Raw genomic sequence first — 144,179 nt, 5'->3', positions numbered from 1 at the left:
TGGAGGCCATTAATTATGCCTTCAGCCACAGTATTATGAATCTATTTAGATTTTCTATATCTCCTAGATTTAATCCTGGAAAGTTTTACATACTTAGAAAATTTTTAAGTATTTATGTATTTATTTAAAGGCTGAGTTACATATAGAAAGAGGAAGACAAAAGAGAGAGAGAGCGAGGTGAAGGAAATCTTCCACTCTCCAAATATCCTTAATAACCAGGGCTAAGTCAGGGTGAAACAAAAGACATAATGAGCTTTTTCTGGGTATCCTACATGGTGGCACGGGCCTAAACATTTAAGCCATTTTTCCTTGCTTTCCCAGGTCATTAGCCCAGAGCTGTATGAGAAGTGGAACAGAGGCCTAACACAGTAGCCTAGTGGCTTGTGTGCCAGGATCCCATGTGGGCACCGGTTCTGATCCCAGCAGCCCCTCTTCCCATCTATCTTACTAGTTGTGGCCTGGAAAGGCAGTCGAGGACAGCCCAAGGTATTGGGACCCTGTACCCATGTTACAGACCCGGAATAGGCTACAGGCTCCTGGCTTCTGATTGGTGCAGCTTGAGCCATTGTGACTGTATGAGGAGTGAATCAGTGGATGTAGGATCTTCCTCTCCGTATGTTGGCCTTTCCAATAAAAATCAATAAATCATATATGTGTGTGTGTGTGTGTGTGTGTGTGTGTGTGTATATATATATATATAAAGAAGTGAAGCAGTATATATATATATTTATATATATATATTTATATATATTTATATATATTTTATATATTTATATATATATTTATATATATATATAAAGAAGTGAAGCAGCAGCCAGAAATGAACTGGCACACAATTGCCAGTTAATGCCAGTGCCATATTCAGAAATTCACCTATTTATTTGAGGTTTTACAGTCTATTAGCAAACAAATTGCTGGGGTCCAGAATGTTTTAGAAGTCTCTGTAGTACAACTTTACAATTTTGCCATATAAATTTGAAAGCATTCTGAAACAAATAGTTATTAAATCGTAAAAAATATGCTATTTAATGCATTAAGCAAATGTATTAAATATGCAGAGCATTTCTATATAAATATAGTTGTTACCTTTTGAATCTACTGAAACTTTTCTCTGTTCAAAGATTTATTTACCAGGGCTGACCTTGTGATTCAACAGGTTAATTCTCTACCTTGCAGTGTGATATCTCATATGGATGCTGGTTCCAGTGACAGCTACTCCACTTCAGACCCAGTTTCCTGATTATGACTGGAGAAAGCAACAGAGAATAGTTCAAGCCCTTGGGCCCCTGCATCTACATGGAAACCAGGAAGAAGCTCATGGCTCCCAGCTTCAGATCAGCTCAGCTCTGGCTGTTTGTAACTGCTTTGGGAGTGAATTGGTAGGTGGAAGACTCTTCTCTGTCTCTCCTCTCTATAAAGTCCTTCAAATAAAAATAAATATCTAAAAGAAGTTTTATTTATTTATTAATTTATTTATTTGATTTTACTTGACAGAGAGAGAAAGAGTGAAAATCTTCCAAGCGTTGGTTCACCTGCCCTCCTAGCAAATACACGCAACAACCAAGGCTGAGCCAGTCCAAAGTCAGGAAACCAGACAACCACATTTCAGTTCAGGTTTCCCATGTGGTTATTGGGATTCAGATGCTTGCCTGACCACATGCTGCTTTCCAGGATGCACACTGGCAGGAAACTCATGTAAGTAGTGCAGCAACTTGAATGGAGGCACTTCAACATGGGATACAGGCATCCCGAGCAACATCTTAACCACTGGATCAAAACAGCCACCTTCTCCTAGCCTAAGAAAGTTGGAAATAATGTTTACTTTTCAGGAGAGTACGATATTTAGCGAGAACTCTGTTAAGTATTAGTTGAACTAATCATTAGCAACAAAGACTACCTTATCCCTTGAAACAACTGACCTCCACCCAACATTTAGTTTTTTTTTCATTAGACTTGTTATACAAAATTTGAGTCAATATTTACCTATTCTCTTCTTTTTCCCAGAACTATACTTACACAAGTTATTTTCCAACTCACATTAAGTGTCATAAATACAGCACTGACAGAACTGTAATATTTATAGTCCCTTGGCTTCAAAATACATTTCCCCCTTCATTAATTTGTTTTCTACTGGTCCCTGTCCTCACCCTTTACAAGATAATGTGTAACAGGGACAAATGTTGCCCAGATTTTCTCATGCTCATGAGGAAGCTGAGAGCCTGGAAAGCTATACTTTATACAACAAGATGATACCAGCCAAGCCTTGGCAAGACACTGATTGAACATCCTCAGATTAATTTCATGGCTATTTGTTCCATCCCAGAATCACAACAGGCACAGGCTTCCAAGATAAAATTGCTTCATTCTGTCCTTGATTCCCAGGTAAGGGCAGTGAAAAATGAGCGTAATCCCCACCCCTAATAGTAAATAATGACTTCTTCCCTTCACAATTGATGTGTATTTTACAACAATATCAGAAAAGTCTAATTACCAAACCAAATGATAAGATATATCAGGTCACGAGGATTAAACTCATAAGAAATAGCCATTTGCATCTTTTTTATCCTTCAGTGTCACTGAAGTAATTGAAAACCGGCAACTGGAAGATGCATGAATGTCTCATTACATATTCATCTGGGTTTTAAATAACTTAGAATTTTAAACAACCCAACCCCCCAAAATTTGAAAGACAAGGGAACAAAATGTCTGGCTACTAAAGGGGAATTTACAAGCATATTTTAAAGACCTAGTAGTTGAGCATAGATTTAGCAACTGACCACATAAATAAATGTTTATGGATGCCACATGAAGAGGAAGGGAAGCATTTGCTTTCAAACCTTTGACTGAGTAACCTTGGTTATTCTGAATGTTAATCCACATTCATCCAAATGGACTAACACTATCTTACATGCAAAAAGGTCAGTATTGTAATTAAATTTTCTTCTACAATAATAATCCCTTAAGCATAAATGTGGTCCTTAGCATCTGGAGTCTGCCCTGATTGTCAGCTCATTTCTTGTTTTAGGCCAGCACGGCAGGGTACTGAATTAAAACTCTGGATAGCCTAGATTCCTGTCTATTGAGCTTGAAGTAATCATTGTAGTATCTATAAATAGGAACACCAACAATAGCTTATCAGAATAGATAGTATCTTCTTTAACAAAACTTGTTTTGTTTTATTTTGTTTCATAAAAATTTGAAAAGGGGCCTAGCAGCTGGGGTCCTCACCTTGAGCACCCTGGATCCCATGTGGACACTGGTTCTGATCCCACTGGCTCTGCTTCCCATACTGCTCCCTGCTTGTGGCCTGGGAGGGCAGCTGATGACAGCCCAAAGCCTTGGGACACTGCACCCACATGGGAAACTTGGAGGTCTTCCTAGCTCCTGGCTTCAAATCGGTTCAGCTCCAGCCACTTGTGGCTACTTGGGGAGTGAGTTTGGACATAGGATCTTTCTCTCTGTCTCTCCTCCTCTCTGTATATCTGACTTTCCAATTAAAAAAAAAACTGAAAGGCAGTCATATGTCACAATAGTTCAGATGTCCCTGAAATTCCTGCATCCCATACTGGAATAACTAAGTTCAGGTTCCTACATCATTTCCAATCCTAGATTTCTGTTAATGTGAATTCGAGGAGGCAGCAGGTATTCACTCCACCACCTGGGTTCTTCTACTAGTATCCAGGGATGGAACTGAGTTCCTGGATCCTGGCTTCAACTTGGTCTAACATAAAACAGATGTATGTATATGGGGAGTGAACCAAAAAATGGATGATATATTCATTCACACATTCTCTCTCTGTCTCTGTCTCTGTCTCTGTCTCTCTCTCTCTCTCTCTCTCTCTGTGTGTGTGTCTCTGCTTTCCACCTATTTTTAAAAGAATAAACTTGAAAGCATGTCTGGAAGATAAATTAACATTCAGTGAGTAGCTATTAAGAATGAGGCACCATCCAATATTAAGCAAGTTAAATACAAACTCTTATTTCATCCCCAATCATCTTGCCCAGCTGGCATTAGCATAAGTCAATTTTTAAATCATGGTAATAGAATTCAGAAAAGTTCAACAAATTTTCAAAAATCACACTGTAGAAAGTGGTAGGCCTGATTTTTAAACTATACCTATGTAAAGTCATGGGTTTTATTCTTGCTATTATCCTAATTAGTCTTGTTTGTGTGAAAGTCATTATAGGTTGTAATACAAACTATGTAAGTTACATGAAGTTTCAGGCTGGGTTTTACAAAGCCAGTTCTTTGTAAGGTGTATGAAACATTGAATACTATGGGAGAAAAGGAAGAAAATAATCACTGTACTTGAAAAGTATTATAGAAAATTAGTGACTAAAAATACCTATCAGTATAAAACACATGCATGTGCCAAATAATTCATTAGCTAATTAAACAATGCGGGAACTAATAAGAAGTTATACATGATACAAAATGTAATTGAAAGAATCACACATAAGAGATACAGAATTAAAATCTTAGTAAATGTGAAACTGGCTAATACTCACAGAAAAAATAGTCAGCTTAATTTCCAGGGGACACAATTTGCTTTGCATTTCTATGAATAAGAAATCATCTGTTTTGTTTGACTGTCAACCAATTATCAACCTGTAGTGCTGCAGAGCAGCTCAAATAAATTGAGAGATAATCCAGAAGAATATTCTGATAGTTAATCAGAATATTCATGGAACCCATTTACAATTTTTCCAGAAAAAAACTATTTTAAAACAGAAAAAAATGGGTGGGCATACCTGTAGTACAAGTCTTTATTTCTAAAACTGACTTCATGAATGCACATCAGGCATAGACACAGTTGTATGTGTACTGTTATCTTAGGGCCTGAGTTATGCCCAAGATTTAAAATGAGCTAATTCGGGGCGCAGTGGCGCAAGTGGTTAAGGTCTTCGCCTTGCACGCCCAGGATCCCATATGGGTGCCTGTTCTATCCCGGCAGCCCCGCTTCCCTTCCAGCTCCCTGCCTGTGGCCCAGGAAAGCAGTCAAGGACGGCCCAAAGCTTTGGGACCCTGCACCGACGTGGGAGACCCGGAAAAGGCTCCTGGCTTCGGATTGGCATAGTATCGGCTGTTGTGCTCACTTGGGGAGTGAATCATCGGATGGAAGATCTTCCTCTCTGTCTCTCCTCTCTGTATATCCGCCTTTCCAATAAAAAAAATAAAAGTAAATCTTTAAAATGAGCTAATTCTTAGAGGTCCTTGCCCCTGGATTCAAGTTTCCTTTCACAAGTTTTTAATGTGTGATTCATTAATCTTCCCATTCATAAATAGTGCTGAGTCCAAAGGTTAACATTATATACTGCATATAATACTTTGCATCTTTCAAAATTATTTAGCGATTTGTTTTCTGAGAGTAATTAAGGGACATTACAAAATAGCTTATGTAGGTTCAAGAGGTACTTGAGGTACTTGATAAGAAATCTATCCATGAATATAATAAAATTGACCTACTGAGCAAAAACGTTTACTTTATAGTTTATTTAATCACGTCTCCTACTTGAAATACGGCGATTGTGTAGGTGGTTGAGAATTCAGAATGAGGGAAAGACTTTTTGTTCATCTATCACTTACTGCAGAGCCTGGCACAGGATGGACTATGGCCAGCACATGTCAGCTCAGCACTGATGATCATGAATGAATGGCTATTTAGGGGCCTTTGTGGCAGCTGCCAGAATGCTTCCTTTCCAGGATTCTACTATGCTGGTTCTGAAAAGACACCATTAAACATTATGCCAGCAATTACATTATGCTTTTGGCAAAGTAGGCTTTATGCTGTGCTAGAAAATAATAAGCGCACAATAAAAGGAGACTCTTTTCCCTATTTCAGCATAGCACCCTTCTCTGTACAATTCCAAATATTTTGCAGAACATCCAGATCTTTAAGATTAAGCTATTTCAATGGCATTTTAATTATGCATGAGAAATTGAAAGAATGATATCTGAATAATTGAAAACCCTAGATAAGGAATAACAGGCACTATAACATTATTATCATTATCATAAAACCTATATACAAAACAGGACCACAAAGGATTTAAAATGATTCCAAATTCATTCAAAATAACACTGGGCTGAATATAAATACGATATGGGCTTCCCTTGAAGAATAAAGTAGAAAAAGAATAACAAATGTACCTAACTACATTACCAAGGGAAGGCAGACAACAAAGTGATTAATTTAGCATTGTGGTCGTTTTGTTGAGCTTCATAACTGTTATGAATCTTTTAGCGTAAACTTAGACAAAGAAAAAAGACTTTACTAGAAGTCTCTCACTAAAGGATATGTTAAAGGAACTACAAATGGTTAGCCATATCAAGAAACTCAATACAAAGTTCTCAATAAGAAGAGAATGAGTTCAGAACAGAGTAGGGAATACAATGTCACAAATCAGGAAGACAATATTATCAAAGGGCACTTTATGCTATATTAAAGATTTTATATAAATATCCTTTTGCTGATAGAGAAAAACAGAGCAGGAAAACAACAAAGCTAGCTCTTATCATATAAAAATATTTTGAGACAGATTTGTCCATACCAAAAGGCCAAAACTGATTGTAGTTTGCTAAAAAAAAAATTAATTTTAGGGAAAATTCTGCTTCAAAGAAATGCAACAGGCCATACCTCCACCAGAGAAACTAATGATAGGTCAGCACATTTTATGACAAGCTACTCAGGCTTAGGCACTGGCTCTTACAGCCAGTTCTTTGAGAATCAAGCAAGAATAGAATTGTATACACATAGCTCAGTATACATACTCAATTCTGTCAAAGTTTTAAATTCTCCCCTCACCCAGCATTTAACTAAAGGGTGATGATGTGTGATTAATGTGAAGCATGATATGCACACAGAGCCTCTTACTCATTTTCCTTTGCTTTTTATCAGTTGTTTAGCTCTCATTCTCCAACATTTTTTTCATTTCTATGAGCTACCCAAAAACTTGAAACACATTTGCCTTCAGATTGTGTAAGCACTAGACAGCCTATTACTTATTTGCAAGAAATTATGCCCATGCCAAAGAATGAACCTGAACTTCTGTGTTGACAACTAGAGGAACAGTGGCTTCTCATTGACAGCAATTCAGGTACAGTGCTGTAGGGAATGGCCACACTTAACTAAAGAAAACGTTTAACAGCAAGTGAGAGAAATGACGTAAAAATACAGACCAGTGTTTCAAGTAGTTTTGTAATGAATGAGTAAAGGAAAACAGAAAAAGGCCAGAGTCAAAGCAAATTCTTTTTTATTCATGTGAGGAGATCTGTTTAACCTACACAGTGAGATAAAATAGAAATGATCAATATATCTCAAATAAGGATAAGAAGAACAGGCAAGGAACAATTACAGATACTTAGTTTCTATTTTTTGGTTATTAAAGATTTATTTATTTTTATTGGAAAGTCAGATATACAGAGAGGAGAGACAGAGAGGAAGATCTTCTGTCCAATGATTCACTCCCCAAGTGACCGCAACAGCAGGAGATGAGCTAATCCAATCCCGGGAGCCAGGAGATTCTTCCGGGTCTCCCATGTGGGTACAGGTTCCCAAGGCTTTGGGCCGTTCTCGACTGCTTTTGTAGACCACAAGCTGGAAACTGGTTGGGAAGTAGGGCCACTGGAACTACAACCGGTGCCCACACGGGATCCGGGTGCATGCAAGGCAAGAACTTTAAGCTGCTACGCTAGTGCGCTGGGCCCCAAGATAATTAGTTTTTAAGAGTGGGAAGAAACATTTGTAAGCTGTAGATTGAAAAATAAATGCCATATCCATCAAAGATGTTTTAATAAAGCAACCATAGTCTTCACAGAGTCATCAGGAAAAACAACTACAGTGTGAAAACAAAGCCTTGTGGCACTGTACCCACGTGGGAGGCCTGGAAAAGGCTTCTGGCTCCTGGATTTTGATTGGCTCAGCTCCAGCTGTTGTGGCCGCTTGGGGATTGAATCTTCAGTCTGAAGATCTTCCTCTCTGTCTCTCCTCCTCTCTGTCTCTCCTCCTCTCTGCATATCATACTTTGCAATAAAAGTAAATAAATCTTAAAAAAAGAAAGTAATGTGCAAATATTCTTATGTTCTGAGATCATTTAGTTTGGTAGATCCTCTCACTTGAACATGGTGGCAGAATGAGCTCTTGCATAACTAATAGCAGGACATTTCTAAATATACAAAGTTTAGAAATACACTCCAGATTCAAGGTGAACCCACTGACATTCAGACTCCTGTAAATACAGTATAAAATCCTCTGTGAATATCTCTCTTTACATCTTCAACATATTACAGAATCACTAGATTGATGGGTGAGAATACTGCAACCTAAAGAGACAGCTGCTGGTAACACGTAGCCAAGGCCTTGCTAAGAAAACCCTGCTTTCTAACACACTACCACCCCATCTCACAAAATGACAAAGGAGTATATTTCCTCTGCTAAACCTATATTTGGTAGAAACTGTCACTGGAGACTGTACTTCTAAGAATAAAGTAGCCAGAAGTCCTAATTGACTATTCCAATAAACCCATGGTAGCCAGGAGGAAAATAAATACATTCTTACTAGTTAAACCCAGATCTCTCTTAGAACAAAATGTAGCTTGTTCTTTTCTTCAATGTTTTTTGATCTCTAGAACAGACTGTTACTGACTACAGTATGAAGCAGATAAACTACACTGCATAATTTTATCCTATGACTCATCCTTTAACAAGATGGCTGCCCTCAGACAAAATGAAAGGGTTTGGAATTCAGGCAAACAGAAATTGCACAGCTTCCAAGCAACATCATATTATGTTCAGCAGAAAAGCAAACAAGTTATTTTTCTAGGGATCTGGAAAGAGCCTGCTTGGAAGGGCAGCCTTAGAGGCACTTGAGAAATCACATGGCCATCTGTTCTGTACGATGCAGAAGACAGGATTGCATGCAAATACAGGGTCACACCAGACAACTTTCAACTTGGCTTCTAGACAGCAGCCTACTATCACAGATTAGGCAGAATACAGTCGATAAGTGCTCAATATAAATTTATTTTCTCAAAATTAGTTATCTACATTCACTTATAAGGAAACAAATTATAATTGATCAAACCCAAAAAGTGTGGGGGCAATAATTTGAAAGACAATGATGAAAACAAGAATTCCATAGAAGTGAGACAGTGAGAATGTTCCAGATACAAGGAGAATCTGCTTCCTGAAAAAGAAATGGCCATTCTCCTTAGGAAACATCGCACTGATGTTTCCTGCTCTTTAAAAATAACACAAATGTGTAGGAGTCTTTTTTCTTTATGAAACTAATGTTTTATTGTTAGGTCTCCTTGGAGAAATATTATTTTTTTAAAATTTCACATGGTATCTGAAACCTATTTTTGTGTCTTAACAAGAGAAGCAATACCACCATCAAGTGGTGAAAGAGATTAAATTTATTTTTTTAAATGTCAGAGATGACATTTAAATTCACAAATTAAAGTTCAAACATATTCTTTCTTGTATCACTAGATAAATTCTCTGTAATAATTTTCAATTTAGCAATTTCTTGCTAAATGGTAGTAACATTCCTTTGAAAAAGAGTAATTAATTCTTCGAAGTTAGAAGATTTAATTAACTTCAGCCCTCTGACTCACTGATTTAATGGTAAAGTACAATCATACATATTCAAGCAAATAAGCAAACAATGAACTCTAGAAAGATAAGCAAATGATTAAAAGATACTTCTGGGTATTATTTTTAAGTTATATTACTTTCACATGCATTATTTAATTGATTATTTTAACTGATCCTAACTACAGACCTCTAATCTTCCTTCTTATTCACTGGAAAACTAAATGTGAAGCCAACAATTAATTTACTTTCAGGTAACTGAGCCAACCAAAAAGTGAAATCAACTCATCAATTCTTCCCTTTATCAAGATTTTTATGTAATATTTTTTAAAAATCACCATTTTCTTCTCTAGACTCGCTAGCAATTTATACTTTGTATAATTTTATAGAGCTCACTATGCTATTTTGTAATAATTTGCTTTCTTCCTCAACTGGAAGTAGATTTCTTGAACTTAGTTATATGAATTTGTTTATTTTATAAATACTAACAATCTTGTAAATACTCATAATGAATGGCGTAGATCGATGTTCTTATTGTATCTTTCTTTGTATTAGATTCTGATTAATTTTAAAAATTGTAATATTTCTCTTACAATAATATCTTACTAAAAAATCATCATTTCACTTTTTTCCATACATTGAGAACTTTATTTTAGTTCACTTATTCAAATCACTGATAGCTAACAAAATATTGACTTCAAATAGTGTTATAAGACATGAAGCATTTTTAAGAGAAATTATCTTAGGAGTGAATTTTGATATGAATTTTCTGCATACTTCATTAGAATAAGGAATCCCTCACCTATAATTTGCTTTCAAGGAGACTTTTTAAATATTGAATCACTATGAAGCCTTTTTCTATGATATTTTATATGCTAAGAAGGTTATATTATTCTTGTCATTTACATTGTTGCTACAAGTACATTGATTTTATTATTCTGAATGATGATATATTCCTAGAATAAATTCATGTTTATAACAATGGATTTACCTTTGGAAGAACTATAGTAATTAACAATTAGATTTTATGTATTTCTACTTGGAGCAAATCTATAATGTTTCCCCCTTTTTGATATTTGGGAGTTTTTTAATCAACAGAAAATTATTTTTTTAAGACTCACTCATTTATTCATTTGAAGACTGAATGACAGAGAAAGGGAGAAAGGGAGATTTTCTATCCACTGATTCACTCCCAAAAGTTGAAATAGTCACATTTGGACCAGAACAAAGCAGGAGCATGGAGTTCCATCCCCATCTCCCACAGTGGTGGCAGAAGTCCATACACTTGGACCATCTAACAGTCTTCCCAGTTACATTAACAGGAAACTGGATTGGAAGTAGAGTAGCCAGGACTCAAAGGAGCATAATGCCCATATCATAATTGGTAGCTTGACACACCGCACAGCAGTGCTAATAGAAACTGATTTTAACGCCAAAGTGGTACTAGCATCATAAAATGAATTAGGAAATGCTAATCTTTCTCAATTAGATGCTATTAATTGCCAGTTATGTTGTAGATGTGGCAGTTGTTTATATATAACAACTGCTTATTTTCAGATAAATGCATACTGAAAAAGAAATGTTTATAAATGTATAATGACCAGAGGAAAGCAAACTACTTTAAACTAAAAAATAAAAGTGCAGTGACTATTTTCCTGTAATTCAGCTTTGTCTGAAACTATATCTTGTCTGATATTTAAGTAACAACTAGTTTAATTCAATAATGTTTTGATACAACAAGATACAATAGGTTAGAAATTCCACAGTAAAGGTAAACCAAGGTTTAAATTTTCAAAAAAATATATTTGAGAGCTAATTTCATATATTTAATTTATGGAGGATCAAAACATCATATCAAAGATGAAATTAGGTATAATTTAATAAGTGTTATTTTTAAATTATTCAATGTAATGCTAAGATTCCACCCTGCCATTATCATCATAAGCAGAAAAAAGGATAATTTGCAAGTGGTTTTCCATTAGTGTTTCATGAGTCTACTAAAAGCCCATTTGTTCCACAGCTATTTTTACAGAAATATTTGCAGGTGGCCCTGAAAGGACTGAAACAAAGATTCACACTGGAGCAAATTTACTTTCTTGTATATAATAAAGATAGAGACATCACAAGACAATAAAGAGAGATTTTTCCCTTCCCTCCCTTCCAAATAGATGTGCTTGAAATCCAGGGTAATAAAGAGGCCTCCCTCTAAAGGGGATAATGTCAGACATCTCTGTTAAGATTGAGAGCTTCCTAGGATCAGTGTTCTTCAGTTTTAACACAGAACTACTCTGTGTGTAGAATTTACCTGAATCGGCTTCCTGGGGACTTTAAGGGAAAGGAAAATTGATTTGAACATGGAGCTCATGCTTCCTTCTCTATTATAAATAACAAACTAAACCTGTTTGGATTCCTTATCTCCTAATCACCCAAAACTATGGAATTCTGGCAAGAGCAAATCTGTTTTACACACAGAAGTAAAACAGTAGTGTGGACATTTGACATTACATATAAGACATTGCTTCAGATACCAGCATCCCTTATGAAAGTGCCTGAGTTGCAGTGCCCAATTTGGAGTCCTTTCTCTGTTCCTGACCCCAGTATTTCACTAATGCACATCCTAGCAGTCAGCAGGTGAAAGCTCAAGTGATTAGCTTCTTGCCATCAGATAAGAGACCTGGATGAAGTTCCTTTTTTTTGTGCTTGGCACATCCTAGGTGTTAAGGACTTTAGGCAATATGCCTAAAGTAGTATGCCTGTTAGCAAAGGTATCATTATGTTCTTAAACACTGTATCTATAAAATATACAAAATTCATTGCCTTTATGTAAATTTTAAGAGTATACTATACCCAGGCCCAGCGCAGTGGCGCAGTGGTTAAGGTCCTTGCCTTGCACGCCCAGGATCCCACATGGGCGCCAGTTCTATCCCGGCAGCCCCGCTTCCCTTCCAGCTCCCTGCCTGTGGCCCGGGAAAGCAGTCGAGGACGGCCCAGAGCTTTGGGACCCTGCACCCGCGTGGGAGACCCGGAAGAGGCTCCTGGCTTCGGATTGGCAGAGCATGGCCGTTGCGCTCACTTGGGGAGTGAATCATTGGACGGAAGATCTTCCTCTCTGTCTCTCCTCTCTGTATATCTGCCTTTCCAATAAAAATAAAATAAATCTTTAAAAAAAAAAGAGTATACTATACCCAACAGCTCTGAAAAATACATCCTTCTCATGTGTAAAAAGCGTACATAAGTTCCAAGAATAACAAATGGCATTTATGAACAGAATATTATTTGGGATCACTGTTTAAAAGTTCTTACAGGTCCAGCATGGTAGCCTAGCAGCTTAAGTACTTGCCTAGAACATGCTCAGGATCCCATGTTAGCACTGGTTCTAATCCAGCAGCCTTGCTTCCCAACCAGCTTACTTCCCCGGCCCTGGGAAAGCAGTTGAGAACAGCCCAAAGCCTTGGAACCCTGCACCAGCATCGGGACACCTGGCAGAGACTCCTGGCTCTTGCCTGTGGATTGGCTCAGCACCTGCCGTTTGCAATCACTTGGGGAGGCAATCATCAGACAGATTTTTCTCTCTGTCCCTCTTCCTCTTCATATACCTGATTTTCCAATAAGAATAAACAAATCTTCTTTTAAAAAATTCCTACACAGGGAGGGGGTAGCATTGTGGTCTAGTTCGCTAAACCTTTGACTGTGGCACCAGCTTTTGCACCAGTTGACCTCAAGGCTACCTTGCCAACCCACAGCCATCCATACAGCTCCTTAGTTATGCTAGAAAACAGCAATGGCCATGACCAAAGACTCTGCACCCACCTAGAAGCTCGTGACTCTTGACTTTGGACAGGACCAGCTCTGGCCATTGAGGCCATTTGGGAAATGGAAGATCTTGTGCTCTCTCTCTCTTTCACATACAAATGTGTGTGTGTGTCTGTGTGTGTGTGTGTGTGTGTGTGTGCTAAAAAAAAAAAAACTTCTTACACTGGAGAGCTTTGCGTTGGAACAAAATGTCTATCAGAGGAAGACAATAGGGCCCAACACAGTGGCCTGGGGACTAAAGTCCTCGCCTTGAACACACCAGAATCCCATATGGGCACCGGTTGTAATCCCAGCAGCTCCAGTTCCCATCCAGCTCCCTGCTTGTGGCCTGGGAAAGCAGCCCAGGACAGCCCAAAGCCTTGGGACCCTGAACCCATGTGGTAGACCTGAAAGAGCTCCTAGCTCCCGGCTTCGGACTGGCGCAATACCGGCTGTTGCACTCACTTGTGGAGTGAATCATCGGACAGAAGATCTCTCTCTCTCTTTCTTTCTCTCTGTATATCAGACTTTGCAATAAAAATAAATAAATCTAAAAAAAAAAGAGGAAGACAGTAGCAAGGTACTGTGGGCAGCATGTTATTAAAGGGTATCATGTAAAGAAGTGGTGCCACACACTGCACTAGTTGCAATTTACTGGGAAAAAGAGGTTAAGTATCCAGAGGCACCATGAGAGAAACACTTGTAAGATTAAGAATGAGGGCCCGGCATGATGGCTCAGTGGTTAAGGTCCTCGCCTTGCACGCCCTGGATCCCATATGGGCGCCGGTTCTATCCCGGCAGCCCCGCTTCCCATCCAGATCCCTGCCTGTGGCTCAGGAGAGCAGTCGAGGACGGCCCAGAGCTTTGGGACCCTGCGCCCACGTGGGAGACACAGAAGAGGCTCCTGGCTTCGGATCAGCATAGTATCGGCCGTTGCACTCACTTGGGGAGTGAATCATTGGACGGAAGATCTTCCTCTCTGTCTCTCCTCTCTGTATATCCGCCTTTCCAATAAAAAAATCATAAAAATATGCTGGAGTCCGTGTGATGGGTGTGGAAGACAGGAAGGTGTGAAGAGCATGGCTCCTTTGCAGGCAGGGTCGCAAGGAACTTCCCGCTGTGTGGCAAGGCCCAGTGGATGTCTCTACAACACCTGAATGCAGCTCTGCCTCCCTTTGCATGGACACTGGACAACCCCGCTGAGTATTCTGTAATCTATTTAGGCATTGTCCGCCTCTGCGGAGTTACTGTTAAATATCAATAGGAACTTAGAAGCTAATGTTGCTGGTGCCGTTTTTAGCCAAAGAGCTATTATCGCTGTTAGGGCTGCATCCTGTGGCAATATGCTAATCAAGGGTGCTAACTCCCCTTTTGATCCTATGCTAATCAAAGGGAGTTCTGTCTTCAGGTGTAGTGGGAATCTATTCTTTCCTTCTTTCTTTGATCTTTTAGGCCCCTTCCTTCCTTGACTATCTCAAGACCAATTGTGGTAGGAATGTGCTACTGACTGATATGCATCATCTGTTGAAAACCTTTTCCTAGCCAGGCGCCAGGTGCCAGGTGAACAGCAACCTAGCCTTAGGTGAAACAAATGGCAGAGTTATCTTTAGAAACCCCCGCTTGAGCGTGACGTAAAAAGCCTGAGCCAGAGTTTGACTGATTTTGTATAAATAAAGCGGACAGCTTTTGTGCGTGGTCCACGATGGTCAAGAGTTTCTAGTGGTCCGTCTCTTTCTTTCTTTGCGCCTCATCTACGCACCCTTCGCGAGTTCCGAACTCAGCTGGAGCTGGACTCCGGCAAGTGGCGCCTGAACAGGGACTCGTGCAAGGTAGGTCTTTTCTTTCTCTTTGCGGCGTGGATAGGACTTCACCCAGGGTGCTGCAGGCCCCCTGACAGAAGGTCAGGTTAGGAGGGGTGAATAGTCAGAACTTATATTGAGAAGTTGTGTACCCTCTGTGCTGTAAAAATGGGCCAGAGCGATTCTAGTGAAAGAAGTTTATATGCTGATATTATTAAACATACCTTACATAGGAAGGGCATTAAAGTTAGCAAGAAGCAATTATTAGAATTTTTACAATTTGTACAAAAAGTTAGCCCATGGTTTATTGAGCAGGGCACTTTAGAATTAAACACATGGGACCAGGTAGGAAATGATATGAAAAGGTGGTATCGGAGTAATGGACGAGTGGGCATGCCATCCTCTGCATATGCCATTTGGAATGTCTTACGGCAGGCACTAGATGTGGGTCCTGAGCCTTATCCCGCGCCTTCAGCTCAGCAGGGAGAACATACTCCCCTTCTTGATCCTGAGAAGGGAAGCTTAGGCCTTAGTTATAGCTCAATGGAAAGTGTCTGTCCTGAAGATAATGTAAAATATTGTAAAACTGATCATGGAAGTTTAACAGATGAGGAAGAAGATTTTTTAAAACCAGAAATATTTAGATCAGGAGTTAGAGATTGTGAAAAGGGGCAAATGGCTGAGTTACATGATAATAGGTCTCCTGCTGTTGATGATAAGCTTTCAAGGTATTCTGCTAAGCCTTGTGAGCCCCTTCCAGCAAGACCAGATCCAGCAAAGATTGGCTTTAATGGGGCAATGCAGCAGGCACATAAAGAAGGTGATTTTTTCTGTTTTCCTGTTGTTTATGAATGCGATGATCCTGAATGGGAACCGTTGCCTCATAAGCTTATTAAAGAACTAAAGCATGCTGTCTCTGACTACGGGCCAAACTCCCCGTACACTATGACAATAGTGAAGAGCCTAGCAGTAAAGTGGATGACTCCTTATGATTGGTTTCAGGTTGCTAAGGCTTGCCTCACTGGCGGAAACTTCCTTTTGTGGAAAATGGAATATGAGGAATTAGCTAAAGCAGAAGTAAAGTCTCAGAGATCTGTGAGGTGTGGCAAACTTTCTTTTACCTTAGACATGCTTTTAGGACAGGGCACTCATCTTGGCGTTTCAGAACAACTTACTCTGCCTAAGGAGACATTACAGCTTATCTCCTCCCTGGCAATGGGAGCGTGGAAACGCCTGCCATCTCCAGATCAAAAGTCTCCAGGTTTTGTAAATGTTAAGCAGAAGCCTGAGGAGCCTTTTGAAGATTTCGTAGCTAGACTCACCGAAGCAGTCAGCCGGACAGTAATTAACAATACAGCTACAGATCTCATAGTTAAACAGCTAGCTTTTGAGAATGCTACTCCAACTTGCCAAACCTTAATTCAGCCAGTGAGAAGGACAGGAGATTTGTCAGACTATGTTCGAGCTTGTGCTGAGGTAACTCCATCTTACATGCAAGCGTTAACAATCGCTGCAGCTCTTCAAGGTCAAACTGCTACTCAGATTTTAAAGAACATAAGAGACAATCAAAGAAATAGAAAAAGAAACAATTGCTATTCTTGTGGTGAAGTAGGGCATTTCAGCCACAGCTGTCCTGCCAGAAACTCATCCCAAAATTTCAAACAGGAAAAAACTTATGTGGACACTCCTAAACCCAATTTAAATATTCCTCGCACTGTCTGTCCACGGTGTGAGAAGGGATTTCATTGGCAAAAGGCTTGTCAGTCTAAATTCCACAAGAATGGGACAGTTCTATTGCCTCGCAGTCGATCTAAATTGAGTAAACAGTCTGTACAGGGTGAGATGCAGGGAAAGGAGAGATGGGCCCTGTCCTGGGCCCCCCAAGTAATGAGGGCATGTATGGATATTGGCTCTGAAAGATACAAAACTAAAATGATGAGTGCTGCATTAAGCAATGGTTTAAAGCAAAATAGATCTAAATGTCATAATTGTGGCAAATTGGGACATACATGGAAAGATTGTAGGAAATCAAATACCCAAAAATCTGGTTATCTAAAGGCCTCTGGTAACATGGGGACTTTCAAACACCCTACTCACCTTGCAAGGTTTCAAACCACTGCTATTCAGAAGCAAATGAATGCTAAGTGTTCTAACTGTGGGAAACCCAGCCACCTCCCAAAACAATGCAGAGCAGCATCTCTTTTAGCTCAAAAATGTGGCACTAATACTGTTAAGGATCAATGCCCTAAGATAAATTCTAAATGTCACAGAGGTGTACATTGGGCAAAAGTATGTAAATGTAAATCTAAAATTGATCATGATGGCCAGCAGCTGTGGTCAGGAAACTCCTGGCGGGATCAGTCTCGGGCCCTAAACAATCAGAGGTTTAAAAGACAGCAATATTTTACCCACGCTGTGCCTATAGAAGAGTAACAGACTTAAAATCTGATATTGATTATGGAAATGATAATTAAAAGTTGGTATCTTCCTTGGCAATTAATTATACTACCTACTGTTCATACCCCAACTGGATGTTTGTGACAACAAGGGTCTTTAGAGTGGCTGCATCTCCTTTCCATGTATAAAAAGGTTATTACTCCTTATTGTGCTTTGTCCCCACCTTAATTATTAAGAGATATCATAGGAATAGGAGCCTTTTTGCAAAGATGTAAATTAAATAATTATTCCTTATAGCTCTTAACAGCTTAGTTATCTAATATCCAAGGATGAGACATGACAAATAGCACTCTTAACCCTTGTGGGTACAATTTCATACCATTTAACTAAAAATCTCCTTGTTAAAAGTCATCCGGTTATATTTCAAAAGATTTGTTCCTTAACTCCTTTGTTTTTAACCCTTTTTTGTTTCCTTAGCCTGCTTCTTTAGTCTTTACAGATGGGTCATCTAACAAAATAGTTTCTCTAATCATAGATTTTGAAAATATCCTTACTGACCAATGGAAAGAACACAATTTCCTCTTAAAATTTGGAGGAGGGAATGCTTTCATTTTTCCACAGGTCACGGACTTGCTGATGTGGATTCCAGATCGACTGATTAGGCATCCTTGCCCAATTTACATTTTGCAGCGGCAAGCATCCTCTACTGAAGTTCCTCCTCTTGCCCAGCAACTTCAGGGTTAAACTCTCTTCTCTCCAGCAGGTACAATCACTCCCTGACCTCCTCCCCCTCCTCTCTGTTAGGATACTCAGCCCACAGATGCAGTTTCTCCAGGACCTTTTACTTTTTTTTCCTTTGTCAAGCCTACCACCTCCAACCTTTTTTAGCCAAAAGCAGCAGGGTAGGAGATAAACTAACCTGGGTCCACAGAAAAATATCTAACATCTTGTACTTTATAAATAATGTTTTCTCATAATTAACATCTCTTTTTTAACTCTATTGAATCTTTATATTGAATTTTTGAATTTTATGAATATAACTCTTAAGGTATTGTTTAAGACATTCCTTTAAAAGTGTAACATTTACACCAAACATAAATTGGAATCAAAGTAACATCTAATCCATTGTTAAATTTTTTTTCCAAGTATGGGATGCACCCATGCTTTTATCTGCTAGTCTTTATATTTAGATATATCGACTTAAAAATACTGTTTGCAGCGTTTTCTAAAATGTTCATTATTGCTTCATGGAATTAAAGTCTGATCCTCTGTTATTACAACAATGTTTTGAAAGCACATATTGTTATAACATCTCCTCTTAATTGTTTTTATCTAATTAATGATTACCTCCTTCTAGTTAGCTCCAGTGAACTCCAGACCTGACTGTGTTGAAGTGTCTCAGCATATAAGATTCTATGTTGAAGTGATCTTTGTGTTTTCTGCCTTTCAGTATGTTCACATTGCTTCAGATTGATAAAAGTTATGTACTTATTTTATAGGTATTTAAAGTGATCACTTAATGCCAATAATTACATCTCATCTATATTGTGTTTTATGAAGAGATTCTATTTCAACTAGATGTTATAAATCTTGACATCCCTTATGCATTTTAAAAATTCAAAAGTTTTACTTAGTAAATACAACTGAGTAGGCATTTGGATTGTATTAAAGATACTGTCAGATGCCAAGTGGGGTAAAATTTTGTCAGCAATATATACTACAAAAAAAATTTTTTTTTTGCAGAAGTCTAATTCAAATTTCTATATTTCCAACAGTACCAGGACAGGTAATACTTAACAACAAAAAGCCAGATAAGGATAAATGTTTACAGTTTTGCAAATATGTCTAGGCTGTTGACTACATATCTCTTGGGTTAATTTATATTGCTAAGATAACTAAAATCAGGGTCTTCGATAATGACCAATTTTTTTTCCTCTCAGGGTTTCAATTCAGACCGAGTTATCATTGTTGACTTTTTGCTTACTAATTTTTTAATAGGTACTGCTATCACCAAGCTTGGTTTATAAAGTCACCTCAGTAAATCCTAAATGTATCTGACATGATCTGTCGTGCATTTTGTAACATTTTGGAGGCCTCAGTCAGAGGGTAGTAGCCATCCTGTGTTCTGGAGCCTGGCTTGGTAGTCTGGGGAGGCCACCGTGATGATTTACACGGCCCCACTGCCAGTCCTGGCTTCCTGGCTCGCAGGATTTACACGGACTTCTGCCTATATACAGTTACATCATCATCCAAATTTGCTTGTTTTGAGTACTCATCCTCATCTGGGACTCAACAGGGCTGGATACAACACAACTTCTTGAGTCAGGGTCCATATGAGACCCTCATTAGCTATTTAAAATTGAATGAGTGTGGTGGCCACCTATGTCTGTCTTGCTGTATGTCTTTTTGTTAAAATTGTTTGAAATTTTACTCTTACAGTCTTCTCATAGTTAAAAAAAAAAAAAAAAAAAGGAGTGAATGTGTGTGTGTTTTACTGTTTGGTCTCAATGTTCCTTGAGATCAGATGAGAAACCATCTGAATAACCATGCAAACTTATTTTACTACAAACAACAGGTTATTCTAACCAATTTATAATTTCAAAATGTCTAAGATCTTAGATCATTACTGAAACTATTTTATTGCTTTTTCCTAAATTAAGGTTGCTTTTGGCTCACATAATTTAAGCCTCAGACTGTCATTGAAAATGTTTTAAGTCATCCACACGTTTGTGCTCAAGTTAACTTAATAACCAGGTTACTCATGGTATATTCTCACTGTCTTTTCAATGTACTATTTAAGCCAGTATCTTTATTTTAAATTTATTATTTAATAGTTTTCACCTGATATTGTTATTAAGCGTGCTTAGCCTTCTCTTCACTTCTCTTCCACTTCCTCTCTGAAACTCCAAAAGGCCTCTCAGAATATACAGGTAGATCTCCAGAATTTATATAGGTATGGCTAACTTATAAACCTGACATCCCAAAGACTGCCTTTACAGCCCAATTTCCTAGAGGCCCAGAGGAAGAGTAGTGACCTAGGTCCCAGGAGGAACCCCGGTGCTGTCTCTCCTTCTTGCCTTCCCCTGGCCAAACAACAGAAAGAGTTCCACTAGCCTCAGTGCTACCCTTGCTGAGGTCAATGGACACTTTCACCTGGAACTGTTTTAAAGGCCAAGTATGCGCAGAAGATCAACACCTGCCACGAGGACACGTCACGTGTACATCTGCTGACCACCCTCAACCACCGAAGACATCCCCGCGCAGGACTCAAGCTACTTCCAAAAGGACTGCTGATAAGTAACATTCCTCCCTTACAAGATGGAGCCTTAAGCTCCCTCTCGCTTTTCTGAGATGGCTCTGTATACACTGTAACTTGAACAAAGTGTGTTGTCACTAATTGTCTTAATTCTAACCTTATACCTGGTACTTTTGGTGTCTTGAGAAGGTCCTTATATGTAATGTTAACTGTAAATTTGGCTGAACCATGGTATGATGCTGATCTTTATGCTTTGGAATTGTTTTCAACAACTTTGTCCATGCTTTGTGGTTTATATTTGGGCCTGACTGCATTTGTTACCCTTACTGGACCTCTTACAGCTGGTGCAATAAGTTCATAGGAAAGTGTTGATAGGTTTAGAGGTCAAGATTGGTGCATTAGAAGAAGCAGATATTTATATTGGCAATGAAACTTAACATCTAAAAACCAGGTTTGGTACTACTTGCCATAGTATTTACAAATGGATTTGTGTCACTCCTCTTCCTTATAATGACTCGCATGTCTCTTGGAGTGATGTTAAGACTCATCTCCAAGGTGTATGGAATGACACATCGACTAGCCTTAGCATTCAGAAATTACATGGCCAGATTTCTACCATCTCTCACTCTCATCTGCAAGCTCTCTGCAGGAAGAGTTACTAATCAATTCTTACAATCTGTTTCATCTTTTATTTCTGATAAGACTTCCTTCTCATTTTTTATAAATTTAGGAATCACACTAATTATTCTCCCTTTTGTATTGTTTTTTGGCCCAGTCATCTTCCAACGTTTGAGCTCCACAATTCAAGCCACTCGCAGAGAACTCCGCACCCTCCAACTTAATAATAAGAGAGGGGGAGATGCTGGAGTCCGTGTGATGGGGGTGGAAGACAGGAAGGTGTGAAGAGCATGGCTCCTTTGCAGACAGGGTGGCAAGGAACTTCCTGCTGTGTTCCTTGCTGGGCAAGGCCCAGTGGATGTCTCTACAACACCTGAATGCAGCTCTGCCTCCCTTTGCATGGACACTGGACAACCCCGCTGAGTATTCTGTAATCTATTTAGGCATTGTCCACCTCTGCGGAGTTACTGTTAAATATCAATAGGAACTTAGAAGCTAATGTTGCTGGTGCCGTTTTTAGCCAAAGAGCTATTATCGCTGTTAGGGCTGCATCCTGTGGCAATATGCTAATCAAGGGTGCTAACTCCCCTTTTTGATCCTATGCTAATCAAAGGGAGTTCTGTCTTCAGGTGTAGTGGGAATCTATTCTTTCCTTCTTTCTTTGATCTTTTAGGCCCCTTCCTTCCTTGACTATCTCAAGACCAATTGTGGTAGGAATGTGCTACTGACTGATATGCATCATCTGTTGAAAACCTTTTCCTAGCCAGGCGCCAGGTGCCAGGTGAACAGCAACCTAGCCTTAGGTGAAACAAATGGCAGTTATCTTTAGAAACCCCCGCTTGAGCGTGACGTAAAAAGCCTGAGCCAGAGTTTGACTGATTTTGTATAAATAAAGCGGACAGCTTTTGTGCGTGGTCCACGATGGTCAAGAGTTTCTAGTGGTCCGTCTCTTTCTTTCTTTGCGCCTCATCTACGCACCCTTCGCGAGTTCCGAACTCAGCTGGAGCTGGACTCCGGCAAAAATAAATCTTAAAAAAAAATTAAGAATGAAGCCTAAACAACTAATTTATGGCAAATTCAGTCAAATATGATTCTAGACATCCATTTCATCATTGTACACTCCAGTATACCATCTTTTGCAAAGGCTAACTAGTTACAGCCAAACATTTAAATGAATACAGACATTTTTATAAAGTGTTTGAAATAGGATCTGTTTTGCAACTAAACACAATATCAGATTTATTTCCTAGGAATACAGATTGAGTAGCAGGAGGACAACCTATTTTAAACCATTGAGCCAGGTTAAAAACTGAATAATAAAATTCAGTTTTGTATAATGATTAAATATTCCATAAATTTTAATTATTTCACATAGCCATTACATTAGATATATTATCTTTCCATAGTTGTATGTTCCAATTGTAACTTTTCTAATTTTCTTACACTAATGTTTTCATATTTTAGACAATTTAATCCTTTTACATTGTCATTCATTTTACTTTTTTGTGTGATTTTTTTTCCTTTCTTCCTGCCTTTGTTTGGGTTAATGAAATTAATTTCTTTATTTTAAAAATGTTCTCCTTGTTCATTCCTATTGTATTTGGAATTAATTATTCTGACTGAGTGATTTTACGAGTGACTTTGAGAATTTCAACAAGAAAACTGAGTTTAAACAGAAAAGCACATAGTCAAAAGTTTAAAACATTACAGCCATTATCTCTTCGCTGACTTTCTATTATCCAGAATGTAATCCTTTTTTTTTTTTAAAGATTTATTTTTTTATTATTTTTTCATTGGAAAGGCGGATATACAGAGAGGAGAGACAGAGAGGAAGACCTTCCGTCTGATGATTCACTCCCCAAGTGAGTGCAACGGGCCGATACTATGCCAATCCGAAGCCAGGAGCCTCTTCCGGGTCTCCCACGTGGGTGCAGGGTCCCAAAGCTTTGGGCCGTCCTTGACTGCTTTCCTGGGCCACAGGCAGGGAGCTGGAAGGGAAGCGGGGCTGCCGGGATTAGAACAGGCACCCATATGGGATCCATGCACGTGCAAGGCAAGGACCTTTAACCACTTGCGCCACCGCGCCGGGCACAGAATGTAATCCTTTTTAAAATTGCTTGGTACTTCCATCTTTTTAAAATCTAACAAATTAAATGCTATTTCATTGCACATGATCATCATTTCTCTCATCATTTTATATATCCTTCTATAATTAGTTTTCTTTTGACTGAATGATATCTCCTAAAGATTTTTTGTGAGAATTGAATAATATTCTTCTTTTGTCCACCTCAAAATTCCATGGTAAAGATATTTTTTGTAAATTGTTGTGAGTCTTATTCAATTGCCCTAACTAGAATAGTTTCTTTTTCAGTAACAATTATTTCCTCTATTGTTTCATATGTTTTATCCTCTAATTTCTTCATATCTATCTTCAAGTCTTCTGAACTATTTAATTAATCAAATTTATTTCTAACATCAAATATTCAAGTCTCTGTTTAAATAAATTTGAATTTTTCTTCAAATATGACTGAATAATTTCATGCTTTTTGCTTCAGTTCAAAAATTCTGATTCTGGGCTGAGTGTTAAATAGCACATTAATTGGCATATTTTCCCACACTGACGTTTCTGGGTTTAATTTCTATCCTGATTCTTACTTCTTGATGTGGATCTGAGACGCTGCCACATTGGCTCAAGAAGATGGATTTCTGCTGCTCAGCTGTTGTGAGGATCAGGTTATGTGGACACTCTGGTGATTTTGAAGGAACCCTCATAGAGAGAAATTAAAGCATGCGTTCCCAGCCATCTTACAATTTTCCAGCCATTTGAGTGTGTTACCTAGAAAGCAGATCCTACAGAGTGAAATATTTGATATATTAGATGTCATTTAGGAGGCCATGTCAGATACTCTAAGTGCAAGTTACAGCTCTACTTCCCTGCTAAAGTGCATTTTAGCAAAAAGCAAGAATTGGAAGAAGATGATGGTTCAAGTACATGAGTGGGGACCGTACAATGATACAATGTAGCAAGCTAATCCTTCACCTGTGGTACCTGGCAGCCCATATGGGCTCCAGTTCTAGACTCAGCCACTTTACTTCTAATCCAGCTCCCTGCTTGAGGACTGGAAAAGCAGCAGAAGATAGCCAAAGGTCTTGCAGCTCTGAATTCATGTGAAAATCTGGTCAAAGTTCCTGGCTCTCTGCTTCAGAGCTGGTCTGGTCTGAAATGTGGCCTCTTGAAGAGTAAACCAGCAAACAGAAGATTTCTCTTTCTCTATATTTCCCCCTCTCTCTAACTCTGATTTTCAAATTACATATATTTACTATTGTTAATAGATTAATTATATATGCATACATAAGTAAATCTTTAAATAGGACTTCCTTCCACCTTTATCAGGTACCCAGGATTGAGTCCTGGGTTCCTGGCACTGGTCCTAGCCTGGCCTTACCTGGTGTGGGCATTTAAGGAGTAAATCAATGGAAGATCTTATTCTATGTGTTAATTTTCTTTCTCTGTCTTTCAAATATAATAATCTTAAGCAAAACAATTATTAAAAATAATAGAAAGATCCTATATTTTCACTGAAGCCTTCAGGTTACCAAGGTTGACCTGTTGAGTATAAACTGCTCATGAATTTTTGATCCACAGATTTCGTGGGGATAATACACTTATTGTCACTTTTAAGTCGCTACTACATTTTAGCAGAATCTCTTGTGTAGCAACAGATATATAATGTGTAAATATACTGTACATTAGAAAATATAACAATAAAATGCACATTCATTTAAAAAATCTCTAATTTGGAACCTGAATACTGTTAACGACACTGAATCAGAAATATCAACTATTCAACTATTTTGTCTTTTTCACTCCATATTCTTTTTTTTTTAAGATTTATTTATTTATTGGAAAGTCAGATATACAGAGAGAAAGAGAGACAGAGAAGAAGATCTTCCGTCCGATGATTCACTTCCCAAGTGACCACAACAGCCGATGTCATGCTGATCCGAAGCCAGGATCCAGGAACTTCTTCCAGGTATCCCACATGGGTGCAGGGTCCCAAAGCTTTGGGCCATCCTCGACTGCTTTCCCGGGCCACAAGCAGGGAGCTGGATGGGAACTGGAGCTTCTGGGATTAGAACCGGCGCCCATATGGGATCCCGGTGTGTTCAAGGCGAGGATTTTAGCCACTAGGCCACGCTGCTGGGCCCCACTCTGTATTCTCAATTGATTGTTTTCTTAAAAATATGTCAAAAATAGGGCCTGGCACAGTAGCCTAGCAACTGGGGAATTTGACTTGCATGTGCTGTGATCTCACATGGGTGCCAGTTTTAATTTCAGCAGCCCCTCTTCCCATCTAGCTCCCTGCTTGTGACCTGGAAAGGCAGCTGCCATTCAGACAGCCTAAGGCTTTGGGACCCTGTTCCTGCATGGGAGACCCAGAAGAGGCTCCTGGCTCCAGGCTTTGAATCAGCTCAGCTCTGGCCATTGTGGTCACTTGGGGAGCAAATCATCGGACAAAAGATCTTCCTCTCTGTCTCCCCTCCTCTCTATATATCTGACTTTCCAATAAAAATAATAAAATAAATCTTCAAAAAAATTATATCACAAATAGGGAGAATCTTGGCAATGGCAAGTCAGGGAGCACTGCCAACCTTTTCACCAAGCATGTACTGGAAAAGGTCAGCAGAGATCACAAAAAAAAAAAAATTTTGCAGAATCAGGAAAAACTAGAAACCAAAAATGATCAGCTTGGGTAGTGTGTCTACAATTTCCACCTATAATAGGCAAAGAAAGTGAGCTATACAAGGACCATAAAAGAACCTGAAGAACTTCCTTAATGCGGCCAAAGTGATGCATGAAAGTTCAAAAAGACTGTCAGAAACTCTGCAAGTGTTCTACAGCCATGAAAGAGGGATGGCCTTGAGAAGCTGAAGGTCATCTCTAAGAAGATGACAAGAAACTGGCTGATCAGGCTGTGGAATAATGGAAAACTATGTGACCCAATTTGACCACAGAATTGTCAACAGAATTCAATAGTGCATAGAATCCAATTGATGATAGAATTCAATTGAGAGAACAGAAAAGCATGGTGGATTATCACATGCCCAATGCCACCACAATGGCAAAAATAACAATGAGGCCAATATTGCCAGGGAGGAAAAAGAGATCAACAAAATTCAGGTTGTTTTTGAAGATCAGGACCAGGAACTACCAGAGATATTTGTTTTTTACTACAGTCACTGGCTCTTACATGATCATCTTCCAGACTGCATCCAATTTGAAAGATGTCCTGTACAGGAAGATGAGCAAACCAACCTCAGTCTCACAAAAGTGATGAGTAAACTGGATAAGCAACATTCCAACAAAGCCTCTGAGGTGAAAGAATGATCAAGCAGCAGCAGGCACACATTTTAGTCACCTCTTTCCCCTGGACAGACTAGCAGCCCTCTCCCTTATCCTTAATGGGGGAGACTTAACCTATCCAAGCAACTGAAGAGGAGTTGGCATCTGATGTCATCCATGGAAAAGACAACCGCAAGATTCAAGAAGAGTCTTTGGGCCCAGCAGCGTGGCCTAGTGGCTAAAGTCCCCGCCTTGAACATACTGGGATCCCATAGGGGTGCCACTTCTAATCCCGGCACCTCAACTCCCATCCAGCTCCCTGCTTGTGGCCTGGGAAAGCAGTTGAGGACGGTCCAAATCTTTGGGACCCTGCACTCATGTGGGATACCTGGAAGAAGTTCCTGGATCCTGGCTTCGGATCAGCATGGCATCGGCTGTTGTGCTCACTTGGGGAGTGAATCATCGGACGGAAAATCTTCCTCTCTGTCTCTCCTCCTCTGAATATTTGACTTTCCAATAAATAAATAAATCTTTTTTTTTTAAAAAAAGAAGAGTCTTTAAAAGATTAGGAAATAGCTTAAAAAGGATCTGAAGCAAACTTCCGAGGAGAAGGAAGAACCTCTATTGGTTGGTAATGGCACAACTCAAGTCCAACCCACAAATACCACTGTGACAAGTTCCAGGAGGAAGTTTTCCCTGGCTCCCCAGATTCTACTACCAAACTGAACCCTGACCCTTCAAAGCAGCCTTCATCATCTGTGTCAGAAATAGTTCAACTCCGTGTTGCACACAAAGGTTCTGAACAACCAAAGAAAACCTTATCCAGAGAACTTCACCACCCATATGCCATCTTACTCCATCTCAAGAGACTTCATGTCCCAGGCCCTCTCAGACAACATACCTTCCAATTCCAGCCTCTAGAGGCCTTCACTCACCAACCCAAGGTCTCCTGGGAATTGGGATTCCAAGTACTAGACATCCTTACAAAAATTTTCCTCAGGTACAGCCACCAGAGAAATCAGACAGATTCCCTAAGCCATAAGAATGATGACACCATATCCTGAACCCAGAAGAACTTTCTACTTCCTCCACTTTGATCTCTCAGGGCTAACACCTTCAGTCCAAGATATAAAATCAACTTAATTGTTCATTGACAGAGCAGCAGTAAAGAAAAACTGATATATATCCATAACAGAATGTTATTTAATAACAGCTGAAAAGGAGGGAAGGCTGTTCTTGTAACATTGATGACTCTAAAGGACATCATCCCATCTAAAATAATAACACACCGAAAAATAAGTGCTGTATAATCTTACTTTACAGATTCTAATAAATTGAATTTATGGAAATAGAATGGTAGTTGTCAGCAATATAACAGCTTGGAAGGGAGTTTGGGAAAAATTATTGATTGATGGGCAGAAAGTTTCAGAATAATGGGGAGACTAAGTTTCAGATCTGATCTATTGTACAGCAAGGTAACTATAATCATTAGCAATGTATACTTCAAGCTAACTAGGAGATTAAATATTAAGTGCCTCATTTTAAAACACGATGGGTAATTGAAATAATGGATATATCAATTCACTTGACTGAATCACTCCACATGTATATATACATTGAAAAATGAAATTGTACCACATGCATATTCAATTATGTATTGGTCAAAACATAATAAATATGAGAAAACATAATAAATAATATACATACAAGAGTCCTTGGGAAAACACTAATGTATTTGAACAACAGAACTAATCAGTAGAACTTTCTAGATAACATAAAAAGTTTATATCATAGAATGTCTACATCAATGTATATGATAGCCACCAGCCACATGTGCTTAGTGAGCACATGAAATGCTGCTAATGTGACCCAAGGACTGAATTTCTAGTTATATCTTACTATAATTTTTTAAATTACCAAATATTTAGTGACCACACCAACTGTTAATGTATTTATATATTTGCCCCATAGGATGATAACTTCTTGTGGAGTTTATGTATTTTCCATAATACTTCAAGTACACTAAAGTAATGTCAAAAAAGTTAAACAAAAGTGTGTTGTTTGAAGACTGCAAAACCATTAAAGATTAAGTCAGTTTTTAAGAGTCACTTTTAAACTTAGTAAAAATAAATGTCATTATGACTTCCTTCATCTATAAAGTACAGATAAAATCTGATAGTTACTATTTCTCACAAATATTTCACATTAAGAGTTAATAGAATATTTTATTACCATGCTGAAGACAGGAAAAGATGGAATTGCAGATGGTACATTATTATTATATTATGAGTTCCCTTTTATAGTTTGAGCAATGAGGTAGTTACTGCCTATAATATTAAACAATTTAAATAAAACTTTTAGAAATGGCTAAATTAAATGGTTTAATGGTGTAATGTTTGGAGTTCAGCAATTGAATAAAACTGTAGGGAGCATCTGTAATCAAGCTAGATTTAAGCAGCATCTGATGCACATTTATGGAATAATAGCTTAGATGATAAGCTAATTTGAGAAAAGTAGGTCCAGCTGTATATTCACTAGAAAGAAGGAAAATGGTCTCCCTAAAACATAAAGCAACACACAAGAGGCAATCTAGTAAAACATCCATTAGCTAACATATCTACAAGTCCAATGACAGTCTTAATTTCAGCACTGACTAAGTAAGTTTGTTTCAACTCCTTTCTTTATGTCCTGGTGCATCAGAAAAAAAGAGAAGAGAACAATAGCCCCGCATCTGTCTCATAGATTTCATGAATAACACTGTATGAACATACTGACAGTGGAGAGGGGAACAAGGTGAATTGCAAGGCATTATTTCAATTTTGTGAGAAGAAAACATTGGTATATTTCAAATAAAATGTATTTCAAAAAGACAGTATGTTATCAAATGTGTTATTTCCAAGGCTAGTATTTGGCTTAGCAGCTAAATGAATAGTTTTTTAGGATACTCACATCTCTTATCAGTAGATACAAATCTGTAGAGAGATGTACTATATTCCTCTTTCTATGTTATGGAAAGTCACCATGTGTTATATCACACAAAAAAATAGGATTTATGTGCTACACAAGCTTGAGATTGATTGGCAAATACTAATTTTTTTAGGAAAATTATTCATTTTATTCATTTGAAAGGCAGAGCAGCAGAGACCTAGAGAAAAAGCTCAAAAAACTTAGGTCAACAGGACTTATGACTGCTGAAAAGCTTAGGCCAACAGGACCTGCTCTTGACAAGGGCTAACCAGGTGGCCTGGAATTCCATTAGGGTTTCATACATGAACATCATGGCACTTAAATGTCTCTGGCACTTAAACCACTTTCCATTGCTTTTCCAGGCATATGAACAGGGAGCTGGATCAGAACTGAGGTACCTGGACTATGAAGTGGACCCAAGATACAGAGTGCTGATGCAGCCAATGTCTGTTTAATGTGCTGTGTAATAATGCTAACCCTACAACGAATGTTGTGCTGTTTAGCAATGCTACCTTTCCATGTTTGTTTTCCTATGTCTGTTCTCTCTATAAAAAGGGTACTGCAAATCTCAACAGTTTGGTGTGAAGGACTAAATGAGAAACATACATATTTAACACCTAGTGTTACGTAAATGCTCATAAATATATTATTATTAATTCTGAGAATGTATCTCATATTTCTCGTTCTTCTCCAGCTCAGTATGTATTACCTTTTGGCTAAGCAATTCCCCAATTTGAGGAGTGAAATTTCAACCATTATCAAGTGTCTTTATTGAGTACATTCATAAGTTAACCAACAATAATGGAAGGCCAATTATAGCCTACAGCCCATTTTGGTTTGGTCTAAAAATAGGTTGCAAGAGAGAAAAAAAAAAAGAAGAAGAAGAAAAGAGGAAAGAAAATAATGGTAAGGAAAAAAATGGGAAAGAAAAATAGGAAATGATGGAGAAAAAAGTGATACAGTCTGTAAGTGGCTAAAATATTTACTACCAGATCCTCAAAATAAAAAGTTTACCAAGTTTGATGTATACCTTGAAATCACTGGGATTGAATGCTTCCTCTTACTTAATTCAATCTAATTAACTAATTAGATAAGCAAAGAAATAACAACTAAGATTTGGAAGTAACTGTTTATTTTTTTTTATTTTTTTTTCTTTTAATAAAATTTATTTTGACATTTTTTACATAGTTAATTAGGGTAAGAAGGTTCAAGGGCTACAGGAAAGTGGATAATACTAATATGTTTTCCATATTGTTACCTTCATGTTCAAAGGGGGGTATTAAGGGAGAAGGCCTACCCAATTTCCCACCCTCCCAGATCCCAGATGTAGGGCATGCTCTGAGGTTCTTGCTCAAGTGGTTTCGATATTGCCACAGTTATGAATCGCTGTCAATCTTGTCACTCCAAGCACTATGAGGGCTTTGAAAAATCCACTGATTGACATAGTCCATCATAGCTGAGATGGTTGGTTGCCCTGTTCTGTCTTCTGTCTTTTCTTCGCTAGGGTTCTGAGTCCAGCATTTAGATTAGGAAGATCTCCAAAGAAACTTTTTGTATGTGCTAACAAGTACAGGGCCTGGCACCGTCCATCGCTCCAATCAGCTGGTAGTTGCAATTGCTGGGTTGGTTGTTTTCACTCCCGACTTCCACTGGAACCAATGGGTGTTGCAGTCCAGCCTGGTTCTGCCCAGCACATACTTGGCCCTCACATAAACCAGTGGGAGCTGCAGCCTAGTTGGAGCGACCCACAACAACCCCTACCAGGCCCACCCCCTACCCTGGTTTGCCAGTAAGTGTAGCAGTAATCCAGTCTGTCCCACACCCCATTCAACCCCAGCCGCTATCTTAGTTTTATGTCCTCCTGTGGAAGTGGCATCCCAAGAGGGATGAGCCCACTGTTTCCCTCCCAGGCCTCTCCCACTCCCAGATTCCAGTTGATGCTGCGTCTAAGCCCAAACAACCCTCGCCCACTTTAATTTTGTTTGCACCAGTAGGAATAATCCGCCCAGCCCGGCTTTTCCCTAATCTAGTCCACATGGGGCGCACAGGTGTGGTAGCTCTGCCTAGTCTGGTCTGCCCCCATCCCAGCCCATGCTCTCCTGCGGAAGTAGCTGTCCAGCAAAGGAACCCTCCCTTATTCCCCTGCCGGCTCTGCCCACTTCCTTTCTTGTTCTCAGGCTGGTTGGGCACTGCGGTCCCTTCCGGCACAGGCAACCTCACCTTGGCATTCCATATTGTGCACTAGTCTTTGTTGCGACCAAACCTGGTTCGACCCACACTGGTGCCTGGATTTGCCAGTGGATGACGTGGACAGATTCAGCCTGGTCTTGCCCCCACATCTGCCAAGTGTATGCCAGTGGGTAGCTTTCCATGGCCTTTTCTGGGCTGTTTCCTATCATGTTTCTTGCGTTTACCTTCCGGGTCTGTGTCCTGCCAGAGGAGTTGCCCAGGCTCCTCCATCAGAACCTCTCCCAACGCCAGGTTTCACGCTTACCAGTGGGTCCATGAGCCAGTCCTACTCAGTCCACCTCCTGTCATAGCAGGAACTGTGGCTTTTCCTGACTGGCCTTCCACCCAATCTGGTTCTTGCTGTTGGATGTTCCAGCCCAGCCATGGTTTGTCCATACCTACGTATAGCTAACACATGGCTCATTAGGGGTTTGAGACCTTGCCTAGTCCATCCCACATCTGCCTTGGTCCTCCAGGACACCAGGGGGTGTTGGGGTCCGGCCCGGTTCAGTGCATCCAATCCCAGTCCACACTTGTGCCAAGGGAGACTACAACTGTTTCCAGATCAGAACGCAGCCCCCCTTCCAGGCCACGCGCCTCTTGGTGGGAACCTCAGCCCAGCTAGGGTTGTCCCCTTTGCTCCCCACCCGGGTCTGTTCCCAGCCATAGATCACTTGCCTGTCAGTGGATGCTCTGACTCAGCTTGGCACAGCTCCTCCCCTGTCCCGAACTCTGCCTCAGACACTGTGGCTTAGCATCCCTGGCTCACGCAGACCAGCAGGTACAAGAGCCTAGCTCGGCAAAACCTTTGCTCCCTCCTGGTTTCTAGTTTTACTTGTGGGCTAAGGTTTGCTCAGTCGGGCCTGATCTACTCTGTTCCCTTACCAGTTGATACATTAGCCAGCTATTGGAGCTACCTTTGCAGGACAAGCCCCAAGCCATAGCTTCTGCATGGACCGGTATTTGGTGCTCAGAATTATTAGTGATTACATGTTTTACAAAGGAAGAGTTAGTGCCTGTTTCAGGTCCAAGAAGCACAATGGATTCAACCTAGAGCTAATTAAGCAGCGAATCAAAGCACCAAATCCCCAGAGCTCCCCGACCGGGCGGCCAGCAGGGGAAGCCTGGCACCAAATGGCGCACTGGCCGCCCGGGGAACAGCTCACCATGTGCACATGGCAGCTGTCCGGGATCCAGGCATAAGACGCCCCGTCCTGAGACCCACCAGCTGCCGGGAGGCTGCTGGAGGTTTAAATAACCCAGGCCCAAGGTCGCGCCCCTCCCAAACCCCATTCACCGCCCCATGAAGGGAAGTAACTGTTTATTAAGACAATAAAAAAAACTAAGTAGAAAATAAAGGTGTAAAAGCCTGTGGTTATTTATAGATGTTAATAAAAATAATTCTTATTTGCCTAGAGTCTGAATTAAAAAAAAAAACTCATTTAAAATGTTGCTTTACTTAAGGTACTGGAAGACATCCAGCTTTACAACTAAAATGACTTACTGCATCTCATATCATTTGATTATGATACTGGAAGTAAAGATGTTTAATTAAAATGTCCAAACTGTGATCTTATTAGTTATTTATTGAACTGTCATTTCAGGGCTTCAGAGAAAATGTAATTATATCTTGAGCTGGCAATGAACTCTCAACAAGTAAAACACAACTAACTCTCAAAGAGAAATATAATTTTATTTCCAAATACAGTTTATTGTAATATATCCATACAAATGGAAGTATGGATAGAACTATACTAAGTGAAAATATTAAAGAATCAAACTGTTGGCAAGGAATTAACAAAATTCAGAAATGTAACCCAACATACTAGGTTTTTGGTTTTTAAACTAGTTATTTGAAAGGCAGAATGCCAGAGAGAAAGGTGGTAACAAAGGAAGCTTACTTCTCCTGAATTCTCTCCGCAAATGGCCATAGTAGCCAACTCTGGGCAAGAAAAATGCCAGGAGCTAGAAACTCCAGGCCCCCATGTGGATAACAGAAGCCTAAGCATTAGCAGCCATCTTCCACTACATTCCAAGTGAATTGGCAGAATGCTGATCATAAGCAGAACAGCCAAGGCAACAAGCAGACTTCAATACAGGATGTCAGCACTGCAAGTTGAAGCTTAACCTACTGTACCAATCTGCCTTAGTAGTAGTGATTTGAGCTCGTACAGATGTCAGTTTTTAATCTATTACATAGCCCACACTCTGGGAAGTTATTTACCATAACAAGCACGAGATTTGCAATCCCGATTATTCCATATGATCCTGTCAGTCTCATTTATAAACTTGAGTCAAAAATATTGATTCCAGAATTGAGGTTCAGATTCATTAAACAGTCTTTCTGGTACCTACTTGAGTTCCAGCATGGCTAAGGAACATCACTTTCAGCCATACTCCTGAAGAAACAGAGGGAGAAATGGGGATGCTGATATCGTGGCATAGCAGGTAAAGCTACTTTCTGTGATGCCAGCATCCCATTAGGGCATCAGTTTGTATCCTGGCTCCTGTGCCCTGATCCATGCCCTGCTGATAGCCTGATAAAGGCATCAGAGCATGTGCCAACTACCTGGGCTCATGCTTCTCTGGGAAACCTGGAAGAAACTCCTTCTTCCTGGGTTAGTTACTGGTCATTCACCATCTGAAAACTGAATCAGGATAGAGGATCTCTCTGTGTCTGTCTCTCCCTCTTTCTCTGTAACTCTTTCAAATAAGTAAATAGATTTAAAAAAAAAAAGCTTTAAACAAGAAAGATTAGAAGATTCACAAAGCAAAGCCAGGATAGATCATGTTATCCTGAACCTAAAGGTTTTCCGATGACTTTTCTGCTTCTGTTTTTCATCCCTCATGTGATTCAACTGACCTTTCTACTCCTTTCTTCTTTGATATACTGTAGGTTCACACGTAGATTCAAATTTGCTGTACAGCAGTATCCCGAAAAGTTTCTTATTCTTAGCCCTTATGGATGACAGTTCACTTGCATTTCAAAAATATTTATAAGTGATTCTAATATGTGTGGAGGAAAGTACACTATCCCAAAGAGATTGTCTAGGATTGAAACTGGGGGGACACAACTCAACACACTGGAAAAATGGCTCTCTGGTATATTCAATTACAAATTATTCCACGTTGATGTTAATTTTCTAATTGTCTGTGTGCTCCCTTTACATGTATATACTCTCCAAGTGCCCACAAGGGGCGTAACTGTTTCATGTTAAACTTGGGAGCTAGATACCCAACCCAGGTTTCATACATGAATGTTAGGGTTGTAAATGCTGAACGAATCACTCCTTGCCTTCTACACTGTGCTTTTTTATTGTATTATTATTTTAATTTTATGATTCTGTTCCATAGGTTTTGAGATTTCCCATTCCGCTTCCCCAAGTCCCTCTTCCCCCAATGATTTCCTTTCTAGTATTGTAATATGTAGTCCTTCATGAACAGTCATAAGTCCATCATTCCGCTACTGAAGTGTTTCCTGACACTGTTGACATGGACAGTGTCAAAGAGTCCAGCATCCTACTGTTGGGATATATTCAACAGTTTCACCATCTTTGGTCTGGATCCAGGGAGACATACTGCACTATGTCTCCACATCTAAACATGTCAGTCTCCACTACATTTCTGTTATACATCCACTTAATTTTATTTATTTTATAATATATTTTCATTTTGAATTGTGTGGTACAATTTTGTATAGGCTGGGATTCACCACCAAACTCCCACCCCCCATCACATTTTTCCCATTTTGTTACAATAGTGTAGTCCTTCATAAGGAAACATAATTCTATCAGTCTCTTATTTAAGTATACCCTGACATTGTTGGTACAATGTCAGACATCCACTTAAATACAGAGCCAGTGAACACAGTCCACAACTTGGAGAAAAACAGAAATTTTACATTAACATGAAACTAAGCAACATGCTACAGAAAGACCAATGCATCATTAAAGCGATGAAAGACAATCCAAAGCTGTCTTGTAGAAAATGATGTTACTGCATAACCCAAGTGGCACTGAAGAAATTATAATAAAAATAAGAATGACAATAAAAACAAAACATCAATGCCCATGAGATGTAGCCAAGACAGTTTTGAAAGGAAGATATACATCAGGTGCTTACAATCAAATGCCTCATATGAATGATCAATTATTGAATCACAAAGACTTACTGAAAAATATACAAATGATTAAGTAATGTGAAAAGGTAAAATTCACAACAAAAATAACTGGATTTGAAAGAAACAAACAAAAACACAAACTGAACCAAGAAAAAGCCATTCCCTACGAGCAAAGCAATCCCCCTGACACTGTTGGCACAGGCAATAGTAGATACTCTAATTTTTTTTTTGTTGTCTGGGTATATTTAGTAGCTTTAATAGGAGTCTACTCTCATTCCTTAGTAGGGCTGCTTTCTGTTGATTTTCTTTGATTCCTGGTACTATGGTGTCCATTACATCCTCATTTGTGGAGTTATACACATGTGTATTTATTCACCTATGTTTTTCTGTTTTGTATAAAATATGAAGTGCTTTACAAATCTGTGAATCATCTTGTGCAGGGACCATGCTGATGTTTTCTATATCATTCCAATTCTAGCATATTTGCTACTGAAGCAAGCACTCCTACACTATGTTTTAGCATGAAGCTGGAACTGGGAGCACAGCTAGCATTTGAACCCAAGCACTTTGATATGATGTGGACGTATCTGAAGCAGCATCCTACCCACAAGACCTAATTCCTGCCCCTGTTTATAATTGTTAATAGCATTAGCACTAAGATTAGCATTATTTTTAGTATTAATAATAAATGCATGGTTAGAAAAATTGTGTTTGCCATTCCAAACTCTTAGCTTCTAGTTCTACAATGTTTTCTCCTCTGTGGCTAAATGAGATGAAATTAAAGCACATCACGATTACAGCCCTGCCATGCGTTACTCCTAGGACACAATTATCTTCTCCCAGTGAGGAAAAGGTTTCCTTGGTAACTTGCCTTACTAACTGCACTCCCTGTAAATAACTAAAATAGCAAAGCAACTGTTTGGGTACAAAATTTACTTCATTAGCAATCTTTGAAACAGCCAGTTAGAGATTTGAGCCTTTTGTACTCTTCTAAACCTTCTCAAAATGCATTGGAACAGAACAATTTGATTATTTTTATTTGTAGTTTTAACAAAAATACGTGGGTATTGTCAAATAATCCTGCAAATGCAAATAAGATAACATACTTATGACTGATTTCTCAGATAAATTTACTGGAGAACTGAGCATTGTGGCTAGATTTTCTAAGGAATTTATAAGCACAAAATTCAGTCCCTTTCATTACATTTTATTCATATTTGTTTGATAGACTTAAGCTAAATTTAAATTTTCCTTTGAATAATATGTTTGCAAAACAAGCTTCAAGAAATTTATTAAGGAAAAACAGATATTTTTAAAGAGCAAAAATCCTGACAAAATCATTTAAATGCGTAAGTAAGCATTCTAATGTGATTTAGAAAATAATGAGCAAAAAAAATGTTTACTGACCTGCTTTTTAACAATTCTGATTATAACTGAGGCCATTTCATACTGAGTATATTACAATCGAACTCTCTGTAGAACCACAATAATGTTTTAAATCTATTCCCACAGTTCTCATAAGGTGATTATTAACTAATAAGTAGGAAATGAAACCAAAGCATAAAAACAAAAATCCACACAGTAGACAAGAGTGGTATCAAAGGGATTAATTTAGAATTATAAGTATTAAGAAGATGAGGGGAATTTCTCTAGGTGCATATTTCTGGAATGGTGTTTGTGTACAAATGCCATATAATTTGGGTCAGCCTTTCTAGATATTACATTTGACATTCATGCATTCACTCAATAGATATTTATTGAGCGCTTACAATTTTGAAACACTGTTAGATATTGAAGATATAAAAAGAGACCTGAAGAAAGATGGCACTATGCCCCCAAATCAACAATGTTGCGAAGTTCCATAGAGAGTCAATATAGGATCTTGTCCTGTTTTCAGGAATTGTTACTGAGTCTCAAGGTGAAAGAAAGAAAGAGAGAGGGAGAGAGAGAAAAAGAAAGAAAGGAAGGAAAGAAGGAAGGAAGGAAGGAAGGAAGGAAGGAAGGAAGGAAGGAAGGAAGGAAGGAAGGAAGGAAGGAAGGAAGGAAGGAAGAAAAAGAAAGAAAGAAAGAAAGAAAGAAAGAAAGAAAGAAAGAAAGAAAGAAAGAAAGAAAGAAAGAAAGAAAGAAAGAAAGAAAGAAAGAAAGAAAGAAAAAGCAAAACAAGAGAGAAAGAAAGGAGAAAGGAAGGAAGGGAGGAAGGGAGGGAGGAGGGAACGAAGGTAGGGAGGAAGGGAGGAAGGGAGGAAATTAGTTCAGAGATTGGGTTGGGATCAAATATATTTTTTAAGGACTAATGAAAAACATCAATATAAGAATCTTCTCTTGCATACCTGATGCCAGTCCTCTCTGACAGTTAAAACACATGAAAGACTGTGAAGTAACAGTAGATAGCCATAATAACTGTCTAACCAAACTCCACCTGTAATGGTCAGTTTAATGAAAATCACTTTTACACCATGGATATTTCAATCCATTTTCTGTTATTCCAAAAATACTTGAAGCCAACTACTTTACAAATAAAAGACATTTACAGATCCAAGATGGATGAGATGCCTTATACTCACATTTATCTCAGAAAAGAACCAGAAAAATAAAGGAAAGCTCATTTGTCTAGGAGACTGAGTGAAAACTTTAGTAAAGAATTGCAGGAACCCCAAGAAGCAAAAAGACTTGGACATTCAGCACAGAAAGAGGAAGAAAGTATGTGAATTTTGTACACAGAAAAACGTAAACACAGTAGCAGAAAAACATTAGAACTGATAAAACCAATACTGTAAAGTCGAAACATACAATATCAACATACAAAACAACTGCATTTGATATACTTATGATGACTTTGCTAAATGAGAAATCAAGGAATAAATCTAATTCACAATAGCTACGAAAAGTTAATATTTTAGAATAATTTTGATCCAAGAAGCAAAAAAAAAAAAATTCTATAATGGAATTTATAAATCTTTTTTTTTTAAAGTCAAATTTTTTTTTATTGTTGTTTACATTGTATTATGTGGTACAGTTTTATAGGCACTGGGGATTCCCCCCACCCCTCCCATACCCCTCCCCCCATGGTGGATTCCTCCACCTTGTTGCATAACCATAGTTCAAGTTCAGTTGAGATTCATTCCTTGCAAACACATGCCTAGCATAAAGTTCAGCGTCTTATTGTCCAGTTAAGTTCAGTGGCCTCTTGGGGAGACCTTCTCTGGTCTGGAGGTAGGGCTAACAGAGTAAAGATCCGGTCAGTTAAAAGCCCCAACAAAACCTCAGTATCAATATACAACATTATGGAATTAATTGACATAGTATTGGGTAAACAATATGTTAAAAATAATGCAAGTTCCATTCTTCGAAACATCTGGGTTGAGACAGTATCAATGACAGGTTCAAAAAATAACAAACAACCAAACAAAAAAATTACAGGTTAAATCAAGGCAAACATGTGGTATCTAACCTTTTGGGATTCGCTCATTTCCCTTAGCATTATAGTTTCCAGTTGGGCCCATTTAGCCACAAAGAACTGCATTTTGTTTTTTTTAATAGCTGAGTAGTATTCCATGGAGTAGATGAACCAAAGCTTTCTTATCCAATCTTCTGCTGATGGGCATTTCGGTTGTAATGCATACCACCTAAGTTGACTTGAAAATCCATGGCTGCTGCCCACCAATGGAAACTAAAAAATCCTTTACTTCAGCCATGCAGTGCAATGGTTTCTGGAGTGTGGTGGGAGCTGCCACTGCCAAACTTGGCTAATAAAGACTCTTGTGTCTGGTGTGGTCTCTATCACTCTTTGTAACAAAATACCATGAAAACAATGAACATCCCCATTACCAGGATTCAAGAGGGACTGAGAATGCCATAGGGGTAGAAAGAAGTTCCAGTTTTTCTGAATGCAGACTTGTCAGCACAAAACTTACATACCAGAAGGGAGTGGAATGAGACTTTGATGGTACTGAAGGAAAAGAATTGTCAGAAAACAATACTGCACCCAGCAAAGTGATCTGTTACAAGTGAAGGAGAAATAAAAACATTCCCAAACAAAAGCAGGAATAATTTATCACCACCAGACTTGCAAAAAGAGAAATGTCAAAGAGAATTCTTCAAACTGAAAGAAATGAATGTTAACAAGCAAGAAAAAAAGTGTGTGAAAATAAAAAAGGCACTGGTAAGAGCAACTGTACAAATGTATGATGCTCAAATATAGTACGCTGGGTGTCTAAATCTTTTATATCTTTACTGACAAGACTGAAAATATTAGAGAGGCTGGTGTTGTGCTGCCTGTAACGTTGGGATACTCTATAAGAGCACTGGCATCACATTCTAGCTTTAGTTCAAATTCTGGCTGCTCTGACTAAACAGCTCCAAGCTACCACTGCTAAAAACCAGTGATTAATGGCACTTGGGCCTTTGACATTCATGTTAGGGACCCAGATGAAGTTCTGTGCTCCTGTTTTAGTCATTTAGAAAGGGAACCAGCAGACAGAAGGTCTAGTTCTCTCTCTGAAATTCTATCTTTCTCCCTCTCTCTCCCCATCCCTTTCAAACAAATTAAATATATATCTTCTAAAAGTAAAAGAGGATGCTGTCATTTTCAAATTCATTCTATCAGGATAATATCCTATTATTTTGATAATATTATATTATCTAATAACAAGATAATATTCTATTATTATTATTAGCAAAACCAAAAAAAGCACATCAAACAAAAAAGCAAATATTCCTGATAAACCTAAGACATAAAAATTTTCACCACAAAACAATAGCACATAGAATTTAATCACATATTACAGGAATTATTCACAATGATCAGGTGGTATTCATCTGAAGCATGCAAATATAGTTCAAAATATGAAAATAAATAAATATTATGTGCTAGATCAACACAGTTAAGGCACATAACTGATAATCTCAATACATGCAGAGGGAATTTGATGAAATACAATATCCATTCACAATAAAAACTGACAAAATTACATATTAAATGAACACATCTCAACTTGTTAAAGGCCATTTATAAAAAGTGAACAGCTAACATCCTATTGGATGGGATAAAAGTAAAGTAATTTTTTTCTCTAAGCTCTGTAACAGGACAGGATGCTTAATTTTATAAATTCTATTGAACCTATTTCCAGAAGTCCTGATAAGAACAATAAGAGAAAGGGCATCCAAAATGGAAGGGGGAAATCAAATTATCACTGTTTCAGATGACCAGATGTTATATAGCCAAAACATAACAGACCTATTAAACAAATTCAGCTAAGTTACAGCACAGAAAGTCACTATAAAAATCAATAACATATTATACAGCAATAGTAAATAATCCAAAAAGTAAATCAAAAGGCAACACTATCGCTAATAGCTCTATAAAATAAAACAAAAAATAGAATATCTTGGAAGGAGTTAAACCAAAGAAATAAAAGACCTCTGCAACAAAAAGTATAAATCATTGATGAAAGAAATTGAAGAAAACACAAAGAAAGGAAAAGCATCTTGTATACAGAATGGAACAGTTAGCATCATTAAAATGCGCTTACTACTTAAAGCAATTTATGGATTCAATTTAATATCTTCCACAATTCAAATGGCACTGTTCACAGGCTCAGAAAAAATGCTATAAAAATTGTATAAGTGATCTTGAATGGAATACAGAAAGAAGACACATTACACTATATAACCTTAAGATCCACTATGACCCAGCAATTGTAACCAACCGTGTGTGCATAAGATGATTGGGGTGACAGACTGCGCTGGACCCTGTACTGAAAACACACACAAGATTCAGGTCTGTGATCATCTCAGATGAAGTTTCTTTGGGGATCCCCCAAATGAACCACTGGACTCAAAATCCAACCATGGAGAACATTTCAATTCCATAGTCTGACTATCGAATGCTTGTGTCAGAGCTGGGCCTCCTCAGTGCCTTAGACGAAACAGTGGATAGCATAGCCACTTGCGCATGGAGGATACAACAGTACATTAGAAGCTGCAGAGAGTATCTGGTACCATAACAGAGAATGGAGGACAGAACAAATTGATCAACTACCCCAGCCAAGTGTTGGCAGTGAAAATCTATACCTAGGAATTAAGCTAACTAAATATGTGAAAGACCTCTATGAGGAAAACTATAAATCATTTAGGAAGGAAATAGAAGCAGACCTTGAAAAATGGAGAACATTACCATGTTCTTGGATTGGCAGGATCAACATTATCAAAATGACCATATTACCAAAAGCAATATGCATAGTCAATGTAATCCCAATCAAAATCCCAACAACATTCTTCTCGGAAATAGAAAAGATGATACAAAAGTTCATCTGGAATCACAAAAGACCACGAATAGCTAAAGCTATCCTGAAAAATAGAAATCAAACTGGAGGACTCGCAATTCCAGACCTCACAACATACTACAGAGCAGTGGTTATCAAAACAGTCTGGTACTGGTACAGAAACAGAGAAGAAATCAGTGGAACACAATAGAAACACCAGAAGGAAATCCACACATGTATACTCACCTAATCTTTGACAAGAAAACAGAAAACAATCCAGGTAAAATACCTGGTCTATTCAACAAATGCTGTTGGGACAACTGGATAGCAGCTTGCAGAATAAAGAAGCAAAACCCACACCTGTTGCATTATACAAAAATCAGCCAGCTCTAACTGGCTCAAAGACCTAAATTTACATCCAGACACCATCAAACTAATAAAGGGAAACATAGGAAACACACTCCAAGATATTGGAACAGGGAAAGACTTCTTAGAAAAGATGCCCAAAGCAAAGGCAATCAAATCCAAAATGAACAAATGGAACTACATCAAACTAAAAAGCTTCTGTACGGCAAAGGCAACAATTAACAAAGTGAAGAAGCAACCAACAGAATGGGAGAAAATTTTTGCATACTACACAAGTGATAGGGGACTAATATCCAAGATCTACAAAGAGCTTCAGAAACCCAGGGACAGCAAAAACAACGACCCTGTAACAAAATGGGCAAAAGAAATGAACAGACATTTCTCAGAAGAACAGGTTCAAATGGCTAACAGGCATATGAAAAGATGCTCAGGCTCCCTAGCCATCAGAGAGATACAAATGAAAACTTCGTTGAGGTACCACCTAACTCCAGTGAGGTTGGCCTACATTCAGAACTCGAATAACAACACCTGCTGGCGTGGATGTGGGGAGAAAGGTACCCTCCTTCACTGCTGGTGGGAGTGTAGGCTAGTTCAACCACTGTGGAAATCAGTATGGAGAGTGCTTGGAACATTGCAAATAAACCTGCCATATGACCCAGCTATCCCGCTCCTAGGAATATACCCAAAAGGTGTGAAATCTGCATGTGAGAAGGGGATCTGTAATCCTATATTTACAGCAGCACAATCTACAATAGCAAAGACATGGAAACAAACCAGATGTGCATCCAAGGAAGAGTGGTTAAAGAAACTGTGGTATATCTACTCCATGGAATATTATGCACCTATTAAGAAAAACAAAATTATTCTATTTACAACCAACTAGAAACCATTATGCTGAGTGAAATGAGTCAATCACAAAAGAACAAATACCATATATTCTCTCTCATATAAGGAAGCCAACATGGAAAGGGTAACTCCAACAGTCCAATCTATCCTGGTTTTAATTTTATTTTATTTTCTTGATTGTTTTTTTTTTTTTTTGCTGTATCCCATGTGTTTTGATGTTTTTATTTCAGTTTGGTTGCTTCCAAATAATCTGAATCCTCTAGTAGAATTCATCACGTGCATATGAAGTATATGCTGGCACCATTTTTCCCAAGAGACTTCTGTGTTTCCTTTTTGTCATGCATGTGTTGGCTATTCAGTGGTGTTACTTTTTTTCAGGGTGATATACTTTGTTGTCGATGTTGTTGCTATTGTTGCTGATGTGGCTGTTATGAATTGACACCAATCTGAAACAGTAATATTATTTCAACCCCAAACAGCCTGTATCTTATGCAATAAGATATTGTGAAATAATCAATGAATCAATAATTGATATGAGTCAGACTGCTTCTGATCTACATCACAGAATTGTAAAACCTAATATACTTGCAAGGCTCTATGCTACTCAGAAAGGGGGAGAGAGAGCAGAGAAATCTTACATCACCCAAGAAGGTGTGAGGAAGACGGGAAGTATAACCTATCAGGATCATAACTGGTAACTCATAGACAACAGACTCAAATCAGCATTAGACAATAGCAAAACTACGAAGGCATATGGGGGGATCAGGAGCAATCCCAACAACCTCTTAACAGGAGGTCATATGCACAGAGCAGGGGGGGACCCCAGAGTGGAGCAGGCAGACAGGAGGAAGCTCGTATCCCAACCCTGAAGACTCCTAGATCCTCACCAAGGACTATCAGTACGAGCTCCGAGGACTACATCCCAACCGCCAAGGAGACCACGGGGAATTGGAGTGCCTTCGGAGGCCGAGAACTCTGAGGTCACCCATTTCCATCTGGGTCTCACACATGGGATGGAAGAAACCCATACCCCGCCTTGCAGGATCCAAGGTCATCGGAACGACAACCAGGAGCACTGAGCAGTCCGCAGAAACAAAACAGTAAACTTCCTTCAGGACTAGGGAGAGGAGCTTTCTCTGGTTCGTGCCTGGTACTAACTTTGGGTCCCCACTCTCTCTCATAATGACCATCAGGATTGCTCCAGAAACTCCTCAAAACAAATTAACAAATAAACAAATAAACAAAAAAAAAAAACCTAGAATAGATGGAGAACAGCAAGGAAAGCTTAGAAACAGGAAATGTGCAATGGGGATGCACTTATAACTCACTGGGTGGGACACAAAGATTGGTTGCTCCTCACTAGGGTATTGAGGATTTCTCTGCACAACCCTCCTAAAACCACTCACTTAAACTGTTGACCTATATCTTGTTACAGTTATAGAGCTAGGCTACCCGAAAAAAACAGCCAGGTTCTACAAAATTATGCTTCAACACTATGAACTGCTAAGTACTAAAATTAAAATAAACATGAGACAGCTGAATAGCAATCTATAGCCATTTTAAGGTGTACAGAACCCAGCTGTATATAAACTAATAATTGTAATGTCAATGTAGAAGTCATAGGATGTGGTTCAGAACTTGTACTCTTTTTTTGTTGTTGTTGTTTTCTCTCTCTCTCTTTGAACATGCTGGTTGCACAATATCATGTCAACTAATTCCAGTACGTTATAAATTGTTACTGATGTAATGTCGGGGCTTTCAATTGATTGGGATGATGCTCTTTCGGCTGTACCTTCAGACCAGAGACTGTCTCCCCATGAAACTGTTGAACTTATCTGCACAATAAGATGCTGGACTCTATGCTTTGTAGATGCTTGCAAGGAAAAAAAAATCTCAACTGAATTTGGTCTGTGGTAATGCAACAAGATGGAAGAATCCACCATGGGGCGGGGCCGGGTTTCGGGGAGCGGAGGGGGGAATCCCAGTGCCTGTAAATCTGTGTCTCATGATGCAATGTAATATATATCTATATATCTATATATCTACATATATAGGCAAACAGAGACTCTAAGTTGGATTATGTCAGTCAGTGGATTCTGGAGATTCATCATGCTTGTCCAGTGGCTCAGGCTAAATCTTCCAGAACCTTATTGAATAATAATGCTGATAGCATCACTGGCCGATTACAAATCATTGTGAAAATCTAGCATTTCCTATTCAATATGATGCTTGCTGTGGATTTGTCATACAACTGCCTTGACTATGTTAAGCAATGTTTCTTCCATACCCAACTTGCTTAAGGTTTTTATTTAAAAAAAAAAAAAGTTTTGTGTTTCAAATGCTTTCTCAACATCTAATGAGGTACCCTTTTTGGTTAGTTGAGATAAAGGTATATCAACATAAAAAAACAGCTCTTTATCACAATTTCTTTTGTTTAAATTTTTCTTTAATTTTTATTCTTTCCTCTTCCTACTTTTTTGATTGGTTCTCACTTTGTAAGTTTTTGAAATTCATTGTTAGATCATTTGTTTGATGTCTTCTCAATTTCTTGATCTGCATACTAATTTCCATAATCTGCCCTCTTAACACTACTTTTCCTGCATCCCATGTTTCATATTTGATGTTCTCAGTTTCTCTCATATTTAGGATTTTTTTATTTCCTTATTGATTTCTTCAATGACTAAGAGTAATCTCTACATCTTTGATAGTTTCCAGAGATTTAGTGTTTTAATTTTCAGCTCCATTTCACTGTGTTAGAAAAGATACATATTAAGATTTCTAATTTTTTTAATTTGTTGAAACTTGTTTTATAGCCTAGGAAATGGTCTATCCTATATAAAACAAGTTTCAAGTCTTTTTCTAGTTCTCCTCATATTTCTCAGCTTCACAGCAAGATGTGTTGAAAATAATAGTGACATCAGCCTTAACTCTTTTTCAATATCCAATATCTTCACTCTAGATCAGCTCCATTTATTCTCTAAACTACAGTAATTCTGAAAAAAGTGCTATTAATACCCATGTTGTCAACTCCCACTGACATATCTTTGATATTATTCTGCTCCACCTTCCAGAGTATTTGAAAAGATAGGTCGGGCCCGGCGCGGTGGCGCAAGTGGTTAAGTCCTCGCCTTGCACGCCCGGGATCCCATATGGGCGCCGATTCTAATCCCGGCAGCCCCGCTTCCCTTCCAGCTCCCTGCCTGTGGCCTGGGAAAGCAGTCGAGGACGGCCCAAAGCTTTGGGACCCTGCACCCGCGTGGGAGACCCGGAAGAGGCTCCTGGCTTCGGATCGGCATAGTATCGACCCGTTGCGGCTCACTTGGGGAGTGAATCATCGGACGGAAGATCTTCCTCTCTGTATCTCCTCTCTGTATATCCGCCTTTCCAATAAAAAAAATAATAATAATAAAAATAAATCTTTAAAAAAAAAAAAAGAAAAGGTAGGTCAATTTCCACTGACACTGAAAACACTTTTTCGTCTTGGTTGAAATCAGAGGCTACTTCCTTTATTGCTATATTTTATTCATGTACATAAAGCGAAGATATTAAATTTATTTCAAATATAGTTTTTGTTGATGTTGTTGTTATTGGAAATCCATATATACAGAGAGCAGAGTCTGAAAGATTACCCATCTGCTGATTCGTTCTCCAAGTGGCCACAATGGCCAGAGCTGAGCCAACATAAAGCCAGGAGCTTCTTGTGGATCTCCTATTTAGGTGAAGGATCCCGGGTTTTGAGCCATCCTCCACTGCCTTCCCAGATTATAAGCAAGAAGCCGAATGGAAAGGGAGGCAGCCAGGATATGAACAGGCACCCATATGGGATCCCAGCATTTACAAGGTGAGGATTTAACATTGTGCTGGGCCCCAGATCCAATGCTTTTTTTAGGAGCCATCATTATACACATGACCCATCATGAATCAGAATGCTGCTAAACAGTCCATGACCAACCACACATATCAAATCCCTGCCTATTTGGTAAACTACAGTAATAGGATTACTGAAATATGCTGTTCTAATCCAAAAGCCATTTATTTAATTATTTTTTCATTCTATGGGTTTTAATGCTCTACTATTTGATTCATTTACACTGGCTGCATTTACTGGTATGCTTATGCTTAAAAGCAACCATCTTGATGGTGCCTTTGGATGATTCCTTCTTTTTCTTTTTTTTCTTTTTAAATTATTTTTAATATTGTTGCTATTATTTTACAATGCAGAAAGGGCTTTCCCCTTTCCCCTGCTTCAAATCCCCTCCCTTCACTGATTTCCACAATATTACCGCCTTAGTAAAGTCCTTCACAAAAAGTCACATTCCAACATTATGCTGTTTAAATGTAACCTTTCATTGTAGGTATGGACAATGGCAGAGAACCCAGTATTCTATTGTCAAGATATATTTAAGTTTCTTTGGGAATTCAACTTTGGCTTGAAAGTATAAATGCATACTGCACTGCATCTTCACCACTGGTTATGATACTTTCTATTACACTGTTACTATACTTCCCATTAAACAAAAAGCCATGAACCCAGATCAACAACAGGAAGTATAATAAAAACAATTCACAACAACATGAAGTTAAATAACATGCTACTGAATGACCAATATGTCACTGAAGAAATGAAAAAAAAATCAAAAACACTCCTGAGAAAAGCAATGCTACTACATGACCTACGTGTCATTGAAGAAATCAGCAGAAAAAATAAATTTTTTGAACAAATTAAAAACAAACCATCAAGTACTATGAGATTTAGTAAAAACAGTATAAATGTTTAAGATTTATTTCTTTTTATTTGAAAATCACATTCAGAGAGAAGAAGAGATAGAAAAAAAGATCTATCATCTGCTCCCCAAGTGGCCACAACAGCCAGAGCTAGGCTGCTCCCAAGCCAGAAGTCAGGAACCTCTTCTGGGCCTCGCTTGTGGATGCAGGGTCCCAAGGCTTTGGGCCATCCTAGACTGCTTTCCCAGGCCACAAGCAAGGAGCTGGATGGGAAGTGGAGCAGCTGGGACACAAACTGGCATCCATATGGGATCCTGGCACAGGCAAGGCAAGGACTTTGGTCACTAGAATAAAGTGCCTGTCCCCACATAGAGAGTTTTAAGAGTATAATGATAATTTCCACCCTCCCTGCCTTACTGTATTTTTCCTCCTCCTTTTCTTTTCTTTCAGCTTTTGTGATAAAATACTTTAAACTTGCTTCATAAATGCAAGCTGATTCCTCCAGTTAATAAATAGTTCAACAAGTAGGAAGTAGAAAGACCATTTTTCCTAAAGAGTATACACAAAGGTTGTAAAGAATAATCATATCTCATGAAGAGAACTACTTTCATTTAAATTACATTTGATAGTCTATATATTGTGTAGAGTGGAAGGAAAGGGAGAAAATATTCATAAACTACATATCTGATAAATTATTAATATCCTATAATGGCTACCCAGAGCACTGGAGGCTAGGGGCTGGATCTGTTCCAGACCCAGCAAGTCTCCAAAGCTTCATTCCAGAACAGGAGGGGCCACAGGAGTCAGTTACGTCACCAGGCTGATGGGATTCCAGCCAACCAATGGCACAGCTGAACGGACATCCCTTACATAACTGGGGCACAGTCAGCCCCTTTGCCAGCCCATGTTTCTAGAGGGGTATAAAACTCCCAGACAGGTATCTCAGCTGCTCTTTCACCTCCGTCTTCCTTCCACTCTACACAATGGGGGTCCAGGAGCGGACTTTCCAATAAAGTTTCTCTAACAACTACGGACAACTTGCTGACATTATTCCACCAGCAGGCGGGCAGTCGATGGTCAGCATCTAACATCCATGACCAATAAAGAGTCAAGAAACTAACCAACAAAGTACAAATAAATGAGCTAAGTACATGAATAGATATTTTTTCAAGGATGAAATACACATGGCTAAAAGGACACATGAAAATATTTTCCAGTTAGCTAGCTATCAGGGAAATAATGAGGTTTCACCTAACCCCACTATCCAAAAACTTAAAAAACAATAATGTCAATTGTTGGCAAAAGATGTAGAGAAAAAGGTACTCTAATACACTGTTGCAATGATTATAAATTAGTACAACCAATATAGATGACAATATGGAAATTCCTCAGAAATTTGAAAATAAATCTAATAAACAACCCTGCTCTCTACTGTTCAGTGGTCAGCTCCTGGGCTTCGTCGTTGGCGTTTCTCCTCTCCTTGGACTCCGTACTAACCCAGTGATTAGCTTCTCACTCTCCTCTGTCCAAATTCTACCTACAGTTAAAGATTCCGTTATTTTTTTTGCAAAGTAGACATACAGAGAGGAGAGACTGAGGAAGATCTTCCATTCAATGATTGACCCTCCCCCCGCCCGTGATCTCAATGGGTGGAGCTGAGCTGATCTGAAGCTTCTTCTGGGTCTCCCACGCAGGTGCAGGGTCCCATGTACTTGGGCTGTCTTGGACTGCATTCCCAGATCACAGACAGGGAGCTGGCAGGATCCCATATAGGACCGATTCTAAAGCCGGCATCCCAGCTTACCTATAGTTTTAAATAGGCATATAATTTATGTAAAAATGCTTCACTCTATTGATGTGATTTATGATGTTTGTTGGTTTGTGAATGTTGGATTTCCCTTGAATTTCTGTGATAAATTCCACTTCATCATGCTGTATGATCCTCTTGCTGTGGTTTTGGATTAAAGTTTCTAAGATTTTGTTAGGGTTTTTTGCGTTTTTGTGCATTAAGAATATATGTCTTTCATTTTTGTTATAATAGTGATACTGGACTCATAAGAAGAGTTTGGCAGAGCTCCATCTGTTTAACATTTTAAAATGGTTGAAAAGTGTTGAAATTACTTCCCCTTTCAATGTTTTGTAGAATTCAGTGGGAAAGATATCAAGTCCCAGGCTTTTTCTTGATGTAAAATTTTGAATACTGCTTTAATCTCATTGTGTACTATGGATCCGTTTAGATTATCTGTATCTTCTTAATTGAATCTCAGTTCATTATATGTACCCAGGAATATATCCATTTTTTAAGTGTTAAGTTAGCATATCATTCTTAGTTGTTTTCTCCTAGTGCTTTGTATCTCAGAGATGTTAGTTGAAGTGACTTTTTCATGTCTGATTTATTTGAATTTTTTCTTTTTAAATCTGGCTAAATATTTACTTGGTTTGGTTATGTTCTCAAAAATACCCAATACTGGCCCCACTGCAATAGCCTAGTAGCTAAATTTTCACCTTGCATGGGCAAGATCCCCTAAGGGTACTGGTTCCTATCTTGGCTATTCCACCTCCCATCCAGCTCCCTGTTTGTGTCCTGGGAAAGCAGTAAAGGATGACCCAAAATCTTGGGCCCCTGTATCCACGTGGTATTACCAGAAGAAATTCCTGACTCCTGGCTTCAGATTGTCTCACCTCAAGCTGTTGTGGCCACTTGGGGAGTAAATTGGGAGATGGAAGATCTTTCTGTCTCTCCTTCTCTGTGTAAATTTCCCTTTCCAAAAAAATAAATAAATCTTTTAAAAAAAGGGATACTATTTTTTGTTGTGTTTTATCTTTTCTTAGATTTAATTGTTTTAATTTCTGTTCTGATCAATATAATATCTTGCCTCTTGCTGATTTTGAGTTTTTTCTTTTTTCTAAGACTTTAAGATGAATTATTAGATCTTGAATTTGAGATATTTTTCTTTTTTATTTCACTTTCAGTCTGTGCATATCTGTTTAATGAATTTCCTTAGGCAATACTTAACAAGGTTTTTTTTATCCAGTCAACCTGAGCCGAAACTGAATTCAATTTAATTCATTTATAATCAGAATTAGTACTGAAAGATAAGAGCTAATATTTGTCATTTTGTTGACTCATTAATAATGATATCTGCTGTGTTTGCAAATATATTATTTTAACTGTATTTACTTTTAGTATAGGATGTGCTTCAGAATTTCTTATAAGGCTAGTCTGCTGTTAGGGAATTCTGTTTTTTTTTTTTTTTTTTTTAGATTTATTTTTATTATTTTTTCATTGGAAAGGCAGATATACAGAGAGGAGAGACAGAGAGGAAGATCTTCTGTCTGATGATTCACTCCCCAAGTGAGCACAACGGGCCGATACTTTGCCGATCCGAAGCCAGGAGCCTCTTCCGGGTCTCCCACACGGGTGCAGGTTCCCAAAGCTTTGGGCCATCTTCGACTGCTTTCCCGGGCCACAGGCAGGGAGCTGGAAGGGAAGCGGGGCTGCCGGGATTAGAACCGGCGCCCATATGGGATCCTGGGCGTGCAAGGCGAGGACCTTTTTTTAACCACTTGCGCCACCGTGCCGGGCCCAGGGAATTCTGTTTTGTGAGCACATTAACTGAAAGCTAGTTTGGAAGTGCATTGTTTTGGAAATACCTTATTTTTCGTAATTTTTTAAGGTTAGCTTTGTTGATGTAACATTTTGGTTGAAACATCTTTTTCTTTTTTCTTTTTTAAAGATTTATCTTAATTGCAAAGTCAGATATACAGAGAAGAGGAGAGACAGTGAGAGAGGAGCACAACGGCTGATGCTATGCTGATCTGAAGCCAGGATCCAGGAACCTCTTCCAGGTTTCTCACTTGGGTGCAGGGGCCCAAAACTTGGGGCCGTCCTAGACTGCTTTCCCAGGCCACAAGCAGAGAGCTGGATGGGAAGTGGAGCTGCTGGGATCAGAACTGGTGCCCATAAGAGATCCCAGGCGTTCAAGGCGAAGACTTTAGCCGCTAGGCCATGCCGCCAGGCCCTTTTTTTTTTCTTTTGAAGACATTGAATGTGTTATCTTACTCTCTTCTGGGACTGTATTAATCCCACTGAGAAGACTGGTTTAAGTCTAATTGGCCTTCCTTTATTGTTTAAGTTGTTTTTCTTACACTGTCTTTAAGATTCTCACTCCTGGGCCCGGCGCGGTGGCGCAGTGGCGCAGTGGTTAAGGTCCTCTCCTTGCACGCCCGGGATCTCATACGGGCGCTGGTTCTAATCCCGGCTGCCCCGCTACCCTTCCAGCTCCCTGCTTGTGGCCTGGGAAAGCAGTCGAGGACGACCCAAAGCTTTGGGACCCTGCACCCACGTGGGAGACCCAGAAGAGTCTCCTGGCTTTGAATTGGCTCAGCTCCAGCCATTGTGGCCGCCTGGGGAGTGAATCATCAGAGGGGAGATCTTCCTCTCTGTCTCTCCTCTCTGTATATCTGCCTTTCCAATAAAAATTTTAAAATAAATCTTTAAAAAAAAAAAAAAAAGATTCTCACTCCCTCTTGCTGTCTCCTGTGTCTCCATGTCGATGTCTGTGTATCTGTTGTAATTATGTCTTCATAGAGCAGGTCTTCTCTTTTTCCACATTTATTCAGGGATTTCACTTTAGTCTGGCAAGGTTGCCGAGGTCTGATCACCTGTAGGACTTGGAGAAGAGAAGCCATGTTGCTTCCCTCCTTGCCCCTCACTCCTTCAGTGTTCCATGCTAATCAGTGTGAAGTTACTCAGCGTACCTTTGTTGCACTCCTCCCAGTTTCAGAGCCAGTGAGGCCAGTGTGTATGGCAAAGGACAGATCGGTTACATGTGAAAATGAGGAAAGCGAGGGAAGGAGATTTTGCGTGTGCGTGTGTGTGTGTGTGTGTGTGTGTGTGTGTGTGTAGTCTGTGTGCAGTGTGAAAGAGAGATCTTCCATCTGCTGATTTATTTCTCAGATGTCCACAATAGCTTAATCCAGAAGAGGCTGAAACCATGAATCAGGAACTCTATCCAGGTTTCACTTGTGTTTTGAAGGAACCCAAGTACCTTGGCTTTCTTTGGCTTTTAAACTGTTTTGTGAGCACATTAACTGAAAGCTAGTTTGGAAGTGCATAATAACCAGGACTTGAGTCAGCACTTCAGTATTGAAATCAGTGGTCCCAAGTGACTGCATAACTGTCATAATGCCAGCCATGTAACTGTTATATATTAATACACAGCTAGTATAAAAGTTCTCATTGTTACTAAGAAGTCAACTAGATCAATGAGTGTAGAGTTAACTATGATGGAGAAGACTAGGTATGTAAAATAGGAATAAAGTATTCCACTTTATATTTATTCATTGTGAGACACCTAGAAGTCCAAGTACAGGTATCAAAGTTGAAGGTGGATAAAATATCCACAAATTTTTGAAAGACCTTCAGAACACTGAACACTCTTTCAGAATCAAAAAATCTCCAAAATTAAGTATAGAAGGAACATTACTTAAAACAGCCAATAAAATGCTAAATATAGAAAAAAACAAAAAGCATTTCCCCTCATATCTGGAATATGACCAGGATGTCCACTTTTGCCAACCTAATTGAACATCTAATTCAATACAGCACTGGAAACTTTAGTAAGAGCAATTGAGGAGGAGAAAGAAATCAAAGGCTTCAAAATTGGAAAAGATAATATCAAATTATCCATATTTGTAAGTGATATGTTATTTGAACATAGAAAACTTAAATACTCCACCAAAAAGCTGTTAGAATTGATAAATCAGTTCAGTAAAGTTGCAGGTTACAAAATAAACATGCAAACAACAGTAGCTTTTGTTTTTTTTTAATTATTATTTCATTTTATGACATAGTTCTAGGCTCTGGGATTCCAACAGTAGCTTTTCATATAATAGCGATGAAACAGCTTAAAGAGACAAAAGAAATGTAATGTACAGTAGTCACAAGAAAATACAAATATTGAGGAATAAATGGAATTAAAGCAGTGAAGGATCTCCTCAATGAAAATTATCAAACATAAATGAAAGGATCTATCACAAACAAAATACATGAAAATATATTCCTTATATATGAACTGGAAGAATCAATATCATTAAAATGCCTATACTACATAAAGTAATTCAAAGATTCAGTGAAACTCATCAAAATACCAATGAGGTTCATTACAGAATTAGAAACCACAAAACTAAAATTCATATGGAATGACAAAAGACCGCAAATAACCAAAATAATCATAAGAAAGGAAAATTAAGCTCAAGGCATTGCAATAACTGACTAAAAGAATAGATTTGTCAGAAATCTGAAAATAGATCTACCATATGTCCAAGCCATCCTATTCCTGGGAATTTATCCAAATGAAATGAAATCAGCATATGAGAGGGTTTCTGTACTCCCATGTTGATAACAGCTCTATTCAAAGTAGCTAAGATAGAGAATCAAAGCAAATGTCCACTAACAGATGACTGGATAAAGAAAACATAGTAGATATGCCCTATGCAATACTACTCAGCCTAAAGGTAAATGAATTTTTGTCTTCTAGAATAAAATGGATATATGTGGAATTTGTTATGCTTAGTGAAATAAGCCAGTCCCCAAGACAGAAATACCAAATTTTCTCTTATCTTTGGTAGCTAAAATGTGGAGTACAAAAAAAACACAAAATAACTTACGAGTACTCGCTGTCCTGCAGCAATGGACTTGGTACAATGGGACAATAGTGACAAGTGTGGAGTACTGACTGATGGTAAAGAGCCAAAGTTGATTAACAACATCAGACTTTTAAAGGACAGTTGTCAAGTAGGCGTCCAGGGAGAGGCCTTGAGCCATTTGCATTTCAACAGCAAGAGACCGCTCTTACTTATATAGAGTGAGCAAATTTCACATATTATAACAATGATTGAGGAAAACACACAGTAATAACTCCCATGCAACCATCTCTCCTGCCAATCAATTCCCCACCCATCATCTTCTTCCTTATTTCTTTCTCTTCTTAAAATGTTTTTTACAATTACATTTTTCATTTTACTTCATAACCACTGACACAGTACTACACTGGGTAAAGATTTCAAGATTACAAGCAGAAAAAGAAACCTACTATTCCTCAATAGTAGTAGAGAGTCAGGTTATAAACAATAGTCAAATCTGAAGACACCTCTCCCATTCATATAAATTACATTTTGTGCTCTCTGTATTAGTTATGACATATCATTGTAAACATTTATTTGTCTTTTGGAGACTGGCTTATTTCACTAAGCACAAAGGTTTCCAGTTTCATTCATATTATTGTGAAAGACAGGAAATTATTCTTTTGTGGCTGAGTAGCATTGCATAGTGATGATATATCAAATTTTATTTATATAGTTAATGAACTATGGACATCTGTACTGTGTTGAATCCATATCCAAAATATTGTACATTGAGCTGCAGTAATCAAAATCTCTCATCGGCTGATTTTTTTATATAAAGTAAAAATTTTTTCACACATTTCACAGAAAGAACATGACAATAATTCCCACCCTACCCTCCCTCCTGTCAGCCTTCCCCTCTCTTCCTTCTTTATTTCTCTCTTCCTTCTTTATTTCTCTTCCTTCTTTATTTCTTTCTTCCCCCCCTCCCAATTTTTAAAATGGTATATTTCCAATTCACTTCACACTCACAGGTCTAATACTCCATTAGGTTAAAAAAAAAAAAAAACCCAATCCATAGCAAGTAGAATCAAAGAACGCAGCCTACAATTGCCCTGGGGTATAGATAAAGGCTATCAATAATAGTCATACACCAGGATATTAAACACTAGTAGATTACATTTTTATACTCCACGTATTAGTTATCATAGATCAAGGAAAACATATCATGTTTGTTTGAGGGAGGGGACTGGCTTATTTCACTAACATAATGGTTTCCAGTGCATCCATTTTGTTGCAAAGCATAGGATTTCATATTTTATGGCTAAATAGTATTCCACAGTGTATATATACCAAACTTCTTTATGCAGTCAATAATCGGTGGACATCCAGCTTTGTTTTTGTTCTTGAAACTTGCTTTAGCTATTTGAAGTTTTTTATGTTTGTGCACAAATTTCACCATCATTTCTTTCCATATTTGAGAAGAATATTATAAGTATTTTGATTGGGACTGTATTCAACTTATAAATTATTTTTGACAGTATGGACATTTTGATTATATGAATTCTACCAATAAATGGCTAAATTTATTCCAAGATATTTAAACTATTTTGCAGAGAATGTGAATAGTGTTGATCTTACTAGTTCCTTCTCAGCCATGGCATTGTTTTTGCATATAAAAAGCTATTTATTTTTATATGTTGATTTTATATCCTAAACGACCAAATTTTCTTATGACTTTTAACAGTATCTTAGTATAACCTTTTGGTTCCCTTATTTAAAGAATCACATCATTTGCAAACAGGGATAGCTTGACTTTGTCTGCTTAAATCTGCATCTTGCTGATGGCTTTTTCTTGATTAATGGCTCCAGCTAAAATTTCCAGTACTATATTAACTAGCAGTGGTGAGATCAAGTATCTTTGTCTAGTTCCAGATCTTACTGGAAATGCCTTCAACTTTCCCTCATTCAATATGATGCTTGATTAGATAGAAAATCAACAAAGAAACAACAAAGCTAATCTATACTATGGACCAAATGAACTTAATGGATATCTCAGAACATTTCATCCACAGTTGTGGAATATAATTCTTTTCATTAGAGCACAGAACTTACTATAGATTAGATCATGTGCTCAGCCATAAAGCAAACTGCTTAAGCAAATTCAAAAGCTAAAAATATAATCTTACCATGTATGATATTTCTGACTGCCAGAGAGAGACACTCAATCAATAAAATCAAAAATGAAAAAGAGATGTAACAATGGATATCACAAGTGTAAATGAATTTATGAGGAACGATTACAAACAGCTAAATACCAAAACTGGAAAATCTAAAAAAAAAAAGGATGCATTTCTGGATACATACAAACTGCCTAACTTGAATCAGGATAACTGAGAATATAAAAATCAACCAGTAACTAAGACAGATTCAGTAATAAACACCCTCCCAAGAAAGAAAAGCCAAGGTCTGGATAACTTCACTGATGGATTCTACTCTACAGAGGTATTTTCATCAATGAAGAAGTATGCTATTTGCAAAGGAAATGATTGTCGATTATTGGAAAAAGCAATTCAACCATCTATACTTCTAGCCCTAAACTATAGCACCTGTCTCAGTAATTGAGGATGCAAGATCTGGAGGGGGTAGGGAATAAATAGTTTAAAAGTAAGGAATAGCTATTTTGAAAATATTTACAAGAATTTACCTGGTATTTATTAAGGCTTAACTCTGTTCTGACTTTAATTTCGAGAGAGAAAAAAAAGATCAAAAATAAACCTCATAGGGTTACCACTACAGTGCGGTGAGTTACAGATTTGGCCTACAACCCTGACATCCCATAAAGGCACCAAGTCAAGTCCCAGCTGCTCTACTTCCACTCCAGCTCCCTGCTAAACAACAAAATATGGTCCAAGTTCTTACGCCCCTGCAGCCACAGGGAAAACAAACGCCAGACTCCTGGGTTGGATTTGGGCCAATCCTGGCCACAGCAGCCATTTGAGGAATAAACCAAACAGCAGATGGAAGGTCTCTCTGTGGCTCATTCTTCTCTCTGAAACTCTGCCTTTGAAACAAACGCCAAACTCTTCTTTTAAAAGAAAAATACCTGAATACATAAAATTTCAGACAACTCACAAAACAGATAACTTCTGAGCATTTTGCAGCGGATTACCTTAAATGACAAGGGAAATATACTAAAATCTAACTCGTAGTTCATAGTAAGCTCAGATCAAGAGTAGCCTTTATAGAAGTAAATTGTAAGAGAATTAAGAACTTTCTCAAAGTCAAATCAGAGACTCAGTACAAAAAAAAAATTGTATTGATGAAACAGAAGCTTAGCTGTGTGATTCTTGTTAGAACTTGGGGAAAAAATGGAAATTACCGAAGGACATTAGAAAATAAGCTACATCTAGGAGAGTGAATAACTAGCTACACTTAGGGAAGCAGGGGCAACTTACAGCAAAAGAGAAATTTTTCTCAAACTACATCAATATTAAACATCTATGAAACCAGATGCATTAGCAGACATAGCATGGCGAAATGACTGAACTGCAAACATAAACTTCACAGTCATACAGAAAAACTAAAGCCTCCTAGAAATAATAGATTTACAGAGAACAAACAGACAAAAAGAAAGATCTTTCATCCACTGGTTTATACCCCAAACGGCTGTAACAGCCAATCCAAAGCCAGGCCACGCCTGGGGTGTCCCCCAAGGCTGCAGGGTGCCAAGGATTTGAGCCATCCTCCACTGCTTTCCCAGGCCACAAGCACAGAGCTGGATGGAAATGGAGCAGCCAGGACACACATTGGCACCTATACAAGATGAGCCTTTGCACCAGTACCAGTCATTGGAATTCTGCTATTTCATACACAGACTTCATTTTTAGTGACTATATATATATATATATATATATATATTTTTTTTTTTTTTTTTCCCTTTCCAATGCAGGTTTACAAAATTAAAACTGCACGGCCTAAGTGACTTGCCTCTGAGGCATGTTCATCCATTTACGGTGCCATCGGTGGGTAGAAGCCCCGTCGGAGCCTCCATCTGTGACACTTGCTCACCCATCAGATCAGGATATACTCACAGGTCTGCAATAAGTTTGTCACAGCCAAAGTCTCGGGACCCCCATCTGCTCTGATGCAAGGAACAGGATGGACTCCACCACGCGGGGCTTGGAAGAGGCATTCCCAAGCCAGCTTACCTTCCTTTTAGGGAACGCAGGACCTCCTCGGATATGTTTTCTTAACATTGAAGTTTCAGTTTTGATGGAGTTTGCTCAAGAGAGTAGAACATCCTTGGCAATCTTACACTTCATGAGCTTGACAGGACCACCGTATTTAATTTCTTCCAAGAAAGGCAACTTAAAGTTGGCTAGATTCGCGTACCAGGCCTTGGTAATTACTGCGAGATCCCAAGGTTCCGGTACATTATAACAACTGCCCCTCAAAATGATTTTCACCCTGTTCTCTCTTGGCAAGCCATAAGCCATGGTGGACTAAGGCCCAAATGTCTTAGGAACCCGAGAAAACGTCACAGATGCTTGGTTCATTTTGCCTGAGCCTGAGGAGGACGCTTCCTGAGCGCACAGGCCGAAGCGCACAAGGGCGCGCGCACGGCAACACGCACGCCACGCGCGCTACGCACGCCACGCACGCCACGAGCGTCACGAGCCTGCGCAGCCGGTGCCCTGTCTCCCACCTGCTCGTGGGCGGAACCACCCTCACTAAATTGTTAGCCATCCGCCACAGACAGGAATGTATTGTGAGGTAATCTGTCATTTCTTCCCAATTTTAGTATATGCACTGCCGAAGCGAACCTTAATCTGTCATTTCTATATCAACCCTGTCAACATTCTTTCAGGAAATCGTAGGAATCGGCGCAAATGTGTATCAGGTAATTTTATATCGCAGGCTGTGTACAATTTACACTGAGAAATTTTTAATGATTTTTTTTTTAGTATTGAAGCATGATTGTTACTGAACTTGGCAAATTTAGGATACTCCAGGCGTATAACTGTAACAATGCATATGTTAACGATTGGGGCTACACTGAGAACTCTTGATGTAGATGAACGAGGAAGGGATGGTAAAATGACTTTCAAAAATTGCAGATGAAAGAAACAAAACCACTTCCAATGTTTAAACAATGCAATCAATAAATAATTGCTAAGGGTAGAGATTTGTGAAGTAATCTTAAGAACTCCCACAGTTGACCAAGTTTACCTCGTAGATATGCTCACAGCTAAAGAAACTGTTCATGTGAATGTGACCAAGCAGAAGGAAGCCGGAAGAGCCTAAAATAGTCTCAGAGTCTCAGGCTCTGACACCTTGATTGTACTGCATGTCTTTTTCAAAATTCTCCTGCCATTCTCCACTGTGTTTGGAGTTCTTTTACTAATAGCCTTTAAACTGTTTCAGAAGGTAGCTTATAATTTCCATCACTCTTCCTCTCAGGGCCCCTATCTGTGAAATGTGGGTAACAGTGAGCTTGGACCATCCAAGGCAAAGGCTCTATGGAAGATCTTCAAATCGGGCAAAATGTAAAATAGATTTTGACTTCCATATTCTAATCTCCGCTTCTTTATCAGAGGGGATGTCCTGTAAAGGAAGAAAAAGAAGAAAATCCTCCAGACAATGTTCTAAAGACACACACACACAAAAATAGCTATCACTATTTCATAACACCTATCATCCTGCCAAATTTTCTTAACATAAATGTAGCTGATTGTTCCCATCCATGAAGAGCTTGTTAAATATCCCACCTCACTGGTTCTGCTAAGCAAATAGGCCCATCAAGTTCACCATTTGGTCTAGCATTTGACACTGCACCACCTGTCATTTTATACCTATAATTCTGAGTCTGGCTCTGGTTCTGTTTCCAGTCCAAGTACCTGGTAATGTGTACCTTGGAGACAGTAGTTAATAGCTTGACTTGCTAAGTCCAAATAAAACACCCAGCCTGAGCTTCATGTGCCCAGTTTCTACCAGGCCCTAACTGTTTGCAGACATCTGGGGAGCGAATTAGGAGTTTGAAGATCTTTATCAATTTCTGTGACTCTCCTTCAAACAAAAATAAACACATACTTTTATTTTTAAGAAAACCAGGTATGTCTCCATCTATTTTATTCAAGTTCCATAGTTAAGGAAAACTCCACAAGCCATTCATATTTCCCCTATCTCCTTTCACTACATTCTATCCTCTCAAATTGCTGCTGAGTTTCCAAATGAATTCTTTCACAGTCCCCCACCCCCCATGCTTAAGATCCCTAGTTTCCATAGTTTCAGGAAGTTTGTATGTCAGGAGCAGCACTGCAGCTGAACTCTGGCATGGTTACCCAAGGTCCTGGGAAACGCTCTTAATTTTTGTCCACTAGGAAATGTCTCCTTACAAACATATTTTATAAAATTCCGTTGAAATATCATGAATCAAACACAATCCAAAGGGAAGAGTGGTGTGTAGCAGGTTAAGCCCTGTTTACCCACATCCCCAGTGCTGAGTCCTGTCCCTTCTCCTCTGCTCCCCACTTCCCCCCACAGCCTCGGGATGGTACACCTTGGGAGGCAGATGATAGTCTAGTTGTGGAACCATTGTCATCAACCTGGGAGAGGAGGATGGAGCTCCCGGCTCGCAGCTCCAGCCCAGTCTGAGGCATTCATTTGTCTCTACCTTTCAAGAAGAGGGAGATAGCTTTTTAAATAAACAGAAATCCTTTCAGTGAAACACTAAATGAAACACTAACCGATTCTTAGTAAGGCAGGATGGTATTTATTCTTAAGGAAACAATGTAGCAAAGTTTACACACCCCTTCCTACCTTGGACACATTTATCCAAACTCCCTACCACTCTATTTACCAGTCAAATGAGAGGGATTTTAACCCATATTTTTTTGCACTGAGAACAACATCACAGCATCTGATAATATGCACCCAGGGGAGCAACAACACAAACCCCTGAAAATATCCATGGAACCACAGGCAATGGAGTGCCAAGCTGCAGAGCCTAACATCGCAGAGGCTCCGGGGGGCCACACGCAACGCCAAGTTGCGAGCTTCAATTTCAAATCCCCTCAAACCACAAGACTGGTCGTGAAACGAGATTTCTACTTGGAATTTTCCGCGGCATACCGGAAACAACTTGGTCCGGCCGCCGACCGCCAGAGGGAGAAGCCGCGCCGCGCAAGCCGGCTCGGCTCCCTGGCCGCGCACGGAGCGCCACCCGGGCAGCCCCAGGCCGACCTCTCCCCGACTCCGGGCGCGCGGCGCGGCGTCTTCACGTCACGGCGACGCGGCCAATCAGCGGCGCCCTCGGAGGTATTCAAATCTGCGGCGGGGCGTTTGTGTGCGGCCTCACGGAGGTTGCTGCTGGTGCTGCGCCGGGACAGTCGCCATGGACCGGGGCGGATGCTGACAGACCCATGGAGACCCGAGGGGTGGCTCCCGGGCCCTATCGGGCCACTAAACTGGTAAGTGAGCGCGGAACTGCGAGGCGTGTGACGCTCGGTGGTTTGACTCTGGGTAAAAGGATGAGTCAAACTGGAAAGCAGAGCGCAGAGAACTGTATCCAGTGCCTTGCCAGACACGCCTTCCCCACCACCTTGGAGGGTCTGTGCCTCTGCTCGACCCCCGTTGACTGTCCTGCTGGACGGGACACTATTGTCTGAGTATTTAACAGTGACAGGTGTTGGGGGACCTGCAAGTCTCTAATCTGTAAGTGTATCAAAGGGTCATTCAAGAAGTTCTCAGAAACCCAGCATTTAAAGTGCATTTTGGTGCAAAGTAATTTTGGAATCCATGTGTAATGTGTTTATAATATACGTTTTGCGTGAACTTTAGTAAAACCCCTGATTCTTGCCCTTAAGGGATTTGCTGAGATGCTACTGTAATGTGCAGGTGTGTTGAGATTTGTAGAATGAGAGCGTTAGCTCTGCAGGAAGGCCCTTCAAGTGGGCTGTGTCACAGCTACCCGCCACGAGTGTGGAAACTGAAGACACACAAGTGTTGCTCCCGAAATCATATTTACAGAGCTGGAAATCCTCCTAATATGGGTCTTGCTGCTCCAAGTTATTGATCGCAAATGTCAGAATAAAGGGTAGAATTTACTATGGGAAAGGAAGCCTAATCCAGGGAGCACGTCACATTATTTAAAAGTTTCATTACATTGCTAGGCTGAATGTTGAACCACTTGGCTGGAGTAAGTGAGCTTTTTGGTGTCCTTGGATTTCTTTACCGTTTTGAGAATTTTTGCATCGATGTTCATCAGGGATATTGGTCTACAGTTCTTGTTTGTTTTTCTGGTTTTGGAATTAGGGTGTTGCTGGTCTCCTTCTAGAAGGAGTTTGGGAGAATTCCTTCCCTTCCTGTCTTGCAATTGTTTTTGAAAAGTTTGAGAAAAAAATTTAGAATTGCTTCTTGAAAACTTAAATGGAATTTCGTAATGAGGCCAGTGAGTCCTGGACTTTTCTCTGTGGGGAGGATCTTTATCACTGATGCAGTCTTCATCGTGGTGGTTGATCTATTTAGGTTGCTGACTTCCAGCGTCATTTTACTGTGTTAAGGAAAAATATGTGGTATGACTTTTCATATTTTGAAATTTATTGAGACTTACTTTATGACATAATGTGGTCTGTCTCAGGAAAAACTCCATGCACTGATAAGAATATGTATTCTTATATCTATGCAATGAAATATTCTATAGATACTAAATAGATCCCTTTGGTCAAAGAGTATATAGACGCTGTTACATGCTTCCTGCCTGTCTCCCTTTGATCCATCATGTTAAGGCCAGCATTTGCTTTAAAGTGGCAGTCACTCTAGCATTGGGTGCTATATGTTTGCTAAGTCCCATATTCCTGTTAAGGTGATCTCTGAAATCACACATGAATGGTTCAACATATGCTAGTCAATAAACATGATACCTCACACTAATAACCTGAAGAATAAAAACATTATTATTACCTCAATAGATGCAGAGAAAATATTTGGTAAAATAAAACATGCCTTCATGGCAAAAACCTTAAGTAATTTGAATGTAGAATAAACATACCTCAATACAGAGAGGGCCATATATGAAAACCTCATAGCAAGCATCGTATTGAATGGGGGACAGCTGGAAAATCCAAAACCAAACAAGATTGCACTTTCACCACTGCTGTTCAGTATACTCCTGTAAGTTTTAGCCAGAGTCATTGAACAAAAAATAAAGAAGAAATCAAATTATCCCTGTTTGCGGAGGTTATGATCCTATACATATGGTGACCAAAAGAATCCTCTGAGAGATTATTACGACTCGTGAGAGAGTCTGGCAACGACTCTCAAAATACAATCAACACATAAAAGTGAATAGACTGTATATACAAGCAGTATGATCACTGAGAAAAAATTGAAAGGTCAGTCCCAGTCATAACAGCTACAAAAAAGTTTAAGGTTTTCTGAAAAAAAAGTCTAGGAGTACAAGTAATAAAGGCAAAAATAAATGGGATTACATCAAGCTAAGAAGCTTCTACACTGCCAAGGAAGCCCTCCAAGTAAAGAAGCAACAGGCATAATGGGAGGAAATATTCAAAAGTTACCCATCTGAAGAAAAATTAATATCCAGGATTTGTAGGAGCTCTAGGAACTCAACAAAAATAAGCAAACCAGTTAAGAAATGACTAAGGATATGAACAGGCATGTCTCAAAGGATAAACAACAGATGGCCAACAGATACATGAAAAGAGGTTCAGGATTACTAACTGCAAACAAAATGCAAAGAAACACTGCAGTGAGGTTTCACTTCACGCCAATCAGAGTAGGCGTCATTCAAAAATTAAAAATTAAATGCTGGCTTGGATGTAGAGGCAGAGGCATCAAAATATACTGTTTGAGAGAATGTAAATTTACACAATCATTATGGAAACAATATGGAAATTTCCCAGAAGTCTGAAAATAGATCCACCATGTAACTCAGCCATCACACTCATAGGAATTTCTCCAAATGAAATCAAATCTCAGTGCTTCCATGTTTATAGCAGCTAAGATATGGAATCAGTTAATGATTATTTAGAGAAATTGTGGTATACAATCAGAATGAAGTACAACTCAACCATAAAAAATAATAAAATTCTGACTTTTGCAAAAAAAAAAAGACCCATTAGAGACTGTGTGCTTAACATATTAAGCCAACCCCCAAAAGACAAAATGTCACAGATTTTCTCTGATTTGTAGTAACAATATACAAAATACCAAAAAAATGTGTATAAGCAAAATTGACCTTTTGAAATTTGATTATTTTTATGTACCTTGTTCATACTCTTTAAGGAACAATGAGGTTTTTGTTTGTTTTGTTTTTTATTTCCTATTTTTTTAATTTTTAATTTTAGTGAAGGAATAAGCTTGTGATTAAAAAGTAAATTGAAAGCATGTCATTGTAAGAATTAAAATCAGAATGAGGAAAAATAAAAGGGAAAGTGAGAGTGAGGAAAGGTATTTTGGGAGTGTCATGCTGTTAAAACTACATATCTGAAATATGTGAAATTTGTTCCCTTCATGTAATTTTTAAAATTAAAATATTTTAATTGTTTAAATTGAAGGAAAGGTAGTATGCTGATGCAGAAAAGGAGAAAAAAACATTTAGTGAGTGCCGACACTTTGTATGTTTTAAGTCCATTTTATCATTATGACCTGCCCATTAGGTAGGTCCTGTTGTCACCATTCTATGGATGAGGAGGGTTCAACACAGAGGATTAAAAGAAATCCCAGCAGGTTACATATACACAGGGAATGGTGGAGGGGGAGCTGAGAAACAGTTTGACTGACAGTCCACAGTTGAAATTATCCCATACCAAATTTCAAGAAATTGATTTTGTAATCTCCATAAAAATGGAGAGAAACATTCTGTTATTTTTGCTATTGTGTTGCGGGCCAGTCTGTAGTAAACAGCTCAATACACATTTCTTGGATACATGAATACGTGAAATGAGGAGGTGTGCAAAGAAAAGGCTACAGTTACTGTGTCTTAATCCCCTGAATTTTATGCTATAATGGCAGAACTTCATATTGATTACGTAAGTTCTGGCACAGTTGATAGTATACTTAAGGTTACAGATTAAATTTAACCTGAGTTTCTCGGGTTAAAAAAAAAAAGGGATAGGTTCCCTTTATAGCTGTCACAAATCTAAAGTGTAGCATTTTAAAAATTTCAGTGTCACATGGTCAGTGAATATACAGTGAATTTTCAGCTTAATGTATCCTGTCTTTTCTGTATCCATTATAAGAATCTTCACATAAGAGACACAATGGTAGATATGTAAGATAAACAGTTGCTTGCCAGAAGTTTTGTTTGGACAGCACAGTTTTGTGAGGAGAGTCTTCAGTCAGTCAGGTCTGGATTTGAACACTTTACTTTGTCTCATCACTTAGCTACATGACCCCTTTTCAAACTGTTCATCTCTTTCTCCTTTATTTCCCCTATTTGAAAAAAATGAGACACTACTCATCCAGTTGTGAAAATTAAATTGAAATGATGAATACAAGGCATGGTGCCTTGATATAGATGCTACCATCATATTGTTAAATCAAGGTAAAAGATTGTAATACGTGATTTGACTGTTGAGGAATAAGAAGTAGGTAGCTGAGAGTTAACAAGCCAGTGAAGGCCATTTCGTAAAGAACTTTCACAATAATCTGTCACCAAAGCACTGGAATTAATTAATCTGTCTAATGTGTAAGACTTTATGCAGCATAAATAAGTGATTTAAGAATTTTTATTATGTGCAATTAAATATGATAATAAATTTTGCCTGGTATGTTTCAAATTGTTAAGAAATTTCATTTTTGTGCAATTTTTAAAGAATATTTTTCCCCTTTTGCAGTGGAATGAAGTCACCACATCTTTTCGAGCGGGAATGCCTCTCAGAAAACATAGGCAACACTTTAAAAAATACGGAAATTGTTTCACAGCAGGAGAAGCAATAGATTGGCTCTATGAACTTTTAAGAAATAATAGTAACTTTGGTCCTGAAGTAACAAGGCAACAGACTATCCAACTATTGAGAAAATTTCTTAAGAATCATGTAATTGAAGATATCAAAGGCAGATGGGGATCAGAAAACCTTGAAGACAACAATCAGTTATTCAGGTACTGAACACGTTTGTAAAATTAAATGCAGATTTTTCTCTCCACTTTTAAACTTTTGCTAAAATAGCAGCTCCAAATAATTCTTAAACACACATTTTGTTTATTTAAAAGGCAGAGTGACAGAAAGGAAAGGTCTTCGTTCCACTGTTTCACTCCAGTGACAGCCACCATAGCTGGGGTTGGGCCAAGTCAAAGCCAAGAGCCTGGGACTCTGTGCAGTTCTCACATATAGATGCATGGGTCCCGGGACTAGGGCCACCTCGTGCTGCTTTCCCAGGGGCATTAACAGGAAACTGGTTCAGAAGTGCAGCAGCTAGAACTTAAACTGGCTCTCAGATATGGGCTGCCTGTATTGCATGTGTTAACCTACGTAACACATGCCAGCCCCTTAAATAATGTTTTCCTTAGGAAGCTTTTACTGTTCTGAAGACATTAAAAACCATTTAGAACAATTATAATTTAACTGTTAATTGCTAGGAGATTCAAACTTTAAATGCTAGTTACATCGAAATAATAATCTGTAATAAAATGTTAAGGAAATGATGATATGCTATCATTGTCCCTGCTACGTATCCTGAATTTGCATATCATGCTTCAACAGGGACCATGGTAATCTGTGTATTGTTCCAGTTCTAGTATATGTACTGCCAATGTGAGCACCCTATTGCGTATTCAGGAAGTTTTATAGAACAAAAAGAGCAATGTATTTATCATACACCAGAAACTTTTGCTTTGTGATTTACAGAAGTTTTCATATTTAATCTCTGGAATCACTGAGCCAGATGCATAAAGGGATTTACCCCTTTTGACAGGCATACTGAAATCACACTATAACAAATCTTGCTCTGTCTGTAAAATGTCCTTTCGTTTTGCAGAGTGCACACATTGGTCAGACCCTGCACACTCATTCTAATCTCAGTTCCTTGACCTCCTGTGGAACCAGCTCTCCCCAGCCAGTGTAGTTTTGGGGTTTTGTTTGTTTTTTTAAGCTCATATATTCAAGGTTCTTTGTAATATATCCATTAAACTATTTAAATAGATCCATATCTTTGAATTGGAATGTCAGTGCTATTTTCATTTCAGCGTTAGTATTTTTCAAAAGATATGTTTTTCTGTATACACAGGGCAGTTCATGTCAGACAAGTGAACTAGAATAACAAGCATGCAAACAAGCCATTTAGTGTAAACCTCTAGAAATCTTCTGTCTTAGTGATTTCTCAGTCACCTTTGCAGCATTCTTTGCTGCTCTTCTTTCTCTGACTCACCTCTGCAACTTCCTGGCAGCCTTCTCTCTCCCCAGCAGTCTTGAGCCGGGTGTTCTATTTTGCCTTGAATTTCAAGACTACAACCCAACTCAAGCTTCAGTCTTTTTTTTTTTTGTTCTGTTGCCTACAGAGAAAATTATCGTCTCCTAATCCTTTTACAGTTTTGTCTTACTGTTCTGTTTCTGAATGAATGTCATTGCATTCCCTGCAGCTACCTTCATTGTCTCCACTTTAAGTATAATTTGATTATCAAATTTTATCTATTGTATTGCCAAAATAGTTCTCTGATCTGTACACTTTTACCTTAAATATAGATACTCTCTTTGTAAAGCTATTTGTTTTTCATATCTGCAATTCTACGTAACTCCTCAACTACTCTCACCACTCCTACTCAGTCTTTTACAGCTGTAACAAAATCATGAAGTACCCAGAAAATAAATATACTGAAAATGTTTAAGGCACTACTGGAGAAAATTGTAAAATTGTATTAAAGTGAATAAATAAAGATAATCCTGTTGATTAATGACAAGATTTCATAGCTTATTATATATAAATAGTTCTTAAGTATAAATTTTGTACATTTTTATTCAAAGCCCCAACATAGATTTTTGCAGAAATAAAGAGACCAAGATAATTTTGAAGAGCAAGGAGAGACCTGCCCTACTGATATTTGAGTTTAAATTAATTTAAAGCAGTTAAGTACTACGGAAACAAATAAACCCAAATATATGTATATATGGGAACTTGTTTGTAAGTTATACAATGCAGCATGTGAAAACTAAAACTACTAGCTTCGTGCTGTAGCACACATATAATATAATTGCGTATTATTTTTAAACTAGGTTTCCTACGACTTCCCCACTTAAAACTCTTCCACGGAGGCATCCTGAATTGAGAAAAAACAGCATAGAATATTTTCCTAGAGATAAAGATACTATTTTTAAATTACGAAACTTATCCCGCAGAACACCTAAGAAGCAAGGATTACATTTTTCTCAGGTATAACACCGTTTTCCTGATTATTAATTTCAATAAAATTACTATGTGATTGATAATATAATCACAAAAGTAAATGATTCTTTAATATTCAGTGAAAGTTAATTCTGCTAACCTATATCATATTCTAAAAATGTAAACTTGTTGGAAATCCATAGAAACAATGATTTTAAAAAAGGCATTTATATGCATTAAGTGTATTTTGTTTTAAATTAATTTGAGCGTGGTAGAGCCTAACATAAAGCCAAAATTTCCCATTGCCATATTTGTTCGATACTGTGCTAATTTGAATGTAATAAAGTATAATTTTTTTTTCTAAGGAAAACACAGAAAAAGAAAATCGTGAAATAATCTATGAAGATCAAGAAAACTCAGTTAGAGAAATAAGCCAACAAGATGTCGAACAAGTTTGGAGATACATTATTATGAGCTAGTAAGAAAAGCTAAACTATATTGAAGTTCATGGCGCACTTAGATGAATAATTGATTTGTTTATGAAGATATGCAAATAAGAACACATTCATTCTAAAAATTTAGTTTGATGTCTATGTTTCTTTAAATCCTCTTACTATGTTTAGTTCAAGTGCAGTAGAATTTGAATTGATACTATTTGCTTTTCCTTCATCTCATAATTGTCACTTTGATTTCTGTATTACAATTTTGAAGATTATTAATACAGCTAACTCTGTAAGTGGATAGTAATATAAACCTTAGCACTTTAATTATTAGAAAAATAAAATAATTCTGATGGCTTTGTTTACCAGTCATATTTGCTTATACTTATATTCTATTCTGCTTATTTTATATAGAAAAATTAAATCTGTGTTCTTTCTTCTATTTAGTTTACAAACTATTTTAGGTGTGCCATCCCTAGAAGAAGTTATAAGTTCAAAACAAGTAATTTCTCAATATATAATGTACAATTTGGCCAATACAAATAAGCATGGAATAGTTATACTACATGACAAATCAGGTTGGTATTAATAAAATGATACTGGAATCACTTTAGACTTGCTAAAAGGGAAAGTTGTGGCTATGGAGGTTACAGAGTGATCTAAATAGGAAATAATTTCCTTGAGAGAATATTGTAGGATCAGTTGTTTTATCACCATGTATATTCTAGTAGTAACAATAGAATAATTTAAAGAGAATTTTATTCATGCTGTAAAAAATCTTTAATTGCTGTACTAGGTTCATTATTATCAGGGGAAAAAAAAAGCAAGATTAAATATAAAAAACGTGTACAGTGTTAATAGAAACTGTTGACCAACTATGGTTTTTATGGGGCCACTAGTATACCAGTCATTTTATAAAATATGCATTGAGGAACAAAGTAAAAATAGTCTATGCTTTCATGCAGCTTAAATGAATAGTTATATGCAAATGTATGAAGATCAAAATGTAGACTAATCACAGTAAGTTCAGATTGTCACAACAGGGATTCCAAAGGGCACTGGCTTTTTTGTATTTTATATATGTGTGTAATGTTTACTTCCTGTAAAAATAAGTATTACCAGGAAAGAAATTCAGGCCAGATGTATTAGGAAGCTTAAATTATATAAAATACATCAGCAAGTATCTTAAAATACTTTTTTCATAATAAATTGTTGTCTGTAGAATTTCATGTATTTGAAAAAAAGAATTTCATTTGTTTGGGCCAGACCTTGACTTTAACTGTAGGAACAAAATATGAGCGTCAAAACTGATGCTTGTTGTAGCATGTGCAGCTAGCTTTAGACCAGCTCCTTTTATTGATAAATATAATTTCTCATCAAGATCTCTGTTAGTTGTAATCCTAGCAACTTTCAAGTAGATGTCTCTTTATGGCTTATTTGTTTGCATCAAAATCCTTTTTTATGCAGCCTAATTTAGTGATAGGAAATTGAGAAATTTTTAAGAAAATGTCTACAAAAACATTGTACCAACATTCGATCACAGACAGCACCCAAATCATTATAATGTAAGTAACATAAGAATAGAAACAGATGAAGAAAAGACAGTGGTAGTGGATGAAAGATTAATGTTAGGAGGTTACATCTGAGCATCCCCTCTAAATAGTTAATCTTTCATTTGGGTGTAACTAATTAATTTGTTTATGCTATAGAACCAAACTAAAATCTGTAACTTTTAAAAAGTATAAATGGTGTTAATGTTGAACTGTCATGTTAAACACAAATAGATGCTGAATATACATACCTGTATGTATATGTGGGCATATATTTACGTATAAAATTGTATGTAGGTGTGAAGTTTTAAAAGTTGCAATCATAAAAATATGTGTGATTTACTAAACACTGTTACTTGTTTTTATGTAGAGGACCTTCCTCATTGGGTGTTATCTGCCATGAAGTGCCTAGCCAATTGTAAGTTAAATCAAACATATGTTTTTGTTTATGTAACTATTTAATAAGAGCTAAAAGAAATTTCAAAGCGCTTATTAAATGCCTGATGAAATTATATTTTTTTCTCTTGGTGTTTAAAGAATAGTAAGATTGATTGCATTTTCCAGCCCTTATCATTTTCTGCGCAAGTGATTTTATAATTCAAACCCATCATTTATGATTGAATACACAGAAATTGTAACATCATAGGCTAATAAATCTCGAAAGACTTTCAGGTGAAGTCCACATTGATTGCCTTAGACCCAAAATTTCAGCAGAGGCTTGTAAATAGGAAAGGTTGAGCGAAGAAGTGAAGTTTTCTACTCGCACTTCAATGTCTTTACATTGGACATGGCTTTAGCATCCAGTTGCCTTTTTTTTTTTTCCTTAAGATTTATTTATTTATTTTTCTTGGAAAGTCAGATTTACAGAGAGAAGAAGAGAAAGAGGAAGATCTTTTAACCACTGGCTCACCCTCCAAGTGGCCATAACAACCAGAGCTGAGCCAATCCAAAGCCAGGAGCTATGAGCCTCCCCATGGTCTCCCAAGTGGGCGCAGGGTCCAAAGCTGTTAGGCTGGCCTCCACTGCTTTCCCAGGCCACAAGCAAGGGAGCTGGATGGGAAATGGAGCAGCTGGGACACAAACTGTCACCCGTATGGGATCCCCATGCATGCAAGATGAGGAATTTAGTCACTAGGTTACTGTGCTGGGCCCATAGCATCCAGTTGTCTTACAACGTTTTTCCATTCTATAGGATATATTGATGGGAGTTTTATGTTTATGAAAAAAAAAGACGAGCTGGCACTAATCGACACATCTTTTAAGCATTTTGTTGATCACCTTTTTTATAGTAACAAGTGATAATGATTTTTATATTTGAAAACCCTCATTGAAGTACAAAACCCTATTTGTTTTTAATAAATATAGTAAATATGCAAAGGTATATACTTTTAAATCATCAAAAGTTCAAAGCAGACATTTGTTGTATTGGTTAAGATGCCCGTGTCGTATATTGGAGTCCTGGTTCACATCCCAACCTCTTTCTCAATTCCGCTTTCGTGCTAATGTGTGCCTGGGAAAGCAGGAGATGATGGATGGCTCAGGTATTTTGGTCTCTGCTGCCCATGTGGGAAACACAGATTGAGTTCCTGGCTCACCCTTTGGTTTTGCCCAGCACCAGCTTTTACACATAGATTTTTTAGACAGTGAACCAGAGGAAGGGTGAGCTCGCTCTCTCCCTTTCAGGTACATACCGTAAATAAATGAAAATATAGGTAAAATGTAAAATTCTAAACATTTTCTTTATAAATGTGTTTTTCTGTTTTGAACATACTGTTTTCAAAACTAATTGGGATATTATTAATGTTCAGAGTAAGCATATATTTCTTTGTTGTTTGTTTGTTATCAATATGACAATGATAAATATCATATAAATAGCTTACAGAAAACTTTTATATAGCAAATCAAGAGAAGAATCTTGATTATAAATTTCAGAATTTTTTTAATTTCTCTTTCAACTTTCACTACCTAACTGCTGTTTTTCTCCAGTTTTTTCAGCATGTGTTAGCGATGCATATGTGCAAAGCAGCAGATTCCTCTGATAACCTGTCTCTATAGCTTTATCTTTATCCTCCTCCCAGCATGTGTATATTCAAAGACAACAAATATGTAGCTTCCTGAATTCCAGTTTTACAGTAGTGCATTTAAACAGTCACTGTTAAAATTTGTCATCTGTGTACTTAATCTCCCAACATATTCTATGAGAGAAATGAGTCAGTAACCAGTGTATTATCTCTTTTCGCCCCCTCAAAGACCACCAAGGCTAAGAGTGTGAGGGTTAATGCAGGGGAACTGGAACTGAAGCCTTATTTTGCAACCACATGTTTTCTTATTTCTAATTCTAATGTAAGCGTGTTTTCTGTCTTGGAAAATTTTGTTGATTTTTGTGTGTGTGTCATCCCGAGAAAAATAACTGATGCTCTATTTAAAACATGCATTAGCCATATTTCATACAAATATCTATGTGTGGATGTGTGTGTTAGTGTGTATACATAGATTTGTAATTTTCTGCTTTTTTTCTCAGTGTATGGCATCAATTATGTAGATATAAAAAAATTAGGAGAGAGAAGTAAGGAACAATATGTCAGTTTAGGAAGAGAGACTTTTTGGTGCAAAGACTTCTCTGTCCCTCTATACAGATATACATGCATAGGGAATCTTCACTCCATTCCTTGTTTCCTTCCTCCCCCACCGTATCACTCTCTTATTATTTGCCCCAAGTAATTACAATGGCAAAGTCTTTCATTTTGCTGTTGTAGATTTAACTTTTTAATATATAAATGTATCATGACATGAAAATACAAGGATGAAATTAAAGGAACATAAGCATAATATGTAATAAGCATAATATTTAATTAAATAATAATGGAATTATTCAGGAGTAAAGACACACTGTATGTATTCATTAGTTCCCACATCCCTTGTGGAGTGTAATTGCTTGTGTATTTGTGTTTATGTGTGTGTTTGTTGTCACATGTCAAAGAAAACATCGGGTACTTGTTTTTTTGAGGAATGGCTTTTTTCTTTTTTTTTTTTCTTTGTCAATATTTATTTATTTTTATTACAAAGTCAGATATACAGAAAGGAGGAGAGATAGAGAAGAAGATCTTCAATCGGATAATTCACTCCCCAAGTGAGCACAACTGCCGCGGCTGTGCCGATCTGGACCAGGAGCCAAGAACTTCTTCCAGGTCTCCCACATGGCTGCAGGGTCCCAAGGCTTTGGGCTGTCCTCGACTGCCTTCCCAGGCCACAAGCAGGGAGCTGGATGGGAACTGGAGCTGCTGGGATTAGAACCGGCACCCATATGGGATCCTGGTGTGTTCAAGGCGAGAACTTTAGCCACTAGGCCACGCCGCCGGGCCCAGTTTTTTCACTAAGTGTAATAGTTTCCAGCTGAATCCATTTTTGTTACAAACAGTAAGATTTCATTGTTTTCTATGGCTGAATGGTATTCCTGGGAGTAAATGCACCACATTTTCTTTATCCACACGTCAGTTGATGGGCATCTGGGTTATTTCTGTAACTTAACTATTGTGAATTGTGTTACTGTAAACATGGGGTTGCAGGTACCTCTCTCATATGCAGATATCATTTCATTTGGATATATTCCCAGATCTATTTTCAATTGTTTGAGGACTCTCCATACTGGCTTCCATTGTGGTTACCCTAGTTTACATTCCACCAACAATGGATTAGAATATCTTCTTTCCCTGCATCCTTGCCAACAATTATCGTTTGTTTTTTGTATGTAGGCCATTTTCACCAGCGTTAAGTGGAACCTCATTGTGATTTTTCATTTGCATTTCCCTTGCTGCTAGACACCCTGAGCATTTTTTTCATATGTCTTATTAATCTTTCATCATTTGAAAAATATCTGGTCATGTACTTTGTCAATTTTTTAACTGGGTTGCTTGCTTTGTTTTGTTAAGTGTCTTGAGTTCTTTGTGAATCTTGGATATTAGTCCTTTATCTGTTGTATAATTTGCAAATATTTTCTCCCTTTCTGTTGTTTGCCTCTTCATTTTTGCTTACAAAAGCCTATTAGTTTTAGGTAGTCCCATTTGTTTATTTTGGCTTTGTCTGCCTTTGCGTTTGGTTACTTTCTAAGAAATATTTACCAATGCCTGTATTTTGTAGAGGGCTTCCTGTATTTCTTGTATTTTCTTATACTTTCCTTTAATAGTGTCATGGTTTTGGGGTGCAAATTTAAGTCCTTGATATATTTAGAGCTTATTTGTTAGAGGGTGAAAATTAAGGGTCTTGTTTCTTAATTCTGTGGACGTGTATCCAATTTCCCCAGCACCGTTTGCTAAAGAGACTATCCTTTCTCCTTGGATTGATTTTGATTCATTTGTTAAAAATTAGTTGATTATAGATGTATGAGTTTACTTCTGGAATTTATTATTATTATTATTTTCCATGATACAGTTTTGTAGGTTCTGTTCTTTTCTGTTCTGTTGATCTTCAGGTCCATCTGTGTGCCAGCCAGGCAGGCTGTTTTGATTAGCACCACTGTGTATTCATCTTGCGTTCTGGTATTGTAATACCTCCAGCTTCTTACTCTTTGATTGCATTAGCCATTCAGGGTCCCATGTGCTCCCATATAACTTCAGCATCATTTGTTCCTAGCTCTGAGGAGAATGTTGTTGGCATTTTGATTGGAATCTTAATAAATCTGTAGAATACTTTAGACAATGTGAACATTTTGATGATACTGATTGTACTAGTCCATGAATGTGACTTGTTCTCATGATTTGTTGTCTTCTATTTCTTTCTTTAATTTTTTGTAAGTATTTGTCATAGACATCCCTCACATCCTTGGTTAGGTTTATTAAAAGATACTTGAGGGTTTTTTTTTTTTAATCTTTTATGAGAGGGGGTGGAAGGATGCCACTATTGTGAATGAAATTGATCTTGTAGGCTTTTTCACAGCCGTTTAATTTTTGTATATATCAAGACAATTGATTAATGTCCATCGATTCTGTATCTTGCAACCTTGCCAAACTCTCTTATGAGTTCAGTAGTCACATAGTTGGTTCTTTTGGTTCCCCTTTATAACAACTTACTAACAAGGGTAATTTGACCTCTTTCCAATTTGTATTCTTTTCTTTTCCTTGCCTAATTATTCTAGCTAGTAATTCAATACTGTGTTGAATAGCAGAAGTAGGAGTGAGTGTCCTTTTCTGTATCTGGATTTTAATGGAAATATCTTCGTCTTTTCCCAATTCAATAAGATGCTGGCTGTGGGTTTTTCATATATTACTTTGATTATATTGAGAATGATCCTTCTTTGTCTAATTTGGAAAAACAAAAAAATCCTAGGCTTTATACTCTTAGAGTACTCATAATTTATAATTCTCTTTGTTATGAAAGGTTTTTGTTACTGTAAGCCCCCATTTTCTTATCTATAAAATGATCTTAATTCTGAGAAAACCATTAAAGTTGTCATTATTGTTTCAATAGTCATATTAAGCCTAACTAACAAAATAAAGATTATATTTAAATTCAATAAGGTATGCTTAATATAAGGCAAAAATTCAGTCATGAAAATTTAATTCACAACAACAATTTGGTGGAATTATTTGCAAAATCTATTCTCATTGGACTTCCCTAATTCTTTCAAAAACTATTTTAATTTTTCCTTATGTAGACTTTTTGAATGTGGGCATTTGTATCCATATGTAGGTTTTTCATGAAATATAAGTTTTGTAATTTTTATGAATATATTTAAATCTTACTTAAATTAAAATAAATTTTGCCCATTCTCCTACCTTGTTTCTTAGGGCCAAGATATAATGATATGACTCACCCAACTTATGCTGGTTTTGAACGAGATGTATTTAGAACAATTGCAGATTATTTTCTAGATCTTCCTGAGCCTTTACTTACATTTGAATATTATGAATTATTTGTAAATATTTTGGGTATGTATGAATTTTATTTTTAATTAAATTCATTTTATTGTTTTTATCATTTCCCAAAGTTTAAAAGTACCTAAAGAGAACAATATTGATAAATATGAAAGTAATAGGGTATAGATCATTTTAAAATTTAGTAATGCTGTAGTGCTGTTCTCATTTTCCAGTAATTCTGATACATTATTGTGACACCAGTTCTCCCCAACATTAGCTGAATGTCCTATAATTCTTTTCACTCCCAATAATAGCTAGCTAGAACCAACAAGTAAACTCAGCAGTTAAAGAGAAGTAAAGTTTGAGATTCAGTTCTGCAAAAAGTTTTCTCATTTTAGAGGTCACTTGCAAATGAAGTTGCCAAGCAGCCTTTGCCTATAGCCAGGCAGTTGGAGTGTTTCCTCAGGTTCAGAGGTCCACTTAAAGGATTCAGTCCAAGGAAGTAATCTGCGTATTATCATTTTTTTTGAAGGATAGAAATTAGGAACAGGCACATGAAAAGACGCAAGGGACAAGGTACAGAGGTGTGGAGATACTGTAGAGCTTACATGCGTTTTCCATGCAGATCGCCATTCCAGCACATCCATGTTACCACCAAGCCTTGTTCTTATGGTTTTAGAGTCTCCTTACCTACACCCTAATGGCTAAGTCACCGGCCCATGGTAAAATATCTCTGTAGTTCCTTCCCATTCCTAGATAACATAGCTGCAGCTGGAAGCCCCATTCCTCTAATTGCAGCCCCCATGTGTCACCTGAGCATAAATTCAGGCATGTGCAAAAAGATTCATTATAACTAAATTTTCATCACCTAGGAAACTGCAAGAATTTTAAGAACTGTACTCCAGAAACCAAGAACAAAGACCAAATATATGTTTTATCATAAATTACATTCACTCTTAATAGGACAATTCTAGTACTTGCAGACCTACAGAAAGTATTTTTCAAAGAATTCTGGCTTAATTCATTTAATTAGGTTGTTTATTAAAATTATTTATATCACAAATGAGGAAACAAATAGTCTTGCACGATTGTAACTGAATGTTGCATGTGTCCTATTCAAGTGGCTTCTGAGTTAAGCAACTGCTGTGTATACTATACTAACAATATATACTACCTCGATGCTTTATTATTTAACTTTACTACAGTTTTTTGTTTTATTTTTGTCCACTGTCATACAGTTGCATCTTAATTTTTGTTTCATTTTCTGGTAGTTGTTTGTGGCTACGTCACAGTTTCAGATAGACCCAGAGGGACATATAAAAACCAAGATGACCCACGGTCTTCAAAAATTCGTCACTTAAACAATTTGAATTCCTTCAAATCAACTGAGTGTCTGCTTCTCAGTCTGCTTCATAAAGACAAAAGACAAGAAGAACCAGATTCTACTGAGAGACTGACAATAAGTGACCAAGGAGTTCAAGAAAAATGTGCTAAGAAAACACATCTAGTTAACTTAAGAAACAGAAGAGCCAGTGTTAATGACACAATGGGAGGAAGTTGTCATAATTTAATAGGTTTAAGTAGTATGCATAGTCTATCCTCTGAAATCAAACCAAGGTGTTATTCTATGGATGGAATTATAGATTTGCCAGGGAATTCAAATAAAGAGGTATCCAGTTTCTTCTATCAATCTGTTCTGAACAGTGAAGGACAAAATAATGCACACTTTCTAGAGTCAAACCTCAAACAAGAATCCCTATTGAATCTGCAATCAGAGGAAGGTGTTCAAAATGAAGTTTGTGTTGGTTTCAAAAGAACTTCTACTTTGACTGTTCGAGACCAAACGGAGTTAAGTAATGGGAAATGCAACTCAAAACAGCTTTGTAGATCTCAGAGTTTGCTTTTAAGAAGTAGTACAAGACGGAATAGTTATATCAATGCACCAGTAGCTGAAATTATTATGAAGCCAAATCTTGGACAAAGCATCACAAGTACACAAACAGCTGTGAGAAGTGAATTCCAAGAGTCTAGTGTCATAATCAATAAAAGACTCTGCAAAAGTACTATAGAACTTTCAGGAAATTCTTTACCTCCATCTTCTGTGTTGACTGGCACACAAAGTAAGGTTGTTGCTTTCAATGCATGCAATGTTAACTTTTATTATTTACTAACTCTATGTTTTGCTGCTTGGCTTTTCTTCTCTGAGACTCCTTTGATTTCTTGCCTCAAAAAGGAATTATTGCACAAGACTTTCATGCACATGCATAACCAATATTTATTTTAATTATCCAATGCGCTTACTTACTTTTCCTGCCATTTCACTTATCCTGAATCACCTTATTTGTAGTAATTGAAGAATTTCAATGCTTAGAAATAGTTTGTGAAAAAAATAACAAGAATCATACCATGTTTTGTGGAAATGTAGAAATGTCTAGTCACAGTTAAAAGAAACACAATGATATTACTTTACCCATTTTTAAATAACCTTATGATGATCATATAAAGACAACCAATGTAATTATTTTGGGGGTTGGGGGTGACTTTGCTTTCTAGGTTTGCTGCAACCTCACTCAGAGAGAGTGGCCATCAATGCACTACAGTTATGTTGTTTGTTACTTCCCCCACCAAATCGTAGAAAACTTCAGCTTTTAATGCGCATGGTTTCTAGAATGAGTCAAAATGTTGACATGCCCAAACTTCATGATGCAATGGGTACAAGAGCATTGGTAAGTTGATTTCCTTATGGAAAGAATAAGCCCAAACAAAAACAAAAAACAGAACTGTCCAAATGTTCTTCTAGTAATGTCTGGCCTTGAAGCCCTATATACTTGAGTCAAAAACCTCTTCTGCGTCTGATGTTTCCTAGCAGCATAATTCTGGCAGATTAATATATTGTGATCAGTCTGGCAAGCTCTCACAACCTGGTATGAATCTTGACTGAGAACTTTACCTTTTCATTCATCCTGTATCACTTCATGTTCATTGACTCAGACCATATTATTTTGCATCGTGGCAGTTCTGTTTTGTAGGAACAGAAGAAGAGGTGTAGGTACTCTTAAAAGCTTTTCAGAATATGTATTAATTGTGAGGTTTTATTTAATGAGTTGTGGTAAAGATCAGTGTAGGCTGGAAGTTGAGAGGTGCAGAACCTATGAAAGTCTATCACTAGTTTTAACAACTCATTTCTTTAGACTGCAGTGTGTCAATATGCAAGCATTTTCATAGCAAGGAATTGGAGCTATACTTTGTTTTTCTCATTATTGAGGGCAATTTCTTAACAGTGATAAACCTAATATAAAGATGTATTACTTGTGAATAATTAATTATGACACTACTAGAAAGCATGTGGGTTTTAAAGGGAAAGCTGTTCTAGGAGGTAAGAGTGATAAGGTTAAAGTTTTCATTTTGCAGTTTTGGATTTGAGGTTATAGAACAATCAAAGCAAATATACCCAACAATATTAGAAATGCAAGCTTGGTAAAGAAAAGTCAAAGCAGAGGACAAGAGTTTTTGGAGGCATGCACACGGACATGGTACTTGAAGCTCTGTGGATTAATTCTACAAGGCTAAGGATGTACAGAAAGAACATAAAGCTAAGGGATGATATCTAGAATGGCATACGAAATGTGTATGACACATTGGAAAACACTAACCAGGCTGGCATTGACATAGCAAGCAAAGCTTCCACTTGTGATGCTGGCATCCCATATGGCCACCACTTCAATGCTTGACTGCTCTGTTTCCAATCCAGCTCCCTGCTAATGCATATGGGAAAGCAGCAGAAGATAGCTCAAGTACTTGGCATGCTGCCACTCACGTGAGAAAGCTGGAAGAAGCCTTACTCTTCCTGACTTTGGCCCAGCCCTGGCTTTTGCAGCAAATTGGGCATTGAACCAGTGGGCAGAAACTATCCTTCTCCTCTTCCTTCCTACTGCTCCTTTCTCCCTCTTTCTCCTCACTATAACTCTTTCAAATTTCTAAGCTTAAAATAGTAACTAAATACTTCATTTTAGTAAGTATGTTTACTATCTATGTATTCAAAATACATGAAATAGTGAGATGTGTGTGCATGCTGTGTTTGTGTGTTACAATTAGTGACTTACAAGAGTAATGAGTTTCAAAACATGAAATTTTATTCCAGCATTGGAAGATTCCTTAGTATAAAATTAAAAATATGTATATTGAATTGCTGTTTAAAGAGTTTCAAAAAGATAAGTTTTGCCAAGTTTACAACAACTGGTAAATATAAATGTCATGTGTTCCCCTGCTTTGTATTTTCTTGGGATTCACTTAATGTAGCAATTCTGTCCTCTAACAATCTTTAACCTTAAACAATACATCTGTTGGTTGTTAGAAACCTTACAATATTTACTGATTATGGCAATTTTTTAAAAACAAGCATCTTATAAATCTTTGGAGTTATATGAAGAAAATAGTTCCTAAGGACTTTTAAGGACCGAAGCATTATAGAACTCTAACTGTAATGCATATTTGTCCTCATTTTTTATCTAACAGCTGTTTATCCCAGTATTCCACATAATGCTATCTGAACATTATTGACATTCTGATTTATATGAAATTAGGTTACTAAATTCACATCCTGTAATAAATTTTAGATGATACATACATTTTCTCGATGTGTGCTGTGTTGTGCTGAAGAAGTGGATCTTGATGAACTTCTTGCTGCAAGATTAGTTTCTTTCTTAATGGATCATCAGCAGGAAATTTTTCAAGCACCAGCTTACTTACAGACTGCAGTGGAGCAACATCTTGACTACTTGAAAAAGGGCCGTGTAAGTGTTTCTGAGTTCTAAAATCTTCTGCATCACTCCCGTGCAAGTGGCAAACTCGTCTCAAACTAACCTAAAGAGCGTGGTAGTGTTACCTCTCCTGTAAGTCTCTGAAAGTCAGAAATGTGAAGCAAAACAAAGGAGTCTGAATAGCATTGGAACTCTATTTCCATTCCTGCATCTTTTAGTTCAACCTGGCTCTTATATTTAGCAAACAATTCCTTCATAATGATAGAGAGTATAGCCAATAAAAGTTCATGTGTCACAACCTTAAGTTTGAAATCCAGAGGAAAAAGCTGTCCCACCTCCTGGCTTTTGAAAAGTTCTGGGAATTAACTCCTATTCGGCCCAATCTAGGTCAGATGTGAATCTCTTGAATAGTTGAGGAGGATCAGGATGGAGAGAGAGAGGGACATATGTTCTTTGACATGAGAACAGAGGCGAGGAAATGAGAAGTGTCGTAAGGAGACAGGAGTACTGAATGTCCAAAACTGACAGAGAACTGCTGTATCCAGTCTTTGGCTACGTAGCCCATGTTCATGTGTTTTCTCCCAGATGTACCATCTTAATAATTAGCCTGGCTTGTGATAATTATAAATGTCTCCTATAATTTTCTTATCAGCAGATGTTATGAGTTGTGCTCATGCCTCTAGACCTCAAAAACAGAAGATAATTTATTACTAAGTGCAGTAATATTGTTGGATTGATTAAAATCACTTGAAGCAGGTAGCATTGTGGCACAATTCCACTTACAATACCAGTATTATATAAGGAAGTACTGATTTATGTTGGTTTTTGAACCAGCTTCCTGATAATTATGTAGGGAGGTAGCGCATGATGGTCCAAGTCTTTAGGTCCCTACTACTCACATGAGAGACCCTGAGGGAGTTCCTAGCGTCTAGCTTCAGCCTGTCCCAGCCCTGATGCTGTTGTCATTTGGGAATGAACCAGTAGGTGGAAAATGTCTATCTATCTGACACTAAAAGAGTAAAATCTACAATTAAGAGTAATGATCATTAAAAAGAAGCATTTAGTTTAGCAGTTAAGATACCTGTGTCTCACTCAGAATAATCTGGGTTGGATTCCTGGCAGCAGCCCTGTCTCTAGCTTCCCTCCAAAGCAGACCCTGGGAAACACTGATGATGCTGATCCTGACACCCGTGCAACACACTTGTATTGCATTCTCAGCTTCTGCTACCCTGTTCCAGTCCCAGCTGTTGGCCAGCTTTTGCGGAGTGAGCCAGTGAATGGGGCTATGCTCTCTTGGTCTGCCTCCCTCTTTCCTTTTCTTTTTTTCTCTGCCCTCTCCCTGACCCACTCCTTCTCCCTTCAAAACTTAAAAAGGTTTTCAAAGCAGTGTTGATGTTAACAGCTACCTTTGTGTAGTGCTGATTATCTACTAAATAGTTTAGATACCATTTCTAATGCAGTCATTTTAAGTGTTAAGGAAACAGACTGAGAAAAGTTAACTACTACATCATAGAACTAGTATTTATTGTGGTTTAGCTTGTGTTGAATATTTGATGGCAAAGAGTAGGTACCAGATTCATCAAAAAGAAAGCTGAATATGAATATAACCAGAAGTAACAGACTTGTACTATATCATTTTATTCACTACAGATTAAGCATCCTGGAGATGGGCTAATTGCTCCTCTGCCAACTTATTCTTACTGTAAGCAGATTAGTACTCAAGAATTTAATGAACAAAAAGTTTCTACCTCTCAAGCTGCAATTGCAGAACTTTTAGAGAACATTATTAAAGACAAGAGTTTGCCTCTAAAGGAGAAAAGGAAAAAGCTAAAACAGGTAAATACAGCAAACAAATTCTCTACCTAATACACTGTCTCATTGTTGTTTAGTAACATTTGCAATTAACTTCTTATTTCAGTATTTTAAATTTGAATATGGAGAACAGTATGCAACACTTGAATTCATGAAGCTAATCCTAAATATTTGAATATCCCCTGATTTTACACTTGAGTGTTTAAATAATAATTGAGAAAAGATGTCTGCTTTACTGCTGGCATTTTATATGGTTGCCTAGATTGGCCAAATAAATGGATTATAAAATCTGGCATATAGAAAGTATCTCTGAGTGTCTCATCACTTCTGCTTAGGATTTTTAGCTCTTAATCAAATCCCAGTAGCCACATGATTCTGACAGATCCAATTCCAAGTTAGACATACAAAGAATTAGGAATTATACTAGACCATTGGGAAAGACGAGCTGGAATTTTGGAGGGAGAATTAGCAGCAGAGGAAAATCCTAAAATGTTAATGTTAACAGGTATCTATGTGGTCTTAAGAGTACCTTTCATTTGGGAGAAAAGAAAAAGCAAAGAATAAAAGGACCATAAGGGATTGTCCTCTGTGAAATGCATTTTTGAAAAAGGGACAGAATTATTACTGTGAAATAGTACTGGCGACAGCTAAGGAAATAACACTAAATACATTCTGATTATTTACCTATTTTTAAGTTTCAGAAGGAATATCCTGTTATATTTCAGAAGAGATTTCCAACCACAGAGAGTGAAGCAGCACTGTTTGGTGACAAACCTACAATCAAGCAACCAATGCTGCTTTTAAGAAAACCAAAGTTTCGTAGTCTAAGATACTAACTGCAGTAAAAATTATCTGATACTTATGAAACTTTAATAAATGAAGCTGTATCTGACAATCTATTACAAAGGAAGTCTGTTATTTTTTTTAAATGTTTTGTTTATTCCTAACCATAAATATATGCATTCTACATTGAGGTGCCCAAAATAGTAGGTGAGCTGTCTGAGACTTCTGAGAAGCTACTAGATCTCAACTAAGAGAACTTAAAACTAAATGTTATCAAATATTTTGACCAGGAATGTTCATCAGGATTGAGGAGCAATTCTGTTTTTTAAGGAGAACTTGCCTGTATACATGCTTATGGATGTTAGCTAACAAACTTGTTGTGTTGGGCTTCTTCTTTGTTTCTGCCTATAAGAATGTGAAGAATAAATATCTGAAAGTTCAGTGAGTTCTCACCTGTTAAGTGTTGCACCACCAAATATATTTTATACTTTTTATCTATTTATATATGTCTCTGTTTAAAAATGTGTATATATTGTTTTCCCCAAAGCATTACCCCAACTACTTTAATTTCATTTATAAGCATCTTTGATTTTGTTCATAATTTTAGTGGAAAGTAGAGTTATAAAACAAATATGTGTTCAACAGATTTTTATTTAGCAATGCTATGTGCCTTTCATTATTGCATATCTGTGAAGACAATGAAGTATAAAAATTGTAAGCTATTTTCTAATCAACAGAGATACACCTATAATAACAGCACATTTACTAGAATCCTTTCAGTAGAGAAAAATTTTGCAGAAATCCTTTAGTAAAAACTGAACCCAGTGTGATGGCTTACTTAGTTAATCTTCCATTTGCAAGTGCCAGGATCCCATGTGGGTGCCAATTTGTGTCCCACTTGCTTCACTCCATTTCCCATCCAGCTCCCTGCTTGTGGTCTGGGAAAGCAGCAGAGAATGGCCTAAAGCCTTGGGACCCTACACCCGCATGGGAGACCTGAAAGAGGCGTCTGGCTCCTGGCTCCAGATCGGCTAAGCTATGGTCAATACAGCCATTTGGGGAGTGAAGCAGCAGATGGAAGATCTTCATCTCTCTGTATATCTAACTTTACAGTAAACATAAACAAATCTTTAAAAAAAAACTGACAGCTGTGATTATGAAACAGTTCTTCAAGCTAAAAATACTCAAAGTAATATACATGGGAGGTTTTAATACAATCTATGCACAAGGCATAGATTGAACAATTGTGAATTTTGAACAATTGTGAATTTGAACAATTGTGAATTTTAGGAAAGTTACATAGGTATCTGTACTTTGTGGAACTTTGTAGGTAAGTCCAGTATTCAGCCAGCTTTGAGAATTCATGTTGGAAATGCATTTTACAAATATTGTAGTAGATGCTAAGATGGTGGCACACCAACTATTTTTCCATTGAAAGAAAATGCCAAGCATGTGTACCTCTCAACACAAGATTCCTCAGTTTTCTGCTTGACGTATGAACAAATTCTTTCAGATGTTCTTTTGTTGTACTATGATTGTTTAATATCTGTATCTCAGCTATAAAGAAATAGATCTACAAAATAATAATTTATAATACTATCCTAATTTCTCAGTATAACTTCATACCATTGATTTTTAGAAGGGTGATAGTCCATTTACTATCATTGTTTTGTATAAAAGTTTGAACAAAAAGTGTTTAGTCTGTGTTTAGTCCAAAAAATTTGCCAAAATATTTGTATCAAAGTAGAATTTTTTGCAGTGTTTGTCTACCAGAACTTTCTGTTTACAGATCTGAGAGTGTGAATTATGTTGCAACTTGAGATAAAAATTATTGTGGGCTTTGTAACAATTTTTTTATTTATTGAAATTAAGTACACAAGTATAAAAGATAATAAAATTTCATTTGCATTAGCGTACATTTAATTGTGATTACAGAGTACATGGGTGGCACTTTAATCACATGAAATTTAGTCAGGTTGGGATTCTGTGCTGTTTACCATAAGTAATTTCACATAAATTAATAACTTCTCTAAGCCCCTCTTCCCTTATCTGTGAATTGAAGAATATGCTTTTAGTATTTTTGTGAGGATTAGCAGGATGGTATAAGTGAAGTATTTAGCACAGTGCTTACCATAAAATAATCATTCTTGCATTTATTAAGAGTTATCACCGAGATCACCTAAAGTCACAACACTCGGAGCATCTTAGCAGAGTGAATATTTGCTAAGTCTTAACTATTAGCTAGGAGATAAAGGAATTTTGACTGTACACAGTAGATGAAGGTTTTTGATCTAGTAGAGAATGAAATGTAGGGAGGAAAAGTATCTTTGGAAGCAAAACGTGTCTGGGAAAGCAAGTGGAATCCGGTGCCTAAGGAGAGAATGTACCCTAGACAAGAGCATAGGAATATTCCGTTAAGAAAAAGTTCAAGTTTAAAATACAAGTGGATTGATTGGTAGATTTGATGCTGCTTATTTGAAAAAAAAAAAAAAAAAGAACTTGACTGCTTTTTCAGGGAATCTAAATCAATTGCTGAGCAAAATCTGAGTGGGAGAGTATTCCATATAACAACAGGTACCAATATTCTAACCATGGAAATGCATAGGCTTCGCCAAATCGTACACTATCATTTGTAAGATTTACTTATTTTGATGGGAAAGTGAGTATATAAAGAGACAACAGAGAAGATCTTTCTTTCACTGATTCACTCCCAAAGTGGCCGCACAGGCTGAAGCTGAGCCAATCTGAAGCCAGGAGCTTTTTCTGGGTCTCCCACGTGGGCGCAGGGTCCCAAGGCTTTGGGCCATCATCAACTACTTTCCCAGAGCAGAATCAGAGAGCTAGATGGAAAGCAGCACCGCTGGGATTGGAACCTGCACTCATGTGAAATCCCGGCATGTGCAACGAAAGGACTTTAGCCACTAGGCTATCGCACTGGGTCCGTGCTAGTTCATTTTATAGAGTATGATTCCGATTCCACACGCACCACATCATGACCCTGGGTTGTTATTGGGTGTCCGGTCCCCATTCCCTGGTACTGGGAAAGTTGAGAGGCTGGGTATAGCTTCCTCCCTAATCTCTCTCCTCCCCCTAGAAAAGGGAAAACGAAATGGAACGTTTCAAAACAATGATCACACTCCTCCCTAACCCTACATTCTTCCCATCCTGATCAACTATGAAAGGGCAACATGTTTTAAAAGTCAAAACAAATTCAAAACAGTATTCACATTAAAACTACTACAAAATTAATATGAAATGATATATAAGAAAAGATCTATGAGCTGAAAAATACAAGTAGGAATTACCCAAAATGAAGTGTAGAAAAAAAAATAGAACTGAGAAAAAAATAACAATTCAGTAAGTTTTATTAAATGTGAAACTGCATAGGATTTGCAATTAGAGCTGGAGAAGGAGGAAATAAAAAGTACACCAAATTATTGGCAAAAAAAAAAAAAACAACAGATAATTTTCTTACAAATGTGACAAAAAGTATAACAAAAGCTTAAGTCATTAAGCATGACCTAAAGTTAGTTGCTTCACTAGTGATAATGAGAAAATCTTGAAAGTGCCAAGAGAGACAAGTATAGAGGAGCCCCCCAAAAGAATGACAGTACTCATCAAAAATTATGCAATGCAAAGAAAACCCCAGAATTATTTGTGTAAGTATTTTTGCTTTTTTGAAAGAGAGAGACAAGCATACAGTCAGATAATTCCCCTATTGACAAATGCCCACAGTTTGATTGGGGTTGGGCCAGGCTGAAGCCAGGAGCCAAGAACTCTACATAGCCCTCCCATGAATGTGACAGGGATACAGACGCTAACCCTTGACGTTGTTTCGGATGTGTTTTCTTTGCATCTTTATGAGTGTCAACTTTATGAGACCACTCTAATTTTGCACTGGGTCATTTTCTCCTTAATTCGAAAATGAAGCTTTGTATGTAGGAGGCTTATTTGGAAACACTTGTATGAGTATGATGGAAATGGGATGAGGCAAAAGAAAAAGTTGGCAGTGTAACAACATTGTGACAAATGGCTTACCTTACATTTAGAGTGTAAATGTTTCAGACTTTTCCCCAGATTTAAGGACAAGATGAAGTTGTTGGACTTTGTATTAGCTAGTCCCTGGCTATAAGCTGATCCTGGGGAGCAGATGGAACCTTGGGTAAATCAGCTCCTTTCATCGATGCACAGTCGCAAGGAGTACAGTCAACACGCCTGGCAACCAGGGAAGTAAGTGGACACTGAGTAAATATCTGTGAAAACACCTTGCAATCAGTACTAGGAAAAGGTCTGCGTTAATGAGAGAGACAGAGGAAATAAGAACAACTGTTTGGAAAAAAAAAAAAATTTTAGTATCATTTCTAATTAAAAAGTAACAGCTGCTGAAATCTTATAGCTACAGTTTAAAAAGAAGCAAGTTTAAATCACCTATAATCTTGATACAAACCTATGAAAACCTCAGGGTATTCTCTCTCCGGAACTGTGTCACTTTACTGCTGGAGACGAAGTACTTCAACTGCTCATGACAAAGTAGTGTTTGTCATTTAAAGCTTATATAATAGGCTATGGTTAGAGATTAGCAATTATGTTTCTTAAATATGCATGATACAACTAAAAATACAACAACAAAAGACCTGCCATTCTTATTCATTTAATACAATATCTCAGAGTTTTATATTCATATGTTTTCACTAGCTTTTTGATTTATAACTTAGAAATCCTAAAAGACCACATCCATCTTTAGATATTAGCAGACTCAATCTGTCTTCTGAATCCTAAGTAATCTAATTTGTCAGTCTGCAACTTAGGCTTGCTCAAAGAATCCAAATCTCTTTCTTTTCCAGTTTAAATGATATTCATTTGTCTTTCCTACTGTTATATATACTTCACCTGTTGTTGGGCAAGAATATTATCAAACATTACATTTATTATCCATTAAATTCAACACCAATCATAAATTGAAGGGAATTACACAATTTATAAATCACTCAAGCTTTGCTTGAGAGTTAACTTCAAAAGTCAGTGTAATGCTTTCTCCATGAACCTATTTTCTAACAAAGCTACAATTGAGGTAGACATCCGTGACTCACAGGCAGCAGCGCCCTCTGCAGGCCTCCCCTGTGAAAGCTGTTCATAATCTCAAAAGGGATTAGTCTCCACTAACACTTTAAAGTAACAAGCACAAAGTGGCATTAATCAAAGATTTAAAACAGGTAAATGCACAGGTCCAAATTCCTGTTAAGGACTTTCTAGACAATGGGTTAGTAATATCAACAATCATTCCAAATTTATAATCACAATATTAAATAGTATTTTCTACAGAATATAGAATTGGAACATAGGTATTAAAATGCATAAAGAGGTTATAGTTCCATTACTTGCAGACTCTGTGAACCAATACAAAATTTACCCATGGTGGGCCCGGCGCGGTGGCGCAAGTGGTTAAAGGTCCTCGCCTTGCACGCCCGGGATCCCATATGGGCGCCGGTTCTAATCCCGGCAGCCCTGCTTCCCTTCCAGCTCCCTGCCTGTGGCCTGGGAAAGCAGTCGAGGACGGCCCAAAGCTTTGGGACCCTGCACCCGCGTGGGAGACCCGGAAGAGGCTCCTGGCTTCGGATCGGCATAGTATCGGCCCGTTGCGCTCACTTGGGGAGTGAATCATCGGACGGAAGATCTTCCTCTCTGTCTCTCCTCTCTGTATATCCGCCTTTCCAATAAACAAAATAATAAAAATAAATCTTTAAAAAAAAAAAAAATTTACCCATGAGTTGGAGCTGTGGTGAAACAGCAAAGCTGACACCTGTGGGACCAGCATCCCACATGGCTGCCGGTTCATGTCTCTGCTGCACTATGTCGTATAGCCTTCACATGTCTTAAACAGAAATATACATAAAACAAAGTATATATTGACTAGAGGATAAAAAAAATGTTAGAATCAGAGGTGTTCACAAGCTTAACACTGTTTTTCCCTGAGGAACAAAGGTTTAGTGTTCACTAATTCAGTGTTCATTGTAACTATATAAAACATAACGTAGGGGACTAATTGAATTTTCATATGTCTACAGAATAGCAAAGATATCGTGATAGGTCTCTTCCTCTATAAATTTTCCAAATTCATAATCTTGAATAGATATTGATTTTTAATGAGAACTAAAGTTTTTCAAAAACATACTTTATAAATACTGGGTACTACTAGTAAGACTTCTTTAGCAGGCAGATCAAGGTTTTTCCACAACCTATTCTTCCCTTCATAAAACAAGGCTAATGTAAATGCTTTGAGGTATCATTCTAAGGATTAGAATATCAAAGGTCTATATGGCAGTGCCATGTGTTAGGCCACTGTCTATGACACCAGCATCCATGTCAGAGTTCTGGGTCCAGGCTCAACTGCTTCTAACGCAGCTCCTTTGCTTGGTTCCCTGGCACCCAACTGAGAGACTCGGATGCAGTTTGCAATTCTCAGCATCAGGCCTGTCCAGCCTCAGGAGTGCAGCCATTTGTAGAAGGAACCAGCAGTTGGAATATACCTTTCTCTTTCTGTAACTTCAAATAAAACTAAAAAAAAAAATTATACATCTAAATTATCTGGTTGGTATTTAGACACAATAACAATGCAACTGAAAGCATTATTACCTTTCTCTTTGGAATGAACCACAGAGGACCAAGGCTTGGAGACCCATAAGTAATAGTCTTCATCCCAACTCTTTCCTTGTTCATAAGCACATTTTTTTTTATAGATTTAATGTCTTAGTTTCTCTCTTCTTATTTCCATTCCAATAGCTATGCTTGAATGCCCATAGTGTACAGAAACTATTCTGGTGGTGAATACAGCAAAGCTCATGCCAGCTAGCTTGTTAAAAGATGTAACTTAGACCTTTGTAGGAGAACTTGATTGACTTTGACCTCCAGTTATATATCTACCTTATAAAATATCAGAATATTAGCCTGAATTAATCATAAAATAGCAGATTTTAGAAAGCGATTTCTTTTTAAAATCCAGTTCCATCAATATTTGGGCAGACTTGGCCCCAGATATTACACTCTTAAATTGTTAACTGAGTCATTAATTTGATTTTTCATTTAATAGTAATTCCACAAAATTAATCCACCTGTCTGCTTGTTTGAAGAATTCAGTCACCACCTTTGACAAGCTATTGTCATGATGAGATGAGAAAATGATATGTTAGATGGGACCTTGGTGTTCTGATCAATTTGAATTAAAGGCACTTGGGAATCAGCAGATACTGGAAGAAGTTTTTCTCCGATGTTCTTCTGTTTACTTAAAGACTATATCCACCAAAGAGGAACACAACTGAGATTTCATTCACCAGGGAAGATAAAGCTCAAATTACAGAGGAGACTAAAAATCAAACACCATACCCACAATATTGAGAATGTCACCCTATTCTTCCAACCAACTCATCTTCTCTAACATTTGTTACCACCCTAAAGGGCCTACATACCCCCTTTTCTCTCCCTCATGAGGAACAGCATGCTAGTTTTTAAATCTCTTTGGATTTTTGAGTACTCAGTTTTCTCTGATGCTTCAGTGCAAATCAATAAGTTTGAGTCACTTTTCTCTTGTTTATCTGTATATTATTAATTTATTTTGCAGATTAAAGATCAGAACTTTCAGTGGAGGAAAGAAAAAATTCCTTTTGTTATGGGTTTATATATCTCAAACTTTTTTTGCAGGTACTCAATCCATAGAAATAAGAATTCAAAGCAGAGGCATAAGTAAGTGCATAAATGAACACAGGACTTATTTAAAGAGAAAAGTATGTTTATACATTTATACAAGAGTGTGGGCCGCACCATAAATGTGCCACAGATGCCTATGAGAATAGAGAAAGGAGACCAGAAAAAGGATCTCCAACACTTATCAAGAGCAAACAAAAGGTTCCTGCTGCCTATCAACCTCTTTTATGAGAGAAGGTAGTGGCTGAGTTGAATATTTGAATGGGATGACGTGTGTGTGTGTGTGTGTGTGTGTGTGTGTGTGTGTGTGTGTGTGTGTGTGTGTGTATTTTTGGGAATTCCCTGGCACCTCCATGAGGAGTTGAACATCTAAATTTCCATGATGGCTCTCCCTTCCCCCTTCTGGGAGAGTCACAGGTACATCCTGCGAAAGTGGATACATTAGAGTGTTAGAGTGACAGGTAAAGGGAGAGTCCCAGTGCAGGGCTGGCAGCAATTCCAGTTCACCTAACCCTAACTCCCTGCATATCCTCCATGTCACTCTCATTCCTACAACATTTACAACAGAATTTTCTGTGATGAAATTTTTAAAACTTCTAAACTGGAGGATTCATAGACTTCAAATATGCTCTAGAAGCATATATTTTTCATCCTATGTCTTGCCCATGAAGTGTTGGAAGACTGCTGTAATCACAGGCTTCAAAATTTTTCACTGTAACATAAAATTATTTTTAATTCCAACTGAATTGATAACTCCAATAAACTTAATAAGATTGATTTAATTAGATATGATTGGTGGCAGGGTGAATATTCATGCATTTCCACTTGACCCCTATACAGAGCAGTGCCAGTGTGTCTCTTTATTCGCCAGTTGTGATTTGTCACTTACATTGTCCTGTTTCTCCATGTGAGCGAGTTTGAAGTTGTCTAAACAGCAGACAAAATAGCTGCCCGGGTGACACAGTGTCCTTTTGCAGCTATTAAGCTAACAGCTCTCCTGACCTCCTGCACTTGCTGCTGCCCTTCTGCGTTTCCCAAGGCTATCTTGTCTCTGTCTTCACAGTGGATTCCATTTCTCTACAGTATATAGTGTGACCTCGCTCTCTGCATCAACTTGTCTCAATCATGACAGAGACTATTTACCTTTGGAAAATGATTTTGTTTTGCCAACAGAAAACCCTATTGCACAAATGCTTTTTCTCTAACACACTTTGGATTCTGAGAACTGGAAACAGTAAGTAGCTTTTCTTCATTCCAGAACATCCTGGGCCATAGCTACCCAGCAGGGATCAAAGCAGGCACACATCAAAAGCACCCTGTGGAGAGGAGCAGTCCTGAAGCTTTGGAGCCTGCGGTCCTTCATTTTCATCACCGACAGTCCTGAGCAGCTCATCTCATCTCTCAGCTGTCAGTTGCTCCTCCAACCACAGCAGAGAGATGGGACAGTTACCAACTTTTTTAATAACTAGAAATAAAAACTTCAACCTCTCCTTGCTGCTTTCTTTTCTAACAGCCAACTAAAAATTTTGCATAATCACTTATTCGTTTAGCATTCTGAAAATCTTGACCACATTCAAGTACTAAGTGATGGGGCTACATAATGAATAACATTGCCTGTTCTCAGAGCTTTGTAACAGAATAAGAGAATCAGAAGACACACAGCAGATCTCATATAAAAGAAAGTTCAACACAAAATAAATGGAAGAAATGATAGAGTATGGTGGAATCTTCTTTTCATGGATTCTGCATTCTCTCATTCAAGCAACTGGGAACTGAAAATATTCCAAAAAATTAAATTGTGTCTGTACAAAATATGTGCAGACTTTTTTTCTTGTCTCTAAACAATGCAGTATAAATGCTTAAAAGTACTTTGCATTAGCTAATATAAACCATCCTGAGATTACTTAAAGTATTCTAGAGGATATATGCAAATTATATACAAATACAATATCATTTTGTGTAAGGGACCTGAGCAACCTTGATGATTTTGTATCCGAGTGCCCTGAAACTGATTCTCCTGCTAGTAACAGGTACTAAGAGATGATCTTCTATTTGCAAAACTGGTTATGAAGGAGCAGAGCCTGACAAACAAGTACACATCACAGAGGTGCCCCAGTTGTAGGCAAATGGCTAGTTTATCTTGTACCTACAAGACATGTGTTACACTGCTGAGAGAAAAGCAGCCAATAGCTGGTGCACATTGTGGACATGGTTAATACCAAGTTTATGTTAACTGTACCAGAAAGCCAGCACATTTACTTATTTATTTGTTTATTAATTTTTAAAAGATAAGTGGGGAAGGTAGGAAACTTGAGGCTGGGACACACCACCCTTGCCCCCAGGTTGGGGGCTACACATTGTTCCAGGAAGAGGTCTGGAATATATTGAAGTAAAAGAACCTGAGGACATGTTTCACAGGAAGGAATGATTTCTGGACTCTTCCATGGACTGGACCATTATACTGAAGTGGAATAGTTCAGAGGGGAAAATTAGATGACATGTCTGTGTCAGACCAGGACACCTTCCCATGTAGGAGAGCTGGGTTGGGTTAAATGGCATCTCCTGTTACCCAATGGCATTTGCAAAAGCTGGGGCTGGGACGGGGGACATGTTTAGTCGGACTAGGCCACAATACCCACCTGTAATTTTGGTATCAGGATTTGGGCCATCTCAGGCTGGGCCACGGCATTTACTAGAACACAGAAGAAGCAGATGTAGGGGAATTGTGGGCTCACCTCTCTGAGACTTCAACATCTGCCAGTTTATGCAGCTGTTAGCAGTGACAGGCTGACTCAGATTGAACCATAGAACTCACCTGACAGGAATCCACTAGATACTCACTGAGTCTGGGGCTGGGAGAAGGCTAGGAAGGGCCAGGCTGTAGCACCCACCAGAACATGCAGGGACTGAGGGCAGGTTGGCACACATGGGAACTGGGCCTCGGAATAGGCCTTGTAGGAGAACTTGAGGAACTCGCATACCAGGCCACAGCTTTCTCTGGGGAGCACAAGAGCTGTGACTAAGGGGTGGGGGAGTGGGCAGGCCAGGAAAGTCTGCAGCACTCATCAGGGTTTATGTGGACCAGGTGTAGGAACAAGCCAGGCTTGGCCAGACCTTTGCACTGGCTGACACGCATGAGAGCCAGGCAGGGAGTGGGCCACTCCCAGATGGGCTGGGCAGCAACATCCACCAATGAGAGCTGAAACTGTGGGTGAGCCATGCCCATCTAGGCTGGGAATGGACCTGGTAGAGGATCTCTAGGGAATCCCCTACTGGGCTGTAGCTCCCAACAGTCAATGTGAGAGCTAGAGTTGCAGGTGGACCAGGCTGGGCAAGGCTGGAGCACCCATCAGCACATGTGTAGGCTTGGGTATGGGGTTAATACAAACAGGGCTGTATTATAACTCCCGCTGGTGCTTGTGAGAACCAGAATGGATGTGGGGACAGGCTGGGCTAGGTGATAGGGTAAAACCACTCAAGTGACACCCTTGGAATGTTCTCTACATTGCAATCTCTAAGCATCATCAAAGGAGCAGTTCCCATCCCTGGGTACTGCTGCAGTTTGACAGCACGGAGTGACCCTCTTCTCTCTTCCCCTGCAGACAAAAAAAAAAAAAGAAGCCTACAACAACATGTGTCCCATCCACCTTCCTTGGTACCTGACTCTCTGAGCTGAATCAGAGGCCCACATGGGCATACGTTTTCCTCAAATATGTAAACAATATTAAAACAAAATGAAAATTAAAAAAAAATCACAGAGATGAGAAATAGATATATTCTGAGGGAGAAGATGACAGAAGCAGATCATGCTTGTTGAATTGTGTGTCTAGGGAACGAAGTTACTGAAGGTGGACTGGGGAGTAAGAGCATCATAAAAATAAACCAAACTCATCTTTAACAATTTTGGCTTTATTCTAAACATGTGGGCTTTCCTAAATTTAACCTCTTTGTGGTCCCTTCCTCCTAAATCAATCCATGTGCTAATGCCAAGAACTTGAGATATGTTACTTAGTTGATAAAAGAAGACTTTGCAGATATGATTGAGCAAATATCTTAACATGGGGGAATTATATTACAAATATAGTATAAGGAACCACTCCAGAGACCAGAGGATAAGAGACAAAGAAGCAAAGTGTGAAAACAGAAGCTTCTGCCATACAGAAGAGATGTTGTCTTACCAACTTCAGGAAACTGGGAAGGGACCAGAGACAACAAAGATGCACATCTTCTAGCAACTAGAAAAAAACAAAGAGCCTCTCCTGAAGGCCCAGGAGGAGCCAGTCCTGTGGCACTGATAAGGGGAACCAGGCAGGGCATTCCATAAGGATAGATGAGCTAGGATTTCTGCCATCCTCGCATTGTATCATTATCTTCTCACCTGTCAGTTTCATACACTCATCATTGCCAATAGAAGCACGCAGCTATTGTTAATGCTAGAACACACCTGGTCAGGCAGAGTCACTCCAGCATGCTGTTGGAAGTGGCATTCTCTTATATTTTTATTATTATTGTTGTTGTTGTTGTTGTTATTATTTCATTTAATGACAGTTCCATAGGCTCTGGAATTCCCCAAGCCCTCCTCCCAAATGGATTTCCTCCAAGTTATTACAGTGCTATAGCTCATAAACAGTCATAATTCCATCATTACAGGTGTGGACCATGCAGAGAGTCCAGCACTTTATTGTCCAGATAAATTCAACAGTTTCATTGGGAGACCATCCCTGGTCTGAAAGTAGAGCTGGCAAAACATCATCCCCTCAAATGAAAAGCCACTACACAACTTCAACAACAGGAATAAACATGGAAATTTATAACATCATGAAGTCAATTGACATGATATTGAGTAACCAATATGTTAGGAAATACAGATTCTTAACCACATCCTGTAACTACTTCATTCACACCTCAATTTTAGTTTGTACATAACCAACTGCTGTAAACCTTAACTTGGTTATAGGGTCTCGTGTCTTTTCTGTCTTTTCTTTTCTTCATATTTATATTTATTAGCTTATAATATTCTAGTGTGATTTTACTGAACTTCGTAAATTTTAGGATAGTCCAAACAGGCTTATAACTCTAACAAGCCATATGTTAACGATTGAAGAGCAGAACAGGTTTTTTTTAGTAGGGGTGTGCAGAGAAATCTTCAATGGCTTAATGAGGAGTAACTGATCTTTGTGTCCTACCTAGCGAGGTATATGAGAGTCCAAGCCAACTTCTTCTTGTCTGTTCTAAGCTTTCCTTATTGGTCTCTGTCTATCTCATCTAAATTGAGGGCTCTGCAGCGACCCTGACAGTCATTGCAAGAGAGGATCAGGAACCAAAGTTGGAACTAAATAATGACCAGAGGAAGCTCCTCTTCTGAGTCCCGGTGGAAGTTTACTGTTCTTCTGTTTCTGAGAACTGCTCTGGGTTCCTGGCTGTTGTTCCAATGTCATTATACCCTATGAGAAGGGTTCTGGGCTTCTTCCATCCCATGTGGGATATCTATAGGGAATGATTGACCTCAGAGTTCTCAGCCTACAAGGGCACTCAAATTCTCTGTGATCTCTTTGGCAGTTGGGATATAGTCCTTGGTGCCCATACTGATAGTTCTTGATGAGGTATCCACTGCTTCTGTGGTTAAAGCATTTGGGAGGTTAGCAGGAGTCTCCAGGACCAGGACATAAACCTCCTCTTGTCTTCTTGTTCTACTCTGGGGTCCCCTCCTGCTCCGTGCATATGACCTCCTGTTATGAGGCTGTCAGGATCTCTCCTGGATCCCACTGTATGTCTTTATAGTTGTTGCTAATGTCTAATGCAGATTCGAGTTTGCTGACTGTATGTTACTTGTTACAATCTTGATAGATTATTCTTAAATCTTCTTCACACACTCTAAGAAGGTGGAAGATTTCTCTGCTCTCCCAACCTATTGTGGAATAACATAGGGTATTAAAAGCATATCAGGCTTTTTAGTTCTTTGATGTAGATCATAAGCAGTCTGTCTCTCATTGATTATTGGTTCATTGGTTACATCACAATATCTTATTGTGTGATACAGGCTTTTAGAGGGTGTAATGATATTACAATTTGCAGGTACTATTTTTAGGACTGACCTCATTTCATCTTAAAATAAGGCAAACATGTGGTATCTAACCTTTTGGGATTGGCTCATTTTCCTTAGCATAATGATTTCCAAATGGGCCCATTTGGCCATGAAGAAATGCATTTCATTTTTTTTAATAGCTGAGTAGTATTCTATAGAGTAGATGAACCATAGTTTCCTTATCCAATCTTCTGTTGATGAGCATTTCATTTACTTCCAAGTTCTTGCAGTTATTGATTGTGCTGCTATGAACATAGGGGTGCATGTTGGTTTCTCATGTAACAGGTGCTTTGGAAATATTTCTAGAAGTGTTATTGCTGGGTCATATGGTATGCAGATGTTCGGTTTTTCTCCATACTGATTTCCATAGAGGCTGTATCAACCTGCAGTCCCATCAACAGTGGAGTAGAGTTTCCTTTTCCCCACATCCTCGCCAGCTAGTGTTGCTGGTGGTTTTTCGTATGTGAGCCATTCTTACTGGTGTTAGGTGGTACCTCAGTGATGTCTTATTTTGGATTTCTCTTTTTGCCAGAGAGGTTGAGCATTTTTCATATGTTTGTTGGCCATTTGGATTTGTTCCTTTGTAAAGTGTCTGCCCATTTCCCGTGCCCATTTCTTGAGTGGTTTGTTTGTTTTGTTGTTTTGGTTGTTCTGGAGATCATTGTATATTCTGGAGATTAGGCCCTTATCTCCTGTGTAGTATGCAAAGATCTCCCATTCTGTGGGTTGCTTTTTTATTTTGTTGATTGTTTCTTTTGCTGTACAGAAGCTTCTTAGTTTGATGTAGCCCAATTTGTTTATTTTTGTCTTGATTGCTATTGTTTTTGGTGATTTTATTAGGAAGTCAGGGCCTGTACACCTAAATTTTGCAGGGTGTTCAGATTTTCTTTAGTGTATTTCTATAAATCTGTATCCATTATTGATAGGACTCAGATATTTATGGAATTTACTATAGTTTACTACCCTGATCACCTAATTGAATAAATACTAATAAATCAATTTGGTACTGTAATCCCAGCTAATGTTTTCTATTTAACCTAAATTTGTATATGGAAGAGTCAGAAAGAACTCATTATCACTTCCAAATATTCCTTACTTTTTTTTTCCCCAAACATTCTGAAAGAGCCTAGTACTTGAATGATTCATTGAAAATAGCTTTTCTCTATTCCAAAGCAGAGGTTTGATCCATGCCCTTCCGAAAATAAATGACACTCCTCTTTCTTTGGCTACACCACTTTAAATTTAAACTTCACTGAATTTTTTCAAATCTATGGCATGTTAATTATGAGTTTCACACCTATAATAATCTAAGATATGTCTTTTGAATGTAGCAATTAAAATGTAATTTCATTGCTGTTGCATTCTAACTCTGGTTAAACAAAACACACCTAGTTAATGAATCAAAAAACTATTGTAGGTAATCAAAAACTTGTCCTCAAAAATAAGGAAAATTTGGCTCAACAGTAGATGATTCAGACAAATCAAAAGTATTCATTTAGGAGTATGAACTTTATAAATCATAGTGTTTTTAAAGCCAAGATTATTTGGATAATTGCTTCAACTACACAAATCCTGGGAAGATATAATTAATTTAGCTAAGGGAAGATTTAGAGTGGGAAAAATTGCTAGCAAACCAAGTTGAATTTGATTGTCAGCATTCAAAAAGCATGCCAGGAGAAAACACTGTAGCAGTTTCGTGGAATAATTCACAGCTTTAATGCACATTTCTGTGCCATTTTCAGCAGCTGCGAACTAATCAACAAAGCTTGCACAGGAAGCTATTAGGATCTACTAATCTGTGTTTTCCTCCCCTCCTAGCTTTTTTTCCCTGCCCCACTATGCAAGATAAGCAGATTCTGGAAATAATTAATTCAACAATTCTGATATGGATGTCTTCAATGGTTCCTTTCTGTTAATTTACCTTCTTATACTTACATTGGATCTCATCAGTTGTTCAGCCAAATGTTGAAATATAAAATAGGAGTAAAACTTGGTAACTTACTGCGATGCCTTCTTTGTGCAGGATTTTTCCCCTTGTCTTCTATTCTGCAGGTTACATACAAGGACTTTCAGAGAAACAGCCTAATTTGGCTGAGATTTTCAAACCTGACCTCTCTTTTGCAAACTTGATTGGAATTTAGGATCTTGAATCCCAGCTTGACCTTCTTGGTCTGAGCTAGAATATTTTAATACACAAACATTCTAAAATACCTCCTGGCATGGTCTCTACAGTGACCCAAGTCATTTGTTTTGTTTTTGTTTTTTGGCTTTCTTTTAAATATCCCTGCTGAACAGAAGTCTTTTCAGGACATCATTTGAGAAGTGGAAATTCTCTTTATAAATCATAAAAACATTCTCGTTAGATACAGATTATGGAAAATGGATTGCTTTTTCTCTTTTTAGGCTATGCTTCTGATTCTTTTCAATGATAATGAATCAGACTTAGAAAAGATTCCTGAAAAGTCATTTATTCACTCATTGCTAGGCATTATTCTACATTTTACAGACACAACTTAAGGTCCTGCTGCCATGGACTGAGGACAAAGTACCCTGCTGCCTCTTTTTGGTAAAGGTGTTTATTCATTTGAAAAGGAGAGAAAGAAGAGAAATCTTCCACCACTAGTTCACTCTTCGTAGCCACAACGCCCAGCAATGAGATAGACTGAAATCAGGAGCCAGGAACTCCCTTTAGGCCCTCCCTGTGGATAGCAAAAAGTTAAATACCCAGGCCACCACCACCTGCTTCTCAGGTGTATTGAGAGAGAGTTAGATTGGAAGTAGAGCATCTAGCACTAGAACTATCACTCTGATATGGAATACAGGCATCCACTTAGCAGCTTAACTTGCAGCACCAAAATACCCCCTTCTTTTTCTTATTTTATATTGGGAGATCACAGAACTGTCTTTACAATACTATGAAGTAAGTACTGAATGGTGCTCATGTGGACATTATCCAATAAAGAAGAGTGATCACTAAACAAGGTAAGCTATTGAATTACACCAGGTTGGTGTGAAACACTTCCAGGTTATGATGCTCTGAAGATGATTTTAAATAAACTTGCTGACTGCCTGAGTTAAGTAGATGGAGTGGAGACTCTGGAGAGAATGGTGTAATTAACATTTACAAGAAGTACCATGGAAAAGAAAACTCTGCAGAATATAACCCTTAAGTAGTAAACTAAAACACTATTCAAAACGTCTATCGGAAGAAATTTTCCAGAGACTAAAGATAGCCAGCAGAGTGGATGAGAAGCTAACAACAGTTCTACTAGGCACCCATGTAGAGCTGGGAATGTTTCCTTAAATCCTTTCCCAAAGCTCAAGAAAATTTAATTGGGGTGGGCAGTTAGTGTGGTGGTTAAAATGGCAGTTGGGATGCTCATAACCCATACCAGAATGCCTAGGATCCAGATCTGTTCCCCACTAACTTCCTGCTAATGCACACCTGGGGAGGCAACACATAACAACCCAAGATCACCCACGAGGGAGACCTGAACTGAGACACGACTCCTGACTTTAGCCTGGCCCAGTCCGCATGTTGCAGGTGTGTGATGTAATTTAACATTCACTCCAAACTTAAAGTACTTACCAACTAAAAGATGTTCTCAGGCTTCTGAAACACATCCCATAACCAGTATCACACCTGATGATGAAAGAGAATACCTTCTTCTTAATATAGGAACAGGATAAGAAAGTTCCCCTTCTCCATTTCTACTTTTGCCAGTGGAACAAAATTAGCAAATTAGGGGAATAAAAGATTTTCAGATTGAAAAGGAGGAAGTAAAAATATCTTCGTTCTCAGATAACAGCATTATCTCTACAGAAAACCTGGTGGAACTTACAGTAAAAGATACTTGAGCTAAAAATGAATTTGGAAACATTTCAGGATACTGGACCCATATATGGAAATCCCAACAAACAGAAAACAAACCACTAAAAACAAAACAACAACCACACACAAAAAAAAATGATGTACTACTAAAATATTTAATAACTACTTACTTATTGATAGAACCTATAAGACAATGCCAAGTTACAAGGGCGCAGTCCTAAAAATAAACTTTCTAAATGGAAAACACAGTTAGATAACGAAAACATTCTGATACATAAAGGAATAGAGATGAGTGGAGCTGCCCATCAATTGCGTTAACAACTCTGTCCTGTTCTTCCACATTCAGAGAAGGCCCACCAAGCAAGCTAATCATTTCATGAACCACATTAGCAAAATCAGAATTCCATAGATTCCTAAAATAGTTCTTGATATGATATCAGCAATGCGAGCATAAGTGGTGTTAATTCACATTTGAAATTATTTTATATAATAAATCCATTCTTAATATCACACAGGTACATGTATGTGTGTGTGTGCTTGTGTGTGTGTGTGTGTGTTAGAACATCTAAGCTGCCATTCCTTGCTCATTTGCACCAATTGGCAGGGACTGAGAATTTAAGAACATACCCAAGACTTTAATCCCTGAGCCCCCTTTAATCCAGCAGGGCTGACCAGGAATCTTCTTTTGTGCTTTGTGAGGTTGTGATTCCAAAATTAATCAGTCAAAAGCACACTATAATCAAGATTTTTAAATAAAATATCTCAAATGCCTTGAGGAAAAAATCCAAATCCTTAAGTACTCATTCATAATTTGAATTTATATTCTTGCCAGCTCAGTTCATTAAAACTGTTCTTGAAGTGGCCTCTACCAACTTATTTAACCAAACAAATTCTGACTTTCATTCTTTTTTTAAAAAAAAACATTCTAACATAATTATATAATGTGAACAAATTTCATATAATTTCACAATACGCACTTGGAAGCATAGTGGCACTTACTGTTGCTCTCCTTTCACATTCCCCATCCACTCTTCTTCCTTATTTCCTTTTTTTTTATTTTTACAATTCAGCCAACAAATTTTGGATTATTGCACTTGTTCCCTGATACAAGGCTCTACCTGTTAAAATATCATATAACAGAGCAGGCACTGCTGTGAAGCAGGTTAAATCAGCACTTGAGACAACTAAATCCCATATTGGAGTACCTGGCTCAAGTCCCAGCCACTCTGCAACCAGTCCAGCTTACTACTAATACACCTGGGGTAGGCAGGGTACTTCAGCCCCTACCATTCATGTGGGAGACCTGTGGAGTCCTGGCTTCAGCCTAGCCCACTCCCCACTATGGTGAGTGTGTGGGGAGACTAGTGAACAGAACGCTCTTTCTCCTTTTGCTCTGCCTTTCAAATATTTTTGTTAAAAAAAAAAAGATACTAAATCTTGGGGCCAGTGCCCTGGCATGATACGCAAAGCTTCTACCTAAGCACTAGCATCCCATATGGGTGCTGGTTCAAATCCTTGAACTCTAGGTTGATCTCATGGCTTGTTTTTGCCTATCAGAAAGTACTGATAGACAATCTTTCAGTTCTGAGCCTTAGTTTTATACAACATTTGTCCTTTTTAACCTCTTCTATTTCTGGGGAATCACCTAGTCTAGTCTAACAATGAGAGGTCATGTGTAGCAAAGCTAAGTAACCCTGTTTAGCCCCCACTGAGATGTAGACTGGCCAGCATCTAGGTAAACTCCAATAACACCAATAGCAAGAGCAAGTCAAACCATGTCAGCAATCTTTCTATCAGTCACAAAGGCCCCTATTCTTGCCTGTCGCTAAAGTTTGATAGTTAATACTCATGCCACAATATTGACAATAGATAAGTATATATACTTTACTCCACTTTCATGTATCTCAAATACATCAATCTACCGTGGAAGTCTTGTAATTTCTATTGACAAAAACAGATCCCAATTTTACCCATATTTTCCTATCTAATTGTCTTCAGTCCAGTCTAAGGACCTTCATCCTTCATCTCAACTGCCAGTTTCCCTGCTTCCATGTTAGGAACTTACAGTACATTTTTTTCAAATATCAGTGAGGGTGACTACATTTTTAAATACTAATCAGATCTCCTCAGTCACTGCAATACTTAAAACCTTATAATGTCTTCTCACTGGTCTGACAATATCATCAAAATCCTTTAGTAAGACTTACAGGTCCTGTGTGGCATGTCTAATATTTGGATAAAAGAATAGCTTTTATTATGCTCTCTAACATAATCTTCCAAAGAAATGTAGAATAAATTTCTCTGCTTACAAAAATCTTTAGCTAGTATTTATTTAAAAGGAAAAAAGTTTCCATTGAATTTGCAAAGCAAAAATGGGGGCAGAGAGAGAGAGAATGAAAGATTGTGTATCTCCTGGATCAGTCCCCAGATGCCCATAAAAGGCAGAGTTATGTCAAGTCAAGGCCAGGAGCCCAGTACAATCCAGATCTTCCATCTTCACTTATAAATCATGTGTCTCCCTCTGGTTTATCTTGCCTAGATCTTCCTGTCAAAGTGTTATCTGTAATGTAACACAAGTGATCTTAATAAGATGAAAATTCAATAGTGACATTTCTGAATAAAACACTTCAATCATTTTCCTTGTCATGACAGGAATCTGTATTGCTGAACACAGTTTACAAAGTTCTGCAGAATCTGGCTTATCAGTGCAACCAGTATAGCTCATTTCTGGCTATTTCCTGGCATCACATTAACCCAAATACTCTTCATATCCTTTCCCTTTGACTAGCTAACTTTTATATATTCTTCCCATAAAAGTTAAGACACATTTTCATTCTTCTGAGGCTTCCTAATACATGATTCTCTTCTATCATCATCTTATGGAGACAGGACTCTGAGTTGAAAGCAGCAAACATAATCCAGAACACAAACATAAAACAGAACACAAACTTTTAAAGTATTACATAGCTCACAGAGTACATGGGACAGCTAAAGCAAGGAGTGTAGAGGCTACCCAGCCAGCAATAATGGCCCAGGCTGCTGTGGAATGGCTTTAGGGGCCACTACTACTGTGTTAGATGGACAAGTAAACTTTTTCACCTACCTTAGAGAATGATCAAATTAATTGTATGGTTGGGTTGAAGTAGAGCTCTAAGGCAAGAATCTATAACTACACATAAAATTCTCAAAAGACATGAAATCATCAGCTGGTGTTTCCAGGGAATCTTTTGACAGTACCAGATCTGTCCTGGAAAAAATAAATAGGCTTAGAAAGAGTGTGAGTGTTGTATTCCTTCTAGGTGAAGACCATATAGCACTGGACAGGAGAGCAAGATGCAGAACTGACCAGCATTAGTGACAAGCAAGGACATGATGAGCTTATTCATCAACAAATCAGCTTGATTGGTGAATTTGGGCACTGAATGATATCATTGAAGCAGTCACAGAAGATTATAGGTGCTACAATGTATGCGTGTAACTTTCTGTACTTTTCCAACCTTAATATTAACTGAGTTCTTATTGAACACTTTGCTACTTTCTCCTTGTCCCATAAAGTGATAAGATCTGTGAAGACAACAGTCATTTCTATTCAGTCCAAAGATGATGTATAACACATATTTTTCAATGTATGTGAATTAACAAATTAATTAGTGAATAATGGTGAGAACGAAGACACAGAGGTAGTAGGGGTGCCAGAGAATGGTGCCAGGTTCCAGTGGGGTGACTTGGATCAGCTCAGGCCTGTTGCTAGCCACTCCCACACAACTCCTTTCTTTCTAATCCACTTCTCATTCTCTTTGGGAAGGATTGAGGTCTCTGGAAAACAGCCAAAAAAACTGTTATGGGAACAGCAAGTTCAAGTAAAGCTCAAACATGGGAGGCTGAGTTCTGAAAGCCACTTCTGTTTCCTTTCCCTCAGCTGAGGGGGCAGGGAAGGGGGAATTAGAAGGCATATAAAAGCCTAGCTGAGGACTTGTTTCTCCATTCTGCAGTTGGTGCAAGAACTTTCGATCCTCCACTTACAGAAAATGTCTATCCAGTGAGTATCTCTGGGAAATTTTTTAAACTCCATGGTGATGCCAGTATGTGGGCAAGGGACAATTTCAAGAGCTCCTCATGAGAAAGCCTTGATGGACAGTCTATTCTCCAAAGACATGGGCATCTTGCAGAGGGGAATGTCTTTCTATTTATATACTAAGGCAAACATCTAGAATTGAGATCTAGTTTATGGTGAGATCTGTGGGATTTAGACTGAAGCTCATAAGCAGTTAGAAGCACAATCATCAGGCAGACATTGGGTCCCACTTCTCACCCAATCATTTCCCATGGCAGATTACTTAACTTTTTAAAAATCTTGATTTGTCCTTTTACTTAAACTTGCACAGCAACAATACTTATCCTCTTGTGTTATGAGCTTTAAATATCATACAAATTCTTCCAGTACATCGTACATGACATGTGTTAAATAAAAGATAATTGCTCTAAGGTGGGAGTCTAATTAGAATTCTCACTCTAAGAACTTATACCATGGAGCCAAAGTAAGGTGGTAGGAAATACTCAAAAATATAGAATCTAAATATTTGGTGCCATTTTTATAAAATACTGTAGTTATTAGGGATTGGTAAAGAAATGAAATGATGGGAAGAAATAGTATAATATAGGTGGATTATGAATAATAAAGTATCTGACCCAAAATGCAGCCATATCCCAACACTTAGCAGAGAGAGGAAGGAGGCAAGAAAAATCAATGATACAGCCAGCTGAGAATATCGATAAAGCTGGGTAACTATGGAAAGGGTTCTACCTGATGTTTACATTCAGAAAGAAAAGTAATAGCCATTGGCAGATTTGTGTTCAAAAGCATGGGACAATCAGAGAGGGTAAGATGAAGTCCACTGTGACTGCTGACATTAAAAAGGGACTAGTTCCTCTAATGTGAAAGGAGCACTGAGCTGATCTCCCTTCCAACCCTGAACATGCTTTTCTCCCGCTAAACCCCTTGTGCTCCCTCCTGAAGTCCAAGGCTGGCTTTGCTGAATTGACATGAAGCAAAGAAAGACCTTCTCTCACAGAGTGCTCTGTCTCCTCGGACTCCTGTGAGCTCCTTCCTCCTTATTGTACCATTTCAGAGTTGAGCATCCTGCTGGCGGTTACAAGAAACTGTTTGAAACTGTGGAAGAACTGTCCTCACCACTCACAGCTCATGTCACAGGTTGGTCCTGCCATCTTGAAGCCCTTTTCTTTTTCTGTTGAGGTCCCTGTCACTCGTAAGTGCTTCAGTGTTGGTCGCCCTCTGGGATCCAGGAAGAGGAACGTGGAGGGGCCAATTTTTTATTCCAAGAACTGGTTTCCTCTCGTTTACCTTTACGTCATTTCTGTAATGTAGAATAATGCAACTTAGCTGGGATACCTTAATAACCAGCACCAGACCTTTGTCATCTTCGTACCCACAGAGTCTATGCCTAGTACATAGTAAATGTCCTATAAATGTCTATTTCACTAGTGTCTGAATAATCTGGTAATAGTACGTTGAATGTGGTAGAATTCATGCCAATTTTGTTGTAAGCGTGTTGATTCTAAAGTTAATAAAAAAAATTACTGGTGTTACAGCTCTATTATTCCGTGAATTCCATAAATAACCTAAATTTTCTGAGCTCCACCTACCTAAAAACAAAATTTAACTAATCAGGATATGGTGAGATTATACGATTAAATGAGGCAATATGAATAGAATGATCCTCTCAATAACCAGCACAAAATAATCAGATGATATAGGATGTCATTGCACAGAAACACTATGGTCCACATAGTGTGCTCACTTGGTGTAACGTAATATTACAGGGATGGTTAATGCCTTGGCAAACCTATTCTTTCATAGTTTCTTCTTCTAAAGAATAGAAAAAATGAGGCAAATATTTTCTCAACTGAATTCTGATGTTCAGCATCTAACCACTAGCTTGACATTGTATCTTTTAGTTTACTAATGCCTTTTAAGTTTCCTACCTTGCCAACCACAATTTGTAATTTATTTGTTTAAAAAATGTGGTAAAGATTCAGCTAATACTTCAAAATTCTGTACTTAAAAAGGCACAAAACTGGCTTGTGCACCCCTCATTTTACAGATGAGAAACTTGAGGCCCAGAGGTTCATGTTGGGAACTAGCACCCAGGTTCCAGTGGGCTTGTATCTGGGGGAACTTAATTATGGAGACATACCATTCATTTAAAGATGCTTTTGCTCATTCCTTCCAGCTCTTTGTCCATGTTCTGAGGTGTTGCACATTTTCTGCTACTTGGCCTCCTAATGAAAACGACAGACATCCTGCCAGCTTTTCAGAAAGATGCTGGCTAGTCAGGATGCTAACAATTACTTTGTCTTCCCAGGACAAGTGTAGTCCAAAGGCAGGGTAATAAGCAATGCTGTGTGTCTCACCTTCACCACAGGCAGGATCCCCCTGTGGCTCACGGGGAGTCTGCTTCGGTGTGGGCCAGGACTCTTTGAGGTTGGATCTGAGCCGTTTTACCACTTGTTTGATGGGCAAGCCCTCCTGCACAAGTTTGACTTCAAAGAAGGACACGTCACCTACCACAGAAGGTAAAGGAGCACTAGGTCCACTTCAGGAGATCTGGTTCCCTAGGTAATGCTTTGAAAACTCCTGTACCCAACAGGAGGCATGTAATAAGGGGAATTCTGAAAGTTTGTGTAGTTATATTTAAAAATAATGCTTATTTTGGTTAAAAACATTTGATACATGCATAGGCTTTTCATCATATACATTTGCCATGAACTTTTTGGAGACTCTTTATATACGCATCTACTTCTCAGAATCTCCCGGGGCTGCTATATTTATACGGACACTTGGAACTCCACTCACTATAGGACAGAGAAGAAAATAAGAATGAGAGGTTTGGGGTCTGACATACTTGACTTCTAATCCTGAATCCACCAGACATCACTCTCCCATGTGGGTGAACTTTTGCAAGAAGTTAACTCTCCTATTCTTTGTCATATATTAAATGGGACAGATAATCAAATCTGCCTCATAAGTGCTACAAAGACTCAAGGGAAACACTAGCAAGAACATAGAAAGCTCTCCGTAATAGCAGAAGTCATTTTTACAGTTACTGTTGTTATAATTAGGACCACTGACTATCTTGTCTCCTTTGTTTCTTTATATCCAGAAAGGACTAGAAAGAAGAAATGGGTGTCACAGAGGAAGGAAAGACCAAGTGTGGTGTGTCACAGTGTCACCAGGATCAGAAATAGTGTAAAAAAATTGTTACTGAAATGTCAGGCTGTACATTCAGAAGCATCATGATAATGATGTCTGATGCTTCAGCATTCAGGTGGCTTCAAAGGTTTGTTGATCACCACATCAATCGGGCATTTTGGATTAAAAATCAGAAGGAAAAGTAAATGACAATCTGAAATAATCTGAAAAACTTGGACTGTAACAGAAGAGAAAAAATTTTGTCAAAACGAAAATTTAGCTATGAAGCAGAGTTTGGCATTCAGATCATTCTTTCACACGTCTTTAGAAGACCTTAGCACCTGTTCATCTCTGTTAAAGTGAAAAATCAGATTTTAATAAGTTCCCCACATGAGAAATCCTAGACAATGTATGCCAACTACTATTAGGTATGATTCAGTAGACATGCCTGTACAAAAGATTAAATCAAGATAACCTACTTTATAAATGAGCAAATTAGATGTATGATTGATAAAACAGGGAAGACTAGTAGGAGATTTAAAGGAATTCAACCTGCCACACTGTGTCCTGTAACTTCTGATTAAGGATAGGTGATAGACGATGGGTTACCGGAAGTAGAGGACCTATATGAGTTTTCATGGGGTTGTATGGGGTAATATGAAAGATTTACATTGTCTGGCTGTGGTCAACTCATGTGTTCTAGTCTGGCCTAGCAACATAAACAAATCATGTAATTTCTCAGAACCTCAAATTCTTCACTTGCCACTCTGTGAGGGTTGGAAAAGTTAAATTTAGGTGCCTGCCTTGTGCTGCTGTGGGTTAAGCCTCTTCGGCAGCATCCCATGTGAGAGTATCAGTGGAAGGCCTGGCTTAACTGCTTCCAATCCACCTTCCTTCTAACGTGCTTCAGAAAGCAGCAGAAGATGATTGAGTATTTGCACCCTGGTCACCACGATCTGAGACCAGGATGGAGTTCCCAGCACCTTCCTTCAGCCTGGCATTGACATGGCTATTTCAGCCATTGGGAGCGAGGGTGGTAAGCCAGCGAACAGAAGGCATATCTATCTTTCTCTCTCTGTTCTCCTCTCACTCTCCCCATTGTTGTTGCTCTGTGTTTACAAATAAATAAATACTTAAGAAAGGGGAAGAAATAAAATTTAAGCTCATGGCTCACTCTTTCTTTTCCCCTTGATGACCTCAGAAAAGGGCACTGAGAATATTTATTGTGTGTTATGGATTTATGTTTCTGTTTTAATTATGTCACATACCATGTCCATTCTAAGCTCTATGAGCATTGCTGGTTATCTCTGTATATGACTCTTTCCTGTTTCTCAATTCCCTCCAGGTTTATCCGCACCGACGCCTATGTACGAGCAATGACTGAGAAAAGGATCGTCATAACAGAATTTGGCACCTGTGCTTTCCCAGACCCCTGCAAGAATATATTTTCCAGGTTAATGAAACCCAGCTGAAAGTTATTAAAGACATTTTGCATTTAACTTTTTTCCTTATGCTTTGAAAGGCAATGAACTAAAATTTTCATTTGCTTCTTCAGGTTTTTTTCTTACTTCCGAGGAGTAGAGGTTACTGACAATGCCCTTGTGAATGTATATCCAGTGGGGGAAGATTACTACGCCTGCACAGAGACCAACTTCATTACCAAGATTAATCCAGAAACCTTGGAAACAATTAAGCAGGTAGGACAGCATGCTCAGGTAGCAAACTCGGGAAATTAAAAAGTTGAAACTTAAAATTAAGTTAACCATGGGACTTGGTAGAAAGAATGCAAAAGTCATCCAAAGTTTCTTTTTTTTTTTTTTTTTTTAGATTTATTTTATTTTTATTGGAAAGGCGGATATACAGAGAGGAGAGACAGAGAGGAAGATCTTTTCACTCCCCAAGTGAGCACAACGGCCGATGCTATGCCGGTCCGAAGCCAGGAGCCTCTTCCGCGTCTCCCACACGGGTGCAGGGTCCCAAAGCTTTGGGCCATCCTGGACTGCTTTCCCGGGCCACAGGCAGGGAGCTGGATGGGAAGTGGGGCTGCCGGGATTAGAACCGGCGCCCATATGGGATCCCAGGCGTGCAAGGAGAGGACCTTAACCACTGCACCACCATGCTGGGCCCCGTCATCCAAAGTTTCAAATCCTTGCTTTGCACCAACTTCTGATGATGTTACATAGTACAAAGTCTGCTTTTTCTTCTATATTTTAGAGATTTATATGGGCTGGAAAGAAATATTATCAGATAGATGACATCTATCCATTTGCACATTATTCACATACTGATTAATTTTAGAATAGAACTTGTGCTAAATATAAGAAATACCCTAATGAATATTGGCACTTGGCAATATATTGCCCTTGCCCTTCATGTCTTTCATAGGCTACTGTGGATCTGGTATGTACAATGCTCAAAACCTTGTAGCTATTAATATTGAAAACTTTATAAACCATACTTCCAGGCAAAATAGTTGTAGGCACTAATTTTTCCCTTCTTTTAAACTCATCTTATTAAAAAAATACTTTTTAAAACTGGAATAATGGAGTAAAATATCAGAAATACCACAAACTAACAGAATTTTGCTCAAAATTTAGGCAATCCCAATAATGTTTTTAAAATTAGAACCACATTTTCAATCAATTTTATTAAGGCAGGCTTCTTTACAAAACATTCTTCTTATCCACAGGAAGCTTAACATTTGATAGGTAAGTCAAAAATATACAGAATTTTATATGATGCGAAATGATACAAGGACTCTTTGAGAAGGGAAAGCTAAAATAATTCAGATGAAAAAGAGATTGTTCCTAAAACTAGGGATATCAGGGTTGTTAGATCAAGGAAAGTTCAGAAGACTTGTATTTCAGCTGGAGGATAAAGGAGACATGCACTTTGGTCATCCCAGATAAAACATTCTAGGTGAAGACAATAACATGACAAAGGGCATAGAGGTGGGAAAATAAAGGCTTAATCTGCGGGTAGTGTCTAGACTTGCAAATTTTCTTAATAGAAACGCTAGTGTCGTTGTGCAAGAAATGACTGTACTGCGGGAATTGCATCATATGTGGCAGATATTGGGAGTGCTTAGCCCCTTCATTAAATGCCAAGCACATTCTCCACCACGGCACAAACCAAAATACCTCTGCCATTTTCAACTCTTCCAGTGAGGGGTGTGTGAGAGTAGACAAACACACACACACACACCCTCAAGAAATAATCATCAAGTGTATGCAATGCCAAGGGACACGAAAAAGAGGCTAAGAAGAAAATAAAAGCTTGATTAATGAGCTAAATGTGTTTAATAAGATACTTAAGTAACAAAAACCTACTGAAGGGTTTATGAAAGTGGTAGAAGCAGAGCTGTGCTGTAGGATATCAAGTAGGAAGCCATGTGTGAGCTTCTTGTTTAAAGAACTGAATTTTGAAACCATTAATTTCTTGTGGCAGTGAATTCATATACTAGTTACATATTACATTGATTAAACATATAGAAGCTACAACGTGACTCCAGAATAAATTTAGTTAGGAGCCACATTCCTAGAATTGAATAGAATTGCATCTGGATTCTATATTAAATATATTTAACTATATCATATGATAACAATTTAATATTATATATGATTATATTATTGTTATATTGGATAATGTAAATAGGTGCATTATATTATATATATCATATATAATAGATTAATTTATATTATATATAAATGTTTATTATTACATATGACACATCATGTTATAATATTATTATATGAACTATTATACATTATAATTTAAATGTTTCTAATGTAAATGTATTTAATATAAATGTGAAATATATGAATTAATATAAATATTAAATATATGCATTTTGAGATTTCATCTGTTTACCACTATGGAAATAGCCTCTTAGCTGGTATCTTGCCTTTAGCCTCACTTTCTTAAATAGTTTCCTCAATGCAGCAGAAGCGGTTTCTCTAAAATTCAGGAAGAAGGGTGGACTTAAGAGACTGCTTATTATCCACCCAGCCCTCTATGGGAGGGCCTGCTAATACACCTCCTGAAAGGCAGTAAATCCTTGGATTGTTGCCACCTACATGGTAAACCTGAACTGAGTTCCCAGTTTCATCTTAGTCCAGGCCCATTCATCACAAACATTTGAAGAATGAATCAGTGATGGAAGAGTCTCTCTCTGTCTCTCCCTCTCTCTCCCTTTTTCATTCTCTGTGTCTTTTCTATGCCTTTAAATTGAAAAGAGAGCAAGAGAGAGAGAGAGAGAGAGAAAAAGAACAAAGAAAGGAAGGAAGGAAGGAAGGAAGGAAGGAAGGAAGAAAGAAAGAAAGAAAGAAAGAAAGAAAGAAAGAAAGAAAGAAAGAAAGAAAGAAAGAAAGAAAGAAAGGAAGGAAGGAAGGAGAGAGGAAGGGTGGGAGGGAGAGAGGGAAGCAAGGCAGGCAAGAAGGAAGGAAGGAAAGGAGGAAGGGAGGGAGAAAGAAACAGAAAGAAAGAAAACACAAAGGGGATAAAATCCAAAGAGATGGAAGGAAAGACAATTGAAGGAAAGATAATTGCACTTCAAATGGGAGTGCAAGACATAATGGTGTGTCAGGTCTAAGGTCAAAAGTTAATGTAATATTTCTCTTAACACAGATGACATTTGCTCTCCTTCCATAGGTCGATCTTTGCAACTATGTCTCTGTCAATGGAGCCACTGCTCACCCCCACATTGAAAGTGATGGAACGGTTTACAACATTGGTAATTGTTTTGGGAAAAATTTTTCAATTGCCTACAATATTGTAAAGATTCCTCCATTGCAAGCAGGTGAGTTTATCAATGTTTCTTCTTAACAAAATGCAGTATCAGTGTCATGGGCAAGTCACTGAAAAGACATGATATCTAATCAGAATATTAGAATAGCATTATATGAATATTTAAACTATGCTCAGACACAATTGCCCTCATCCCTGCAGCACAGCAAAAGATGAAAACTAGAAAATGAGCAGATTGTCAAGTTCTGTTCTGTGACACTCAAAGATCTTCTGTATGTGATCACGTATGATTTAGATTCAAACCATTCAGCAAACATTCATTGAACATGTACTCATGTCCCGGGCAAAATTATATTGAACATGTTTGTGCATAACAGTGTACAAGGAAATTTATGAGAGTGTCTCACAATTATCCATCTAGTTTCCAAAACTGTAGATATATCTATTAATTCTTATTAATACCCTGGAAAAAGAATTTAAGCAGTAATGTGGAGTACTCCATTTGCTTTTTGTCTTCTCTTCACTGCCAACCTCACCGTCATCTTAATGACAATAGAACTCGTGATTATTTGAGTTCATATGGATTTTTGATTAATATCACTTAACATAGGACCTAAAACAGTACCTGCACAAGCAATGTCATCTTAAAACATTCCAAAAATACTAATCTTGAGTCTCAACCTACTCTTAACAGCAGGATCCACATTCAGACTTTTTAGAAACTTTTCATGTAATTTTTCTGATGCACACTAAGGACTGAGGAGCACTGATGTAGTTGTAAATGAGCTGTAATGTTCATAAGAATTATTGTGCAGCATTATTGACACAAACTCATCTGTAATGTCCCATTTTAAGATGTTGTAAAAGGCATTTTGATCAGTTTGATGTTTTAGCTTAATCCTCTGACATAAAACCCACATCTAGCTGTTCAAAGATCTGTCTACAGTATACACTGCCTGCCACAAACCCTTGAGTGAACTTTTTCAAATCCGCTGCTATTTGGATTTTCCTGGGGTGATTTGCAGCTTCACGTGAAATTTCTCTAAGAAATGCCAATAACTGAGAAGAAGGAAATAAGCTCTGAAATAGAACAAGATCTGAAAATGTATTTCTTTACTTGTATAAGCTGTTCTAAATGCTTTGTATTTAAAAAAGAGGCTGTCCAAAGCCTTTTAAAACCACTTTATTTCAGACAAGGAAGATCCAATAAGCAAGTCAGAGGTCGTTGTACAATTCCCCTGCAGTGATCGATTCAAGCCATCTTACGTCCATAGGTAACTAGAAGGCCTGCTATGAATCTTCAGGAAAACTCAGCCTTAAACACCTGCCTTGTCTACCTTTAATACCAATCCTGATCACATTATTTTCTTACAGAAAATTAAATTTAAAACTAGTTAATTTCCATCGGTACTATTGATTAATGCAACTGAGCATACATTGTGCACGTCTTTTGTGGCTTAAGAACCAGCCCTTCAGTTAACAAGCCTGTATGTGTTTCTGAACAGTTTTGGTCTGACACCCAACTACATTGTTTTTGTGGAGACACCAGTCAAAATTAACCTGTTTAAGTTCCTTTCCTCATGGAGTCTTTGGGGAGCCAACTACATGGATTGCTTTGAGTCCAATGAAACCATGGGGGTAAGTCAAGTGTGTGATTGTGAAGAAGGTATGTTTCATAATATATTCTTTTTTTCCATTTTAAATGCATCATAATATTTGCCTTGTTTTTTAGGTTTGGCTTCACGTTGCTGATAAAAAAAGAAGAAAGTGTCTCAATAACAAGTACAGAGCATCACCTTTTAATCTCTTCCATCACATCAATACTTACGAAGATAATGACTTTCTGGTTGTAGATCTTTGTTGTTGGAAAGGGTAAGAAAGGATATAAGATAAATTTCCAGTGCTTATGGGAATTAGGAGGCTTTCACAGAAACACTGCTCTCAGTGTTTAATTTGAATCACACTGAAAAGACAAGCTATGTGCAAGAGTCAAGAAATGTAATCGAAAATGTGGTAGCAAGTTTAAGTAAACAGGAAGACAAAGTGAGCATCTGTGGTTATTGATGAAACTGATTAGAGTACACGAACCAGGCTTGAAAATAAAAGCTTCTGTGTTTGAGAGGTGAACTTAAAATTCATTCAAATTTGACAAGATCTCTGGGGAACCTTGGACTCTGCTCACTGAGATTGGGAGGAGACACATGCATTTTTTTCAGACCAGTCAAGTCAAGGGAAATATGATGGCCCGTGCTGAGAGTACATATGCATGATTAAAGTTTCTTTTTTTTTTCACCCATTATGGGAAGCAGGAAATTGATCACTATATCTGTACCATTAACAATTTCTGGGATGTGGAATAAAGAACAGGAAGGTACCTGTGCTTTTGAAAAGTGTGAGTCATCATTCTAAAATTCACAATCATCATTCATGCACATGTTTTACTTTTTATTTTTGCAGATTTGAGTTTGTATATAATTACTTATACTTAGCCAATTTACGTGAGAACTGGGAAGAAGTGAAAAAAAATGCCAGAAAGGCTCCCCAACCTGAAGTTCGGAGATACGTACTCCCTTTGAATATTGATAAGGTAACCCTCTGCTATCTATACTTCAGACTTAATGAAAAGTCTTAAAATTTCAGAGCTGGAAGGAATTTCAGAAACAGACTGATTAAGCTTTCTTTTACAAAAAAAGGAAACTAGAACTAAGATGACTGAAGCAACTTTAACAAAAGTCAATCGCAGGACAACAGGATGATAACCAGATTTTGTGATCATTAATCTACTCTTCCTTGTCACAAAGGCCTTTGTAAAATATACTTTCTCTGTGCTTAGTACAGATCCACTGATTTTTTTGGGGGGGAGCTTTGTCAATAATACAAATAATTAAACTTCATCAACTTCAAAATTATAGAGAATGAAGCATCAAAAATTTATTTCAGAAAAATGATTCCATTGTTTCGTTTCCTACATATCTCCTGAAAATATCACCTGAGAATAGATATCATTAATATCATTAGATAATCATATCATCTACTCTGTCTTCTCTGCATCCAGTCATTGTCTTTTTAAAAACATCAGAGTAACATCTAGAATTTCTAATACGATGGAAATGCCAGTCAAAATCAAGAAGTAGAATTTTCACATATAAATACATGACCATCAATCCTTTTTATGTTGATCTGATCCTAGTTGCACATAAGGGATTGTGGCAGCCAAACAGGATAAAACACATTCTACCAATAGCTAAGCTCAAACGTTGTAGAAAATAAACCCAATTTAAATGCAGATACTATCTCCCTTAAGTTTCCAGTCTTAATATTTCAGTGGTTTAGAACTGAGGGATCATAAAATACTTAACAACTGAGTCGATTGTTCTTCAAAAGCTCTTATTTTGTTAATAAAATCACAGTCATCTTCAAATTAAAGGAATAAACTTCATTATCCACATTCCAAAGCAAAAAAAAAAAAAAAGGATGGATTTTTCTAAATGTGTAGCCATCATTTCCTGAAGAAAATCATGAAAAATTATGAAAAATGTCTAATGTTACCCTAATCCTCACTTTCTCTTTCTTCCAACAGTTAGACAATAGCTGCTACAACCGGTGTTACACTGGTTGTTTTAGTGAAAACATAGAAAAGAACTGCATGTTCTCACGGATACTATGGCGAATCAGGAATATAAAGCATGAGAAGAGAACCATGAGGGGGTAAACTGACTTATCTAATCAGAGAATAGAATCGTTATGCTTGCTCGGGAGGATGCATAAAACACAGCTATTTTCATATATGCAATTGGAGCAGAACAAGTGAAGACATGAAGAATAGTTAGAGGAGAGACAGAAGTAGAGAAGCAGTCGGGCAAACAGAACTGGCTGCGGTTCAACTCATCCGAAGCAGTAATGTAACTGGGGTAAGGAGCTATGAAAAGCAGTTGCTAATCTTGGAAGGCCTCAGGTCAGGCTAAGAGGCTTGCACGCTTTTGCCGTGTACTGAGGACACAATGAAGATTTGTGAGTAGAAGAATATTTACTGCTACTACGGAAATCATGGCAAGATACCCAAAATTAGAGTTTGGAATAGTTTTTTTCTAAGTGAAACATTAAAAAATTCCTTTTTTGAAATGAGGCACTTGATAGTCTTGAAGGGAGGAAAAAATAATAGCCAAACAGAATATCCTAAGAAATTCTCTCATGCAGAAAATAGTAGAAAAATTATGTGCAGCGTATAGGAGAAAAGAGGAGCCACAGAAAAGAAACAAAAGGAAAGGAAATTACAATCCAGAAAATAATGGCATCCGTGTTAGAGTGGGAGGGAGTTTTAGCTGTCCATTACTGTAGACAAGTTGTATAGGTTGAAGACAAAAAAACAGATGCTAAATCTGGCGACCCACCAGAGAGTAGAGTGAGAGACACAGAAATCAGGCATGAAGACATTGAAGGTAAGTCGCTGGTGAGCATGTGGGAACAGCTACCAAGTCTATACTTGAAGATACTTGGCATGAAAGAAAACACCTGAAAATGTTCTGTTAGAGGAAGGAGAGGTAAGAAATCAAGTGAAGGGTAGGAAAGATTAAAGAGGAGAGAGAATATATGATAAATAAAGTGTCAGTTACTGAGTAAGATAGCAGTCATATTTTCAAAGTTCATATTTTATTATTTTGAAAAAAAAATGCACATTAAATGCACGTTAAAAAATTCAGAATGGTGGAAAAAGGTAAGTACTGAGAATCTCCCTGAACCACTCACGTCATCTTTCCATTCCCCTTCACGTTGTATTGGCAGCTTTTATCACTATCTTCCTTTGTTGTTACTTGTACAAAATATTAAAAAATACAAATATATTAATATATACATTTATGTATTAATTGCTTCATATTTTGCTATACAAAAGTAACTTTCTATGTTATATCCGCTATGAGGATACAAATATAATGTCACATATTTCTTATATGCAGGACCTTATTTATTTACTTATGTATTATCATATTTATTATTTTTGAGATGACAACATTTTCATTTATATTATAGTCAAAGGATCCATCAAGTAAATAGCTCAACAAAATAAAAAACCACAATAGCCTAACAGGAAAATGGGCAAGGGCTAGGAACAACATTGTATTTTCAACAAAACTGATACACAGTTCTTTTGTTAAAAAATCTAGCACCCACATCTAAGGGAAATAAAAGCTTGTCTTAATATGTAAAAAATGTAGGACAGAGAGAAACAAGCCACCTAAAAACTACATCCATAGTGTGATATAGACCTTTGCACTTACTGTGTACATGCAGATAAACACATAAATATATGCACATCACTGATCTCTTTCCAACATTGTCATAATTGGTTTTAGTCCCCATTTCACAAATCTTACAAAATCTATTTTTCTGTTTACTTCCTTCTTACTATTCCTACCCTACCCTAAAATTGTTCTCCCATTTTCTCTTAATCCATAGGGACCACTAGAAAAATCCTGTGTATCTGCTTTCTCGGAACACTTTCTGTGCCTTCCTTCCTTCCTTAACCAAAATTCCAGCCTCTTCTGAAGAGACAGTTTCTTTTCTGCCCAAGTTAGGGATCGCGTCCCTGTTTCTCCTTTCCACTGTCAGACCTTTGACCTTGCATCCAACCCAAAAATTCCCCAAGTTTTTTTTTTAATCTCCTTTTAAACAATCAATCGTATAGGCAAATAGTCTAAGCACAAATTTTTCTCCCTCCTGGTTCAATGTCACTGTCTTCACATATCTACTTTTATCTCTTAATTCTTGCTGTTGCAATATTCATATTGAGTCTTCTAATAACACAATCTCTGAGGTTGTTGCTCTATTGCTCTGTTCTTGTCTTTCATATCAGCTTTTCCCCTTCCAGAATCACAGCCTTCACCTGCTGATGCCTGGGCTGCTTCCATAACCTGTTTCTCAGATGCATTCTGACAAGCACCCTACAACATTGAACATCACTTTCTTTAATGCAAGGCATACCAGCAACTCCTAACCCATTGCAAACACGAGTTTTTCACTATCCTTCACTCCCTTAAGAAATTACTCTCCTTTCTTAATTTAAATTCCATGATTAATAAGAATCAGCCCCAACATGTAGACTTTATTTTTCTTGAGTCTTTCTTACTGTATCAAATGCATATGTCAAATTCACACTTTTTTTTTTTTTTTTGGTTCTCCACCCCTCCATGTTTCTACCTCTGAGGCTGAGGAACACAGGACCACAAAACCTAACTGCTGCTATTTCCAATTTCATTTTCTTTCTCGTTTTGCTGGTTAAACATTCCACACCATTTTCCTTCAAAATTTTAACACCTCCTACTACAAACATTAATATGCAGTTGATGAACATACTTCCAAAGCTTCTGAAACAAATGAAAGAACTCACAAAGTATCATGGACTCTTACAGTCACATTTACCCACATGCTGTAATCGTATTCATGTACTAAGTTACCTATTTTTCTAAACAAAACTAATCTCTCCCATTTTCTTTACTCACTGAGACTTCACTCTGACCATTTTGTCTCTCTCTCAGATAATCATTCCTCTGTCATTTTCAATTACTCACTCACCTCATGCTCTTAGAAATCTTTCTCATGACAATGCTTCAACTCATTTCTCCTCTTGGAAAGCACTAGAATATACTCAGTCCCTTATAAAGACATGCTTTAAATTATTCAATATGTACTTCCAGCTTCCCCTTGCACTCCAGCTTCCTGTGTATTACTGTTAACAATATGTCTCCATTTGGATATCCAATAGACATCTCAAGTTTGACGAAGCAAAACTGGAACCTCTTTTCTCCTCATGGAAGGAAGGAAGGAAGGAAGGAAGGGAGGGAGGGAGGAAGGGAGGGAGGAAGGGAGGGAGGGAGGAAGGAAGGAAGGAAGGAAGGAAGGAAGGAAGGAAGGAAGGAAGGAAGGAAGGAAGAGAGAGAAAGCCCTACATCATTTTCAGCAGTTCTCATTTTTGTTAATACACCAAACATTACTAGTGTAGACCAAACAGCTTAGTGTCATGCTTGACTTTTCTCTTCCTCTCCTGCCTCTTCACCACCCCAGTGGTCTGCAAAATACACACTGGTTCCCCTGATTTTACTCTTGTATCCCTTCTATTCCTATGGGTGGTTTCAGTAGGGTAGCCAGAGTAAATGTTTTAAAAATAAATCATAGCAACCTCCAGTACCTTCCCATTGCTCACTCATACAGAAAGACAATGTCCTCAAAATAAGTTGTAAGGCTCTATACAGTCTCTGTGTGTATTTACATACACATGCTTGTGTAAAACAAAAATCTTTTAAAATATCCTGTCTAGTGGATTTTCTATATTTTTTTTTGTTTTAGAAAGTATAACTGCAAAGATTGTTTCAAACAAAATTACAATATAACCTAGCTATAAGAGATAAATGCACCTCTATTGCTTTGGCATTTGAGGTCTTTTTGTTCTGTAGGAAAAAAGATATTGTTTTAGATTGTTTGCAGAGCACATTTCTCAGAGTTCTAAATTCTCCTCAAGGATGATCTCATTTTACGGATGGAAAAAAACAAAGAGGTCCCTAGATGTTTTGTGACTTCTCTAGTAATACACAGCGAGGGGTTGACGTGGGCACACACTGCCCATGATGCCTTCATCTATGGTTTTCAGCCTTGTTCTTCTCTATATGTTGACCAAAGAAATCAAGTGAACAAAGCCTGGAATGTCTGCATTTATGGATGCCTGAATCTTCTTTTCTGCTGAAGTTTATGCTGTCTTCTTTCTTAGGCTGATACAGGCAAGAATTTAGTCACACTGCCCAACACAACTGCCACTGCAATTCTGTGCAGTGATGAGACCATCTGGCTGGAGCCTGAGGTTCTCTTTTCAGGACCTCGCCAAGGTAACAGGATCTTGAGGAAATTTCAGATAGGAGGGTACAAGAGCTCCCTTCAGAAGAAAAGTGAGTTGTGCTAAGTATGTGCTCTGTTTTGTAGCATTTGAGTTTCCTCAAATCAATTACCAGAAGTATGGCGGGAAGCCTTATACATATGCGTATGGACTTGGCCTGAATCACTTTGTTCCAGACAGGGTAATTAATCTACCTTACTAACATTAGAACAATGCTTTGCTTCATTTGCTAGTTTAAGTAGTGCATATTGACTGTTTTTTTTTTCTTTCTTTCTTTCTGTCTTATAATCAGCTCTGTAAGCTGAATGTCAAAACTAAAGAAACCTGGGTATGGCAAGAGCCTGATTCATACCCATCAGAACCCATCTTTGTTTCTCACCCAGATGCCTTGGAGGAAGATGATGGTAATGAAACTAGTGGATAGTTCTAAACACTCTTTTTGTAAGAGTACTGGGTTTCAGTAGGAGGAGTTATTGCAATATTCCCTAATATTCAGAAATTATTCTTTTAGCATGTATAGATGTATAGAAAGATATAACTATATATATATATATATATATAATTCTCACCAATATATTTATCTTTTTGAGAGATAGCAAAAGAGAGCCAGAGAGCACCCACTTGCTGATTTAATCCCCAAGGGTACACAATGCCCTCAAGCCAGGAGCAAGGAGCTCCCAGTTATCCCAGATGACAGGAAAGAATCTAATTACTTGAGTCATTACCCCTGCCCCTGTGGTCTGCATTAGTAGGCCACCAGGAATTGAACATAGGAATTAAACACTGATATGAAACAGGGGCTAAAGCCAGCATCTTAACCACTAATCTGAATGTTTAACCCAAGAATGTCTTAATGCTATAAATGGGACAGTACTAAGAATTTAAGGCTATTTGAAAATAACTTTCTTCTCATGGTTGGGTTTTATTGATTATCAGTGAAACGAAACATCATTGTCTGGATAAGGAAGAATAAGAAGACACAATGGCAGTATGAAATATAGGTTTTTCCCTTTCTTAACCATGAGATATTTCTTTAAAATGTCAACTTTCTTAAAAGGGAAATTGAGTATTCTAGAAGGACAAAGAGAAGAAAAATGCAAGTTTGTGAGTGCAATTCTGATTGGTTCTCTTAGAAAAGTGAATCTAGATTGGAATACAGAACTAAAGCCTATAGTTCTCTCATAATAACACAATTTCCATGAACTTTTAAGTACTTCATGTTCATGAGTTTCAAAAAAATTGTACTGTAGTAAATTTATCATCTAATTTTATTTTCCAGAAACTCCTCAAAGTGCTGTCATACAATATTCCATTGCAAAGCATCAGTCTTAACTAACCCCTTAGGTGATAGAGATAAATTAATATGTGGGATTAAATATGAGTAGTCATAGAGAAATAAAATGAAGAATTATGGAGCCATGTCATGCTAAATTATTTAAATAACTAGTCCATGCAGTCAAAACTTCAAAAAGTTTTTCCTCACTTTGTTTGAGGGAAGTCAGTTTCTACATGAGTCATGGAAATCATAGATATTTTATATTCTATTACTTTCAAAGCTTTTTTATACATATTTTATTTACATTTTTCTGGCTGTGGATAAAGGAGATATATTTCTTTTCTCATGTTATATGTAAGAACACAGATCCAGTCATTCAATAATACTTCGTGAGACCCTACTATGTTCTTGTCAATGTGGCAGAATATTAAAATAGAACAAAAAGCAAAACAGACCACATTCATGAATTCATAGACATGATGTGTTTAGACTTCTTAGGAAAATCAGACAACAAGTTGAGCCATATGTTATTGTTTGTTTAATTGAGGAAACTTCTCCTAAATTATCTCAATTATGTATAATTATTTCAATGGTGTTTAATCTGTGAGTCTTGCCTTTTTCAGATCAGTGCTACCTTATTTATTTCTGATTTACAGGTGTTGTTCTGAGTGTGGTGGTGAGCCCTGGGGCAGGACAAAAGCCTGCTTATCTCCTGATTCTGAATGCCAAAGATTTGAGTGAAGTTGCCAGGGCTGAAGTGGAGATTAACATCCCTGTCACCTTTCATGGACTGTTCAAAAAATCCTGAGCATATTCTAGTAAGATATGTTTTTGGTGACAAAACAAGAAACTAACTTCAGGTCTGCAATCAAAACCAGTTTAATTTTAGATGCGTTGTATGTCCTAGTTTTAATTTGCAGATGCACCCAGTTCTGCAATGTTTTACGGGAATCACTGCGTTGAACAAGCAATTCTTTTTCTTTTCAAGAACATGCTGAAGTCATTACACCTTCTCAGATTATATTTGAAACACCCTTTTGAATCTTTAGCAATCATACAGGTAGGGTATAAATGTGGACTTATCAAACTACTTTCAATCTGTTTATAAAAGTGCATTTAAGTACCCTATCTGCTCCAATTAATGTTCTAATGTTTAAAGGCAAAATTCTCTACACGTGATTTGCATGTGGCTTTGCTAGGTTAGGGAGTATCATGTAAATAAGCTAATAACTAAATGTCAAACCAAACTACCAAACTTAAAAAGTCATCACAGTAACTGTTTTGCACATGTGTGAGTGCATAAAATTTTTAACATCATAAACTAGTTTTCCTACTTAATATAAACAATATTATTTCTGATTTATGAAGAAACCTATGTGTAGTCACTGAGGCCTGTCAAATATCAAAATGTCTCAGTGATTAAAAGCATGTGAATATCAATGCAAGTGCATGTAGTTATGACTTTTGTGAAATATAGAGCATAAATCCCTACAAATATGTCTTTTAATAAACTGATCATGAAGTAACAGTGGGGGGTTTCTTTGTTGCCACTTCTCCTTAATGATAGTTAAGAACTTTGGAATCGCCTGACTGAAAAGAGAACATATTACATCAGTAACATCCAGTATTAATACCTTTAACTACTTTAATTTTTAAATTATTCCTTTATGTCCTACAGATTATAGGAAATTGGTATTAATATTGAAGATGATCAGTCTCGCTTTTCAGTAGGAAGTACTAGTTTAAAGACAGATAACTGACGCATCGATTTGATTTCTTTGCTTATTGATGCAAATTCATGCTTTAAGATCAGAAACATTTACTAAAAATACTTTTCAACAGAAATATAAAGATATAAAAAATAGAAATTATAAATTAATATCAAAGATTTATGTAACTATTACAACTGGACAGAATTTTTTCTGCACAACTTTTACCCCTGTAAATTTTTAATATACTTATTTCTACACTGATATTCCATGAATAAGATTAGAAATCTCCCCTCTGCCAATATATATATATTATATATATAACTTATTATATATATTATTATAACTTATATATATATATAAGTTAAAGGTAACAGGAGACTGTCAGAAAATTACATGACATCATAAATAAATATTCATTATTTTTTTGTCTGTTGGCATGACATATGGAAAGAATTCCACAAACAGAGCCATCTGCCTTTTATTTTTAAAACTGCAAAATTAAATTACTGAAAAATGGCTAAGCTTTAAACCTGAGGTCACTGAATCGAAAAGAATTCCTGCTCTGGCCACTTTCTACATTTTTCAATCAAGCAATCTTTTCCTGGCCCCTGTCTATTCATTTTCCAGGATGCAAGTGCAAAATGGGAGTGTGCATATCACCTCCTGTGTGTGATAGTTGTCTGACATCAGAGTGTGCAGAGGGAGAGAGGCATATTTAATGGGTTTAATGTTCTACAAATACAATTTCACCAAAATTGGGATTGCTCATATAATCACTGATAATATTCTATAAAGAAAGCTTAGTGGTTGCTTTTCAAATTCAAAGCTAGAATCTAAATTTCAAAAGCTAAATTAAAATAATGGACATTTAAGTCAGTCAAGAGCTTAACTTGAAAACTCATGTTGAGTAAATTAAAAAACCCTGCTTTCTAGAATACATTACCTATCTGAGGAATTAGAGAACTGTCCCACTGGTAAATAAATGAATCTAGTTTAAGGAAAATAATTAAATTAGCTATATATATCAATCTGCTAATAAATACTTGTTTGGGAAATAATAAGTGCACAATCAATAATTTTTTCCATGTTGGTTATATTTTTTATAGCCAAGGGAAAGGGCTAACAAAATTTTAAAACAATATCAAGAAATAGTTGATAACTGAAAATGCTCATAACAGATAATTTACAGTCTTTTTTGCTATATTCTGAAACAGAACATACCAACAAATACCAAAAGGAGTCCATATTCTAATAATTCTATGCAAATATTAATCCATAACCCACAGCTTTATTAAGTTTAAGGAACTCTTCTGGTTCTCTATTAGGAAGATTTTTCAATAAATGAAGCTCTAGACGCATCCTTTAATTAACGGAAACTCAGTAATCTATGTATCAATGGGAAAGTAACTGCTGAAACTTATAAACAAAAAAGAACACTCGGACACTAAGTGCACGTAGTGTGCTTAAAGCTTTCAATGCTAATACTGCATCCATCTTTACAACTTAATACTAACACAAGTAGGAAAACAGAACATAAATGCTATAAACCCTACCTTGACATTTTTTTCTTATTTAAAATTTGATTTCTGATACCATTTGAAATGTTCCCAATACTTTGAAATTTTATTCCAATATGACAATTATCATATTACTTATTCACCACATCTAAGCACAAATAAAATTTTTGATTGTTCAGTAATTCTTTCCACTAGCTAGTGGCACAAATTTTCCTTGAATAACACTTACAACATTCAAAGCATTTTTTATGAGATATTCCGCTCAAAATTATATCTATAGAATTAATATTCTTGTTTTGCTACAAAGAAAAATGAAGTTCCTAGAGTTAAATAATTTGGTCAAACTTCCACATAGAACTGGAATCTGACTCCAAAAACCCCTTGTGTTTTTTTGTAGACTGTGAAGTACAGTTATAACAGCTCACAGTTTCAATTTCTATGGTATCCTAAGAGGCTATATTTTGTAATTGTTGTGAAAATACAAGACCCATGTAAAAATCAATTCAAAAAACAAAGAAAATGAAATATCAGTATCCAATCTGACTTTAAAGTTTGCTAAGCTGTAAACTGCCCAGCAAAGTTATGTAATTCGGACAATACTTATGTCATTTCCATTTAACTGCTGCATGAACAGAACTCTTTAGCTTTGTTCTTGCCTAGAGTTTCGATAAGAATTTATTACAATGTTAAAGTCTTTAAGAGTGAAAAAAAAACTCTACTTGCAAGACTCTGGCTTTTAATTTAGTTTGCAGAGTTCTGATCTCATTGTACCCAGTCCAAAGAGATATGATTAAAATAAATTCATCTTCAAGAAGATAACTAAGTATCAACACTTATATTAAATTGACATTAATAGAGTGTATATATAAAAAGCATAGGTAAGGCAATAAATAAATAAATAGATAGAAACCCCTACACGCATCTTGAGATCCCACATGGATAGCAATGGCCCAAACACTTAAATCATCTTTTGCTGCCTTTCCAGAAACATTACCAAGAAGTTGAGTTGCAAGTGGGGCAGCTGAGACTCAAATTAGCACTTTGATATGTGATGCTGGCACTGCAACTAGCAGCATAATCTGCTGTAACATATCTATGTTTGAATTGGCATAAATTTGAAGTCATTAAATATGTGAGATTTATTATCTTTTAAAACATTTTATTTCTTTTTATTACTATCATTTTATGATACAGTTTCATACATCATGGGATTTTCCTTATCCCCTCCAACTCCAACCCCATTCACTGAGTTTCTATATACAATTACTATAGTATAGTTCTTCATACACAATCATATGTCCATCACTGTGGGCTTGGACAATGGTAGAGAGTTCAGCATCCTATTGTCAACAGATAGTAAACCGTTTCATTGGGAGTCCATCTTTGTCTGGAAGTAAAGATGCATACTGTATTGTATTCTCATATCTGGATATGATAGTCTCCATTACACAGTTAGTATAGGTTCCTTAAATGAAAAGCCACAATACCAAATCAACAACAGGAAGAAAAATACAAAGAAATTAACAATAACATGAAGTTAAATAATATGGTACTGAATAACTAATGTGTCGCTGAAGAAATGAAAAAGAAAGTCAAGAACCTTCTTGAAGAAAATGATGCTACTGTATGATCTGAGTCAGTAAAAACTTTAATCAGAAGAAAATGTTTTGAAGAGAAGAAACTAACAAAAAAATCAAAATATATGTAGTTTCTGCTGAGCTTTGTTGGTGAAATGTGTCTCCTGTAGGCAACAAATAGATGGGTTTTGCTTTTTAATCCAGTCTAACAATCTATGACTCTTGATTGATGAGTTTAAGCTGTTTCTATTCAGGGTTAATGCAAATTTGGTCCTGTCATTTTAACAATGGGTTGTTTATTGATTTAGCCTACTGTGAAAGAATTTTATTTCATTTTCAAAGACAAAGAAACGTATTGCTTGGTATGTTATCCTGGGCTGACAATTTTTTCTTTTAGAATCTGGAATATGTCACTCCATTCTCTTCTTGCCTGTAGAGTTTCCTGTGGGAGATCTCCTGTGGGTTTAATTGGCATTCTTTCATATGTCATCTGATTTTTTTCACATGCACATTTAAGGATCTCTTCCTTATGCTCAATGAGGTGAGCTTGATTTTCATGTGTCTTGGTGAAGATCTCTTTTGGTCAAGCCTGTTGGGAGCTCTGTGCCCCTCCTGGATGCTGCTTCCCAATTCTTTCTCTAGATTAGGGAAAGTTTCCCTTATTATTTCATTAAATACATTTCAAAACCCACCTTCTCTTTCTGCACCTTCTGTGACTCTCAGAACTCGTATTTGGCCTTTTAATAGTGTCTTTCAATTCTTGAATACTTTTTCTTTTGCCTGATCCAGCTCTGCTTCCAGCTTTTTGTTTGCTTCCCCCTGGTGACAGGAAATATCTTCTAATTTTGAAGTTCTCTCTTCTGCCTCCTTCATTCTATTTTGGAGACTCTCCACTGTACTTTAAATTTGCTTCACTGTATTCTTCATTTATAATATATCAGCTTCCATTTGATTCACTTCCAGTGTGACATATTCCTTAAATTCCTTGACCTCCTGTATTATATGCTTCTCGTTGTTGATAAGAAGTTTTATAACAAGTGTTTTGAATTCTGTATCCCCCATTTTCTCAATGTCTTCTTCAGTTAACTCTGAAGTTGGCAAAGGGTTTTGCTCCTTTGCTGGGGAGTTTTCAGTAATATTCATTGTGCCTCTGTCTCTTCTTTTGCTCTTGGTCACTTCTAGTTACTTCTAGCAATTGGTTATTTCTGGTTATCAGAGTCTTCTCCTTGGGGCAGGTTTCTAGGCTGTGTCACCCCCAGGTTTACAGTTCGATTTTACTTATTGCTGTTGATACATGGTTCCTTGTTTGCAATCAGTTGTGCCACTCCCTCCAGGAAATTCCAGTCCTGGGTTCTTACGTTAGATTTCCACCATGGTATCTGTAGCCCTAGCTCCTGGCTCACCAGTCTCCATCTTCTGTGATACCGTACTAAGGTTGCACTGTTCCCCATACAACCTTTCTCCCACTTCTGGTTGTAGTAGGTCCCAGGATAGGGAGAGACCAGGTGTCCTATATGGCTAGGTGGTTGGTGGTGCTACCTTGCTGGAACTTGTTGGCCATTATGTCTGAGGACGGACCTATTTTGACCCATACACTGCCATAGTCAGTATTATTTTCGCGGTGGGATCAGTGCAATGCATTGACCTCAGTGAATTTTCACCAAGCTCAACATGTGCACAGCTCACTGTTGCTCCTCATACTCTTAAATTCTTTGCCACACTGTAAGAAATGGCACATGATGGACCACTAAAGAGTTCTTGATCTGCTGGCCATCAGGTATGAGAGCTACCCATACATTTGTTGGGAGGAACCTGTAGGATGCCACGTTGTTCCGGTTTACTGAGTCAGTAATGAGTTCACTCCCAGCTCCATGCATGCACAGTCCTGCCCCATAGCCCTTGCCTCCTTAAACAAAAAAGGTTCCTGATACGACTCTAAGGGATGGACTTAGGTGTGAAATCTACCCTGTTCCCCAACTGCATGCCTGGGACCAGAAGCTCTCCCTCTGCTCCTGGTCAAATAAAACAGACCAGCAGGATGGGCAGTTCTTTGTCTGGATTCCCCTCTGAAACTCCTGCTAAATGATCCTTCCTATCTGGCTGCTGGTGGTAATTCATTTTTTTTTTATTTTAAATTTTATTTATTTATTTATTTATTTATTTATTTATTTTAAATAATCTCACTTAGTTGATTAGGAGACAAATGGTCCAGGGCTACAGGAAAGTGGGTAATACCATTGCTTCCACACTAATATCATCATCTTTCCCCTGTATCTCGGGTTAGGAGAGAAACAGAGACAGAAGCCACACCCAACCTCCCACCCATCCCAGGTCCCCAATGTGAGGCACTATCTAAGGGTCCTGCTCAAGCAGTTTTGATAGTTCAACTGCTCTGAATTGCTGCCAATCTCGCCATTCCAATCGCGATGAAAACTATTCAGAATCCACTGGCTGACATGATCTCTTCATGGTTGGGTTCTGAGATTAGCAGTTCAGTTGGAGGGATCTCCAAAGAAGCTTCATCTGAGATGATTCCAAACCTGATTCTTGTGTAAGTTTGCCAGGACAGGGTCTGGCACAGTCCTTGCCCCAATCAGCTTATGCACATGCTAGTTGTTGCAATTGCTGGGTCAGTTCTGTTTCCAGCCCTGTCTTCCACTGGAACCAATGGGTGTTGTAGTCCAGCTCGATCCTACCACTTCATACTTGGCTCTCATGCAAATCAGTGGGAGCTGCAGGTTAGTTGGGACGCCTCCCCATAACCCCACCAGGCCTGCCCCCTAACCTGGTTCCCATGCATGGCAGTATGTACCGCAGGCTTGTCCAGTCTGTCCCACTTCCCATTTGGCACTCATACTTGTCAATGGGCATTGAAGCCTAGTTCAACCCAACCAACCTACTATCTAGCCCACATAAATACTGGCAGGTGCCTTTCTGTCTAGGCACCCCGTCCCTGTCCTGGTTTCCATGCTCTCCAGTGGGAGTGGTAACCCAAGAGGGAGGTGCCCACTATCTCCCTACTAGGCCACTTGAACTTGTGGATTATGCACTCTCCAGGTTGTTCTGGGAGTTAACTTAACAGAATTGGCCCCCCAATGGCAGCCTCTGCCATCGGATGATGTAGCAAAGCCCAACCAACCCTCACCCATACTGCTTTATATTTGCCTCAATAGGAACAGTCAGCCCAATCTGGCCCTTCCCGAATCTAGCTCACATGAGACCCACAGGTTTTGTATCCCTGCCTGGTCTGATCTGCCCCCATCCCAACTCATGCTCTCCAGTGGGAGTGGATGTCCAGCAGGGGGGCCCACATTCCCCTGCTGTCTTTGCCTCCTGCCCTTCCCCCCCCCCCCCCCCCCCCCCCCGGTTCTCAAGTGTGCTGGTAGGGAACTGTAACCACATCTGCTATGGCTCACCTCACCTTGGCATTCCTTAATGTGCACTGGTATGTGATGCGATCAAAGCTAGCCTGACCCACACTGCTGATGCTCACATTCGCCAGTGGTTGATGTGAACGGGTTCAGCCTGGTCTGCCCCTCAACTATGCTATATGTATGATGGTGAGTATCTTCCTCTGGTCTGGTCTGGGTTCCTCCATATCGTGGTTCTTGTGCTCACCTTGGGGGGGTATGTTCCGGCAGAGGAGTTTCCCAAGCTCCTCTTTCAGTACCTCTCCCTATGTCAAATCTTGTAAATACTGGTGGTTCCATGGGCCAGCCCTCCTTGCTGGCCTTCAATCCATTTCCGTTCTTGGTGTTAGCTGTTTCACCCCAGCCAAGGCTTGTCCATACCCAGACACTGCTCACACATGGCTCAGTAGGGGCAGAGACCCAGCCTAATGTGTCCTACATCTACCCAGGTTCTCCAGATTGCCAGATGATGCTGGCATCACCCAGTTTGGTGTGCCCAGCCCCAATCTACATTTATGCCTAGGGAGATTGCAGCCATATCCGGACCAGAATGCATCCCCCACTCCAACTTCCACACCCTCCTGTGGGAGTCCCAACCAAGCAAGGGTGTACTCTCACAGCTCCCCACAGTCTATTCCCAATGCTAGATTGCGTGCATGTCAGTGGGTGCTCTGACCCAGTTGGCTTAGCCCCTCACCTGTCTCAGCCTTTCCCTTTGATACTGTGCCATAGTATTCCTGCCCCATGAGGACCAGTTGGGGTAAGAGCCTAGCTTGGAATGACATGTGTTCCATTCTGATTTCTTCTGTTTTTTTGTGAGTTGAGTTTTGCTTGGCCCTGCCCATTCTGCCCACTTCAAGTTGCAGCTCGGCCCACCCCACATCCTATTTTAAGATGCAGCTTTGGGTGGTACTGCCTTGACCTGCCCAGATTGCCATCTGTTCCTTCACCCATAAGTGATGGCAGGTGTCATGGTCACTCTTAGCTTAGCCCATCGCCACCCTAGCCTGCGAGCTAACCTGCAGGACTTGTATTTCCACAGGGTTGGGCCCACACTTGCCCCACAAAGTTTACCTCCTGACAAAGTTCTCTCACATGTTGGTTAGAGTCTACGGCAGGACAAAGTTCTCTCACGTGCTGGTTAGTGTCTTGACTCTGCCAAATGAGAAGAGTCCACTATTCCACCACTCAGTCAAGTGATGGTACTTAGACTTGCCAGACAGGCCCCCATCCATATCCTTGGTGTGGACTCATGTGTGGCCATTAGTAATGCTCTATGCTAACAGCCCATCTTAGGATTCCTAATTTAGCTAGTGAATCAGTCTGGCCCAAATAAATCTTATGGATACTCCCCTCCAAACCATCAGGTCTCAGTCTCCATGCTTGCCAGAAAGTTTCATGACCCTGTTACTACAAATCATCCAGAATTCATCTCTCACCTACACGAAAACTGGCCTTATTCATGGGTGTCCCTAAGCAGTAATTTCATATCCTAAAAACTCCAGAGCTTGCCGCTGGGCGGCCAGCAGGCAGAGCCTGGCACCATTTGTTGCACTGGCTTTGGCCTGAGTCCCCAGCGCTGGTGGTGATTTCCGGCTGCTGGTGGAGTTCAGATCACCATTTGCTGATTGCAGCTAGGGTATCAGTCACTGCAATGCCACACTGTTGTATCTGCTAATTTCCTTTGTCTCTAAATATGTGAAATTTAAATAATACACTCTTGGATACAAAATGAGCAAAAGAAGAAATCACAGGAAAATTTATAAATACTTTGATGTACAGACAAAATATAACCTACCAAAACTTATGGAATGTGATAAATGCAGGTTACAGCAAAACGATAGTCATACATAACTATCCTTAAAAATTTGTTGTTGTTGTTGTTGTTGAGATTTATTCCTTTTTGTTGCAAACTCAGATATACAGAGAGGAGGAGAGACAGAAAGGAAGATTTTCTGTCTGATGACTCACTCCCCAAGTGACTGCAATGACCTGAGTTGCGCCAATCTGAAGCCAGGATCTAGAAGCTTCTTCTGGGTCTCCCACATGGGTGCAGGGTCCCAAGGCATTGGACCATCCTCTACTGCTTTCCCAGGCCACAATCAGGGAGCTAAATGGGAAATGGGGCCTCCGGGATTAGAACTGATACCCATATGGGATCCCAGCACCTGTTCAAGGAGAGGGCTTTAGCCACTAGGCCACAGTGCCAGGTGCAAAAATCTTATAAATCAGTGTTTTTTTTTATCTTATGAACTAGAAAAAGGACAAACCTCAATCTTGAGAAGGAAATAATAAACACAACTGCAAATAAATGAAATAAAAAATGGAAAGCAGTAGGGAGTATTAATAAAAATAAAATAATGTTGAGAAAATTCAACAAAAATGAGAAATTTTCACCTAGTGTGACTAAGAAAAAAATCAGAAGTTAAAATATTAAAATAAAAAATGGAGGTGGAGATACCACTTATGATCTTAAAAAAATTCAAAGTGTTGTAGGAAAATCATGTGACTATAGGCTAATAGGTTAGGTAGCAGAGGAGGAATGCTTAAATTTCTAGAAAGATATAAAACAAAACTGACTCAAAAAATATAAAATATAGATTAGGCCTATAAATCAGTGTTTACACTTCCCAAAAGAGAAACACAGGCCTAGGAGTTTTATTGATGAACTGTAGAAAACAGTTTAAAACAGCAATTCAGATATTTCATAGCTTTTTCTCCAAAGTAAGCATGGAAAAAATACTTCTCAGTGTTCTCCACGAGATAGTTTGACAACAATACCAGAAAAAAAAATTATTAAAAAGAAAATGGCAATAGGTGTCTGGCACCATGTTTAAGATGCTGCTTGGCATGCCATGGGAATTCTGGAAAGCCTCTGTTCAAGTTCTGGCACCACTTTTGATTCCCACTTCCTGCCGGTATGTATCCTGAGAGGCAGTAGGTATTGGCTTAAGTATTTGAGATACTTTGAATTATTCTAACTTATGAAATACTTTGAATTCTAGGCACTTAGCATCAGCCTGGTCCAGTCTCGGCTGTTGAGGAATTCGGAAAGTAAATAAGTAGATCAAAGATTTCTCTTTCTCTTTTCCTTGTTTCTTTCTCTCCAGTTTTGTTTTCAAATTATTAGATATTAATTTAAAAGAGAAAGAAAATGGCAGATTAATGTTATATATTAAATTTTATCCGAGAAAACTTTCTCCACAAAATACCAGCAAACTTGGGACTAAAGTGGAACAGTTGATTGAGCTGCCCAGTAATGCCAACATTACTGATGATAACCTTATTACCAAATGACAATGAAAAAATTGGCATCTGCCTGGAAAATAATAAAGCCAAACCCCTATCACACACAGGGAAAATTAATTTAAAATCAACTGCGAGTTGAATGCAACTCCTAAAGCTTCAAAATTCCTGAAAAAAGCCTAAAAATAGATTTATTTAATCTTGGCTTATGCAATGGTTTGTTAGGTATGATCCAAATCACAAATGCCAATCATTTTTAGATGATGACTAGGACTTCACCAAAATTTCTGAATTGTAAAGCCTTTGATTCAGCCAACATTATATAGAAATTTAGAACCACACATAGAATGCAAAAAAATTTGCAAAAAATATGCATTTGATAAGGGAATTGTGTCTTGAAAAATGTACGTATATTAAAACTATGTTTTTATGTTTTTATTCTTTCATTTATACTTCTTTATATTCTAAGACTATTCCTAGGAATATCCATTTATTAACGTGTTGCTGCTCAGTTTTATTTCAAAGCTAACTTTAACAAAAGCATAATTGTTTGCAAGTTATATGTGTAATGATGTCTACCTCCTGCCATGTTTTAAATAATAGAAACTGCATAACACTTGATATGCTTTTAGAATCATAGATCTTCAAATTGAAAGGACTTAAGAAGTCATATTTTACCTAGAGATTACATCCTTTCCACATTTTAGGAAAAGGATTATCCAATTTCTTCTTAACCCCCTAGTGGTAGAAATCCATTATTTCTAAAGCAGTGGGTGCACTGATTTACATACCCATTGGTGGAAAAAAAAAAAACTAGTATTTAGAGACAAATCCTGCTTCTATTACATGATAAACAATAATTCTCTAACCAGGAAGAATAGAAGAGAATTTTTTTCAGTCAGAGTAAAATGATGCCTAAGAATCTTTCCATGTTGACTTTAGATGTGAATTTATTCAAAACAAATAAACCACAATATCAAAAACACCCAGAAATTAAAAAGTCACTAAGACACTAAAATTTGAGGTCTTTAAAACTCAATGAAAGTATCAAAATTCCACAAGCTAGAAATACTTAGTATGAAATTGGTGTAGTTAATTCTTTTCTGACTTCAACATAATTTATGTGCACCTAATAGACTTTTCATATATGAAAAGTATTGGTAAATTCAGAATATGGTATGAATAGTCAGAGTTTCACAAGAAGTTGTAAGTATTCACATACACATTGGAAATCAGGATTACTATAAGACATGCACTGAAGAGCTTTGGCCAGGCTTTATTGTCACCCACAGCAATACAGACAAGTCTCTCCACATGTGTTGCCCAGTTTCCTGAAAAGCAGAGATTGGACAATATGATGTTTATTTATACTTCTTACTAGCCTTGAAAATTCGATAAAGGATGAAAAGGCATATGTGTTATTAGTCATATATGAATTTAGAATTAGATAATATTTTCCCTAGTATTTACTGATTACATATGGTGTGTTAGGATCTGTTCCAAGTACGGTGGTGGAAGAAAACAGACAAATATCTCGTATCTAGTGGGAAAAATAAGTAATAAACAATATAAGTAAGGGGAATTTATCATGTTAACAAAGGGGAAAAATCCAGTTTTAAAGGGAAACATGAAATGGAGGAGGAGGATAAGAAAATCCTTGGTAAGATGGCTAAGGACAGTCTTCCTAAGCTGATATTTAGTCTGTCTGAAGGCAGCACCTGCAGTGCAGTGAAGATGGGCAAATAGTAGTTATTGAGCCAAAGGAGAGAGTTTTTAGACATGAAAGAAAATGTAGTGACTTCATATCACTTCAAATTCAACATCATGGAAGAGTTGTGAATAAAGCAATAAGGTTTATATTTTAACATCGTGAGTGACTCTTCTGAGGCTGGGTGGCAGCAGAACAGACGGTCATTAAGAAATTATGGAAATAACCCAATTTAAAAAGGAAGGAGCATCAGACTAAACATAACACAATGGAGCTACTGAAAACTGGTGAGGTTTGGGGTTCATGTTGGTAGAGTGAATACAATTTACAGACAAACCTGAGAAGGAGAGAAAGAAAGAATTCAATCATAATACAAATCTGTGTCATAAAAATCTGAGGATGAAATCATCATGAGTGGGAAAGTTTAGCATAAGGAACTCCATAGAGATGAACTGTTTTGAACACGGTAAATTCTAGATTTCCACTGGCAAATGAGTTCGTCTGATCCATAATAATCAATCAATTATCTTTCATATAAATTAGCAAGTTAGCAAAGAAAGTATAAATGCTAATCAAATCCAGATGCTTATTCATCTGTTAACAAAATATTTCAAACATTAGAAAGCATGCTTACCTTGGTAAAACTTTTGGTTTGTCAGATAATAACAATTCTCTGCCTGCTTCAAGTTTTAGCACCTATGTTACAGTCAGTAATAGCAGCTACCTTGAAGACAAGTAATTTACATAACTAGCCTGTTCAATTCTTAGAATAATTCTGTGCGGTTTGGTGCAGCAGCCTAACATCTAAAGTCTTTGTCTTGAATGCACCAGGATCCCATAAGGGTGCTAGTTCTAATCCTGGCTGCTCCACTTCTAATCCAGCTCCCTACTTGTGGCCTGGGAAAACAGTCAAAGATGGCCCAAAACCTTGGGACCCTGGACCAATGTGGGAGACAAGAAGAGGCTCCTGGCTCCTGGCTTCGGATTGGCTCAGCTCTGGCTGATGTAGTCACTTGGGGAGTGAATTATCAGACGGAAGATCTTCCTCTCTGTCTCTTGTCCTCTCTGTATATCTGACTTTCCAATCAAAATAAACAAATCTAAATGCTGGACTCAGAACCCTAACGAAGAAAAGAGAGAAGACAGAACAGGTCAACCAACCATCTCAGCTATGATGGACTATGTCAATCAGTGGATTTTTCAAAGACCTCATAGTGCTTGGAGTGGCAAGATTGACAGCGATTCATAACTGTGGCAATATCAAAACCACTCGAGCAAGAACCTCAGAGCATGCCCTACACCCGGGACTTGGGGAGGGTGGGAAATTGGGTGGGCCTTCTCCCTTAATACCCCCCTTTTAAACATGAAGGTAACAATATGGAAAACATACTAGTATTATCCACTTTCCTGTAGCCCTTGAACCTTCTTACTCTAACTAAGTATGTAAAGAATATCAAAATAAATTTTATTAATAAAAAAAAGAAAAAGAATAATTATGTGAAATTGATGTTATCTATCTACTCATTTTATAGAGGAACAGACTTAGAAAGTAAATGATTTACCCAACTCCATAGAGTTTATTCAGTGGCTAGAATGAGATTGTAAATCATGATCTTAGAATTCCAAAACATGCTTACCACCATAATTATTACCTTTCATCAAACTCACGTGTTAGGCGAGATTGGCAGTGATTCATAACTAGTGAACTATCGAAATCACCTGAGCGAGTATCTCAGAGCATGCCCCACATGCAGGACTTGGGGTGGGTGGGAAACCGGGTGGGGCTTCTCCCTCAGTATCCCCCTTTACCTCAGATACATGAAGGAAACAATATGGAAATAATAATCTTACCCACTTTCCTGTACCCCTTGAACCTTTTTACTCAAATTAACTATGTAAAGATTGTCAAAATAAAGAAAAAAAAAAGACTCACGTGTTAAAGTTTGAGTATTCGTTTGGATGTTAAACATAGCATAAATGCTCATGTGTTGAAGGCTTAGCATCGAGAGCATTATATTAATGGTACTGAGAAGATACTTCATCCAGCTGTGATGGTAGGGTCTTTGGAAAGCGATTGTGCTGGACTGTGTACTATGGAACATCCCTGGCTAATAATTGTGAGCCTTGTAGACAATGAGCATGCTCTCTATCTCCTGCCACTCAATACTTCACATTGCCTGAGGACTCTGTCAGCAAAAATGCCATCAGGGCTTCCAACAGGGCTTGCTGATCTTGGACTTCAGCCTTCAAAACTTTTAGCTAAATAAGGCTTTTCTTTCTACAAAACAATTATTTATCTCAGACACGGGAAAGTAATGATCCAGTGCAATTACATCACTCTTATTTGAAAGTCTTTCAGAACTTTTCTAACTCAAAATCGTATTACCAGAGATACATTTATTTATTTCAAAGGCAGAACAACAAGAGAAAGAGAGGAGACAGTGAGAAAGAGTCTTCCATCCACTGGTTCACCGCCTCCTCCCCAACAAACAACTGTAACAGCTGGGTCTGGACCAATCCGTAGCCCAGAGCCAGAAACGCCCAGCTTGGTCTCCCACAAGGGAACAGGAGCCCAGTAGTGGGGCCATCTCTTACTAGGAGCTAACGCACTAGCAGAGTAGCCAGGACTGGCATTGGCCCTCAGGTACAGAAACCAGCACCACAAGTAGCAGCTTAACCCTCTGCCTTATGACAATCAGCCCTCTAGGCATCTTCAGCCACAAGCTGTTCCCTAATTCCCAAGGACCCTAGTCAGCCAGAGTCACAATTCCATCTAATATAAATATTTAAAATATTGCAACAGAATTTGAGGACAAAATCCATTTCAATAGGAATTGTAAAATCCCACATAATTGGCATCAGCCTAAATTATAACTCAAAATCTAACTCAAGTATTTCACTGATTAATCAAGTTCAAAACTGACTTATGGGATGATTTTTCTTTATGGAATAAAGTTGTTCTTTACCAGTTTTAACTTTCATTGCCATATTTATTAATTCACCAAAATTCTTGGAACATGTATACTGTAGTTTTTAGTAAAAATGATTAATCACTCACCCAAACAATCCAAACTTAGGAAAAATAACTTTTTTTCTGTAACACCTAGATGTTCAGTTTAAAATTAAAATGAGATTCAAAGTATGTTTTCCTTTTAAATGTAGCTGGTGCTATGGCTTTTCAAGCATCCTGCATGGCTGCTCCACTTTTGCTGGAGCTCCTTACAAATGGCCCAGGAAGGCAGCCCAGGAGGGCCTAAGTACTTTGCTCCTACCCTCAAATGGAAGATTTGGAAGAAGCTCCCATCTCCCAGCTTTGGATCAACCCAACTCCATTTGTGGCTTTTTGGGGAGTGAACTGGCAGATGGGAGATCTACTTCTATTCTCTCTGTCTCTTCTTCTCTCCCTAACTCTACCTTTCAAATTAGATTAAATAAATCATTTTTAAAAGTCCTTTGAGGGCTGGCGCAATAGCTTAGTAGTTAATGTCCTTGCCTTGCATGTGCTAGCATCCCATATGGTCGCTGGTTCTAATCCCGGCAGCCCTGCCTCCCATCCAGCTTCTTGCTTGTGGCCTGGGAAAGCAGTCGAGGACGGCTCAAAGCTTTGGGACCCTGCACCTGCGTGGGAGACCCAGAAGAGGTCCTGGCTCCTGGCTTTGGATTGGCTCAGCTCTGGCCATTGTGGTCACATGGGGACTGAATTATCAGACGGAAGATCTTCCTCTCTGTCTCTCCTCCTCTCTGTATATCTGTCTTTCCAATAAAAATAAATAAATCTTTTTTTTTTTAAAAAGTCCTTTGAAACTTTTCACTTAAAAAGAATCGCCTTTGTAATTGTTAAATACATACAGCTGCTTGGCTAGAAACCATCTATCTAAATAATGTTTATAATTATTTAATTGTGCATGTGCGTAGAATACAATGAGATAGATTGATGCATGTATTGAGTGCATTAGGGTTAAATAAGGTTAGCACTTCTAGCTACTTGAAAAGTTAAGACAGTTTTTGTCTAATGCTTAATAATTGTACACATTCTTTATGGTGCAGTGTGATATTTCAACAAATGCTTACAATGTATTTCTTCTCATCATTACTTTATGCAACATTTATTGATAAATTAATAGGTCATTGGAAATGGTAGTCAACCTGCTGTGCTATGGAAAATTAAAACATTTTTCTTCAATTTAATTTTGCTGTTACCCAACCTTTTTCTAATATTTCCTTTCAGCTTCTAGTAATATTATCTTACAATCAGATTAACTTTAAAATGTTTTTAATTTACTATTTCATTCCTTTGGAAGACAGATCTCCCATCTACTTTTGCACTATCTTAGTGTCTACAATAACTGATACCGGAGCCAAGAACCAGAAACTTAATCAAGGTCTCCCTTGCATCTGGCAGGCAGCGGAGATGTAAGTACTTGAGCTATGTCTCCCTGCCTCCCAGATTGTGCACTAACAGGAGTCTGCAATTGAGAGCACAGCTGAAACTCAAATCCAGGTGCTCTGAAATAGGATACAGGCATCCCAAGAGGCATCTGAACCACTATACCTAACACACGCTCCCCAGAATGACATTTTTTCTCATTCCACATAAGACATTTGTCTTCCTCTATATATGCCTTATTTTGCTAAATATGATGCCCTTCAATTCCACCCATTTTGTTAAAAATGTTAGTTTCATTCCTTTTTATTCCTGAATAATATTCTATAATGGAAGTATTTATTTTGTCCATCTATTGATCCTTATCCAGGGTGATTGCATAACTTAGCTGTTATGACTAATACAGCAATAAACAGGAGAGTGATAGCATCGCGTTTATGTGCTGTTCATGGAGGGGGACACCAGGATCATAAGCTAGATATACTTCTGGATTTTGGAGAAAGCTCTAAACTGTTCTGCACCATGGCTCTACCAGCTCACATGCCCATCAATAATGTATAGTCATACCTTTATTTCTATATACTTAAAAATGTTTTCAAATTTTTTTTATTGGAAAGACAGATATACAGAGAGGAAGAGAGACAGAGAGGAAGATCTTCTGTCCAATGGTTCACACCCTAAGCAGCTGCAACAGCTGGAACTGAGCCAATTGAAGTTAGGAGCCCAAAGTTTCTTCCAGATCTCCCACGTGGGTGCAGGGTGCTAAGTCTTTGGGCTGTTGTGACTGCTTTCCCAAGCCACAATCAGGGAGCTGGGTGGGACGCAGGGCTGCCAGAATTAGAACTGGCACCCATATGGGACCCTGGCACGTTCAAGGCAGGACTTGAGCCACTACACTATTGCGCCAGGCCCATGTTTTAAATTCTTTTGACTCTTCCACAGGAGGCCTACACGCCGCCGCCTTTAGCATCGCCATGTCTCTAGTGATCCCTGAGAAGTTTCAGCACATTTTGCGAGTCCTCAACACGAATATCGATGGGCGGCGCAAAATAGCCTTTGCCATCACGGCCATTAAGGGTGTGGGGCGAAGGTACGCCCACGTGGTGCTGAGAAAAGCAGACATTGACCTCACCAAGAGGGCAGGAGAACTCACTGAGGATGAGGTGGAGCGGGTGATCACCATCATGCAGAATCCCAGACAGTACAAGATCCCGGACTGGTTCTTGAACAGACAGAAGGATGTGAAGGATGGAAAATACAGTCAGGTTCTGGCCAACGGTCTGGATAACAAGCTCCGCGAGGATCTGGAGCGGCTGAAGAAGATCCGGGCGCATAGAGGGCTGCGCCACTTCTGGGGCCTCCGTGTCCGAGGCCAGCACACCAAGACCACTGGCCGCCGGGGCCGCACTGTGGGTGTGTCCAGAAGAAATGAATCGGCAGGCCTTTTCTGTTAATAAATCGTTTATATGCCAAAAATAAATAAATAAATAAATAAATTCTTTTGAGAGATTTTGGTAACATCAATTCTAACTATGATAAAAAGATATTGTGTTTTTTATTTGCAATGTGCAAGTATATAATGACATTGAGCATTTTTCTCATGAATTTGTTTTCTATGCATACATTTTTTTTAAAGAAGTACCTATTCAAAATATTTATCCACTTCAGTTGGGTTATTTTGCTGTAACATAGTGTCTTGAGTTTCTCACATATTCTAGATATTCTTTCTCGGTTTGCAAAAGAATTGTCCCATTTTTTAGGTTACAGCTTCACTTTACCGGTCATTTTTTCTGCTATTCAGTTACTTCTAAGTTTGATGTAATTGCATTTGTCTATTTTTGCTTTTGGTTCCTGTGCTTGTTATAATATCCAAGAAATCATTTCCTGCACAGATGTCTTAATTGTATGAAGCACTTCTTATGTCTACTGAAAATATTACACGATTTTTAACACTCATTCTATGGTTCTATTTTTCACATGTTTTAATGTGTGAAGTCTCATTATCATTTCCTTTTGAAAGAAAGTGTATTTTTGAAAAATTTTATTTGCTTTATATATTTGAGAGGTGGGAAGACAGAAACAGGTAGAAATCTTCAGTATGCTGGTTCGCACCTCAAATACCTGTACAAGGTGGGCTTAGGTCTGTCTGTCCAAAGTCAGGAACACGCGCGCGCGCACACACACACACACACACACCCGATTGTCCTGAGGGCCCGGCCTGGTAGCCTAGTGGGCATGCTTCATGTCCTAGCAGCTCTGCTTCCCATCCAGCTCTCTGATTTGTAGCCTGGGAAAGCAGCAGAGGATGGCTCAAAGCCTTGATGCTTCACCCACGTTGGAGACCCGGAGAAAGTTCCTGGCTCCTGGCTTTGGATTGGCTTAGCTCTGGCTGTTGCAGCTTCTTGGGAAGTGAATGAGCAAACAGAAGATCTTTCTTTCTATATTTCCTTCTCTCTTGGTATCTGCATTTCCAATAAGTAAATAAATAAATCTTAAAAAACAGAAGTCCTTGGAATGAATTCAATTTTTTAAATAAATATCTGTATGATGAACATTGTAACACTGATAAAAGAAATTGATAAGGACATAAAAAATAAAAAGTTCCCATGTTGATGGATTACAATAATTAATGATATGAAAATGTTCACACTACACAAAGCACTCTACAGATTCAATGAAATTATTGTTAAAGTATCAACGAAATACTTCAGAGAAATAAAGGAAAAATATCACAAAATTCATATAGAATCAGAAAGTACACCAACTAGCCAAAGCAATGCTGAGTATAAAGAACAAAGCTGGAAGCATAAGAATATATAAATTTAATCCTGTGTAATCAAAATAGTATATTTCTCACATAAAAACAAGCATATAGGCAATGAAGACTATAAAAGCAAATTAATATGTTCACGACCAATGGCTTGTTGACATTCAGTGAAGGAAATCTCTGCAGTGAAAGGTTCTGGAGAATTAACATTCATATGCAAAAGAGTGAAATTAGATTCCTGTCTTTAATCTTACACAAAATTCAACTCAATGCAAACCTAAAGCTTAAATGTATGACAAGAAAATTCAGGACCGTGTTCACGCTACCCAAAACATCTAGAACATCAACCTGGGCAAGTATTTTTGGAAATAGTTCTCAATGCATAGGAAGCAAAAGTAATACTTGACAAATGGTGTTATTTCAAACTAAAAATATTATGCAAACTAAAGTGAACAGATAACCTACTGGGCAGGATAAAATATCTGTGAACTATACATCCCACTAGAATTTAATATCCAATAGATAAATAACTCAATTCAAGATCAAAACAAATAAGTAATCTAGTTTTTTAGAATTCACATAATTCACAGTGCATTTCACATAATTCACAGTACAGGTACAGGAGTATGTTCTAGCTCTTATCCTATCTT

General features: G+C 38.0%; 3 protein-coding genes and 1 non-coding gene across 9 annotated transcripts; 3 read left to right on the top strand and 1 right to left on the bottom strand.

Moving 5' to 3' along the window:
• Positions 1-36,511: 36,511 nt before the first annotated feature.
• Positions 36,512-36,613, bottom strand: LOC121161098. Its single transcript, XR_005884617.1, has one exon. It is a non-coding gene; the product is annotated as a U6 spliceosomal RNA (small nuclear RNA).
• A 12,051-nt stretch (positions 36,614-48,664) lies between these two features.
• DEPDC1 (DEP domain containing 1) lies at positions 48,665-85,073 on the top strand. 6 transcript variants are annotated; one of them, XM_040987259.1, is made up of 14 exons: positions 48,665-48,675; positions 53,103-53,107; positions 66,516-66,518; positions 66,801-67,066; positions 69,174-69,330; positions 69,648-69,760; positions 70,170-70,300; positions 71,643-71,690; positions 77,056-77,196; positions 78,396-79,244; positions 79,678-79,850; positions 81,741-81,917; positions 83,535-83,720; positions 84,392-85,072. In XM_040987259.1, the coding sequence occupies exons 4-14, from the start codon at positions 66,834-66,836 to the stop codon at positions 84,530-84,532; spliced, it is 2,349 nt and encodes a 782-aa protein (XP_040843193.1). In that variant the 5' UTR covers positions 48,665-48,675; positions 53,103-53,107; positions 66,516-66,518; positions 66,801-66,833; the 3' UTR covers positions 84,533-85,072. The 6 variants fall into 6 exon arrangements, with proteins under 6 accessions (XP_040843193.1, XP_040843196.1, XP_040843192.1 ...); XM_040987262.1 differs by lacking the exon at positions 66,801-67,066 and having other exon boundaries at positions 48,671-48,675; XM_040987258.1 differs by lacking the exons at positions 48,665-48,675; positions 53,103-53,107; positions 66,516-66,518 and adding an exon at positions 62,339-62,414 and having other exon boundaries at positions 84,398-85,072.
• Positions 85,074-106,079: 21,006 nt separating this feature from the next.
• RPE65 (retinoid isomerohydrolase RPE65) lies at positions 106,080-124,639 on the top strand. The gene is made up of 14 exons (XM_040987207.1): positions 106,080-106,133; positions 107,224-107,306; positions 108,538-108,688; positions 110,650-110,757; positions 110,860-111,001; positions 113,955-114,102; positions 115,243-115,324; positions 115,556-115,688; positions 115,783-115,922; positions 116,508-116,637; positions 121,810-121,924; positions 122,019-122,113; positions 122,225-122,336; positions 123,865-124,639. Exons 1-14 carry the CDS (start codon positions 106,123-106,125, stop codon positions 124,014-124,016), a joined length of 1,602 nt encoding a protein of 533 aa, XP_040843141.1. The 5' UTR covers positions 106,080-106,122; the 3' UTR covers positions 124,017-124,639.
• A 17,054-nt stretch (positions 124,640-141,693) lies between these two features.
• Positions 141,694-142,238, top strand: LOC121160976 (40S ribosomal protein S18-like). The gene has a single exon (XM_040987206.1). The coding sequence runs from the start codon at positions 141,737-141,739 to the stop codon at positions 142,214-142,216; it is 480 nt and encodes a 159-aa protein (XP_040843140.1). The 5' UTR covers positions 141,694-141,736; the 3' UTR covers positions 142,217-142,238.
• The last annotated feature ends 1,941 nt before the right edge of the window (positions 142,239-144,179 follow it).

The sequence above is a fragment of the Ochotona curzoniae genome, unplaced genomic scaffold, assembly GCF_017591425.1.
Source record: "Ochotona curzoniae isolate NIBS_2020 unplaced genomic scaffold, NIBS_Ocur_1.0 contig_4612, whole genome shotgun sequence".
Taxonomy (NCBI): Eukaryota; Metazoa; Chordata; class Mammalia; order Lagomorpha; family Ochotonidae; genus Ochotona; species Ochotona curzoniae.
This window is presented reverse-complemented; position numbering and strand designations above follow the sequence as displayed.

Bases quoted from the DNA above. Each gene is read 5' to 3' on its own strand.
- DEPDC1 (XM_040987257.1), top strand. From the start codon at position 62,367: ATGGAGACCCGAGGGGTGGCTCCCGGGCCCTATCGGGCCACTAAACTG. The intron at 62,415-66,800 runs GTAAGTGAGCGC...CCCCTTTTGCAG, and splicing joins CCTATCGGGCCACTAAACTG to TGGAATGAAGTCACCACATC. The intron at 79,851-81,740 runs GTAAGTTGATTT...AATAAATTTTAG, and splicing joins CAATGGGTACAAGAGCATTG to ATGATACATACATTTTCTCG.
- RPE65 (XM_040987207.1), top strand. The intron at 108,689-110,649 runs GTAAAGGAGCAC...AATTCCCTCCAG, and splicing joins CACGTCACCTACCACAGAAG to GTTTATCCGCACCGACGCCT. The intron at 115,689-115,782 runs GTAAGTCAAGTG...CTTGTTTTTTAG, and splicing joins AGTCCAATGAAACCATGGGG to GTTTGGCTTCACGTTGCTGA.
- LOC121160976 (XM_040987206.1), top strand. From the start codon at position 141,737: ATGTCTCTAGTGATCCCTGAGAAGTTTCAGCACATTTTGCGAGTCCTC.